Consider the following 144,179-nt stretch of genomic DNA (forward strand, 5'->3'; position numbering starts at 1 on the left):
ATGAGGCCAAGTTTGCAATTTGGTTATTTTGTTTTTCTTTCTTTCTTGATAAGGGGTAGTGTGGGAGGGAAAGAAGGAAGATTTTCATTGATTAAGAAAATTTTAATTAAAATAAATAAAGAGAAGGCAGGGGAGCCTCCGGGCTGCTCACTCCTCTCTCTGCAAGAATTAATGAGACATGGGGCTGAACACGCAGCAATCTATTTCACTTTTCCAAACCCTACTGTGCTCCAAGCATATGGAGCACAGTGATTAAAGCACTGGGTCTGAGTCAGGAAGAGCTGAGTTCAGATCTGGCCGAAGACACTTAGTAGCTGTGTGACCCTAGGGAAGTAACGACCTCCTTGTGCCAACTGTAAAATGTTGACAATAGCACCGACCTCCCAGGGTTGTCATGAGTCTCAAATATGCCATCTGTGAAGCCCTTAGGGCAGGGTCTGGAACAGAGCAGCCACATCATAAATGCTTGCTGTCCTTCCCAGGGACGTCTCTAGGTAACAGGGGAAAAGGAGGTGTTCAGGGAAGGGCTTTCTATTAACCTCAGCAGACGAAAGGATTCTGTTTTTCTTTGTTTATTTTATGGAGTGAGAGGGTGAAGAGTGATACCAAGCTTAGCCAGGAAATATCTACTAGACCCACTGATGTCAGATGGGTACAATAGAGACCACAGGCTCTGACCTTAAACCTTCCAACCTCTAGGATTCCATTTGGAGCTCACTGTTCTCCTAGTAAGCAAAAGCAATAACTTTCTTTTAACTGGATGTCACCATTTTAGCACATGGCCAAGGAGGTGCAAGCGACAGCCCTCCAGGCCCACTACCTCTTTCTGTCTAGCCATGAGCTAAAAATGTTTTCACATTTTAAAGTAAAGTCTTAGTGTAGTCAGAATTGTAGAACAGCAGGTGGCAGGTGCCACATGGCCCAGGGCCTCCACATAAAAGACCGAGGTGTACGGCAGCAGCCAAGAGCCAGCAGGTAATAAGTGACCTCTCTCCGGGTATGTCAACAGCTGCTCTCAGAGGATCTTATTGTTCTTTCAATTTCTAGGCCACCTTAGCCTGGTGATTTTTAAAACTGATGACTATAAAGTAATTCATTTTGGTGAGTCAGATGTAGCTGGTAGCATATTTTGGTCAAACCAAATAAAGGCCTCTCACACTAGGTCTTCAGGGCCAGCCACGATCTCACGCTGGAAAAACAAAGGCCCCATGTTAATACAGGGCTCCTTTTGGCTTTGCCGGATCTGTGATCTGACTGGGCTGCACAATCCCCACAAACTAGGACCCTCTTCACCCTTTCTCATCCACACCCTTCCACAGACTCTCCATCAAGATCTACGGAACAACCTGAAGGGGAGGTCGTGGCTCTTGCTGCTACTAATGCCCAATGACTGCTCTCCTTCCTGTTTGGTGATGAGCCCACCTCCTTTCCTGCTAACACTCTTTCGTGAGGAAGTCTTTTACAAAGCTGCTTCTGTGACCCCTCCCCCCCCCCCTGCAAACACCCCAAGAGACACAAACCATCAAGGTTTTTTTTTTTTAATTTCAATTCAAATGCAAGATGAAAAGAACCTCCTTGTCAATGTTCCAGATTGCTTTTTTTATTAATACACTCTACATTAGACTTGAAATCTGCAGTTTCTGAACAGTCTTCCGCAGTTTTAAGTCATGTCTACAGAGGTACCTTTAAATGAATGAATGATGCATTCTCTAGTTACTGAAAATATAATACAACAATGAAATGGATTATTTAAATATAATTTATACACATACTGATTATGAAAATAGATCTCTTTCAATACAATATTCTACTTCTCTGTCTTAAAAATGATAAAGCAAAGAAAATAATTCATTTTTGAAGTTGCTTTCCCTTAGCTAGAGGTCCGGTTCCCCTCTCCTGATACACACACTCATTGGAAAGGAAAGCTTTGCATATGTAGAAAAGACCAGACAACATAAGTATTGAGCCCGAGTCCTTCCTCCAAAAAGAGGCACACCTGCTGAGTAGCTTACTGCCCAGGGCTGAGGAGTCTTTCCCTCTGAGCCTTGAGAACAGCCCCTCTGCCTGTCTCGGGGGAGCTAGAATCAGGGCATGGAGTCACTTGCAAACAGGATGGGCCAGATCTTTGCCAAGGAGAGCCACAGGTGCAGACTGGCTGGCCTCACATCGGGGATCAGCAGCTGCCAGTTTGGGGGGAGGTGATCAGAGCGTCAGTTTCAATCCTTGAGTCCCCGTTATAAAATCTGAACTGCAAGTTCACTGTGTTGACCCCCAAGAATGGAACTCTCAGCTATTCGTTCCTATTTCCCAACACTCATTGCAATGTATTTGGATGTGATTCACCACATTCCTGAGTGGTGACTGCCTAGACCGATCAGCACCTGCAGTTAACGACTATTATTGATGCACCTTGATTTTTTTATTTTTAGTTTTTTTGGTTATACAAGCAAATTCCTGTGCTTGACTGTATGAGATAACCGGGCCTGTGCAAATCAATTATCTGTCTGCTTTGGGGATGAGGGGAACCTGCTTGGAGCAAAAATCCTTTTCAACCAGGAATACACAGTTAAGGTGAAGCTATAGCTATTCTCCCCTCTGAGAGTGAAGAAGTCCTTCCTTCTGAACTCTGAGCTAGTTTACGAGAAGCTCAGTTCTGGCACATTTGATAAGACATCTACTCCATCCCATCACCTGAATTCAAAGATATGTAGTGAAATTCCACTACCCCACCCCACCCCTCCTCAGTTAGAACTGAGAATTTCTTTAGTTTAGCTGCTGTGTTGCTCGAAAAAAATAAACATTATGAAAATGTACCTGAAAAGAGAGGCTTGGGGAGCTCTGCTCCACCACATTCATCAATTCTGATAATTTATACAGGCAATTAAAGTAACAGTAGCAACCCTAAAGCTAGCTGTAACCTCAATAACTTTTCCCCTAATTGCACAAAGTTTGAACAGTTTAAATATCCATATTGCATCTAGAGATTCAATAAATAATTGCATATGTTGTGCTTTTCATAAATTAAAACCCTCGATGAATTTCAAACCAAGATGGTGTTTCCATAACATGCCTATTTAAAAGCAAATGTACTATCATCTACTATTCCTGACTATTAAGGCCAGGCAAAGTCTCCCAGCCCATTCGAAAGGCAGCAATATAATCTAATTTTCATTCAGCTATTAAGTAAATGCTTCCTCTTTACAACTTGAGGAAAAAAAAGTCAGATTTTTTTTCCCTTAGGCACTACTGAGAATATACATTATTGTCTAACTGCTTTGTAATTCTTTTACAGTGTTATTTCTTCTAAACTACTGAGTAGGTGGAGAAAAATGTGTCACAAGGAAAACATTTCGCATCTTCTCTTGTTTGGGATAAGTCACCTAGCCTGTGGCCCCTCCAAGAGGCCTCTTATCTGACACTCTGGGACATGTGCAATGGAGTCAGCATCTCTTCAAAGATGGCGCCCTTGACATTGGAGCCTCTCAAGTTGGCTTCCTGGAGGTCACAGCCCGAAAGATCACAATTCTACAAAGTAACAACAAAACTCAATAAAAATCTGAAGAAAATAGATGAAACTTTAGTTGTTATCATTACTGTTACCACAAAAAAGTGAGCAGCTTCCATATCACACCTTCCAGCTCACAAAGTCCCATGATGTAGTCCAAGCTAGTGTCATTATCCTCATTTCACAAATAAGCACACTGAGGCAGGTGCTCCCGGGGATTAATGACCTACCCGAGGTACCAAAGGGTGTGCTCAAACCAGGGCTTGTGCACCGCTTTGCTTCTCACTCCACTTATCCTTTCCATGTCCTGAGAAGCAAATGCCAACTATAATGGAAGATGCCCACCCTGCCAGAGCCAAATTAACTCTGGAGACTTGAGTTCCGCCTGAGGAATCTACACTTCAGACTGTGGCTCCTGTGAACCACTGTGGCTAAGGCTTTGGTTATTTATCAAAGGGACCCACAATGGTGGGAGAGGAAGGGGCTGGTGGTGGTCATGGCTGTTGTGCTTTAAAACAAAATGGTAAAAAACTCTAATTTAATTGTAAACCTCTAAACAATTTCTTTTGTCATGATTAGTCTTAATCCATTAGGTGAAAATCAATGCTTTTACATATATAAAGTAAAACAAGATTGCAAAGGAAACTCATTCTATTGAAATGAAGATGACATTTTTCCCCCATCCAAATTTAGAGACCCTGACACTGTAAAGGAAGACATGCCAGTGGCTGCCACCCTATGACCAACCCGATCAGTCTTCAAGATCAAACGACTGGGGACTCTAGCTCTGTGGTCACTGACATCTCAGGGCATCCTACACTCCTGGCAAATAACGAAATAAAAACTGCAGGCCTATGTTGCAATTAAAACCTATCACTGAGCCCGGGCCTCTTTCTTAAACTTCAAATCATCTACTGTCTAGCACAATTAACAAACTAAAATTTTCCATCTGGTAAATTTTTGGATGACAGTGACTCTCATAAAGGTCAAACCAAGCTTGGCAGTCAGTCCCTCTCTGTGTTCAGGTCAGGCCTGGTAACAATGGGCTGGTATCTATACTCACTGAATCCTGGTGCTCACACTCCTGTCAGCTTAACATGCAAATGGAGAAGCCATAGCCTAGATGCTTTTGGATAGCTGATTAAAGGTAAGAATGTCAGTTTGACATTGGGGTCAAGTCTGGATATGAAAATGAATCGCCAAAGATCTATTCTGCATCTAATATTAAACACATCTGTCACTGAAATGTTTTAAGTGAGCTCAAAGAATTTGGTCCTTTTGTAGAAATAATCTTAAGAAAATTCAAAGAATTTGGAATCCTATAGTTACTGTTCAGGTCACATACATGAAGGCCTAAAAGAAAACCAGAAAAAGCATGAAACACCTTCAAATGGGTAATACACACACACACATATAAATATATGTAAATATGTACACATATATATGTGTATCTCTATAGTTATATCTTCATGTATATCCCAGAACTAATATCTGCTTTGTAAGACAGGTTTTAAAAATCCAGAATTGTTCTTCCTCCTCTGCAGAGGTGCAGGACCATAGGAGTACAATGATAAAAGTAGCATCAGGATTATTCAACAAATGGGTTAATTTTATTGAATTTCTTCCCCTTTTCTTCCTTTGCTATGTGGGATGTCTCTCTGGGAAGGGAAAAGGGAAAGGATATAAAATGTAGGTGATATAAAACAAACAGTATTATTTTTTACTAAAAGACCAAACAATTGAAATGAAAATTCTCCTAATTGTGCCAGCAAATTACTTGAGGCTACATAGCCCCCAAGTCTCTTGTTCAGCCATTGGACAGTAACACATTTAATGGCCAACTCACCTCTAAGTCTGTCCCTGCTAGAGTTGCTCCTCGAAGGTTACAGTTCTTCAGTTTTGCATTTTTTAATGTAGCAACTCGAAGGTTGATCCCTGTCATCTGACTTCCTTCCATATCCACACCTTTCAAATTAGCACCTAGAGAGATCGATGATATTTTGAGAATGGTTTCTCTTTACACTGGACTCCCACCTCCCCAAACCACACAGGGATTAGCCAATTTGCGAATGGGAGTGGGCAAAAAGATAGAAAGCTCTTTTATACATTATAGTGGAATTTTGGTAAATGCAAATAATTATCTAAGCATGAAAGGCCAAACTTAACAGTCTTAAATAATCAAGGAAAATCAATGGTTTTATATGCATAAGATAAAATATATGAAATCACAAAGGATCCTACTTTATTAACATTCCAGACTAAAATGATAGATAAGCTCCAGTTTTTTGAACTACTGGAGCAAACTTGAAAACAGCTAATCTGGATAATAAGCTAATAAAAAAATCTTTCTGAAGATTTGTGAGCTTGGAACATAAAATAAGCAGTATACCTGTCAATTAGGCCTGAACAATACTTCTGAAATGTAATTATGATACATTTCCTCTTTATTTGTGACTTTCAGGGGTGATTACTTTTATGTGGAGACATACAGAAACAAAAAGTGACTTGTCCAGCAACAACAGAGATTCTTTTCTTATGGAAAAGTATGAAATTTTGTTTTTAAAACGGGAAGCTACCCAAAACTAAAACCTTGTTGAATAGAATTCCTCCCTGCTGATGAGCTTAGAGGGAAGGAGGAAGGAAACACTTAATATGTCATTAAGCACCTACTATGTGCCAAGCACTGTGCTAAGCACTTCACAATTCTTATCTCATTTGATCCTCATAGCAACCCTGGGACGAAGGTGCTATTTATTGTCACCCCCATTTTGCAGATGAGGGAACTGAGGCAAACAGAAGTGAAGTGACTCATCTAGGTTCAACACAGGTAGGAAGTGTCTGAGACTGAATCTGAACTCAGATCTTCCTGACTCCAGGTCCAGAGCTCTATCCATTAAGCCACCTCACTGCTAGAAAATGCCAGGTGTGACTATGATCGACCATTTTCATTCTCTTGATTTAACTGTAAGCAGCGGCTTCCCCAGGAAAGGTCCAGTGTCCTCCATTGTGGTAAGAGTATTTGGAAACAAAATCTCACCTTCCAAGTTGGCTTTAAGGCCTGAAGGATCTTCAAAGTTACATAATTTCAGAGATGCCCCTTCTGCATTAGAACAAAGCATTTTCACCCCCTGGAGGTTTGCACACTGTCAAACAAAGGGGAAATGTCCATATTATAGGAAGACTGGAGTTTAAATTAGAAGAGAACATCACGGCTCAGGTAGAAGAAAAGTGATTCGTGCCAAGAATCAACACAACACATTTCCCTGATGTATCTACAGTTTGTAAAGTGTTCTCTTACAAGCCCCTTTGTGCTTGGGTGGAACAAGCATCATGAGAACGGGCCCCTTCCAGGGTTGGAGCCTCAAGGCCAGAGACATTCAGGGAACTGCCCAAAGGCCCACCCAGGAGCTGCTGAACAAGCACTGGAACCCCACGGATGAGAAGCAAGTGTTTCATGCACTCGGCCCACCATGCCTTGGATTCAGGGAGCACAGAGGATATCAGGTGTGTTCTTCAAGCAGTAACCATTTATGCTCAAACTGGTCAGCATAAAAAACACAGGGTCTTAGATAAAAGCGTTCTATAGCAGTTACTGTTGTAGAAAGATGAGCTAGGACCTCGTCAGCAGTGGAGAGCGGGAGACGACTCTGCTGCACCCAGGTTCACTGATGAACTTGTCTACAATCAGGGGTGATAAGAGCATCTCGAAGCCCCGAGGTCCTCTAGTTCTGATGAGTGACCTTTGGCCTCAGTTTGCTGCACACTTAGGCCTCTTGGTCATCTCTGAACATCTCTGCCCCCTTCCTTCCTTTAGGGGTAAGCTCAAGAGGGCAGGGGATGTCTCCCTTGCTCTTTTTTTTTTTTTTTTGTGGGGCAATTGGGGTTAAGTGACTTGCCCGGGGTCACACAGCTAGTAAGTGTTAAGTGTCTGAGGCCAGATTTGAACTCAGGTCCTCCTGACTCCAGGGCCGGTGCTCTATCCACTGTGCCACCTAGCTGCCCCCTTGCCCTTATTTATATACACATATACAGACATATATATCTCTCACCCCCAAAATGCTGGCACTGTACTATCTCTAAAGTTTCTTCCAATTCAACCCTTCTATTGAACATAAAATGACAACCTGATAAATAAAAGGCAGATGATGTGGCAACTTTGTCCAATTGCCACCATTTTTCCCCTTACTAGTTATGAGTTACTACATTTGGTAGGTGTATAGTTAGCACAGGTACCAATGAGTGGTCACCATTTTTCTAAGTCTTTCCTTCATAGAACAATCCAACATGAAAGATGTGATCGCCTCTGGCAGGGCAGGTACGACTGCATTTCTGTCTTCACATTTCTGGTGCCTGATACATAGGGGGCACTTAATAAATGTTTGCTGTTGCCTTGCTCCTTGGTATTCTGATCTAACAAGTCAGTGAGGACTTATTAAAGCACTCATTATGTGCCAAGCCCTGTTTTAAGCACTGAGGATACAATAAAAAGCACAAAACAGATCTTACTCTTGAGGAGCTCAAAGTCTACTGGGAGAGGCAACACATAAAGGACTATGGACCCAAAAGCTATGTCCGGAGAGCCTGGAGATAGAGGCCTGGGAAAGGCCTGCGGGTGGGGTGGGTGGGGGGGTGGGTGCGGAGAGACACACTCTAGCTAACTAAGCCTTGAAGGAAGCCAGGGGAGTGAGGAGGGAGATGAGGAGAGAAAGCTCCACACCTGGAAGACAGACAGGGAAAACGTCTCCAACCCCACTTTCAATGAGTGAAACGGTTCTTACGTCAAGCACGGATCCGGAGAGATCCGCCCGCTCAAGGTTTGCGCAGCAGAGATTAGCGTGTGCGAGGTTGCAGCGACTTAAATTAGCCATTTTAAAATTTATGTATCGCAGGTCCAATCGGGAAAGATCAGCCCCACTGAAGTTCAGACCCTGAAAGAAGCAAGAAATAAGCTCTCCCTAGTGATGCCGAGTGTCCCATTGCACTTGCATCAAGCTCTGCACTTGGAAGCCACCAATACCTCACACAGACACCAGGCCACCCTGCCTCCGAGGAACAAAACATTGCACTATGACAAAAAGTAGCAGCTCTCATAACATATTAGAATAGAAATGGTCTCTTCCATGTTCTTAAAGAAGAGTAAAAGCTTTTGAGTTAAAACAGGAAGAGGGTTTGAATATTTTGTCAATTCAGCGTATGGCAAAAAAGGTTGGTAACAAAAAAGAACCTCATGGGTCTGCCCCAATGTTAGGACAAAAAAAGAATCGTCATGCAATAGGCGACCCAAGCAACCTCAATCAACAGCTGGGGGACTGCTCTTCATTGGGGTATTTTGCACTGATGAGAAAATTGCATTCTTTAGCAATTCAAGCATTTTTATAAAAAGAAAAAAAAGGGAACCACTGTTTAGGATTAAAACGCTGATGTGTCTAAGATTGTTAACCTCCATGCCAAAGGAAATTAAACAAGAACAAAGGAAAAACAATATGCAAGGCTTAATACAAATGTTTTCTAAAAACATTCTCTTGAGTGACTAATCGCTTTGCTAACTGGAGCAAATGGCAGATGGAAAAAGATGTCTTGAATACCTGGCAACGCAATTCTGACTTGGTTGGTGTGGCTAGCAGAAACCGCACAAACTCCTTTCGAGAGATTGGAGAATGGTCTTCTGGTGGTTGAGAATTCTTTAGAAAGAACATATGAATATGTCAGTATTTTTTGAGCTAGGTATGATCCTGTCAGGGTGTTCTAAATACTAACATCAGTGAATATTAAAAAGTACCTTTATTGCCACTTCAAGATGTTCAATCAGTGAGTCAATACCAAAGAATCTGGCTTCTTCTAATACGCCTACCAAAACAACAACAAAAAAATTGGTCCATAAAAACAAAAAGTAGTGTTCTTCATTCATTCATTCATTCATTCATTCATTCATTCATTCATTCATTCAGTGAGGCAATGAGGGTTAAGTGACTTGCCCAGGGTCACACAGCTAGTAAGTGTCAAGTGTATGAGGCCAGATTTGAACTCAGGTACTCTGGAATTCAGGGCCAGTGCTTTATCCACTGCACCACCTCGCTGCCCCTCTCCATTTATTTTGGTGAGGCAATTGGGGGTAAGTGACTTGCCTAGGGTCACACAGCTAGTGTTAAGTGTCTGAGACCGAATTTGAACTCAGGTCCACTTGACTCCAGGGCCGGTGCTCTATCCACTAAGCCACCTCGCTGCCCCTCTCCATTCATTCATTCATTCATTCATTCATTCATTCATTCATTCATTCATTCATTTATTTACTTATATATATATTTTTTTAGTGAGGCAGTTGGGGTTAAGTGACTTGCCCAGGGTCACACAGCTAGTAAGTGTTAAGTGTCTGAGGCCAGATTTGAACTCAGGTCCTCCTGACTCTAGGGCCGGTGCTCTATCCACTGTGCCACCTAGCTGCCCCATCTCCATTTATTTTTGATCCTTCATCATTTAATGCAGGATTTGTTAAAGGAGATAACATCCAGCAAGGAAATTCAACATGGAGAAATTAGTGATGTTCCATGTTATCCTCAAAATGAAATACTCACCAAGACAGAAGGAACCTTTGCTAAATGACTACTAGACTGGATTTAAATACGTGTGTAGTTCAAACATATTTTTGATCATTTTTGTAACTATTAAGGCAGGGGAAAGAAATCCTCCTTAACAAATATGGGTAGAATTACATCCATTGCTTGACAGGGATTCTGAGAAAATCATTCAATTCACATAAAATCATAAAACTCCATTCACTTTTAAAATGGAATGGAGATGAATAAGGTTTGTAAAGTTTCTCCTCCTCTTACACATTTTTGAGATGACAGTATGACTGATTCAAATCACGACAGCTCTCCAAGGGCAAACGCATGACGCTTTATCATCTGCTTTTCTGAGATTGATACAAATTATGTGACTCTCTTAGAAATTATTTAGTAGGTCTATTTCCTTATTTAACAACCCCTTGTCATAGCATCTGAATGAACTGGAGAACTGTGACCCTTCCTATGCAGTCATCGAGTCAGTGAGTACTGTATGGGAATCGGCTTTCTCCACTGTCTCCTCTCACAGCCGCCATCTCACAAGAAGGGCTGGGTCATCTTCCTGCCAAGTCAGATGCCTCTTCGTGCCTTTGCAATCCCACTGCATCCTGTCTTCTCCAGCAGATTTCCCCTCTGACATCTCCACTCTGGCTAATCTTCAATCTCTCCCCACCCACTGGCTGCTTCCTTGCTGCCTAGAAATACGCCCATCTCTCTCCCACATTAAAAAAACTCACTTGATCCTTCCCTCCCCACTACATATTATGCTAAATTTCTCCTCTCTTTTAAAGCAAAGCCATCCACAGTCCCTGCATCCACTTTCTTTCCTCTCATTTTTTTTTTGATAAGTGACCATATTTACTTGGTTATAATGATTACATTTCTAAATTGATATGGAATAATAAAAGGAGTTGTGATGGAAATAGTTGAAGAACCCAGGCCACAACAGGCCTTTAATATTTTTTCCCCTCAGTAAATCCCCCTGCCTCCCAACATTTCTTCTTTAGAAACAGTAAACTTTGCTTTTCCTAGTTTATATACTTTTTTAAATTATAAAAGTATTTTATTATTTTCCAGTTACATGTAAAGACAGTTTTCAACATTTATTTTTATAAGATATTGAGTTCCAAATTTTTGTCCCTCCTTCCCTTCCCTCCCCCCTCTCCAAGCCAGAAAGCAATCTGATATGGGTTATATGTGTACAATCACATTAAACGTATTTCTGCATTAGTCATGTTGTAAAAGAATCAAAACAAAAGGGAAAAACTTCAAAAAAGAAAAAAAAACAACAACAAAAAAGTAGAAATAGTATGGTTCAATCTGCATTCAGAATCTACAACTCTTTTTTTCTGGATGAGGAGAGCATTTTCCACCATGAATCCTTTGGAATTGTCTTGGATCACTGCACTGCTGAGAAGAGCCAAGTCTATCACAGTTGATCATCACACAATGTTGCTGTTACTGTGTACAATGTTCTCCTGGTTCTGTCCATCTCAGTCAGCATCAGTTCATGCAAGTCCTTCCAGGTTTCTCTGAACTCCTCCTGCTCATCATTTCTTACAGCACAATAGTATTCCATCACATTCAAAGGCCACAACTTGTTCAGCCATTCCCCAGTGGATGGGCATCCCCTCGATTTCCAATGCTTTGCCACCACAAAGACAGCAGCTATAAATATTTTTATACATGTGGGTTCTTTTCCCTTTTTTGTGATCTCTTTGTGCTAAGTGCTGAGAAGATAAAGAAAGGCTCACAAGCTAATCGGGGAGCCAATGTGCAAACAACCATGTCTAAACAAGTTCTATGCAGGATAATGAGGAATAGCATGGAAGACCATGTGAAGGAGGCACAGAGTACGTCGGAAGGGCCGCTTTCTATCTGCTCCTAGAGAGCTGTGATCCAAGACAATTCCAAAGAATTCATGGTGGAAAATGCTCTCCTCATCCAGAAGAGAGGAGGATGTGGCATCTTCCTCAGCCCAAGTGGAAGCTGGAGTGTGTGGCCGGCAGACCGAGCAGCAGTCACTGCAGAGGTTTGGGCCTGATAGAATGAGGGTGAGCACCAGGGCAAATGAGACACATTCCAAAGGTGAAATCAAAAGGCTGAGGTAACCAATTGGAGGTGACACTTAGGCTTGGAGGCTGGTGGGTGACTAGGAAGAGTAGAGAGTTTAGGGAGAGGGAGAATGAGTTCCGTTTGAAATGTCCAACAAGCAGCTGGTAACATTTTCTTCTTCTCAAACGAATAACAGATTTCTTGTTTCTGAATTGGGTCTCTCCATGTTGTGCAGGCTGGAGGGAGAATGCGCATTCCCGAGTCCTTGCTTGGGCAGCCTGGCTGCCTCCTCTCTCCCTAGGGCTCCCCACACTGCGGTTGGATTAAGTAAGGATGCCCAAGAAGTTCTAGCTCGTGTCCCACCCACCACCAGCCTCAGCCTCCACAGGAGCAGGGACGATAGGCATGGGCACTGGCCCAAAGAAATAGCTGAGATTTCCATGGTCCTTTCAAAGTCTAGAAAGCACCGTCCATATACGATCTCATCTGAATCATCCTGGGACGGTAAAAGAGGCTGCGAAAGGTTAAGCAGGAGGCAGCGTGACAGCGAGGAAGGAGCCCTGACTTTGGTGCCTGAGGATTTGGGTCTGAATCCCGGTCCTGCTATTTACTGCCTCTGAGACCAGAGGCCAACCTTGGTTTCCCAAATGGATGACTTCCAGTTCCTTCTACTCTAAATCAATTCTCCTCCAACGTGGCCTTGTCTGTACAGAGGCTCACTGTCAGAGGCAGGCTCCCGGCCTCCTGGCCTCCCAGCCTCCCGGCCTCCACCAATGTGGTCAAATGTGGTAGCAGCCGCTCTTCCAGGGGTGGGGGCGGAAGACGATGTTTTCTTTTCCCTACAACTGCGGATTTGGGTTTGCAGGACTAAAGAGTAAGATATGCCATCTGCTGAAATATCTCTGTGCTTTTCGCTGAAGTTTTGTTAGTAAAAAGCAACAATTTCCCAAACTTTGCTGGCACGTGACTAAAGAGGAGCCCATGCTTCTCCAAATGGAGCTGGTCCTGGCCGGGTTCCCACACCTTTCTCTAGTGAGTTGTCTATTTACCAAAGAAGGCCATGTTTTGACTCTCACTGAATGCTATCTGCATGGGGTTTTTTGTTTCAAATCACTCATCTGGGTACTTGGCCAGAGGGCAGAAAACCAGGTGCCAGGGGTGAGGTCAACAAGACAAATTTAGGCTTGATTGCAAGAGAGAAGTCCCCAACAATCTGAGTTACTCCGAAGTGAGTTCATCCCTCACTGGAAGCTTTCGAGCGAAGGCAGGACAACCTCTTTGGAGTGTCTCCTTTGAGTGACGGGAGCATCCTGTGCAGGCAGGGGAGCGAGTCTGCACCCCCTTCTAGGTCCTCGGGAAGGTGGGAAGTGGGGCAAAGACAGAGTCTTCCTTAGGGGAACCAAACTGGACAAAGAGAACCTGCTACGGGGACTCCTTTGCTGGAGCCTCCTGGACAAGGAGCTGGACCAGCCCTGCCTCCTTCTAACCAGGCTCGGCCCAGGACATTTCCCACTACTTTGCCGCCTTTCTTGAGGAGGGATTGTGCTTTCCCTTCATGTTTGCATGCCCAGGACTTAGCCCATTCCCAGAACACAGCACCACCCATCTTTCTCCTTCTCACAGGGATCAGGGATCAGCCTTCCAAAGGGAAGTGCCCTTTGGCCTTTTCAGCTTTTCAAGGGAGTGGTCAAGGAAGGAATGAGGAGTTCTAGTTGAAGATTAGGTGACTATTCTTAGGAAACATTAGGCTCAACTAGTACCATATTATGACACTTTCCTGATTCACTGTTCCTACAGCTGCCATTTGGGGTAAGGAGATGCCTGAGGGCCGGGGAGACGATGGCTATTTGGATAGTTCTCTCTCTGAGCTAGAAATGCTTGGCTTTAAAATAATGTGAAATCAATTAAAACTGTTGCCGGCAGACACCTCTAAAATGCAGAGAAGCCAACGAATATTTTCTCTTCTACATAAGTAGTTTGGGGAGAGAATGTACCAGCAGTTGGGAGATCAGGAAATGCTTCTATAGAAAGTGGTGAAAAGTGCTTAAAAACGGAATTTTTAAGACACACAGAAAAATAATTCTCATAAGGTCAGAGGGTTGGGATCTGTCTAATGAGACCAGCATGTGTTTATATAAGACATTCAGTCAGTTTAAATTTTACAAATACATATACTGTAGAACTCCACTAGCACTGACCTCCGCCTTCTCTGTCCACCTTCCCTGGCAGTGCTGTCTTCACCCATTAGATTGTAAACGCTTTGAAAGCAGGCACTGCCTGTGTGCGTGTGTGTGTGTGTGTGCTCTCCTGTGCATGTACATGTGCATGCGTGTGTCCTCAGCGCTTAGCAGAGTGCCTTGCACAAAGTAATCACTTAATAATGTCTGTAGTCTGGAAAAGATAAGGAGCAGGGGAGGGGAATGAAGTGTTGTTTTTAAAAAAAGTGCCCTTTATTCCAAAGTCATGGAAGAGGGAGGAGACAAGCTCATTCTTCTTTCGCAGGAGAAATGGGCCGGGGGTGATGGGACTGGAGAAGGGGGCTGTAAACTGTCAGACTGCAGCTTAACATAAAAGGAAACTTTCCTTGGAGCAAATTCATGTAACGGGTTGGTCTTTGGGAGGTTTTCAAAACAGAGGTTGGATCACTTCTTATCGAGGCTGGTGGAAAGGGGATCGCCTATCCAGTCTGGGTTGGATAAGAAGGCACCAGAGGTTCCTTTCATGAAAATTCTAGGATTGCTTGCTACCTGGAGGCCCCACTCCGTCTACCAGCTGACAGGATCTTTTTGCCAAGCATTCCCCCTTCTTCATGGGGGTTGCGCCAGTTTCCTCAGCCTGTGCCATCAGGAACTTGGGATTTAGCACAAGGTCCCGTTACCGCTAGAAGGGACAAGGGTGATGATCTCGTTCAACCTTTACATTTTACAGATGATGAAAGTAAGGCTCCCAAACAGTAAATGCCTCATGCACGAGGCCAAGCCCAAAGCTTTCACAGAGCCAAGAGGAACAGAGACAGAGGACAAGGAATTCAAGTGCTCCTGCTCTCAATCCAAGATTCTTCCCACTGCTGCAAACCATTCCTAGGTCCTTCTGACCCCTGGCTCCCCCTCTCTATGGACAACCGTGTCAAGTTTAAGCTCTTGTGCCTGATCTCCCAAGGTCTCTACACCCTCGTGGGACCCTACTTTGTGTTAAGACGCCACCCAGCGCCCACTCTAGGCACCAACCAAACCATGGGAGAAGGCAGAGCGGCAGCAGCTTGTGTTGTTGGCCAGTCGGGTCCAGCTCTTTGTGACCCCATTTGGGGTTGTCTTGGCCAAGATACTAGAATTGTTTGCCATTTCCTTCTCCACCTCATCTTACAGATGAGGTAATGGAGGCAAATATGGTTAAGTGACTTGCCCAAGGTCATACAGCTAGTTTCTGAGGCCAGATTTGAACTATCTGACTACAGGGCTGGTGCTCTATCTCTTGCAGTACCACCTACCTGCCCCAGTAATAGCAGAAGCAGCAGCTAGCACTTAGAACTTTAAAGTTTGCAAAGTGCTTAATAAACATTATCTCATTGGATTCTCACAACAACCTTCTGAGGTAGGTGCCATTATTATCACCCCCATTTTACATAAGAAGAAATGGAGGCAGACAGAAGTGAAGCGACTTGCCAGGGTCACACAGCTAGTAGGTTTCTGAGGCTGGGTTTGATCTCCTGTCTTGACTCTGGGCCCAGGGCTCTATCCACTGTTCACACAGCCACTACAGCACTGTTTGCTGAACATTTCATTTCTTAGTTCTGGGGCTCTGCTCTTGCTATTAACTCTACCTGAATGTCCTCCCTCTCCCTCTGTGCCTGTTGATTTCTTACCCATCTTTTAGAGCCCAATGAATGAAGAGCCACGTTCTCTGTGGAGCCTGCCTGATCTCCTCAGGGGGTGACGGTCCTTTCAGCTCAGACCTCGTAAGGTACACTCTTTATAACTCTCAAAGGCACTTAGGGAATATCGGGTGTTTCAATGTGTTTGAGGAATTACACGGGGAAAAAAGTACAAGGGATGTTGAGAGAGAAATGTGTGCCCAGAAAAAATGAGGAGCCAGGACACACTGATGGACAAGAGCCCCCATACTCCAGCAGTATTCAGCTGAAGGAAGGCTCCCGGTGTTGGGGATGTACCCTCTGGGACAGAGGGTTGATGGGCAAACACAGACAAAAGTGCCCCAGCATGGGCAGGTGGGGCTGAGCTGCAATCTGTGTTAGTGGAGGGAATACTCATCCACATGGATGAAATTATGGTGCCTCAGAGCTGTGGAGGGCTATTTTCTAGGGCAGAATGGAATCAGATATCCTAGTTTCAAATGCTTTGCTTTGGAGGCAGAATGGACGGTGTCTAATGGAAGGAAGGACTGTGAAAAAACAACAGACGACTGTGATGCTTCAGGGCTCCATACCTGTCATTAGTGTGAGCATGGCCTGTCTTGATAGAGGGGGCCCAGCTCACCCCCAGCAGCCACCTTCATGGAGCTCTGCTGGGCCAGCTGGGCCTCCACAAACCATCCTGGGGCCCATCTCCAGGCCCTTCCAGCTTCCTGGGCTGGGCCAGGGTGTGCACTCTGTGGGCACAGCCCAGGCAAGCACTATCCTCTTCTCAAATAAAAGGAAATTTTACCACTGTGATGGGAAAAAAAAAAAAAAAGCACAAAGCACAAAGAGGATTTTAAAGGAAATTAAACCCTTGAAAGACTTACCCAATAAATTAATGCCGTCATTTACAATGAGCTGGCCATGACGTAGGTAGTTCAAAATGGGTTCAAAATACTCAGGACTGCGGTCAATTAGGAAAGCTCCCCGGTGATCTTGTTTATTCCCCCAGGCACCTGTGGCCCCATTAAGACAAAAAAAATCACCATTTTTGAAAATAACATGTATTGTACCATGACTTTTTAATCATGAAAAGGCAAAGAATAGCAGTGTTCTAAGTAAGCCATCACACCAAGAGATACCACAAAGTCTGGGAAAGCTGTGTCCTACTCACCTTTGTCCTTAAACATGTGGGCCAGCATACTGTCAGGTTCTTTATTCACTAAAGTGCTCCTAAAAGAATTCAGGGGGGAAAGTATGATTTCTCCTTTGTCTTTATAAAGGAACTTATTTAGTCAAGTCTGTTCTCTCACAAGAGACAACACCACTGAAGGAGCTGCCATTTCTGCAGGTGCTACCTGGCATTTCCTGGGCCCGCTCCTCCCAGAAGGCTACCACAACCCAAGGCGGGACAGCCCATCCACTTCAGAGAAGCAGCTGCACTCCCTCCCTCAAGTGACCAGGCCACTGCCACTTCTCTACCTGTACTAAGGGGAAGCATAACTACTGATGCAGTGATGACAGAAAAACCTCCTTTGTCACCCTTCTTATGTCTTCTTGGAGAAAGGCCAGAGAAGACCCCCACCTTCCTCCCCCCCACCCCCTGGCCCAAACAACAGGAAATCTTTGCTCGGTTTTGCTTTGGGAGACCTTGGACAAGTTGTTCCCCTCCACTTTGGCCCCAGAGCAGGACAGAGCAAAGGATTCCAAATAACGGCCCTTTGTAGTCCACCCATTCCCAGAGTTCATAAAGTGGTCTCAGGCTGCCGCTTATTCAGAGCACTGGAAGGATTGGGGGGGCAGTCAGTAATGGGGATTCAAGGAACCCGAGGAAGTCCTCCACTGCCTTTTCAAAGGACTTAGGAAGGTGCATGCCTACCGTGTGGTTGTAAAGTACCGTCCCCCCACATTGAGAGTTAGCCAGTCGGTGTGAGCTCCGGTTGGCCCTTCAGGTAGTTTCCTGTCTGTCTGAGGATCTGCAGAGAGGAGAAAGAAGACAGCATGACCCTGGACTTGTCTGGTGATTCCCCATGGAATTCAGTAGTTCCTTAAGGATGGGCCCTAATTACCCTCAGCTCTGGACCACAGACAGAATGCCATAATCGTCCCTACTTTGGAGATAAAAGAAGCAAGGGTTTGACTTTCCAAAGACACAAAGAAAGGGGAGCAGAGTTGGGGCACAAGGAGTTCCTAATTTGTAAGCTGTCTGGGTATCCGAAAGCTGTAGTTATTATCGCTGGAATGAGGAATGAACCTTCCCATAGAAACAATGTTAGAAGCATAATGAAGTCTGTGAGCTGCCCTGCAAAAGATTTTATAATCTGCAATGGTTTTCAAAACTATGCTAAGAATAGGAGAAACCAAGGGGAATTCGTTCCTTCTTTCCCCAAGGCAGAGCCAATTCAAGGCAAAATTTTGAAAAAGACCAAACTTATTTTTGCTTTCCTCCCTGCCAGCCCCCTCACACTTACTCCTAGCTCCTCCCTGACTCTGGAGGCCCCCAGCTCACATCAGAGGTACCCTATCCATGGCCGGCCCTGCCCCCAAATGCTCCCTGCTTTAAAGTGACCCATTCAATTACTGTCTTAGCCGTAACTGCTCACAATGAAACAAGCCTGAGTTTTACTGAAATAATGTCTTATTCCGGCCTTAAAATGTTTGCTCAACAGAAAAATTCTGTTTCTTTTGAACTTAAGAAACATTTTTTTTCCAACAGATGTTTTTTGCCATTGACTCTTCTGTTAAAGAGAAAACTCATACATAGAAATATTGAAAGTGTGGCTTTAAAAAAAATTTAATATTTTAGTTTCCCCCAATTACACATGAAAACAATTTTAACATCTTTCTTTTGAAATTTTGTGTTCCAAATCCTCTCCCTTCCTCCCTCCTCTCCCCGCTCACTGAGAAGGCAAGCAATTTGATATAGGTTATACATGTGCAGTCATGCAAAACATAAAATGTGTAGTTAAAGAGACATCTGTACTATCACTGCCAAAGAAAATCCGAAGAGAAAGTTTAACTTCCTAAAAACAGAATAACGTCATTTCTAATATCTAGGCCTGTTCCCCGAATTTTTAAACACATAAAAGAGTCATTCCCAACAAAAACGGACCATCTCTTTGGTATGAAATAGGGTGCCAAGTCAGAATGCTGACCCCAGTACAGAAGGCCTACCACAATCCTTTACAATGTCCAATGTAGCCCAATATCTGTATTTCATCTTTCATTTTATTTTATCAACATTTTATCAAAAGAGAGTTTAGCTTTTAGGTCACTTACCAATAAATGGTTCCCCTTCACATACAAAGAGAACATCGTCATCTCTGGGGGGGAAAAAGATCCTGTCAGTACGATTTAGTTCAGCCTAGTTCTAAAGTTCTGGTAATTAATTGGTTCTGTTGTTAGGGCAGGGGTCTCTTTGCCTTTTTTGGGTCCTGGCCCCTCTGACAATTTGATGAAGCCTATGGACCCCATTCTCAGAAGAATGTTTTAAATGCATTAAATAGATAGCATTACAAGGAAAACCAATTCTACTGAAGTGGAGTTTAAAAATATGTTTTATAAAAAAGTTCATGGGTCCAAGGAAGGAACCCATGTGTTAGATAGTTCTCAGTCTCACTTATACGAGTGGTCAAATTGTCCCAAATTGTAATACTTTGTTGGAATTTTGCCATCTGTTGAGCTACAAATAGAACCTTCCATTTGAATGTAAATTTCATTAACTTCAAAAGGTATCAATGCATTCTAAGGACATGGTTAAAATTATAGTCACCGCTTAACTTTTTCCATATCTCATTTTTAATCCATGGATAATTTTTCCATGTGTGTGTATATGCATGTCTGCTTGCACATATATGTATGTGTGTATGTGAGTCACATATATATGTATTCATGAACTACCCAAGCCACAAGTTAATGAAAGATCCCTAAGAAAAAAAAAGCACTAAGACAAAACTACTGCCCCTCTGCCTGTTGCTAGTCTCCTAAGTCCACTTGCCTCAAAGGTGGGTGCCATGGGCATCACCACAGCTTGAGAGGCCCTTTGTGGATGCCCCCTTCCATTGGTGCCTATCATTGAGAGGACACTATGCTACTTGTGAAGTCTAGAGTTAGCAGTTTTCCTATGCAGAAGGGCTCAGTTGGGACTTTCTGTTCTGCAAGAGCCTCTACTTCCATTAAGGGGTCCTGTTTTTGGAATGATACTAAATTCCCTGTGTTGAGCCCCAGGACACCCCAGAATCTCCTAAAAATGAGAGCCAAAGTCACCCAAGAGTTTGGCCAGCACTTGAGCCAAGGTCTCAGGGCCTTAGAACTTAAAGGGATCCAGGCACTTAGAGCCGTCTAGTCTCCAACTCCTTCTCTGCCATGACCCTAAATCTCATGCTCTTCCCACTCCCCCAGATCACATGCAGAGAGCAGAGTGATGACATTTTTTGTTTGTTTGTTTGTTTGTTTTTGGGTGGGGCAATGGGGATTAAGTGACTTGCCCAGAGTCACACAGCTAGTAAGTGTCAAGTGTCTGAGGCTGGATTTGAACTCAGGTCCTCCTGAATCCAGGGCCAGTGCTTTATCCACTGCGCCATCTAGCTGCCCCCAGAGTGATGACATTTTCACCCCAATGCTGACTTTGTACCAATGAACTGTAAAGCAATCACTGAGTATTCATTAAGTGCCTCCTATGGCATAGTATGAGGTGACGTAGATACAAATACAAAAAAAAAAAAATCAAAAAAACAATCCCTACTTGCAAAGAGCTTATGTTCTAACAGGAGAGACAAGTTATTTGCCAAATAATATGTTTATGGCAGTAAAGAAAACAACTAACCTTCCAGAAAAATCCAAATGATTTAATTCATCTGTAACAATGTTCACTGGACTACCAAAAAGGCATTCTCATTTTCGTTTCTTTAGGAGAACACCCCCTGGCCACCCCCCCCCCCAAAAAAAAAGTAGCCTTAACAGTCACAAAGGTCCTTCTATGGCAGGGTCCACATGCATGGTTTAGAGCAGGCCTTCTTAAACTTTTTCCACTCGCTACCCCTTTGAGCCTGAGACATTTTTACACAACCCCAGGTACACAGGTCTATAAAATAGGTATGCATAACCTTTTACTGTTGCCAAATTTTTCATGACCCTCACATGCAGTTACTCAACACCATATGGGGTCATGACCCACAGTTTGAGAAGTTTTGGTTTAGAGTATTCTTTAAGGGGTTGTCGGTACAGAAGGAATCAGCTAATTAGAAAGGACAAATTGTGAATTGGTAGCATAATAAAATTTAATTTTATTGACAACAATTACCTGATCAAAGCAATGTCATCGATCAATCCACCTTTTCCGTTATACACACTTGTTGCTTTGATTCCAAGTTTATTGCTGGCCACAGAAAGCAAGTCTGATAAAGTTCCATACACAGCAACCACCTGTAAAGAACACATTTTGTTAGCTAGCCAGTGTCATCCCTCATGAACAAAATCCATCTGCACCAGAATGGGGATCAGCTAACCAAACCTGTGCAAGAGCTAGAACAAAAGATACAGGAGGAGAGCCTGGTGTCAGGAAACACCTAAACGAATGACTTTTTATTGTTCACTTGTTTCCCTTCATAACCCCATTTGGGGTTTCCATGGCAAAGATACTGGAGTGATTTGACATTTCCTTCTCCAGCTCATTTCATTTTACAGATGAAGAAACTGAGGCAAATGGCGTAAAGTGACTTGCCCAGGGTCACACAGCTAGGATGTGTCTGATTTGAATTCCAGAAGATGACTCCAGGATGGGCACTCTATTCACTGTGTCACCAAGGTGGCAGAAATGAATGATTAGACCTTTATTAAGCACTTACTATATGCCAACCACAATTTGGGCTAATTGCTGGGGACAGAGATAGAAATGTTCCAGCAGCTCCTATTCTAATTAGGGCACTAGACACAAGTTTAGCTGCAAGACAGATGGAAAAGCTTGATTGTCCCTAAAGTCTAGCAGCAGGGTAGCTGGCAAGACCCAAAGATCCTGAAGGGTGTGGCACAAGGGCATGTGGGCCCCCATGTTACCAAAGAAGACTGTGATCAATAACTCCATGTTCATCTAATCAGAACCCGTGAAGGACTATGTTGGGGAGGAGAGGATGAGAGAGGGGAGGAGTGAGGAAGGTGCTTAGACCTATGACTCTTAGAAAGGGGGGAATGGGCCAGAGGGTCACAGTGGGGGTGGGTGCTTGGGGCTCTATTCTCTGAATGTGGGGCTGGTTTGCCTTCCAGCTGGGAAAGGAAGTGGAGAAAAAGCAATGAGTAGGAATGGTGGAGAAAACAGGAGATGTATGTACAAACCTATATTGTCAATCAAACAACTATCTCCAGATGACTGAAAGCATGTATAAATACCAAATAGAGGGTGGAGAATCTCCCCATGACCTGATTTTATCCTGAAAGCTCAGATATTCAAATAAACACCTATGAAGTGCCTATTACATGCAAGGTACTATGCCAGATACAAGGGACACAAAAACCAAATCTTCTCTGTCCTAAAAGAGCTTACCATTTGTCCTTCTGGGAAAAAAGTAGAGTGTGGAGTCTGCTAGTCTATGTACACAACTAACTGTAACATATAAAATATATAAAAACATATATAATATATAAAATATAAGATGATGGAGTCATGAGGGTTAGTGGCAGTGTACGCAGATTTAAAGAAGAGCTGCGTTAGAACAAGCATCCTCTTCAAAAACGGGCAGTCAGAAGACAGCCAGAGGACAAGATATCAGCTGGTCAGAAAAGGGTGATAAAGGGAAACAGGAAGGGCCAGATGAGAAACTTCCAAATTCTATGGATGGCTGTGCCATAGTTGGAGTAGTAAGACAAAGTAAGACTAGACCAATGTCTGTTCAGAGGTGGTCAAGCCAAATCCTGGGAGAAGTAGGGGCGGGAAAATCAGTCAACAGGAGGGCAGAAACTCTCAAGCATGAAGAGGAAAGTCAATACAGGGGGTGGGGGGAGCTGATTCCCCTCGGGACAAAGTCAGCAGGTTGGTCTGTTCCAGAACCTCCTGACCATCAGTCTGTCTTTCCTTCCTTTCTCTCTCTTCCTCTCTTTTTATGTGCATCTTTTGGCCTCTCTCCAGTTGTTTTTTTCTTTCTTAATTTTTTCCTCCCCTTTGTTCCTTTTCTTCAATAAAAAAGGTGTTTTTCCCTTTTTGTGCTATAAGTTCACTACCCAAAAGAGAGAATAAAAACCACCCAAATGAAATTAAGTTGCTTTTTTCCTTCATGTAGTCCTCATTTGAGTCAGTGGTTCTCAAAACAAAAAGAGTTCTACATCCCTCCTCTAAAGAGAATGAAATAAAGAGGAGTATGCAGAAATAACCACGTTAATTCTAGGTTAAAACCAGATGTCTTAGCAACTTGCTTTATACAACTGTTCTGTATAGACTGAGACCCACAATAACAATCTGCTGAAGTCCACACAATCTCTTTCAAACCCAATTTGCTGGCTTGAGGTTTAAGAGTTGGGCTGTTTCCATCTTCCTCCCATGTTCAAGTCAGATTAGTGTGTGCAGCAGAAAAATCTATCATAAACCAAAAAACCCACCCAGCCTAGTAAAAGCTGATTCACGGGGCAACCAGAGCCCAAGAGGAATCTTCCTCTAGGGAAAGAAATAGTTCAAAAACAGAGCCCAAAGTGAGAGCTGGCTTAGAATCTCATTTAAATGAGTCACACACACATAATGCTATATTTATTATTCCACAAACTATTTTCCAATCTGACTTCTACTCTAACTAAGCAGTTGGGACTGAATGGGTCAACATTCTTTGGCTTTAGACTGTCATAAATTATTAGCTCTAAAGTACACAGGCAAATAGCTAAGGGCAAGGCTGATGTGCATGACTGAACAAGTATGTTTCTGAGTGTTATATTTAATTTAGCTTTATGTTCTCTATCAGCCCTTGAGATCTAGAAAGTATCTTTGGAGTCACTGGAAGTGGGAGGCTCAACTTGGCCAAATGTTAGTTTTAAAGTTTGATGAGCCAGTTTTAGTGCTTGGGAAGTAAGCAGCTTTTTAGCAGGGTCAGATATCTTCGATTAGTCTAAAATTCATCAGTTTCCCTAGGGCTTCTAATTTTGACAAATACATTAATTAAATGAAGTCTAGCAGCTAAGAATCTCTCATAAAACAAAATATACAGTAGACCACCAACTCAAGAAAATGGGTCTAAAACAGACACAAATCATAGAAGAAACCAGCACATTTATAAATTTCCCCAAAGCTAGGCCAATAGAGCCCTAACCCATGCTGTTTTCCCTAGTTTTTCATTCCCAGTTTGATTTTATGGTTCAATTTAATTAATATCATGAGCCACATTTCTGACGGGCAATCAGTTTTAACAGGCATGCTCAAATTCTCCCCATGACATTGAACATAAACTAAATCGAACATTAGAATTTTTTTTTGTTTTGTTTTGTTTTTTAAAAGTGTTAGCTCAAAAAAAAAAAAAAGAGCTAGCTCCTTCAGGTCAGGGACAATTTTTCTTTTGGTTTCTTAACTTTCTCTGGCACTTTGGCACAGTGCTCAGGATCAGGATAGCACATAGTAGGCACTTAAGACATGCTTGCTGACTTCATGCTCTAGGATGTAGGGGTGATCCATGCGAAAAGTGCTTGGACACAGAAAGAACACGTTTCAAAGAGAAGGCTGTTCTTTTGATTCTAAAAGTATTTATCTAAAAACACTAGTAGCATTTCAATTTCAAACTTCCATGAGAGGAAGTAGTTTTTGCAAGCAAGTCTTCCACAGCTGGGTAAATGAGCTTCCTGAAATGTAGCGTGCAAAACAAAGATTCCCTGGGAATAAGGGCTAGCTTTTCCAGTTGGGGCAGCTAGGTGGCACTGCAATGGATAAAGTGCAGGACCAGAAGTCAGGAAGACTCATCTTCCTAAATTCAAATCTGGCCTTGGACACTGGCGGTGTGTGCCTTGTCAAGTCACTTCATCTTGTTTGCCTCAGTTTCCTAATCTGTGAAATGAGCTAGAGAAAGGATTGACAAACCACTTCGGTATCTGACAACAAAGCCGCAAACAGGTGGACATGACTGAAAAACAACTGAACAAAACAAAACAATTTCAGGTACACAACAGTTCACAATAAACCATCCCCATTTTATAGGTAACGAAGCTGAGGCAGAAAGAGGTAAGTAATTTGCTTCTGAGGCCACATTTAAGTTCACTGTGCCACCTAGCTGCTTTGGGAGCTTACCACAAGGTGACATGATTACACCTAGCTACGCTGGTTCCACGATGCCAGTCTATATTGCAAGACTCCTATGAGAATCCTTTCCAATCTGGTAGGACAGAGCAAGCCAGAGATCCCATTGACCCCTGACCGAGCCTTCAAGAGCCCAGGGTGATTTCCATACCACACTGAGACACCAAAGAAGGCAATGAATGACACTTTTATTCACCACACTTAGCTAAAGGGCTAGAACATTAATGGGACATCTGTGTGGAATAGAGGACATCAGAGGTTCATACTGAGCGACTGCAAAAACCAGGATGGCAATAACATGAATTGTTTAATGCTCACTTAATAGCAGCATTTATATAGTTCTTTAAGGTTTGCAAACCACTTAAGAAACATGACCTCTTTTCACCATCACAACATCTCTGAGAGGTAGGTACCATTCATTATTAGTCCCATTTTACAGATAAGGATCATCTTAAAGAATCATAGAGAGGTTCAGTGACTTGCCCAGGATCACACAGCTAGTAGGAGGCCAGATCTGAACACCGGTCTTCCTGACTCCAAGTTCAGAACTCTCTCCATTGTGCTATCTGTGACATCTAGTGAATGAACTTGTACAACAGATAATCTTAGGGTATTTATAATGTCCTTTTCCTGGGCAAGTCTGCAAGGATTAATTACAACAAGTATTTAAGAAACATTCAATAGATGCCTGGTAATGGAGAAAACAATATAGTAGCATATGATATGTGTTCATTTTTTAACTTTTAAACTTCAATAAAAGTTTTAAGAAAGAAATTTTTTTTGAAAAGAAAAATGTCAAGTTTGAGAGTAAGGGAGATGAGGGCAGACTATGTTCTGTCCTCTCATTTTGTTGGTCCTAGCCCTGCCTTACATTCTCTATGTACATGGAGCAGCCTTCCCCAGAAGGGCAGCTGCTGGTGAGCAGGGATCGGGTCATTTTAAAAGCTGGGTCTAGCTCGAGCATAATAAATTAAATTATGAATGCAGAGTAAGCACTTCATCTTCGGAAAGGAATCTGTAGATTGCATTTCAAAGCTAATGTATTACAGTTCGAGAGGCTTCATTATATAGCTGACCAGAGTACATTCTTCTTTGGCTGAGCCAGTAGCCGCATCACTTGGGACAACTGTCTGTGCCTTTTAAATGCATTTACAGATTGTGTGCAACACACTCCAATCCTCAATTACTGAGGGTGAAAAGTTGAAAAATGCATATGGATATTAACGAAGACTTTCTTCTTCTCTTGTCAATTAGTCTTTGTTAGCTCCCAGATTCATGGCCTCAGAGGCCATGTTCCATAAATAGTTGTTGAAATAATGCTAACAAACTTCACCAATACCAGGCTACACTTAATAGCTACATTAAATCAATTTGCCTTGACTCCTGTGTAATAAGTAAAATAAAGAAGTTTCAAGATCATGTTTACTTATAAAAAGTTGAATACCTCAAAAAGATATTAATGCTTTGCCCAGCATTCAATTGGAAATGGTTCAATAATGCAAACCTTCAGGTTCCTCCTATTTTACCAAAGCCAGAGTTCATAAACTTTGTGCGTATTAACACCAGCAATGAAATACGATGAGAACAGGAAACACTCTTTACACGCCTGAAGGTATTTAAGAACCACCAAAGCAGTAGAAAATAAATGGGGGTGGGGCCTTCACTATGACATTACAGCAATCTTCCAGACCAGAAACAGGACTCGTGCTCATGATGCACACCCTTTGGGTCTGCAGAAGGATCCCAGCACTGGGGAGTAGCCTGTGCATGCAGCGCTTTGGGGCCATTGTTACCAAGCTAGTAGAAAATAGGGGCAGAGCCCCCCTCACCCCCTCCAACTAAGATCTGTCAAACCTGGGAAGGAGCTTACTCAAGTTTCTAAACTACCAAGTGTCAGGTGAACCAACAGCTGATTTTTAAGAATGAAGCCAAAGGTGACCTCTGAAGAGGTGAAGATGGGGTGGGAGGGGATGGGGGTGAAGGTAAAGGAAAGGATGAAAATCCAGCTATTATGGCTGGGGTAGAGCAGCCCACTTTTGTTCTGGTACTCTCTCAGTGAATAATTTACATCATCTTAGGAACACTTGCTATATTTCATCCCTTTCCTAGAGACATGCGGCAGCATGGAATGGTGACAGAAAGCTCTCAAATCAGGGGAGATGGAGGTTTGGAGCCCCACCTGACATTCTGAGAAGGCAGATAGTTTCCTAAGTCAAAAGGGGATAAAATGTACCCTTATCAAACTTCACAAGGCAATGGTGAAGATCACAAGCTATTATTATGTAAAGTGATTGTAAAGTAATATTTAAGTATCTAGAGCAACACAGAGAGAGTGGCAGCCTCTGAGCCAGGGAGTGGAGTTCAAATCCAGTTCGGATACACACAGGCTGAATGGCCATGGGCAACTAACTGAACCTTTGGGTGCCCCAAGTAACATTCCAAAGCTATGGGTTATGCAAGGTGGCCTATCTGTGCCAGTGGAGGAGTGTCAAAAATTAATAAAATCCCGGGTCAGTCAATAAACATGTGTAAAGTGCCTACTATGGGCCGCACATGGTGCTAAAAGTCGGGGATACAAAGAAAGGCAAAAGTCATTCCTTGCCGTAGAGAAGCTCACAATCTTCTAGGTGACAGAGGCACTAGCATTGTGGGGAGTCTTACTGAAGGTGGAGTTTTAGCTGGAAGCCAGGAGGTGGAGATGAGCACAGAGGGCATCCCAGGCATGAGAGATCAATGGAAATGCCCTGAGCTGAGAGCTGGGGTGTCTTGTTCATGGAACTGCCAAGAGGCCAATGTCACTGAATGGAAGGAGCCCTGGGGAGGAGCGATGTGTAAGAAGACTGGCAATGTCCGAGTGGATCAGGTTAGAAGAGGGCTGTGAAGCCCAAACAGAAGGTTCTGTATTCTACCTCGGAGGTGACACGGGTAGGGGCATGAGATGATCAGAGCTGAGCTTTCTTTAGGAAGATCACAGGGAAGTCGAGAAGGGATTCCAGTCGGGGAGAGACCTGAAGTGAGACCCAGCAGCAAGCTCCCGAAATAAATGAAGTGTGAGGCCAGTAGTACAGAAAGGGGGGGGGGGGGATGTACGAGATGTCATGAAGGTGAAATTGACAGGACTTGACAACAGACTGGACACAGGAAATGAAAGTAAGGCGCCGAGGACAATACCTAGGTTCTGAGCCAGAGTGACTGAGGTGCTGGTGGCACCCTTGAGTTAGGGTGAGGGCAAAGGTTTGGATGGTGGGGAAAGATGAGTTCTGTTTTGGACATCGTGGGCCAAAGACACACTCACACAAATGTCAGCTGTATCTATGAAATAAGGCTGGGCAGTGTTTGGTCTCACTAAAAAAGAAACTATAATTCTAATTTGCTCCCCTTTTTACATTTAATTTTTATTTTTTCTCAGTTACATGTAAACAAAAATTTGTGACATTTGATTTTTGAAATTTTGAATTCAGTATCTCTCCCTTCTCCCTTTTAGAAAAGGCAAGCAATCTGATATAGATTATACATGTGCAGTCATGCAAAACATTTCTATATTCCTAATTATTTTTTAAAAAGACAAAATTTTTCAGTGTTTTTCTTCCATCAGATACTTTACGTGAAAGGGTTAACTAAAGTTTATAGCACAATTTATTTCTGAGGCTCCATTGCAGTATCAATTGTCTCCACCTTTTGCTAGAGTAATCCCTCTGGAATAAACAAGCCACATCTGGAAATATTTTGCTATAAAACTTGAGAAATATGGTTTACTATCCTAAAATTCTCTGAAGATAAAAAGTGAAAAGTAAATAAGTTTTTATTCTTAATCCAAAATCTCAAAAGCTTCATGATCCTTCTTCAAGAAAAGTAACACCCTTGAACAAATTATATGTAGAGAACTCCTCAGTCAATTTTGGCATTTAAAAAAAACAAAAAATAAAAAAAAAACAAACCAAACCTCTTTGAGTCCATGGAAATGAACATAGTTAAGTGTCCATGATCAGGCCTTGGATGTTGGCTAGTCAGTTGGCATTTCACCAGCAGTAACATACCAGAGATGTTAGATAAGCAAAAGGTTGATCTGAGGTCTGTTTCTAGGGACAACAATGTTTTGTGGCTCTGGGATGTGCTAAGCCATTTTTTCCAGTGGCAATATACTGGTTTCATATTTTGAATGATAGAAAAAGGCCTCTGCAAAAAGCAACAAGAAAGAGGATGAAAACTTTAGACCAAATTAAGGCAGCATAAAACTGTTTTCTTAAATTAGGTATTTCATTCCCATACTCTGGGAGCTGATGAATGATAACATTTAAAAAAAAAACCAACCTCATTATTAGTTTGGTTTTATATTTGTATCTGGAAATACCAATGTAAAAGTAAACTCAAATGCTGAAAAAGATTGACTTAATGCAGACAAAAAGAAAAAAATCGGCTTCAGAGAGAATGGTTCACTTTTTGACTATGTGTAGGTTGGATATGTATGAAAACCAAAGCACTTTCATTAATACTCACAACCCTGTCTTTTAATTATACTAGTAAGTAATGTCAATTCTAGGAGGAAGCAAAACACAGCTTTCTGGTCAATGAAACGAGTTGTGGTTCAAACTGTGAACTTGTTGACCCCTACAAAGGCCAGTTCTGAATTAGTTTGTTGGCCAGCTGTAAACATCCCCAGTTTTAGAGATGTTTCCTGGTCACACAGAGACAAGCCAACTACTACTAATCGAATTTCTCCTTTCTAACAAACACTCCTCCCAAAGACCAACACTTGTGAGGAGGAGGGCAAAGAGATAGGAATAGGACAACTGCTGGATAGTGCAGGTTTGGAAAAAAATGTTCATGGCACCCCTCAAATAGAGTACAAACAGCCAATGGGGGAGGTGGGGTGGCAGTGACAGAAGCCACGCCCTCCAAAGGTGTGGAAGTCAGATCCCCCAGGACAAAGCTTCATGGTGAGAGATACACATATACAGTGTCTGACTCAAATGTTCTCTTTTTATAATGTGCTAAGTCTTGTCATTTACTTCAAGACGATCTCCAAACCCAGCTTAGGCAGGAGGCCTTACCTTTTTGGATTCCCTTTATCTACTCTGCATAAATCTTAAAGAACCCTAGGCATTTAGACATTGTCTCCAGAATTAGAAAGTGATCTAGACTCTAGCCTTTCTTGGTATTCCCAGGGATCAGCACAGTACACTCACTGAACCCATAAAGAGTTTAATAAATGCCAGTGGCCCAACTCAATTTTTTATTTAATTGAACTTATGCATATCCCAAAAGCTTTTCAAAACACCAATGACAACAAACTATAAAAGAATCACATTTACTTTGGTTCATTAGGGGAGGGAGTTAAAAATCTTTTTTGGGGGGGGGGGCAATGAGAGTTAAGTGACTTGCCCAGGGTCACACAGCTAGTAAGTGTCAAGTGTCTGAGGCCGAATTTGAACTCAGGTCCTCCTGACTCCAGGGCCAGTGCTTTATCCACTGCAGCGCCACCTAGCTGCCCCCAAGAAAAATCTGAAGAAAACCCTCCAACAGGGAGGGCAGATAGCAGGAATATGGCTGGTTGCAGTACCTTCTGGCCCTCAAATCAGACCCACAGAGAGCTCCATCTCATCAACAAAGACATTCGCCTCATCGACTGACCAAGATTTCAAACCAAACCAAGCTATGATCACTGCACTATGGAAAGTCAAGAGGTTAAGGGACTGACAGATAAATGCTGAAAATCCTAACCTTGGAGGAGGGCTTCTAAACTTTTTCCACTCATGATCCCTCCTTGACCAAGAAATGTTTCCATGGCCCAGGGTATGTAGGTGTACAAAATATGCATCCATCACCTTTAACAGTTGCCAAATCTTTTGTGATGCCCACACTCAGTTATACTAAACCCAATGTAGGACTTGGTTCAAGAAGGGAGGCTCTAGATGATCAATAAGGACTCTTCTGAGGCATCTCCATTCTCTGGCTCTACAGCTCTCATTTTTTTCTGTGCCCAACAGCCAGATTGCCCTCTCCTGATAATCCCCTGGACTTCTATCACCTTCTCCAATTCCATCTCTCAATAATAAGCTGGAAAGAACACAGCTTGGGGCTCAGAATCCTGGTTCTGCAACCAGAATTACTTGTGTGACCCTGAACAAGTCACTTTACCTTTCTGAGACTCAGTTCTCCCAGTTGTGAAAGCAAAGTTTGAACTAGATGATACATAAGGTCCCTGGAAGGCAGCTGGTGACGCAGTGCATGGAGCTCTGGACCTAGAGTGAGGAATACCTAAATTCAAATTCGGCCTCAGAAACTTACTAGCTGTATGATCCTGGGCAAGTTACTTAACTGCTCTCTACCTCAGTTTCCCCATCTGTACAATGGGGATAATAACAGCACATACCTCCCACCATGTTTGTGAGGATCCAGTGCCCAGCACACAGTAGGTGCTACAGACATGCTTATTCCCTCCCTCCCCCTATTTTCCAGCTAGGAAGCTTTATTCCCAATTGGAACTCTTAGGCAGGGGATGACAGACTCATTTCCATCAGGCTTATAAAGTTTACAGAGTTGCTATAAAAACAATTCTGAGGTAGGTGGATTTCCTTGGTCCAGACCTATGATTTTGCAGCAGTTGGAAATCCAAGGGGAAAAACTCCCTCCCCCAGAGCAGATTAGCAACTGAAGACAGAGAGCTCCCAGAGGGCACGGGGAGATTTAGGGACTTGTCCAAAAGTCTTCCTAACACAGAGGGCACCAGGCTCTATTTACCATTCTCAGTACAAGTAATATCAGTTTTACAGATCAGGAACACGAAAGATGAAACGATTAAGATTAGGTTCATGAATCTAGGGTCTTTAGAAGGTCATTTATGTCCAAAGTCAAAATTTTTCCGATGACGGTGAAGTGATGTGTCAAAGATCAGCTCAATGGTGAAGTGGATAGATTTTTGGGCCTGGAGTCAGGAGGACCTAAGTTCAAATCCAGACTCAGACAGATACTAGCTCTGTGACCCCGGGCAAGTCACTTAACCCTGCTTGCCTCAGTTTCCTCCTCTGTCAAATGAGCTGGAGAAGGAAATGGCCAACCACTGCATCCCTAAATGGAGTCAGGAAGAGTCAAACATGACTAATTGACTACAGAATAACTACAGAAGTAGTGACAGAGGCAGGCTCTAAATACAGGGATCTTTCCAGTGATCTACAACTAAGCAGCATCTGAGTCCGGATAGGAGATCCAGTTTAACTCCATTCAAGTACAGTCAAGCCACTAATTAAGACTGAACTTGGGAATCAAGAGGAGTCAGGTAGTTGCTCCATACAGTAGAAAGAGTGGACTAGCTGGACTGGGAGTTGGAGGATGGGGGTCCAAGGATTCTGATTTTGTCTCACCCCCTTAGCACTCTGGCCAAGTTACAGTCCTTCTCCTTGCACTCCACCCCCATCTCAATGATAACAAGAGGTAGAAAGCTCTTAGGGGGAAGGTGAACCCAGCTCCAGGCCTCCCTTCCCCTCCCCCAAGACTTTTCCTTTAGCTGGTAAATGCTTAAAAGTGGATTCATTGTTTCCACAGAGGAAGAGAAGCTCCTAAGTGCAGAGATGTTTCTATTTTTTGTCCATGTATCACCAGTAGGGCACAAAGTAGCAACCATCCCATAAGCCCTTTGGCCCTCCAAGGCCCCAGACAAATCTGTAAATTACAGGAGGGGGAAGACAACATGTGGATGTGTATGTAAATATCCACTATAAAGGAATGTCCAAGACAGCTGCAAGGTGATGGGGGGGGGGGGGAGAAGAGGAGTCAGGAAGAGCCACCACAGACGCAGTGACCCTGGAGCTGAGTCTAGGAGGTGAGAAGGAGGAAGAAATCACTTCACCTGTCTGGATCTCATTGTCCTTACCTACCAAACCGGGGACTGGGGGAGGGGGGTTAGATTAGAAGGGGCTCGACTTCATCCTTGGACAAGATGAGTCCCTTGGACCCTAAAAGGGACAGAGTAGAAAGCATGTAACAGTTGAAAAGGACTAATATGTAACGTCCCTGGAAAAGTAGGTTTGAGCCATGTTAGGAGGGGTTTTTAATGTCAAAAGAGTTTATATTTGTTGGGCAAGCTGCTTCCTCTCCCCGAGCCTCAGTTTCCCCATCTGTAAAATGAAGGGATTAGGCTAGGTGGTCTCTGAAAGCGCTAGCCCCAGGACCCTCTGCAAGCCTCAGTTTCCTCATCTGTAAAATGGAGAGACTGCATTGGGTGCCTTTCAGCGCTATGAGCCAAGGGAAGCCTCAGTTTCCAGATCTGTAAAACGAAGGGGCTCCGGGATGAGGAGGGGGCTAGCTGTATCAGTGGAGGGAGTAGCCACGTGGGGTGTTCGCGGCCACCAGGAAAGGCTCGGGGGGGGGGGGGACAAATGCAGACGGGGGACTTGGAGGGGGACTCCGGGATGGGGGTCCTGAGGCCCCGCCCCACACCTGCCCAACACCTGGACTCCAAGGGCGGCTTCCTGCTCCCGCCCTCTAGGGGCCCCTCCCCCTCCCCAGCCCCTCCCCCCCCGTCCCCGCCCCTCCCCCCTCACCTTGCCGTTCTTGGGGCTGCCGTTCAGGAACAGGGTGACCCGCCTCATCGCGCTGTCCGCGCCGGGTCCCGAGGGAGCCGCCACCCCCCCGCCTTCCCCCTCCCCCCCGCCACCCACCCGGGACCCAGAGGCAGCCCTCAGCCTGACCCGCCTCCCTGGGGGGGGGGGTCCTTCCGCCCCAGACCCCAACACACACACACCCCCCGGGAGCCGTCCCCTCCCACTCTCCACACCCCACTACTCCGCCCGTTCCTGGCCTTTCCCCCTCACCCCGCCCTCAGAGAGACTGGCGGCCACTCAGACCAATCACCGAGCAGGGCCGGAGGCCACTCACCCAATGGCAAGGAGGAGAGGGTGGGCCCGAATTTAACGTGGCAGAGGGAGGAGGCTGAAGTGGGACGAAGAAAAGGTCCAATCGAAAGATGAGGCAGGCTCGGGGCGGGAACCCGGTGGGTGACGGCTTCGGCGTCCGTCCAATCCCGCAGCAGTGCGAGGGAAGCCAGGGCTCCCGAGGAGGAGGAACAGCAACCCACTCCACGGAGAGCTCCGCTGTCCCGCCCCTTTCTTCCCTCGACCCACCAATCGCGGAAGCGGCACCCGTCTGGAATTGCCTATTGGCTACGATAGAGTCCCGGCATCCGCTAGTGATTGGTCCGAAAGCTACTTTTCGAAATCGCGGGAGCCAATCGACAGGAGAGGCTGCAGCCGGCGGGAATAGTCGTCTCTGGCTGGAGGATTCGCCGAAGGATCACTCCGCCTAGAAGGTGAAGAAGTCCTCGCGGTGGCGGAGTTAGCCCCGCGGCTTGCGCAGGCGCGCGGGAGGCTGGCGGATGGATACGCGGATGCCAGGCGGTTGACCGCGAGAGGTGACGCGTGACGGAGGCGCTCGTGAGGGGGCGGGGCACGCTGCCGGCCGTTTGAACCTGGCGGCGGGACATGGCAGCGGCTGCGAACGGGAGGTGAGGGGTCCCGGCGGAGCGGCGGGAGGCGGGGAAGGGAGACGGGACGAGGCGGTCTCCCGGCTCGTCGTCTTGGTCTTCTCGAAGCCTCGCATGCAGGAGGCGCTTAATTAATGCCGTCGCGCTCTCTGAACCTCAGCTTCCCATCTGCAGCGGTGAAGGTGTTCGGCTAGGGTGTCGGCCGAGGTTCCGCCCCGGCGGGGAGCCTTTACCGACCCGCCCCCGCCCCTTAATCTGGTCGCGTCCTCCCTGGTCTCGTCCTTGTGAACATCTCTGCGCCCTCGCGGGCTCCGAGTTCGAATCTCCGTCTCTGCGGACCTGCCGGTGTGTGTGCCTGTCTGTCACTAGGCATCTCCAGCTCTGGGTTTATATCTGGGCGTCTCTTTAACCCGCATCTTTATCTCTGCGTCCTTCTGTCTGCGCCTCTTTTCTCTCCGGTCCTCTCCCCGTCTGCCCCTCTGTGATCTCGGGCTTGGGGTCACCATCTCCCCCCCCCCCAATGGCAGGATACGGGCTATGTCACCCATTAAACCTGCCCTGCTCAGACGTGCTAACCTGTGCCTGTACCTTACAATGATAGACTTCGGGTATTATTGTTGTGGCGGTGGTGGTGATGATGGCTGTGTTTGAAGCATCTCTGCCTTAAGTCTCTCTTCTGCGATCTATCCTCCACAATTGCAGAAGTGACAGTACAAGATTTACTCAGCTGCCCCAAATTCCCCTGTGCCACCCTACAGATGAGCACTGAGCGCACACTATCATGTAGTGTGGGCACAGCACGGCCTTAGCCTTGTCATGCACACCTAGCCAGGTTGTTCTTCTTACCTACAGAGCATGCCATGGCTCATCTTCAGCTTCCCTCCTCTTCCTCTTGGAATCCCGAATTTCCTTCACAGCTCAGTCGCTAGTGCCTCCCTCTGATCTTCTAGTTCTTTTGTAGGTCGTTTGTATAGACTTACGTGGAGCCCATGGATGCCCTTAGGGCCTCACCAGAGCCCATGGCTTTGGTGAATCGCATTGACCCCACTGTGCTGGGGGGAGACTGAAAGAGAAGCCTTTGTGATCTTGCCGGTTGTGTCCGAAATCTCACTCGTTGGTCCCTGCTCTCAAGGAGCTTTCAATCTGCTGAGGACATAGGATTGTGTGTGCAAAATAAATCCGGGGGGATCAGAAGATGCTTCATATGGAAGCTGCTGCTTTTGAACTCCCTACCCCATGAAGTGAGGGGTTCTTGGAGGTGGCACATGACAGGCATGGGAGTTCTCACAGCTAAGGCATGGACTGCTGTGCGTGAGGATAGAGAAAGCCAGGGTGTGGAATGGGGAGGAATGGACTAGGAAGCTGCTGGACCCAGGTCAAGAAGGCTTTCTTTGAAAAGCCCTGCTGGAGTTGATGTTTTGCCATTGGCATTTATGAATTTGGAGAGAGCTTGGGTTCAAATCTCTCCCCTTCTACTTATGACCTTGCAAAACACTTCCATTCCTTCAAGTGTCATCTTCTCATCATTAAAGCGAGGGACCAGAGGACATTTCCAAGGCAGTGCCCTAAAAAGAGAAGGTTACCTGTACTTGCTTTCCTTCTGGGGTTGAGTGTCTCGTCTGTAAGATCCTGGTGTTGTACGTAGTGGAAAGCATGTAGAAAGTCAGAGGGACCTGAGGTCAAATCCTGGCCTAGAACTCTGTAACTGTGCTCATGGACAAGTTACTCAACCTCTCTGAGCATCAGTTTTTTCATCTGGATAATGGGATGTTGCTCACACTTGCCATGCTTAGCTCACTAGGGGGTGATGGAGGCTGAAATGAGAGCTGTGAAGTTCTTCCTCAACCTTAAAGCTCTCAGATGATGTCCAAGATTGCTCTCAGCTATAAATCCCAGGGCCTTACCTCTGGTTGTATTTTGCATCTTTCCAGAGCTTTACTGTATAGCATAGTCAAGTCACTAAAATGCCCTCGGCCCCAGTGTTGCCCTGGGATCCTTGGGGACTAAAGGCCTGGGCCTAGGTTGCTATAGAGAATTTATGGGAGAACAGAGATAAGGAACCCAGTGAGGAAACAGGAGTATGATTTGTAGTATGGCAGAGTATTCATGGGGATTGAAATCATCGCTCAATTCATGATGATATATTGAGATCTCATTTCTCTAGCACAGCTTCATAGGATGAGATCTTCATTGTAACTGAGGTTCTTGTCTCTTCCAAAAGCACTTCAGATGCATCTTTTTGTTGTGAGAAGGTGTAACATAGCTAAAAGAGAGCAAGCTGCATTTGGAGCCAGAGGTCCTGGCTGTAAATCCTAGCTCTGAGACCTACTTTTGCCTTTCAGAGGTGGAATTCTCAAAGGATTTAGTGTTAACTATCATTATTGGAGCAGCTAGGTGGCACAGGGGATAGAGTGCCAGGCCTAAATCCAGCCTCAGACACTTAGTAGGGGTGTGACCCTAGGCAAGTCACTTCACCCTGTCTGCCTCAGTACCCTCATCTGGAAAATGAGCTAGAGAAGAAAATGACAAATCACTCCAGCATCTTTGCCAAGAAAACCCAGATGGGGTCATGAAGAGTCAGACACAGCTGAAAGGTGACTGAAATAATTTTACTGGTTGAGGTAGCTGAGACATAGATATAAGTGACTTGATCAAAGTCACCAAAGCCTTCAGTAGCAGAACTAAAATCTGAACTTCCCTCCAAATTCAATGTTTATTTTTCTTTTTTATTCTAATTAATTAAATTTTATTTCTTTAATTTAAAAAATTTGCTGCCCCCCTCCCCCCCCCCCCCATTGATAAGGAAGAGAAACAAAACTCCTGGTACAAACATGTATAGTCGAGCAAAACAAATCCCCTCATTAGCCATGTCAAAAAAAAATCCATCCCAGTCTACCTTCTTGGTCATATCACCTCTCTTTCAGGAAGTGGGCAGCATGTTTCATGGTGGATCCTATGCAATTGTAATTGATCTTGGCATTCATCAGATTTCCTAAGTGTTTACAGTAATGTTGTCGTTGTCATGTAGATATTCTCCTGCCCTTGTTCAGTTCTGCGTCAGTTTCCCATGTCTTTCCAGCTTGCCTCCCTTCATCATTTCTTATAGCACAATAGCATTCTACCACATACGTCTTCTGTAACTTGTTTAGCTATTCCTCAGTCGAGGTTCTCTACGGCCTCAAAAAGAGCTGTTCTCAATAATGCAATATTCTTTATATTATACATCCCTCGTCAATATTGTGAATCCCTTCCTGACCTTTGGCATTGGTTTGATCTCTTATCTTTTTCATCCTAGCCTTTCTGTTTGACATGCAAAGCTTTCTTCAGGACTAAGGGCATGTATCTGTTGTTGTAACTCGCTAACTTTCCTAAATTAACCAGAGCGCCTTTTTGGACTTTTTCCAATACTCATCATATTCCTTATTTTTTAGATGGATGTCATTTCAGAAGCCACAGATGGCCTTGAAGTCAAGGAGCCTATTATTAGCAGTATTGGTATGTGGGGATCAGTTTCCTTATTTTGGAATTTAAGGTTCGAGAATATTTAAAATTTTTGTACTATAACTTATACTGCACAATGCATTGCTTTGGGTTTCAGAAAATAGGTCCTCAGTCGACAAGAAGCATTTAATCCACCAAAAACAAGAAGCAGCAATGGACCCAACCTTCAGGACACCAGATAAGCTCAAGACCCCAATGGATTTTTCTAACATAACAGTGGAGCAGCTTGGAATTACCCCAGAGAGTTTTGTGAAGAATTCACCAGGTAAGAGCAGATGACTTTTCTAGTCTCCTTTTTTTTTTTTTGCAGAGCAATGGGGGTTAAGCGACTTGCCCAGGGTCACACAGCTAGTAAGTGTCAAGTGTTTGAGGCTGGATTTGAACTCAGGTCCTCTTGAATTCAGGGCCGGTGCTTTATCCACCATGCCACCTAACTGCCCCTAGTCTACTTTTTAAGAATAGTGCTTGAAACTAGGCAGCCTTTTAAAGAAAATCTATTTTACCTGTAGAGGTGTCTGCTTAGAATAACTGATTTTGCTGTTCAGTCTACCTTTCGCAAGAGGACTTCTTCATTCTTGTCAGAGCAGAGTTTAACATTTTGGAAGTATTACAACTTATTGTAATACAAATTAATTTTTCACTGAATCAGATTTCTTCAGTCCCTTTCCTATATAGGAGGGGAAAAAATCTTTTCATTTTACGTTAATTTTCTTGCTTCAGCATTTCAGACAATCTGGTTCATCATTTTGAATCCTCTCTTCTAAAGTAGGTCCTAGTACCTTGACTAGTAAATCTAGGACACTGTACCATCTTCAACACTAGAAATTAGATGGGCATCCAGAAAGGGAGGCTGTGATTGGGCTAGAACGGCTTCACTACCTTATGAAGCAGGACTACTAAAGTGTAGACTGAGGCAAAGCTGGATTTTTACTTTGGGTAATTTCTCTCATAGATGTGAACAAGGTGATAATACAGGTTTGTTCAGTCATTTCAATTTTATTTGACTCTTCAAAGACACTGGAATGGTTTGCCATTTCTTTCTCCAGCTCACTTGACAGATGTGGAAATGGAGACAAATGTGGTTATGTGACTTGTCCAGGGTCACACAGCTAGTAAGTGTCTGAAGCCAGATTTGAACTCATGTCTTTTCTGACTCCAGGCCCAGTTGATGCTCTATCCACTAAGTCACTTAGTTGCTGATAATACAAGTAAATAGATTCAGAACTAGTTGACTGGCCACACTCAAAAGAGAAGTTTTAATGGTTCACTGTCAGCTTGGTGGGAAGTCTCCATGGATCAACTCAACAGTTTGTGGTTGGTCCGGCACTTTTTAATATTTCTATCAATGACTTGGAAAAATAAGCACATGCTTACTGGGTCTGCAGATGACACAAAACTGGGAAAGAAAGTTAGCCTTCAGAAAGCTCTCAACACTGTAGAGCATTAAGTTAAATCAAGTACAGTTAGACTACAGTTGTTCTGGAAAACATCTGGGCTTTTTAGTGGTCTTGGAGCTTAGTATGAAGGTGTTGTTGTGCTAGTCTGAAAGGTGTTGTGAGGTTGCCCTGAGAAGCACAGCCTCTAGGCAAAGGGAGCTGATAATGCCACCATGTCTTGCTTTCTTCAGCCCTTATCCAGAGTCATGTTCATTTCTGTGCACTTTGGGGAACAGAGTCAGTGGGAATGGGGAAGGGCCTTGTGCTCGTGACGTCAGAGGACTGGTTGAAGGAACTGGACATGTGTTCAGCATGGAAGAGAAAAGACTGGGGGGGGTGGTGTTAGCAGTCATTATATATTTGATGGGAAATCAGGTAAAGAAAGAAGATGGATAGCACCAGGAGCAGGGAGTGGAGATTATAGAAAAGCCAGTTTATTTGATGTCAGGTAACCCTGCCTAACATTAAGAACCATCCCATGGTGAAGAGGCTGCCCGAGTGGGAAATGGGAAGCCACTCTGGGGAATGTTTGGTGGTCATTCCTTCTGTGGTTGAGTTGGACTAGATGTGAGGCCCCTTTCAGTTCTCAAGTTATTTTGTGATTTCATGACCATTTCCATTGCTGTGGCCACAAGAACTTATAGCTTATTGGCCAACTTGCTGATGATTGGTCTCCAGTGGACTCGTCCTCAGATGATAGTCTCATAAGGCCAGAATCCAGCCCCAATTTCACTGAAGCAGAAGAGTAGGATTTTAGTGAATGTTGAATATTCTTATATAAGTCCAAATTCCAGGGTTGTTCAATTTAGGTAGGAGAGCAGTCAGAAGATGTTACAAGGCAAAACATTTTGTCTCCAGGTGATGATATTTTGAGGACAAAAAGTCCAAGAGCAGACAAGACCAGATATAGAATTTGCACGTCTGCATGTACCCAAGTATGTGCCTATATCTATATCTTTGGGTACAAGTGATCCAAGCATATTAGCTGCTTAATTTGATTCTGTTTTTGTAAGGTAAAGTTCTCAAAAGAGGCCAAATAGAAATACTTAGGACAGAGATGCCCAATCTCTCTCTCTTTTTAATTTTTTTTATGGCACATAAATGGAACCTAGTTATTTATCACTTCTCCCTTGGCCTCTTTCCAAGCTTCTTGTACACTCATGGGGAACCCCTGACATCTGAGGAGCTCACCAGCTCTTTGGAAACCCCTTGCTTTTTTCCTCCTGCGCAGGACATATTGTGAAGCTCTGTTGGGTTGGATGGTCCCCAGTTTTAATGCCCAGACCTGTCTTGTCACATCTTATTTTGCGTCTTACCTACAGCGACAATCAGAAGGTCTTTTTGAGTGTTTTTGTTATGATTGGAAAGGGAAGGTTATTTCCTAAAATATTCTAAAGTAGAGAAATCTCATGATCATTTCTTACCCCATTTTATCTAGTTACAATAGGATTATGCTACACTCGAATAACAAAATAGAAAGATTGACCTCAAGGCTTCTCAGGATAATTAATCCAATCTTGTGATCCATGTACATGGAGTATACACATAGAGTTGGAAGGGATTTTAGAAGCTGCACAGTCCCCAACCCACCTCTGAAAAAAATCCTTTACAAGGCCTACAAGAAGATGACATAAAGCTTTTTCTTGAAGCCTTCCAGTGAAGAGAAAGCAGCCCCCTCTGCTTTGGGACGGCTCTGCACCACCGGAAGCTTTGCCTGGCATTCAGCCTCCCTTGGTCTCTGCCTTTTCTACTCCTGGTTCTGACCACTGGAGCCAGGCAGAACAAAGCAAATCCTCCTGAAGCCAGATGTGATTCGGCATGCCAGATTTTGGCAGTCTTGGGCAGGCTCACCCTTCCCGATGCCTTCACTGATTTTCTGGTGTCCAGGACCCCAGCCATGCATGGTCTGCTTGGGTCAGGGAACCCCTGTACCTCCTGCCATCACGGATCCCTTGGGCTCTGTACCCAAAATTACATTCTCTTTCTTTCTTGTTGGCTCCCTGGGCTTACAGTCCACTCTCAAGATGTAATCATCCATGAATAGAAAATGAGTACAGCCAGTGTCTTTGGCATGATAGAATGGTTGTCAGTTCAGAATTTCTCCTAAGTTAGTTCAGTTCGTGTCATTTAGGTATTTGAAGATTCTCATGTTGGAGGATAAGGAAAAGTAATGATGGTTGTGGCCAGTTCTGCTCACCACCAATCCATGGTTTAGGAGGAAGCATGATGGTGGTCTCTGAAATGGAAGGGAAGGGAGACAGCCAGACTGCTGTCAGAAGGCATGGTTCTGGATTCTGGCTCAGCTGCTCACTCTTGGAGCGAAGCTCAGCAAGTTGCTTCATGCTTTGGGGCCTGTTTATGCAGCAAAATATAGAGGGTTGGCCTGGTTCCTAGCTTCTTAAACTGCGGGTCACATAATTGTAAATTTGGTAAAAGGTTATGTATACCTATATACTAGGTAGCACTTAGATAGGTTTGACTAGACAAATTCACAGAGATTTTCCAAGTAGAAGGTGCTATAATTGTATGAATTGAGTAAAGTGGTATTTTTTAAAAATGTGTAACTACAGGGTGTCCCAAAAGTCTTATTAGCTTGAAGCTTTTGGTGATTATAGTAATCTGTGGTTTGATAAACCCAAAGACTCCAGCTTCTCACTACTTGACAAAAACTGCTGGGAAAACTGGAAGATAGTATGACAGAAATTAGACATAGACCAACATTTTACTCTGTATACCAAATTAGGTCAAAAAGGTACGTGATTTAGACATAAAGGGTGAAAGCATAGGTAAATTAGGAGAGTAAGGAATAGTTTACCTCTCAGATCTATGGAGAGGAGAAGGATTTATGACCAACCAAGAGATAGAGAATATTATGAAATGCAAATTGGATGATTTTGATTACATTAAATTTAAAAGGTTTATACAAACAGAAATTATATAGCCAAAATTAGAAGGGAAGGAGAAAGCTGGGAAACAATTTTTACAGCCAGTGTTTCTGATAAAGGCCTCATTTCTAAAATATATTGGGAACTAAATCCATTCTTATAAATGGAAGTCATTCCCCAAATGAGAAATAGTCAAAGGATATGAACAGGCAGTTTTCAGATGAAGAAATCAAAGCTATCCCATTGCCATATGAAAAAATGCTCTAAATCACTATTCACTAGAGAAATGCAAATTAAAACAACTCTGAGGTACCACCCCACACCTATTAGATTAGCTAATATGACAAAAAAAGGAAAATAATAAATGTTGGAGAAACTGTGGAAAAATTGGAACATTAATGCATTGTTGGTGGAGTTGTGAACTGATCCAGCCATTCTGGAGAGCAATTTGGAACTATTCCCAAAGGGCTATAAAACTGCATACCCTTTGACTCAGCAATACCACTACCACTACCACTATATCCCAAAGATTTCATAGAAAAGGTAAAAGGACCCACATGTACAAAAATATTTATAGCAGCTCTCTTTGTGGTGGCAAAGAATTGGAAATCAAGGGAATGCCCATTAATTGGGGAATGGCTAAACAAGTTGTGGTATATGAATGTAAAGGAATACTATTGTGCTATAAGAAATGATGAACAGGCATACTTAAGTGGACTGATGCTGAGTGAAGTGAACAGAGTCAGGAGAACATTGTACAGAGTAACAGCAACATTGTGTGATGATCAACTGTGATAGACTTGGATCCTCTCAGCAGTGCAATGATCCAAGACAATTCCAGAAGACTCATGATGGAAGATGCTCTCCACATGCAGAAAAAAGAAGTGTGGATTCTGAATGCAGATTGAACCGTACTGTTTCTACTTTTTGATTGTTTTTTGAGGTTTTTCCCTTTTGTCTGATTCCTTTTTCTCAATGTGACTAATGCAGAAATATGTTTGATGTGTGAGATTTAAAATTGGATATTAGATCATAAATCTCCCCTCTTTAACCTTTCCTTTAATTTATCTCTCAGACTAGTAAATGGAAGAAGCTTCTGGTTTTCTAGTTAGAGCTTTTATTGTATGGTAGTCACAAGGTGATGTTGATCAGAAGGACAGGAAAGTAGAAACACGATACAAATCGTCTTAAGTCTAAGCTTAGTCTATATTCCGTATAAAACTCACCAAAAGCCGAAGGCCACCTTTGGGGAGAGAGAGACCTTGTCAAGCGCGTGCTGCTGCTAACCGCCAGCCAGGCCCACTTGAACTCTCATCAAGCATCAGCCTGTGCAGCGCAGTCAGGAGACCAGCAGAGCAGGAAAAAACTCCCACTTCCATTCTCTCCTTGCCTTTTAAGCTCGCACCCCGGAAGTGGAGTGCTAGCAGGCAGTCTGACGCGAAGCAGGCGGACTGGAGTACGTAGCTCATGCCATTGGTCTCCCCGAAAGGGTGGTCCTTAAAAAAGAAAAACTGGCGTCTTTCAGTTATCCTAACCGACTGTTAAAAAACTTTCATATTTTTTTACCACAGATGTGATTGTACATATATAACCTATATCATATTACTTTCTGTCTTGGGGAAGGAAAAAAATTTGGAACTCAAAATCCTATAAAAATAAATGTTAAAACTATCTCTACATGCAACTAGAAAATAATAAAATACTTTTATGATTTTTTTTAAAAGTTTATTCTTTCACAAAAAATTTACATGTGCCAAATAATTTGCATTCTGACCAGTCTGTACATTTTCAAGTGAATAAGACCTGACTTACCAGTAAATAGACTTCTGAGAGAGAAAGTAGCTTCATTTTATTTTTTACTTTAAAAACTTTTCTAGCAAACTAAATAAAATAAGCATATTTCTATCTCTCTCTCGCTCTTACTCTCTCTGTCTCTTCACATGCTAGAAGAGGAAAAGGATTCCTGAAACTGAACCTCTCCTGTGTATTACGGCTTTTAAACATATGATAAATTCAATAGTATCACTTTCAAAGTTGTCCTGATTATCTGTGATTCTTTCTGACCTTCTGTCCTCTTCTTTACATTTAAAAAGAAATGCTGCACTGAGCCATTTTTACTTTTCTTTTGACTATTTTATCCCCAGTGCCCCTCTCTCTCCCATCCTTCTCCAGGTGAGGGGTAAAATGTGAATTAATGTAAATAGTCAAAGAATAATTTCCAGTGTTTGCTGTATTTTAAAAAGTGTCTTCATCTCGTATCTTCTGTGCAGGCTCTATCAGCAGGTGGTAGAGTCAAGTACCAGGTGGGCCAAAAGCCCTGAAGGGGGTTCAATATTTAATGACTCCTTTATTTTTTGTTTTTAATTGACAATAGAAAATGAATTGACATTATGTGTGAAAAATCAAGTCTCATAAATGGTGAAGAAGAAAAGATAATTTTCAAAAAGTTATTAAAACATCATGACTTTTGGCTCACCCTGTGTAACAAACAGGTGCACATGCCTTAAAGGCTCATTGTTCTTTTAGTGGGACTGGGAAAGAGTCGTTCTCAGTCAGATTGGAACGTCTGCATCCTACAAGCCTGGTTTCCTCCGATGTTTCACTCAGGTAGCACTTTCTACACTAGATTTTTTTCTGGCACCTACGACGGCTAGTGCCTTCCTCCCCTCCCTCTCCTTAAGCAACAGCTTGTCCATGGTGCACATGCCGAAATGTGGGCGAATTATTTCTCCAAGGAATATAAGGGCCTGGAGGGCAAGCACTCATTTTACTGTCTTTTCTGTATCCCCAGCACTGAGTCTGGTACAAAGCAGATACTTACTAACTTACTGAGTTGGGCAAGCCCAGTATTCTTCATGTGTAGAAAATAGGGGCCCGAAATGTCCACTAAACAGCTTTATGTGCACTGTTGTGTGCAGAATATTATTTACTACTAGAACTCTGAACATAAGCTTCGTTAAAACATGTTAACTAGTGCTTTTGGGGGAAGGTTTCTTAACTTGTAATAAAATTGTCATTCCAGGAAAAGCCTTGCTAAAAAAATCAAGACGCCGTTCCACAATTGGAGTCAGAGGTTCACCTGAAACAAATCTTCTCATCAGATACATTGCTCAGCAAAGGAATTTTAGAAATGCAAATGAAACTCCTTTGGCAGAGGCTTCTCCTTCAATACAGGTATGTGGGTTTGTTTTTTTTAATAAGTTCTTGGAATGATCTTTTAGCAAAAAAATGTATAAATTGTCTTAGTTTTGTTTTGTCGTCTTTGACAAACCTGGTTATAAGCAAAGACCATTTTTTTTCCCTGTCCTGCAAATTTCCTAATGTATATGTATGTACTTGGTTGGCATACAATAAGTCTTACTGTTAATGTTTGTGTAAACGTGGCATCCTTCATGCCACAATTCTCCACTGATATCCAGAAAGGCATGCAATGATTGCCACATATAGGCATGAGGGTGGAGTGTGTCTTTCATGGATTTCCCATGGAAGAAGTAGAGACCCATTTATGCTTCCTATTTCAGTCTAGACTGTAAGCTCATCGACGGCAAGGACTGTTTGTTGGCTTTAGCTCTTCCTGTCCCCAGAATCTAAGACAGTCCCTGGCATAGCTTGACACTTAATAAATGCTTGTTGATTTTTAGAACTGTTTGCTTCTCCTGAATGCTTCTAAGTGCCAGTGGTGTATCAGCACACCCATGGTAAGCAGCACCATCACTTCCCTTCTGCCTACAGAGAATCCCCTCTTCCATTGGGAATCTGTGTAGGACATATTCAATGATCCTACCTATATGTGGCGATCATGCATGTGCCTTTCTGTATGTCAGCAGAGAATTGTTGAATGAAAGATGCCATATTTTTGTGTGTGTGTGTGTGTGTGTGTACACACATTATGTATGCATATAAGTTAAGTACAATGTAGATTGAAAGTAAAGAAAAGATAATGAAGGGAGGTGTACTTAGAGAACACTAGCTGCTGGGGGCATCAGGAAAGGCCTGATCTTTGAAGGGAGCTCCGCGTCCTGCCAGGGAAAGATGAGCAGTGGAGAGTCCAGGCGTTCAAGACATGGAGATGGGAGAGAGAATGGTTAAGACCAAAAAGCAAATTAGTGGGTGTAGACTGGAGTGTATCTGAAAGGGAATAACTTGTAGGTAGGTCGGTTGGGGGTCCTTGAACTTGTTTGCTGGTCTCTGTATTTTATACCTGTAAGAACATTGTGAGAGAGGACAGCCGGAGGGGTTCATTGCAGAAAAGGGGTGGAGAACTTCATGAGCGGGGGTTGGTGTGGTCAGAACTGGGTTGATGATGGGTCTTTGGTGCCATGAGGTGGATGGTTGGGGGCTCAGGGTGAAGACCAGGTAAGAAGCTGTTGAAGTAGTTTACAAGAGAGGTGATGGGGACATGAAATGGGGTAGAGAGAATGGAGGGGAAATGGAAGCAATGTAAAGGTATCTGATTGGAGAAAGGAGTAGAGTAAGAGAGAAAAAAATCTACTCCTAAAGAGTTGCTCTCATCTGGGGGGCAGCCCATTGAGTGTGTGATGCTGTCCTTCCCAGTGTCTTAGATGCACACTGCAGGTGGCCCAGAAGCCAACCAGAAACATTGTTAAATGGAAGAGAATGCTCTAGTTGGCCCTTGGGAAACTTCCCATTCCTTCCTGTGATCCTGCACCATCTGCTAACATCTGAACTTTATTTCACATTTGAATTGAGGGTTCTTATTGATAGCATGTTTCCAATTGTACAGGCTAAAATTCTAACTGTACTGTCTAAAATATCTAATGAGTGGTCACTAATAAATTATAAGCTTTAACAAGAGTTAGACTTTTAAGCATTTATTAAGGAGAATAAGAATTTGGTAAAGAGAGAGAGAAAGGCCTACTTTAATCTGTCTATTAAAGGGAAAGCGCATTTCTAGCTCCCTTCTCCACTGGAGTCCTCAGGAAAGAGCGTGAGTCAGAGCGCCAGGCTCCCCCTTCTTCCTCCCACAAGCAAACGTCACTTTGAAAAGACACATGGTCGTGCCCTCAGAGACCTTCACCTCGTGGCGGAGCTTTTCTATAGTAAGTCTCCAGCAGGTGGAGTCATTCCAGTAGTTACAAAATTATATATGTTTTGTTTTGTTTTGTTTGCTGGGCAATGAGGATTAAGTGACTTGCCCAGGGTCACACAGCTAGTAAGTCAAGCTAGTAAGTAGTGTCAAGTGTCTGAGACCGTATTTGAACTCAGGTCCTCCTGAATCCAGGGCTGGTGCTTTATGCACTGTTCTACCTAGCTGCCCCCAACATCAGTATTTTTTTCTGTGAAACTTGAAACACTACTTTGGGAATACTAAATTACCCAATTAATAAACGTTTATTAAGGGCCAATGTGCCAAGCACTGTGCTAGGCTCTTGCCAGTGAACCAGAGAACAGTGGAAAGATATATAGGCATAAGTAGGCCTCAGTATATTGATATTGGTGATTTGTGTGGGGACCAATTTTTAATTGGGGAGTGCTAGCTAAGCAGCTCGCCCCCAATATTAGGGCAAGGAAGGAGACTGGCAGCCTCCCTCAAAACAGAACAAGATTTATTTTAACAAGAATGAACTTAAAAAAAAAACAACACAAACAAGATCAGTAGGATCAAGAGAAGGGAAATAAAATGGGGAAAGGGAAATTATAATACCTGAAAAATACCACCGCCCAGGAATCAGCTGAAAATAAGCAGCAGAACGCCTGTTGCTTTCCAGCTTCCACCTAGAATGCCCAATTCTCCTTCCCCAAATCTAGAAACACCCCACACAGTCCCAGCCAATGGAATGCCCGCTCTGACAGTCACATGACTGCCCTCACTAGGCTTCCAGTCATTATAATTTTGTCAGGCCCATGTAGGCGTCGGCAAGTGGTGATGACTTGAGGTGCCAGAGCCCTGGCAAGGGCTACAACCAGTGGGTGGAGCACCGTGCGGTTTGTGGAGCCCCAGGACAGTGCACACCAAGGCATAAAAACCTCAAATAACAATTAATTCTTTACATTTGTCAGCAAGAAGAGGTTGAAAAGACTACCCTTTCCCCAAAACTCAAAATCAGGATAACCCAAAGGACCATGAAAAGTCACGTGATGGGCCTGTTAAAATGGCAGCCTATTATTGTAAGTGACAAATCACATAGTCGCAATGATCAGAAAAATCTATGATCAAACTACTGACGTGGACTTGCCTTGGAGGACTGGTATTCATGCTCTGTTGAGAAGGTGAGGATCTTGGTACCTTGATTAATTCGTGGTGAACAATGTAAAAGAATCTGGACGATGGGGAGCCCTGACACACAGGCAACGCTAGGTTATAATCTGCATTTTTAAGGCATTTCTGAACCAGGAAACATCTAAAAGGCGAGTAAGGAACAGCTCATGGCTATTGAGCTTTCCTGTCCGTCCTTTAGAAGGGATGGATAAAAATGCCACGTGAAGAAGAGATGGTGACTGAGGTCGAGTCTGTGCCAAAAGAATCCCCACATCAAAGGGATTGCTGACCTCGGGGGGCATCAGGGGGCAGAATTCTAGGACAGAATCTTGGAGCTAGAAAAGACCTTGACAACCCACTGTATGTATGAAGAGGCTGCTTAACCCCAAGCACCTTCGATACGGGAGAGGTAGGAGACATTATTTGGAGAGAAAATGTCAAGAGCTAAGGCTTCTCAATAGGTCCTTCAGAAGGGAAATCACTATGATGTTGTAGCTCCAATTCGAGTCTCTGGTTTCATTGTTTAGTTTGAAATGCTGTAAATTCCCACAAGATCAGACTTACTCATATTCAAATAAAGATAGAAAAGCACATTTCTAGATCAAAAATGAGAGTTTTAAAGTAGTTGTTCTCCCTCCTGCATCAGTAAAGATCATTTAAGCCTTGACTGAATGTGAGCTTGCCTTTTGCGGGGCATTTAATCCGTGTGTCATAAAGGTCTAGTTTACATCATAAATGCATATGACCTTATTTGAATTTTAAATGTCCTGCTGATTTCGTAGCAGCAACCTTGCTTTATGAGCACATTGGACTAAAAGTAAAATTCAGTGTATGAACAGATCACTAACAAACATGGCATCAAGATTTTAACTGTCTGCTCTTCTTCCACTCTAGAACTTAATGGGAGGTAATTTGAAAGCTTAGCAGAACTTTTTATTTGTGATATTTGCTGTAGTTGGAAAAATACTTGCTGTTTGTTAAGTGTAACTTTTGATAAAAATGGAAAATTATGATAATTAGAATTTTTTTCAAAAGAATAGTAATTAAGAAAATAATGTTGAGGGGGAATGTTAGGGAAGTATTTTAATGCATTATAGAAGTTCACTTACCCAAATGAGAAGAGAAAATGTGAAATTGTATATAATTTAGTTATCTTTTTCTCCATTACATAAAGAATTACTCTTATTTGTTTTTGACTTACCACTGCAGGCAGAAACCTTGGTAAAAGAATCAAGTATACAATGTAAAAGCTTCTGATCTTTAAATAATTCTACACATCCTTTCTTCTCTCCCATAAATCCTTTAGCTAAAATGGAAAGTCACATCAAAATGGAGTAGTTGACCACCTTTCTCCTACCTTTCTATTACACTGGGGGATAGTAAATGTGATTCAGAGGTCCCAGTGGTGTCTGGCACTTCCCTTGGCTGGGTCTTATGAGGGGGCTTGACTAAATGGTTTCTTCCAATTCCTCCTCCTTCAGATGAAGTTCTATGATTCCTAACAAATCCATACCCATACAGTGTGGAGCATGGAATACTTCTGAAATCAGTAAGATTATCAGAAGCAGCTGTGGGAGAAAGGAACAAGAACAGAAAATGGCCTGGCTGACCCCAAACTTGGATGGATCTTTAATAGTCTTCAAGGAAGAGAGACATTTTGCGTCTATTGTTTTCATTTGTGAGCTTTGAAAACGTTTGTTAATTTAGCTCAAGGCACTTGACCAAATTACTCTGCTTGTTACTGGCATTGCCTTATCTCATGTTTTCTTGAACTTAGAGTTAGTATGACTTAGTGGATAGAGAGCTAGCCTCCAAGCCAGGGAGACTTGGGTTCAAGTGTCACTTCTGATGCTGACTGCCTTTGTGACCCTGGGCAAGTCACTTAACCTCTAAGTTGTAGAACAGGGGAGTTGCACATAGCAATGAAATCCCAGATCCAGTCCTAGCCCCATCCCCTAACATCATCACAGCCCCGGTTACTATTGAAGCTTTGAACCTCTAACCTTGTGCCCTTGAACTTTAGAGATGAAAACATGGGGATACAGGACTGGGAAAAATCACAGGAAAGGGGTGGTGTTCATCTCCTCTCCCCTTGTCCTTTTTTTTTAGTGAGGCAATTGGGGTTAAGTGACTTGCCCAGGGTCACACAGCTAGTAAGTGTTAAGTGTCTAAGGCCGGATTTGAACTCAGGTACTCCTGACTCCAGGGCCGGTGCTCTATCTACTGTGCCACCTAGCTGCCCTTCCCTTGTCCTTCTAAAGGAGGAGATTTACAGGCTGATGTTCAGTTTTTCTTAGCCTCATTCCATGTTGTTAACTGGTTCCACATGGAATCAGTGGTAGCATCCTTGTCAGGTCATTTGTAATAGTTTTATCAATGCCTGCCACTGATGGTACTAGAGGCTGCTTTTAAGAGATTTCAGACCAAATGCGTTCTAAAAATAGCTCTTCTACTCATTGCAAAGAACATTTTTGTTCTTCATTTAAGTACTTTAACAAAACTTATAGTTTGCTCTGAGGGAGGGAAGTAGATGCCTTAGTCATTTTGCTAGAATCCTGAAACTTTTTAGAAATGGAATAACTATAGAACAGGATCACTGAAAATGACACCAAGCCGGAGGGAGGGAGCAATCTCCAGTACACATCTGTACATGAACTAGGTAGGGGTTTGGGTGTTTGTTTTACCAACCACTTCATGCCTTCCCAGTTTGACCTAAGTCATCCTGACTTGTTGGCACACGGATGCTTACAAGGAGAAATAATTAGATGATACTGATAGGACCATTACCAAGCACATACTTTGCCAAGATAATCACCTGGTTGATGCCCTAAGCCAGGGCCAGACTAGCTTAGTGGGAAAAGAACTGGTCCTCAGTTCAGATCCTCCTTCTGACTCTTCATCTCCCTGGGGCTCCATTTCCTCATATGTAAAATGAGAGGATTGGAATAGATGGCAACGAAGGCCCCTTCTAGCCCTCAGTCTGTGACAGTATTACTGCAAGCATTGATCTCCATGGGAACGGAGCTGCCAGGAGCTGTCCGGCCGGCGAAGCCAGCAAGGCTGACTGACTACCCAGAGAAGAATGCCCCAGCTGGCAGTGCAGGTTCCCAAACTGAGCCCATCGACCTGGCCATGTAATGGTTGGGGCGACCTGGGTGCCAGTCCAGTCCATGCTGCTCATGTGCCATCTCTAGCTGCAAACAGGGCCCTGAGGCAAAGCGGACATTTTTCTCACCTTCCTCTCCTCTTTCCCCTCTACATCTGCCCTCTCTGGACTGGCATCCTCATTCATTCTGCCAACTTTACACAGCTGCCTTTCTCCTTGAAGTCCCTTGTTTCACAGTGTACCACAGCCTAGCATTGAAATTCCTTGATAGCTGGTAATCTGATTGAAGGAAGGTTTGAGGCCTTAAATTAATTTAAAATCCTTAACAGGATATTTACATCATAAATAAGGAGCTTTTTATTTTTTTAAACAAAACTATATCATTCCTGGTGTTCTGGGAGAGTGCAAAGAGCCCTCTGGTCAGGGTGGTTTGTTCCAGTTCTTGGGCCCTTTCCTTTTGGTCTGCTTCCTGTTTCCCATCCTTTTTTGGACAACTGGGGTGAGAAACAGTTATCCTTAAAACATACAGATAATAAGAACTCAGCTTCTGGCACGTTGCATAGAGCCTCTGTAAATGATTTCTTGTTATAGGGCTGAACTTGAGTGATCAGCTCATCAATGTGTTGTTACCTTGACATACTTTAAGTCTCAAAAAAGTAGGAGAATACACAAAATAAGGTGTGGAGAGATTTTAAAAATTTTATTAAAATTTTTCTATTAATTTGAAACAAATACAAACTAAGGGAAAAGAAGAATAGTTCTGCATACACAGCAGATCATAAAGAAGGATTCAGTATAAGACAATAAATTTCCATTTATGTAAGACCATATTATACATACTTCTATTCATCAGTTCCTTCTCTGGAGGTAATAACCATTTTCCTTCAAAAGTCCAAGTCTTTCCATGTTTTTCTAAAGTCAACCAGTTCATTATTTCTTATATCACAGTAGTATTCCATCACAATCATTTACTGCAGCTTGTTTAGCCATTCCCCAATTGAAGTGTATCTTTTACTTCAGCCAATCTTTTTATAAATTTGACCAAGTTCTTTATATATTTGGGAAATTAGACCTTTATCTGAGAGATTGTCTATGAAAAATTTCCCCCAATTTTCTGCTTTCCTTCTTTTTTTTTTTTTTTAACTTATTTTTTGTTTTGTTTTGTTTTTTTACATTATGAGATATTTTATTTTTTCCGTTACATGTAAAGATAGTTCTCAACTTTTGTTTATACATGCTTTACAATTTCAGATTTTTCTCCCTCCCTCCCCTCCCTCCCCCCTCCCCTAGACAGCAGGTAATCTGATATAGGTTATATCTATATATATCTATACATATACATATAGATATATATACACACACATATATATACACATAATAACATTAATCCTATTTCTGCATTAATCCTGTTACAAGAGAAAGAATCAGAGCAGTGATGCAAAACCTCAAAATAGAAAAAAAAAACAACAGCACCCAAAACAAAAGAAATAATATGGTTCAATCAGCATCTATACTCCACAGTTCTTTCTTTCTTTTTTTTTCTTGGATTTGGAGATCCTCTTCTATCATGAGTTCCCTGGAACTCTTCTGTACCATTGCATTGGTGAGAAGAATATAGTCCATCACAGTAGGTCAACACTCAATGTTGATGATACTGTGTACAATGTTCTTCTGGTTCTGCTCATCTCACTCATCATCAGCTCACGTAAGACCCTCCAGGTTTCTCTGAACTCTTCCTGCTCATCATTTCTTACAGCACAATAGTATTCCATTGTATTCATATACCACAACTTGTCCAGCCATTCCCCAATTGATGGGCACCCCCTCAACTTCCAATTCCTTGCTACCACGTAAAGAGCAGCTATAAATATTTTTGTACATGTGGGTCCCTTTCCCCCTTCCATGATTTCTTTGGGCAAAAGACCTAAAAGTGGGATTGCTGGGTCAAAGGGTATGCACAGCTTTATCGCCCTTTGGGCATAATTCCAAATTGCTCTCCAGAATGGTTGGATCAGCTCACAGCTCCACCAACAATGCATTAGTGTTCCAATTTTCCCACAGCCTCTCCAACATTTATTATCTTCCTTTTTTGTCATTTTAGCCAATCTGATAGGTGTCAGGTGGTACCTCAGAGTTGTTTTAATTTGCATCTCTCTAATCATTAGAGATTTAGAGCATTTTTTCATATGGGAATAGATAGCTTTGGTTTCTTCATCAGAAAACTGCCTGTTCATATCCTTTGACCATTTCTCAATTGGGGAATGACTTGGATTCTTATAAATTTGATTTAATTCCCTATATATTTTAGAGATGAGGCCTTTATCAGAAGCACTGGCCTCAAAAATTGTTTCCCAGCTTTCTGCCTCCCTTCTAATTTTGGATGCATTGCTTCTGTTTGTACAAAAATTTTTTAATTTAATATAATCAAAATCATCCACTTTGCATTTTATAATATACTCTATCTCATGTTTGGTCAAAAACTGTTCTCCTTTCCAAAGATCTGATAGGTACACTATTCCTTTCTCTCCTAATTTACCTATGGTATCACCTCTTATGTCTAAATCATGTATCCATTTTGACCTTATTTTAGTATAAGGTGTAAGATGTTGGTCTAAGCCTAATTTCTGCCATACTATCTTCCAGTTTTCCCAGCAGTTTTTGTCAAATACTGAGTTCCTATCCCAGAAGCTGGAGTCTTTGGGTTTATCAAACACTACATTACTAGTGTCATTTACTACTGCATTTCCTGAGCCTAGCCTATTCCATTGATCTACCACTCTATTTTTTAGCCAGTACCAGATAGTTTTGATGACTGCCGCTTTATAGTAAAGCTCCAGGTTTGGTACCGCTAACCCACCTTCCTGTGAATTTTTTTTCATTATTTCCCTGGAGATTCTTGATTTTTTGTTTTTCCAGATGAATTTTGTTATTATTTTTTCTAGCTGTATAAAATAATTTTTAGGTAGCCTGATTGGTATGGCACTGAATAAGTAAATTAATTTAGGCAGTATTTTCATTTTTACTATATTAGCTCTGCCTATCCATGAGCAATTGATATCTTTCCAATTATTTAGATCTGATTTGATTTGTGTGAAGAGTGTTTGGTAGTTGTGTTCATAGAGTTCCTGGGTTTGTCTTGGCAAGTAGACTCCCAAGTATTTTATATTACCTACCGTTACTTTAAATGGAATTTCTCTTTCTATCTCTTGCTGCTGGACTTTGTTGGTCATGTATAGAAATGCTGATGATTTATGTGGATTTATTTTATATCCTGCTACTTTGCTAAAGTTGTTAATTGTTTCAAGTAATTTTTGACTTGATTCTCGAGGATTCCTTAAGTATACCATCATATCATCTGCAAAGAGTGATAGTTTTGTTTCCTCCTTGCCTATTCTAATTCCTTTAATTCCTTTCTCTTCTCTGATTGCTAAAGCTAACATTTCTAGGACAATATTAAATAATAGGGGTGATAATGGACATCCCTGTTTCACCCCTGATCTTATTGGGAAGGCCTCTAATTTATCTCCATTCCATATAATACTTGCTGATGGCTTTAGGTAGATACTGTTTATTATTCTAAGGAAAGCTCCCCCTATTCCTAAACTCTCTAGTGTTTTTATTAGGAATGGGTGCTGTACTTTGTCAAAAGCTTTCTCTGCATCTATTGAGATACTCATATGATTTTGGTTGGTTTTCTTATTGATGTGGTTGATTATGTTAATAGTTTTCCTAATGTTGAACCAGCCCTGCATTCCTGGTATAAATCCCACCTGGTCATAGTGTATTATCCTGGTGATCACTTGCTGTAATCTCCTTGCTAATATCTTATTTAAGATTTTAGCATCACTATTCATTAGGGAGATTGGTCTATAATTTTCTTTCTCTGTTTTTGCTTTGCCTGGTTTTGGTATCACCACCATATTTGTGTCATAAAACGAATTTGGTAGAACTCCTTCTTCACCTATTTTTCCAAATAATTTGTATAATATTGGAATTAATTGTTCTTTAAATGTTTGGTAAAATTCACCCGTAAACCCATCTGGCCCTGGGGATTTTTTCTTAGGGAGTTCATTAATAGCTTGTTCAATTTCTTTTTCTAATATGGGTTTATTTAAGGATTTTATTTCCTCTTCAGTTAACCTGGGCAGTTTGTATTTTTGTAAATATTCATCCATTTCATTTAGATTGTCAAATTTATTGGCATACAGTTGGGCAAAATATTTCCTAATTATTGCTTTAATTTCCACTTCATTGGTGGTAACATCACCCTTTTCATTTTTGATACTGGTAATTTGGTTTTCTTCTTTCTTTTTTTTAATCAAATTAACCAGTATTTTATCTATTTTATTGGTTTTTTCATAAAACCAGCTCTTAGTTTTATTGATTAGTTCTATAGTTTTTTTGCTTTCAATCTTATTGATTTCTCCTTTAATTTTCAGGATCTCTAATTTAGTGTCTAATTGGGGATTTCTAATTTGTTCTTTTTCTAGCTTTTTAAGTTGCATGCCCAATTCATTAATCTCCTCTTTCTCTTTTTTATTCATGTAAGCATTTAGAGCTATAAATTTTCCCCTAAGCACTGCTTTGGCTGCATCCCATAGATTTTGGTATGTTGTCTCATTATTGTCATTCTCTTGGATAAAGTTATTGATTGTTTCTATGATTTCTTGTTTGGCCCATTCATTCTTTAGAATGAAATTATTTAGTTTCCAATTGATTTTCATTCTACTTTTCCCTGGCTCTTTCTTACATGTAATTTTTATTGCATCATGATCTGAGAAGGATGCATTTACTATTTCTGCCTTTCTACATTTGACTATGATGTTTTTGTGCCCTAATACATGGTCAATTTTTGAAAATGTGCCATGTACTGCTGAGAAAAAGGTATATTCCTTTCTATCCCCATTCAATTTTCTCCAGACATCTATCATGTCTAACTTTTCTAGTAATCTATTCACCTCTTTCACTTCTTTCTTATTTATTTTTTGGCTAGATTTATCTAATTCTGAGAGGGGGAGATTCAGATCCCCCACTAGTATAGTATTACTATCTAATTCCTCTTGTAACTCATTTAACTTCTCCTCTAAGAACTTGGATGCTATACCACTTGGCGCATACATATTCAATATTGATATTACTTCATTATCTATAGTACCTTTAAGTAAGATGTAATTTCCTTCCTTATCTCTTTTAATGAGATCTATTTTTGCCTGCACTTTGTCTGAGATAAGGATTGCTACCCCTGCCTTTTTTACTTTAGCTGAGGCATAATATATTCTGCTCCAGCCTTTTACCTTTACTCTGTGTGTATCTCTCTGCTTCAAATGTGTTTCTTGTAAACAGCATATTGTAGGGTTCTGGTTTTTAATCCACTCTGCAATTCGCTTCCGTTTTATAGCAGAGTTCATCCCATTCACATTCACAGTTATTATTACTGACTGTCTATTCCCCTCCATTCTATTTACCCCCTTTGTACTTTTCCCCCCTTCTTTCACCCTATTCCTCCTCACCGACGTTTTACTTCTTACCCCTGCCTCCCCCAATCTGCCCTCCCTTTTTATCACCCCCCTCTCTTTTCTTTACCCTTTTCTCCCTTGCTTTTGTCCTCCCTTCTCAGTCCCCCCCTTTCCCTTCCCCTTTTGTTTCCCTAAAGAGTGAGTTAAGTTTCTTTATCCCAATGAACGTATATGTTATTCCCTCTTTGAGTCAAATCTAATGAGAATAGGGTTGAAACCATGTTCCCCCCTCCTTTCTTTCCCTCTATTATAATAGGTTTTTTTCCACCTCTTCATATGATATAATTCATCCCATTCCACCTCCCCTTTCCTCTCCTCCCCATAGACTCCCTTTTTATCTCCTTAATTCTTTTGTATCATCACATCAAAGACAATTTATATTTATACCCTCTATATAAAGTCCTTCTCTCTGCCCAAATACATTTACAGTTCTTAAGAGTTATGAGTATTATCTTCCTGTGTAGGGATATAAACAGTTTAACCTAATAGGGTAACTTTTTTTTCCCCCTCTGTTTACCTTTTTAAACTTCTCTTGAGTCTTGTATGTTGAGATCAAATTTTCTATTCAGTTCTGGTCTTTTCACCAGGAAAGATTGAAAGTCCCCAATGTCATTAAATGTCCATCTTTTCCCCTGAAAGAAAATGCACATTTTTGCTGGGTAATAGATTCTCGGCTGCAATCCAAGCTCCTTTGCCTTCCGGAATATCATATTCCAAGCCTTGCGGTCCTTTAATGTTGAAGCTGCCAGGTCCTGAGCAATCCTGACTGTGGCTCCATGATATTTAAATTGCTTCTTTCTGGCTGCTTGGAGTATTTTCTCCTTCACCTGATAATTCTGGAATTTGGCTACAATATTCCTTGGAGTTTTCCTTTTGGGGTCTCTTTCAGGAGGTGATCGATGGATTCTTTCAATGATGATTTTATCCTCTGATTCTATGATATCAGGGCAGTTCTCCTTAATAATTTCCTGGAATATGGTATCTAGATTCTTTTTCTGGTCATGGCTTTCAGGCAGTCCAATGATTCTCAAATTGTCTCTCCTCGATCTGTTTTCCAGATCAGTTGTCTTTCCAATGAGGTATTTCACATTTTCTTCTATTTTTTCATTTTTTTTATTCTGCTTGACCGATTCTTGGTGTCTCATGGATTCCTTTTCTTCCAACTGTCCCACTTTAATTTTTAAGGCATTGTTTTCTTCAGTGAGATTATGCACCTTTTTTTCCATTTGGCTAAGTGAATTTTTTAAGGTATTGTTTTCTTCAGTGAGATTATGTACCTTTTTTTCCGTTTGGCTAAGTGAATTTTTTAAGGTATTGTTTTCTTCAGTGAGATTATGCAGCTTTTTTTCCATTTGGCCAAATGAATTTTTTAAGGCTTTGTTTTCTTCAGCTTCCTTTTCTAAGCTGCTGATTCTTTTTTCATAGTTTTTTTGTGTTGCTTTCATTTCTCTCCCCATTTTTTCTTCTACCTCTTGCAATTGATTTTTAAAATCCTTTTTGAGCTCTTCCAGGAAGGCTTTTTGTTCTTGCGACCAATTCACCTTCCCTTGTGAGGCTTCAGATGTAGACAATTTGAGGCTATTGTCCTCATCTGAGTTTGTGTTGGCTTCTTCCCTATTGATACAGAACCTCTCAATGGAGAGGGCTCTTTTTTGCTTCTTACTCATTATTGCAGCTTATTTATTTATTCTTTAAGTTGAGGTCTGCTCTGGGGGCACCAGGGTCCCTGTTTTGGGCTTCTTGTGCAGGTGTATAGGTGCTGTGTGACCGGGCTTTTACTCTGAGGCCTTTATGGTGTGTGGAGATCCCCTGTCCTGCACTTCCTGTCTGATTGTGCTCGGCCAGCCAGGCGTCAGACCCCGGCGTCTGATCCCGCCGTTCGTGGCCCTCTCGGCCGGTGCAGGTAAGTTTTTCCACTGTCCTTCTTGGCCACCAGATTTTTGAACCAGGTTCCGGGAGCCTCAGTTGTTCGGCTGTGACCCGCAGCTCCTACTGACTTGCCCCGACCCCCTCGGCGCTGGGTTGCTGCCCTGCGCTGGGCCTCCCTTTTGCCCGAGTCAGACCGACCTTTTCCTGAAGTCTTCTAAATTATCTCTGGTTGGAGGACTGTGTCTCTCTGTCTCTTTGCAGGTTCTGTAGTTTCAGAATCCGTCCAGAGGCTTGATTTAATGTTCGTTTTGAGGGAACAGAAGGAGAGCTCAGGCAGCTTGCTGCTTCCTCTCCGCCATCTTGGCTCCGCCCTCCTTCTGCTTTCCTTCTAATCTAGGCTACATTGGTTTTATTTGTACAAGAACTTTTAAAATTTAATATGATTGAAATTATCTATACCTCATAATGTTCTCTGTCTCTTGTTTCTTCATCTATTCTCCTATCCATGAGTCTGATGGGTAATATGTTCCGTGTTGTTCTAATCTTCTTGTGATATCTTCCTTTAAATCTAGGTTATATATCCATTTTGACTTTATCTTACTACATGAGTTCAGATATTGGTCTGTGCCCAATCTCTGCCAGATTGCTTTCCAGTTTTCCCAACAATAGTTACCAAATAATGTTATCCCCAAAACATAAATCTTTACATTTGTCAAACACAAGGTTACTATAAGTCTTAACTACTGTGTAGTGTATGTCTACTTTGTTCCACTGATCGACCTTTTCTGCTCCTTAGCCTGTGCTAGATAGTTTTGATATTTACTGCCTTATAATATAGTTATAGTTTAAGGTCTGATATGGATGAATCGCCTTCCTTTTCATTTTCTTTCATTAATTTCTTGAAATTCTTGACCTTTGTTGTTCCAAATGACTTTTTTGTTATTGTTTTTTCTAACTCAGTAAAATATTTTTTTTAATAATTTAATTGGGATGGCATTGAATAAATAGGTAAATTGTTTTATTTGTATTGGCTTTGCCTTATCCATGAATAATTATTATTTCTCCAGTGATTTAACTCTGACTTTTTTTTTCATAAAGAGCGTTTCGTAATTATGTTCATGGAGTTCCTAGGTCTGTTTTGGCAGGTTTACTCTCAAGTATTTTATACTGTCTGTAGTTATTTTAAATGCTCTGTAAAAAAATATTGAATAATATTGGTGATACATCGTGTAGTTTCTCTTGTTTATCTCTTTTAATTAAATCTTTTGTAGCTTTAACTTTGAGGTCTTGATTGCTACCCGATTTTTTTTTTTTACATCAGCTGAATCTAGAGATTTTTTTTGTACTGTGTTGATTGAATTATACCCCGACCAAGGTGAAATTTTGGGTTGTTTAAAATACTCTTTTTTTCTTTTAATTCATTAATTTATTATTTTTATTTTTCAACAGTTGTTTAGAAAAGATTTTCAATTTCAAATTTTTCTCCCTCCCCACCCTACCCCCTCTCCTAGACAGCAGATAATCTGATTTAGGTCATATATATATATATGTGTATATATATATGTATATATATATATAAGATAGTTTCATATAATAATTCTCTTGTTTTGCCATGTATATGAAAATTTAAATCTCTGCATTTTTATCTGAGTCTCTTTACCTCACAATATATACACATACACACACACACATATATAACATTAAACATATTTCTGCATTAGTCATGTTATATGAGAAGAATCAGAGCAAAAAGGAAAAACCTCAAAAAAGAAAAACAAAAGAAATAGTATGGTTCACTCAGTATCCATTAACATACTCTGGTTTAATATGGTAGTATGTTACTAAAAACTTCTATGTTCATCTCTGTAAGTTTCCTTTTAGGTCATATGGAGGGAGAGCTTTGAGTCTGGGAAAGAAGGTTGCATTTAGGATATTTTCAAACAAATGCATTTTACAGGAAGGAAAGCACTCATTTACTTGTTCAACAACCTCATATTAAGAGTTTCCTGAATTTAATATGATCATTTATAATCAGATATATCTAAGTGGTTAATGCTTAAATGGTGTAGTTTTAGGCTTGAAATATGGCATATACATTTTGGATTGACCGAGTCTTTTCTTCATATGCTCCAGCAGGCCAGCCCTTTTCGAAATAGAAATGGTGATTCGTTAAGAGAGCGAATTTCTGCCTTCCAATCTGCTTTTCACCCAGTAAAGGAAAACGAAGGAAAGTCTGGACATTCAGGGCCACAGGGAGAATTTCAGGCAGCAAACTGCAGTAAGTAAACAAAGTCAAATTTGCCCAGGATTTTTATTCAAAATAAATTCTAAACTCTGGTACCTGGTATAAAAGTGTGTTTGACGAATACTTTCTGAGTACTTGGAGTTGCCCATCAGCTTCCTGCTCTGAAGCTTTCCTGTTTGTCTATTAAGCTCAAGAAATATTTATTGAAACCCGAACTACTTGCCATTGTATTTATAATCCCATATCATCCCTCACCTCAGCTTTTAAACTCTGCTAATAAACCAGTGGTCATCTTTAATTGTGGAATCACAGAAGCTGTGGAAAAGGACACTTCACTTGACAGTATTGGGCCTGTTGTCATGGTGATAGAACCTTAGTGGGTTGGATTTCAGCAGTTGCTTGGAACCATCTTCAAATACATAGCATTATGACTGATACTCTTTAACAAAAGTCAATAAAAATTGAGGCCTTTTCCTTCAGAGCATACATTCTGAGACAAACATTACCCATTCATATCTGTGACTTTTTTTTTATTTATTAGCTTTTACCTACTTCTCAATTGTGTGGTTCTTCAGTGCTTTTGACCTACTAGGTCATTTATTTCATTATAGAAGATTTGCTGATGACAGAATTCCTTTAGGATAAGAATAATTGAATTATAGTAGAGCCTATCAGGGTAAATTAAATGCGGCAAAACAACAAAAAAAAAACACCCAGCAACTTGTAAAAGCCTGCTGTTTTGGATGGTGCTAGATGTCTATTACCTAATAGAATTTATTGTGAGGTAAAGAGACTCAGATAAAAATGCAGAGATTTAAATTTTCATATACATGGCAAAACAAGAGAATTATTATATGAAACTATCTTATATCCAGCTTGCTTTTTTTTTTTAAATATAAATTTAACCGGTAACTTTCAAAGGGGTCTTTGTCTCTAATACTTTCTGGACCGTCATATTTTATGTGCATTTTTTAAAAAATGCTTCCATGACCCTCTTTTAGGCAACTCTGTCTTTTTCCTCTCTCTCCCTGCCACAAATCCCCTTCTGCCCAATGCCCTTGTAACAAATAAGTAGTCAAGAAAACTGAGGCTGTTTTGACAGGAAATCAGGGGTGGCTTTGTTGAAAATTCATTTGATTGGGGCTGTAAAAGATGTGTTGGAATTGAAAATGTAGAGCAGGAGAAGAAAACAGGTCTGGCTGCTAGCGGGAGTGATGATGCTGAGGCCCGTTACAGGGAACATCCTGTGGAAGAAACCATTCAGGCTGAGTCCTGGTGGTCTGTTTTGAGGTAAGGCTGCACAAGAAAGGATGGTTCCACTTGGAGGTCAGAGGCCGGTGAAGAAAACACTGAGGTTTTCTGAATTGTGGAGTCGCCTCCTCAGATGAATCTGCCAAAGCGTCCCTCAGTAAAAGGCAGAAGCAGTATTAGAATCTTTTTTTTTTTTCGGCGGGGGGGGGGGGGGGGGGGGGGGGGGCTTTGAATTAAGATTCCATTGTATATGGGAAGAGAGGGAATGTAAAATATTGGCCAGTTATGAAGTGTATAGTCTTGAATTACCTGACTTCATTAAATTTGCCTTTTATCCATTTTAGTGGTTTTTCCTTTTTTCTTTACAATATTTCAAAATGATTTAACTTCTAAGAGAGTTTTGTAGTGATTTTGTTAACTTTATAAAATATTCAGAATTATACATAGAATATTTTAAAGATTTCAAGGGTATATTGTTTAAATAATTTTAAAGCTATTTTTTTTTAAACCCCCATTTGGAATTCAGCTAAGAACAAAAGTCCAAAACGTTGTGATCAGCCCAAGCTGTGTGGAGAGTTACCATCCAAGCGTAGGCGAATATCTTACCAGAGAGACTTAAAAGAAAATATAGCTGATGGTGAAAAAAAATTGACTGACATCCAGATATGTCATATTGCTACTTTTCCTGACACAAAGAGAACTTATAGCTGTGAAACTTCTACGACAGATCACTCTAAGGTAATAATTCCCTAAAAAAAGAAAACATCAGGGCTTGGTGGTTGTCGATTTGGGTAATGCATGATTCTCTCCTTAGCTTACAAAGGTAGTTGTATGTGGTGGGTTGGGTATGGCTGCCGAGTGGGTGCCCTTAAATTTTCATGTGGTTCCTTTGTTTTTGTTACATGAAATGGCCTTCCTGAAAGGCCTTGAATGAAATAAGGCTTTTCATGTTTTTAAAGTATTGCATCTAGTGAAAGTAAGCATTGATGCCTTTTGAAGAAGAAGGTCTTGTAAAGGCTAAAATTCTAGCTAGTCTGTCTAAAATATCTAATGAGTGGTCACCAATAAATTATAAGCTTTAACAAGAGTTAGACTTTTAAGCATTTATTAAGGAGAATAAGAATTTGGTAAAGAGAAAGAGAAAGGCCTAGATTCATCTATCTATCAAAGGGAGAGTGCATTCCTAGCTCCACTCTCCGCCAGAGTCCACACGAAAGAGGAGTCAGAGTGCCAAGCTCCTCCTCCTTCCTCCCACACGCAAACGTCACTTCCTGACGCCAAAGAAAAGACTCATGGTCTTGCCTTCAGAGACCTTCACCTCATGGTGGAGCTTTTTTACAGAAAGTCTCCAGCAGGTGGCATCATTCCAATCGTTACAGTATGTATGAGTTTAGGAAGTCATTTCTCACAGTGAAGTTATGTTCTGCTCCATAAAACCGCTCCTTATGTGGATCTGACTGTTGAGCCAAAAGCTAGCTCTGAGGGGTTCCCAAAGACCCAGCTTTGTAGAAGTCGGGTGACCAGGTGGGCATTGATCTTCTCCATTTGAGCCAGAAAGCTGAGAAGATGCCCTTTGTCTGTGTAGAGTAAAACAGCCCAGGCCTTTCTGGGCCTGTGCCCAGCTACCAGCACTCTAAGATCCTACTCAAAACATGGTATTTTGACCAGGTTGGGTAAGAAATCGGCACCTGCTTCCTGGGTCTTTTCCAGTAAGTTGACCGTAATCAACACTTTTCCCCCCTAGGAATCTTCTTTTGATCTGTCCATTGTTGCACAGTCTGGATGCTTAGTCTTAGAGGATACTCCACTAAACAGTCTCTCAGGAGCTACAAGGGGTAATTATTTCTTTTTTTGTTGTGGTAGCCTCGTGTTCTATTTACAATGCATTTATATAGCACTTTCAGAGTGGCAAAATGCTTTTCATGTTATCTCACTGGATTCTCATGACACCTCTGGGAGGTAAGCGCCGTTATCATCCCCAATTCCCACGAAACTAAGCCATACTCAGTGAAGTGACTTGCCCAGGGTCTCACGGCTAGTCAGCCTCTGAGGCTAGATTTAAACACAGATCTTCTGCACTTTGCCATCATTTTAGAATTCCTATTCTGGGAGGATATTTCCTACTTTGTTCTCTAATTCTGCTTTCAACCAATGCTAAGAAGATATTTCCAAGTCCTATTGAATCTGTCACATGTGTAAGACCCCATCAGTATGTTAATGAGCATAATCTATCTGGTAGAGAGAAGATAACATGGTTTGAATAGTAAGGATTTGACTAAAGGTTCCATAACAAGACATAAATCTCTTAAACCCCATGGATAATCTATTGGGCCCTCACTGTTTTGCTCCCTGTCTTATGGTCCAACTACCTGTTCAGACTTTGTCCTCTGCTTGGCTTCAAAAGCGGCATAGCCCAACTCGTTTCCCCCAGCCCTGCATCCCAACCTCTGTTTTCACAGAGATTGAGGCCTGCTGAGTTACCTCATTTCCCATCTTAAACTCCCAGCATCATCACCCATTCCCTCTTTCCTTTATCTTATTCCTTTAAACTCCTGGCAAATCCTGTAGGAGAACTGGCATATCTCATCCTCCTGTTACTTTGTCCAACCTTCATACTCTGTGTTGTCTTCTTTGTCTGTGTACAAACATGTTCAGGTGTCCTCAGACCTAAAAACCTCTGACCCCGACTTGAATAAGTGCCAAACTTCTTAGTCTGTTTGTGTACCTTGTATGCCTTCATTTCTCTGTTTTTTCCGGGACCTTTTGCTGTCTGCATTCTTTTTCTGCTCTTTTTAACTCTGTTGATTATCCTAGATACAATCGACTTAACTGCCTTTGCCTGCAAGACAGCCTATTCTTGTGGTTCTCAAACCAGAATAAATCTTGAGTGTTTGTAAAGCGAGTCTGCAATGACAAACTGCCGCTACCATGCAAAGTAACAGTGAGTAGCAGTTACGTTTTTTAGATTTGTTAAGGAATTAACTTCCTAACCGTTCAGTTTGTCCAGAAGCTCATTATCTTCCTGGATTGGTAGCTAATTACCAATCGCTGTATGTGTACAGGTAGAGACTACTCTCTGGCTGCTTGTTAGGGATGTTGCAGAGAAGCCGCTCATTGGGGTTTGCCAATTAGGGGAGTCAGATCCTGAAAGCCCATTGATGGGAGATTCCCTGACCCTTGTTCTCCAACCTCTCTGTGTGCTCTGGGGGCACTTGACTGCAGAACACTCAGGTTCCCTGAGCATCCACCTTAGCCAACATCTTTCCTCTTAGTCATCGTTTCTTTAATTGTCATTTTTATGCAGATGACACCCAAATAGGTACTTTTATCTCTGCCTCATATCCAGTTACCCTAGAAGACATCGGTGTCGTCACTTTGAATTAGATGTTTCCCAAACCAAGTTCATTATCTTTACCCCCAAACAATTTCCCTAACAGTGACATCTTTATTTAGCTGATTGGGTGCTCGCTCTTGATTTTTCCCTTTTCTTTCCCTTTCATAGTTTCCTTCATATATCTTCCTGTCTTATTCCCATAGCCAATATCTCAGTCTAGGACTTTATTACACTTCATGTCAACTATTGACGTTTCCTAACCAGTTATGCAATCTCTACCCTTCTCCCCATATATTATTAGAGACATTCTTCATTGCTGCAGTAGATGAGTTTTGCTTGTGCACAGATCCGAGCATATTATTTTGCTCAAAATCAAAATTCTGCTGTTCTGAATTATGTAGCCTACTGAATAAAATTCAGACGACCTGACTAAATTCAAGGTCCTACACCAGTTAGAGGCCACCTCTTTCCTGCCTTATTGCACAGGACTCAGCTCCACATATTCTGCACGACAACCGTATTAGATCACTTGCTCTCTCCTATTCAGGTTCTTTGGGACCTTTTCTCGACGTATTTCTTAGGCCCAGAATACCAGGTATTCTCCACTTACTCATCTCCTACCTTTTCCTCATCCTCATTCAAGCACTGCCCCCCCTCTAGTTGGTGGTGCTTCTCCTCTGCCCATTGTGAGATTGATTCCTTTAGAGCTGAGGATGCTTTGCCTTTCTTTACATTCCTGTCATTGTTTGGTAGAGGGGTAGCTAGTGCTTGATTTTCCTCCACGTTGGCTCTTGTCATTCAGTCACATCCAATTCTAGGGGTTTTTCTTGGAAAAGATACTGGAGTGGTTTGTCATTTCCTTCTCCACTGGATTAAGGCAAACAAAGGCTGAGTGACTTGCCCAGGGTCACACACAACTAGTAAGTGTCTGAGGCCAAATTTGAACTCAGGTCTTCCTGACTCCAGGCCCAGCTCTCTATCTTCTTAGCCACCTCGCTGCCTCCTTGCTTTTTTAAGTCCTATATTTTGTTGTTGTAGTTATGGATTGATTTCTTGTATTCTCCTAAGTAGATTGTGAGCTCCAAGAGGGCAGGAATCCAGTTTGATTTAGTTAATTGTTGGATCACTCCCAGCGCTGAGGAGACAGAGAGCACTGATGTCTAACGGTTTAAGCTGAAGGGAGTCAGTTTCTACAGTAGAGGGCACTTGTGTGGACCACGTCCCATAGTACTCCAAGTGCAAGAATGTCCCCATAACTCCTAGAGGAGTCGAGCATTTGGGGTTTTTTGGTTTTGGTGGAGGGGGAAGCACTCCCACATGGCATCTATTATCCTAAGTGGTTGAATAGACTGAAAACCTTTAATAGGCTCAAGAAGGATTTACAGAAACATGTGGAGAAATACATTCGTTACTGGCCATTAATGAAAAGCTCTGAAGCTCTTTATCATTTCTATCAGCCTTTGAGGCTGGGTTCAGGCTTTCCTGTCATGCTTTCCCACCAGACAGCCATTGGTAACAATTAAAGGAGTGCTGGATGGAGTCATTGATCTTTTTAATGCTTTGTTCACAACTTTCCGAGTCTATCAGGGATATAGTTTTCTTTGATCTTGAGGTGCCATTGCTTTATCCCACACTGTTAGGGGAAAGGAATGTGACTTGACAGACTTGTGAAGAGAACATTATTGCTTTGTGTCTGGACTGCAAACAGTGCAGCCTCATCTGCTCTCCTCTGCATCAACCCTCACGGCACTGAAGGGAGAAGGGAGGTGTGCCAGGGTGGGCCTCATGTTGGAGGTGGGGAGTCGCCTCAGGTGATGCCATAATGGGCTTAGAGAAGTCATCAAGCTCAACACCCTTATTCTTCAGGTGAAAAAAGAGAGAGAATGGAAATGGCCCAGACAGCAGAGTTACATATCCATCATCCCCCAGGTTAATGCCACTGTTGGTGAGACCCAGGCCCCAAGACCAGATCAGTGCTTTCCACTGATTCCCCTTGCAGGGGCATGAATTCATAGGAGTTTGTTATGTAAAAGTTCACCTAGAAGCTGGAAAAGATAGAAACCATCATTTTCCTCTTCATTGCTGTTGCTTATCTTTAATCTCTGCAGGGATTCAAAGTTTCAAAATTTTGTCCTTTTTTTTTTTTTTTTTGAGCCTTTGTCTCCTCCCTCTCTGGCACAAGGCCAGAAGTGCAGCAGGAGCAACACCCCCCAGGCCCATTCCCATCGTTGGTCAGCAGCTTTGACCCACAGTTTCTGACCTTGGCTGGTCTATGTCCCCTTAGGCCGCTTGGTGGTCCTCCATTCCCTGGGGCTCGACCCATTGGTGCCCACCTCACCAGCTTTAAGCCACTGCAGATCCAAATGCCTGAGTTGTTCAAGCATCCCAGCAGCCTCAGCTTCCCCCTCAGCAGACTGTCAGTGTGTGCCACCGCTGGGTTTAGTTTTTTATTTGTTAATTCTTCACACCAGGGTCCATAGCAATCATCAAAAGCATCAATTTTCTATGTTTAACGTGAACAAACTAGCCCTACTCTATATGGTTTCCTAGTCCCTCTAGGTCAAAGTGTCTGGATCCAGAGCCCTGCTAGGGTCTGTGACAGGCAGGTCAGCACCAGGGCCGCTGGGGGCTGACTAGGCCTATTCCAGGCCCAGCAGTTACACTGAAGTGTTAAGTGGTGAGCAGCCGCATCATTTTGCTGTCTTACAGTATACCTTAGAAGAGAAAAGGCTTAAAACTAAAAGCCTGCTCTTTTCCCCAATGTGCTTCCAAGACAAGAAGGTGTAAAGTGAAATATTTCACTTCAAGGTTAGGGAAAAACATCCTCTCAAAAGCTTGCTTTCTTTGTAAGCAAATCTTGTTTTTTTGTTTGTTTTTTATTTAGATGGGCCTGCCCTGCACCTAAAGTGTTAATCTTTTGTGTGTTCCTTTTGAAGGAAAGGAAGTCACTGGATGTGCAGAGGAAGAAATAGCAAGTAATGCTGCATCAAGCCATTGTGGAAGGAGAGGCAACTTTGAGAAAGAACTGAGCACAGAAACATTCAGTGAAACCATGCCACCAATTGCACCTGTGTACAAGGGGGACCTTTCATCTTGTGAGTCCTCCTTCCTTCGCTCTGTGCTGAAGAAAACCCCTGTGAAGCTGCTTCTGGAAAGCTTACAGGTACCGTCCTTGCAAGCAGAGATTTGGGTGGCTAAAAGAGAATCCGTCAAATGGTGATTGAAAGACAAAACTCCAGAACCTTTAGCAGTGTGGAAGATGGTTAAGTTTTCAATTGATTTGTAGTCTTTGAAGGAAATGTCTACTTCCCATGTCATTATAGACTCAGTGAGGGGGCTTTTTTCTTGGTTATTTGGGGGTTGGTTCTATGAATGTCATCAGTACAGGAAGCCCCTGGTGAGGAAGCCTCTCTTCTAACATAGATCAGGAATCTCTGCCATTTCTAGTCTTCTGAAGTGGCCTGGGCCACTGGACATCTTTCCTCAGTTCACTCAGAAGCAGGACTTGAGCTGACTGAGCTTGATGCTAAGTCCTGTATCCTTGCCCAAGGATGACTGTTATAACCACGAAAATGGTTTTATTCAATTGTTAGTGAGAAGTCATTACATTTAGAGTAGCAGAGGATCTGAGATATTACCTAGTCCCACCTCCTCATTTAGTGTCAAGAGGTTGCTACTGTCTGGCACCATATAAACAATGAGTGGCAAAACTGATGAGCTGATCACTCCGTTCTATGGACTTTTGTTGTACTTTTAAAATATACCCTCCTTCCCACAAACCTTCCAGTACTTCACCAGCCCTCCAGCAGAATCATTAGCCTTGTGTTAAGCACTTCTGTGTACTAGGTTACCCTGTGGGAGCAGGGGAATAGTTGACATTTAGACAGTTGATGGTTACCCAGGATCACACAGACACTTGTCTTGGGAAGGACTCTAATACATCTTGCTGGGTCCACATTCTTTTCACTAAGCCATGCTGCTCTCTTGTGGAAGAAAGGATAAAATTTTTACCAAGCTAAACAGTTTTTAAGTATGTGTCTATTTATTTGTAAGCATTTATTAATTAAAAAGAAGTGCATTTGAGTATTTAATGTATGTTTCACAATGTAGCTGTTTGATGGGGGAGGGATTTCTATGTAGGTATTAGTATATTAGAGCTGGTGCTGAATAAAACACTTGTTGAGCAGAATGTGCATTTGGAGGGGTGCCTGGTTAGCACCAGCTGGTTTGGGTTCAGGGAGTTGTTGGGGAGATGCATTAAGGGAAGTTGGGTCCTTGAATGGGCGCTCACTCACTTCTGTGGAGCTTCCTTAGGAAATTTAGAGTTCAAAGTAGAAGAGAAGCTGTTGGTTGGAGAGTTGTGCGTCGAAGAGAGCTCCGTAGCTTTCCCTTTGGCTCTTTTCCTTCCTCCCCGGTGAGATCCATGCGGTGCTGGCTCCTGGGCTTCCCAGGGTCCTCATCTTCTGGGTCTGTACAATCCTGTTCCTCTGTCAAGTGTCCGGCTTCCTCCCTATTTGGGAGGCAGAGACTGAGAGTCAGGGTGGGGAGCACGAATAGCCTGTCTTCTTTCTCCAGTAATGGGATACAGACAAAAGGTACAACCAGCAGGAAGAGATTTCTATAAGGAAATGAGTGTGATGGAAAGGACAGTGGAGTGGCATTTGGAGAGTTCCAATCATGTTGCCTGTCTTCTGGGTCCTGTAAAAAAGAAGGGGCTTTTCCAATACCCCTGACAGCTAGAAGTTAGGTGATCATAGAATCCTAGGTCTCCCTTGTCTGCTTAATTACAAACTTAGGACCTTAATGCAGTTTCAAAGCTTGCTCACCTGCAAGGCTTAGCAGTAGCATACTTCTTAATGAGTCTCTTAGCTGAATGTCAGGGATCTTTTTCCTAGATACAAGAGGAGAGGAAGCCTGCCAGGCTGGTCCTGGGGATGACATTTGGGGCCAGGAGCACTTTAGGAAATGTCCTTTTAGGCCAAGACTGTCCACCACATCCTGATACCTTTCCTTCAGGCCCTTCCCAGGGCCTGTCATGAATCTGGAGATCTTTCAAAGCCTGATAGTCCTTATGAGAGGAGAAAAGGAATAACATGATGATAATGGAAGGTTCAGGATAATGGGAATGAAGGAAGATGGGGATTAGAGAAGTGTCCCTGGGGAGGAGATACTCAATCTGTTCTGATAGACTGATAATGCCCCCTTTTAAGATGAGTGGAGAAGGGTAGACAGTAGTTCTCATTTTTCTTCTGCTCTGTCATATATAAAGCACTTTCCTCAAAATAAGGCTTTGAATAAGGTGGTGTAAGTTTTGACAGTAAGCGATTGACCCCATGTCCCATCTAGTAAGAGGCACAGTCTGACTTCCACTGTGTGTTCCCTGGTCTCTACTGACACTGAAGTTTAGCACTTTTTAAACATTGATGATATTCTTGGTGTAGACAGTTTTGAAACTGCTGTCCTAAGTGACATCAGGGATCTAAAATGTCATTGGGTTTTGTTTTCTTAGGAACATTGTGACACCACTGGTTTTGAGGGAAAGCAACCATTCTCCTTCTCAGATCTTTCAAAGGGTTGTGAAGAGCTGAAAAACGGTAAGGAAATCTGTGTTCTTTTCTGAATCCAAGAGTTGTTCCTTTTGCTACCAATAATTGTTTGGTTGGTGCAATTTTCATCCATCTACCTGGACCTTTGTCCTTCCGCTGAGTGGTATTTCTGTCATCGGGATCGCTTACAAACCAACAAGCATTTAAAGGCCAGCTCTGTCCCAGGGATAGGATACAGAGGACAAAGAGTTCACAGTGTAATGGGAGAGACAACGTACATGCCAACAAATATGTGTAGACAGGATGAATTGTGGGTAACCGACTGAGGGAGGATCTAGAAAAGCTGGTGCAGAAGGTGCATGAAGCCAGGAGGCGAAGCCCAAGATGACTCCAAGCATGGAGGATGGGCAGTGGTGATGCCTGGAGTCGGGCGAGTGTTTGTCTGATGGCAAGAACAGCAGCAAGAGGCTGATGGTGCTGGTTTGCTGAGTACGGAGATGGGGGAGGGAAATACAATCAGACTGGAAAGGTAAGATGTGACCATGCTAAGGAGGACATCAAATGCCCCAGCAGAGAACCTTGTGTTTGATCCTTGAAGTAATAAGGAGGTACTGGAATTTAATGATCGGGGGTGGGAGGGGTGTGTCCTGGTCTGACCTGTGCTTTGGGAAAATTGTTTGACACCTCAGCTGAGGATGGACTGGGGTGGGGGGAGTCTGGAGGCAGGGAACCACCCAGCTGGCTATCTGAGTAGTCCAAAGGGAGGGCCACGGGCTGATGAGAGTCTACACCAAGGTGGGGGCAGGGGCAGGAGAGAGGGGAACATGTTACAAAGGTAGAAGTGATTAGATAATGGGGAATGAGATTGGAGTTGAAGATCACTCACAGATCGGGAGCCTGAGTGATGGTACCCCCAGGGGTAATAAGGAAGTTAGGAAGAAGGGAAGGGTTTGGGAGGAAAGAGAAATGAGTTCAGTTTGGGATATAATGAACTTAACGATGTCCAGGAGGCATTTGGGGATCAAGAGAGTAACAGGTCCATATGGGCTGGACATGTGAGAATCTTCTGCATGGAAATGATTATCCATGGAAGCTGATGAGACCACTGAGTAAAATAGTATAGAGGGAGAAGAGAGGCCCCAGACAGAGCCTCTAGGCAGGGAACAGCCAGGAATTGTGGGTGTGAGCTGGTGAAGATCCAGCAAAGGAGACTTGAGGAGGCAACGGATCAGACAGGTAGGAAGAGAACTGGGAGAGAGAAGTGTCCTGAAAACCTAGAGAGAAGAGTACAGGCTCGAGGAAAGGCCGTTAGGGTTTGCAATTAGGATCTCATTAATAACTTGAACAAAAACATTTTCAGTTGAATGATGAATTTGTGAGCCAGACTACAGAGAGTTAAATGAGTGAGAGAGAAAGGAATTGGAGGCATCACGTTGTAGACAGCCTTCTCAAAGGGTTTGGGCACCAAAGTGGGGTGCCTATGAGACAATAACCAGCAGGGGTTGTCAGATCAAATGGCATGGGCAGTAGGGAAGCAGCCAAAAGACAGGAGGAGATTGGGGAGGGGGCATCTTCTGGAGACAGCAGCATGGAGGGGGATCACATGTGCACGTGAAAGTGTTTGCCGAGGCGGGGAGAAGGGTCTTCTCAGGAGACGGGGCTGAGGGAGCAGATGTGGCAGATGGTGATGGGAGGAAGAGGGGAGAAGGGGGAGCTCAGAGTGCCCTGCCTCTAGTGAGATAGGAGGCAAGGTTCCCGGCTGGGAGTCTGGGGGAGGGAGGACCATGGGAGGTTGGAGGATGATGAAAAGGTTTGGAAGAGCAGCTCTGAAGGGTGGCGCAGCGAATGGGCTTAGATGCCTTAGGAAGGGCCCAGTAAGCAGATGCACGTGAGGAGTGGAGGCAGCAGGTGGCAGGAGCGGTCCAAGGCTAGGGTTGTGCAGAGCAAAGCCTTGGGTAGGGCTGAAGGACAGGAGCAGTGACACTGGGGTGGTTCACCAAGGGTCAGGATGTGCAAAGGGAAGAATGAAGGAGTCAAGGATCAGAGGTCACCTGATGAAGACTAAGAACGAGGTTTGGTGATAATAGGTCTTGGTCTGATCAATTCATGAATGTGGATCTAAAACACCTGGGGAGGGCAGGATCAAGGAGCGTGATCCTTGGTGTGTACTGGAGATGGGCTGGGATAGAAAGTCACAGCAATGAGTAAATTGCAGGATTGAGAAGGGGCTTGAGGGAGTGCCCCATGTGAATGCTGGGGGCCCTCACGTGAAGGCAGGACTTGGGAAGTGGAGAAGGCTATGAGCCCTGTCTCTGAACTTGTTGGGAATCCGTGTCAACAGGAAGGAGCCAGGGCTCCGGCTGAGTAAAGCTGATCTGTTCCCCGTCCAGCACCCTTTTCACAGAGCATAGGAAAGGGGGGCAGGGGTACTTTAGAATGGGGACATTGCCCCACCAATAAGGGTTTGAATGATGGAGTCCACTTCAGAATCCCTGGAGGGTTTTGTTGATCACTGAGGAATGAGTTCAGGTGAAGTTGTTACTGTCCACAGGGCTGGGAGTTGTCTCGGGAAATCAGGCCACCTGTTTGGAGCCAGAAATGGAGCGGTGGGAGCTCCAAGAGGTTGCTGGGAAGCTCCCTTTTTTACCAGGCAGGTGCAGGCTTTCCTTGCATAATTGAAGACTAAGTCTGATTCTGGAGACTTCCGAGTTTTTCCATTCACTCTGTGGCAAAATTTTAAATAGAGTTTTACATCTCGTGTTTTTGTAAATTTCAAAACATTGAAAAAATTCCAAATTATCATTATTGCTGTTCACTTTCTATTGCTTCTTTATATTTCAGCATTACTTGGCTTTTAAATCAAAGAATTCAAAGCATAAAGTTGTTTTCTTTTTTTTTCTTTTTTGTCTTCTTCAGAAAAAAGCAATTTAAAAGTCCAAAAAACATGGCCCAGAAAGAGAGTTACTTTTGGAGAAGAGCTAAGCCCAGAAGTATTTGACGAATCATTGCCAGCAAATACCCCACTGCGTAAAGGGGGCACACCTGCTCGACAACAAGATGGAAGAAGCATTCATCCTCCCTTTTTCCCAAGACTGCCCATTTCGGAGGCAATATCTCAACCAAGCTTTGAAGAGCCAGAACAGGACCTTGTGAGTGAGAAAAGGCCCTGAGCCAGGCTTGCCCCCGAACTCCCTTTGGCAAATAGGCTGATTTGGGTACTCGAGTCACATATTTGTGCTTAAATTGCCATGCTTACCATCTCCTTTGGAGGATTCTGTGGACTTTGTTTAATGTCAATAGAATAGCTTCAGATTGCTTGTTAGCTATAAAAACCTGGAGCCAAACATTGACTTCAAACAGGGCAGTTTACCCTGTTCTTGTGTCATACTTGGCCAGTTTGTGAAGCCTAGGAAGCCCTCAGCAGAAGAATATCTTTAAATGCACGCAACAAAATACAGAGGAAGCCGATTAGATTGAAAGAGCATTATCAGGGGGCAGCTAGATGGCGCAGTGGATAAAGCACTGGCCTTGGATTCAGGAGGACCTGAGTTCAAATCCAGCGTCAGACACTTGACATTTAACTAGCTGTGTGACCCTGGGCAAGTCACTTAACCCTCATTGCCCTGAAAAAAAAAAAAAAAAAAAAAGAAAGAGCATTATCAGTTCAAATGAAGTTCACAGCTGCCAAGTTAAGAACTCCTGGTTTAAAATATTCATCTCTGAGTTATCGAATGTATTTTACTTTTGGGGGTTCTAATGTTATGAATGACTAACTGAAACTCAAATGTGGCCTAACGTATTTGAGTGTTTCCGCTGAAATCTTGTGGGAAAATTATTTGGAATATTAAATGTATAGGTTCCATTGCAAGCTTGTACCCCTAAAATCAGATAGCTTTGGAACTTGTATACATGCACAGCACACACAGAGAAATCAGCATGACCTCTTCTCATCAGGCAGGGATTTTTTGGTGAAGGTTCAGCCTCTACTGGGATGAGTAAGATTTAGGGTTATTGAATCTAGAGCTATTTTTCATACTGTCCATCTGTTCAAGAAGGACTTTTCTAATGTTATTGGGGGGGGAGGGGTGTAAGGAAAGTGGTTTTTCAAAAATAAAATATAGTAGACAAGGCGTATTGTCATCTGTAATTATAAAGTTTTTTATTTTGATGTATTGCATGTGTCATTAAGCTCAATTTACTGACAAAGGGACCAGAAAATACATTTTTCTGTCATAATAGCTTACTTTATATAGTGCTTTACTGTTTACTAAGGAAAAAGATGTACAGACATAATGTTTTATTATTATGTATTATTCAGTATTGTGCACTCCCCATTTTATAGATTAGGAAAGTGAGACTTCAAGAATTGCTAGCATAGCTTCCCCAAGGTAACCCAGTGTGGAAGTGGCTGAGCTCTGGCCCCCTTCTCTCATCTCGGCCTCTCCTGCTTCTTTGTTCCTTTCTTCGATAACATTTGTGACATAATGTATTTGGGGAAGGTAGGTTAAGTGAGTTTGGATCACTCCTTACCAAAGCCTTTATTTGTAAGCAGTTTTTCTCTTGATCATCTGCTGAACATCCTTCTATTCCTTCCAACTGCACTTTATTCAGGTAAACATGGAACCACTTGAAGTGTCTTTTGCAGTTCTAGGACCTGCTAGTGATTCTTCATCCACTGAAACTCTTGAAGGTAAGATCTATATTTTTTAGTGTTGTTTTAGTGTTCCCTCAAGCATAAAACACAACTCCCCTACTGCCCAGTTGACTTTGAAGATGTTAGCTTTGGGTGTTTTAGGAGCTATAGTAAGAATTCTCTTAAGGACACCATTCTCAGTTCCACTTGTCAAGACAAGTAATAATCTTGTTAGTTAATTCTTTGCTGTAGCAGTTACTTTTTTTTTTTTTTTTGGTGAGGCAATTGGGGTTAAGTGACTTGCCCAGGGTCACACAGCTAGTAAGTGTTAAGTGTCTGAGGCCAGATTTGAACTCGGGTCCTCCTGAGTCCAAAGCCAGTGCTCTATCCACTGCGCCACCTAGCTGCCCCTAGCAGTTACTTTTTAAAGTCAGTATAGTCCAAAGGAGGGAGATTACCATCCTGTCAAGGTCCCTCAGATGCTCACAGTTCTCATTAAATCCTCCCAGCAGCTACCTCCAGACCATTGAACAGGTAAGCCAGAGAATGGTGGTGTTTCTCCTCAGTCTTTCAGCACAGCTACCCTCTGGTTCAGGTAGGAGCCCTGATTCTCCTTTATGGGATGAACCTCAGTGAATTCTAGTTAGGAGAGAGAGTTGTGTAAAAAGACCAGTATGGATATGCAGGAAACCCACTAATCAGGGCAGATTTTAACAAGACATGCACAGAAAATGGAAGCAAGAGCTGGTCAGTGGGGCCATGGAGGACAGTCTATAGCTCCTGGCCTCTGTGAATGTGTCAAGAGCCTGAGGAGAGCTGAGGGTCATGATTTTTCACTGTATTGGGGAAATAAGGGGATGGGTAGGCCTACCGTCCTGGGTGATTGACATAGCAACAGGATCAAAGCGAGAAGTATTCCTGTGGCTTCCGTTTTCCCTGGCAAGGAAAAGAAGTTTTTGCATGGGAAAAGACAAAACCAAAAGGGCTAAATATAGGAAATTACACAAGTCATATGTAAAGAGCCTTTAGCTGTCCTTTATTGAGTTCAGGGTCCTGAATCCAGTGACAGTCAGTGCTGAGCCACTGTCATGGCTCTTTGAAAGACTGGAGAATAGGAGAATCAGTGGAGTCTATGCATAGACCAACCAGTAAGCACTAGGTATTATTGGGGGCATAGCTTCAAAAAATGAAGTGATCCTTTCTCTCCAGGAACTTTAATTCAGTTAGCATATGCAGCAAAAATATCAGGGGAGAGGACTTGCATGGGATCCGGAAGGACTTTCTTTAGGAGGTGTGGTCCTTGATCTGCATTTTGGGAAGGAGGAGTGCATTCCAGGCCCAGAGACATGTAGTGCAGAGGCTGCCGGGAGACAAGTGATGGCATGCCCTGTGTGCAGAACAAAGAGAATGCCAGTAGGACTGGACTGCAAAGTGTTGGGAGCCATAGAGTAGACCATGCAGTGCAGCTAGACAGATGGGCCAAGGCCAGTGATGGGGAGGGCCTTGGAAGCCAAACCATAAAGGTTATATTGTAATGGAAGTGAGGAGGTCATGGCTAAGCTTCAACTCCAGGAACATTTCTAGCATGTTTTAGAGATGGTGAAAAGGGAAGTGGTCCCGAGGAGTTATTAAGAACTGATAATACCAGATTCTCCTTAAAAGGGCTGTTAGAAAGTAGTTTGACAGGCTTACTACACTGGTAGACCAGGAGGACGGGGCGTAGACCAAATTTATCTGTATGGGAGCAAAGCATTGTACAATCTCCCTTGCTTTTCTCATGGAAAAGGGAGAGGTGTGGGCTTCTAGAGACTTCAGCGAGATGCATTCAGAAGGCCTTGAATGGCACCGACAAAGAGGAGGAAGAGGAGGAGGAGTTTATGCTAGTGGGTCACTGCTCATTCGAAAAGAGAATGAAGTTGTTCTCCAAAAGAGTTGCACAGACTAATGCATGACCAGGGGGACACAGTGTCAGTGTTCCCACATCTGGTTCCTGCCTGCAAAGACTAGAGAGATGCATTCTCTCGGGCACAGACTTGATTGTTATAATTACACAACACTGCTTCCCTTTTCTTTGGTCTTTCCATTGACATTGTGGCTTAATGTCAGATAAAAAAATCAACCATTGGACCTATCCACAAGTGGATGAGTTGGCCCCCTTTGGAAGTTCCAGGTGGTGGAGGACCCAAAGAAAGGTTCAGTGCCCACTTGTTGGGTGTTCTGTGTTGGAGATTTTTGTTTCGGAATAGGCTGACCTTGATTGGCACCTAGCTTTCCCTTCTGAGCCCTGAGATTCTTTGATACCAGTTTGGGCATAGTTACAGCACCATGTCAAGTATTATAAGGTCCTGGAAAAGAAGGATTAGCTCATCTGCTCTACTTTACTGATGAGAATTGACTTCAGGAAGATTGTGACTTAAGATGGCATGACCAAGGAGAGAATCCTAAATATCAGACATCTTTGGAGCGTCTAGAAGTGGCCCCAATCTTCTCTAGCCTGGCAACTTTTAAATAAGAATTTCATTTCCCATAAAGAATAAGGTGCTTTGTCTTAATACTATTTAAGACATTTTAATATCAAAATCTGATGAACTGAATTCAAATTTCCCCAAAACCTGTGCGAATCAGTCGTCAGCACAGTGAACTTTAAAAGTATACTATCCAAATGCAGTTTCAATCAATAGATATTTATTAAATGCTCACTATATAGAGGGCATTGTGTTACATGCAAAAGACAGAAAAACAAATGAAAAATGTCCACCCACAGAGAGCTGACATATTCTATTCGTTCATTATTAGCATGTCATTACATTGACTACTGCTTGAAGTCAGAATACAATAGTTTTCCCTGAGCAAACACATTTACAAGTGTTAACAGTTAGACTTTTGGGGTGATGCATTTAATAGGCTGACTATTTCAATCTGTTAATACTTGGAGGTGACCTTGGAATCTTTACCGCTCTATCATCAGAGTACAGTCTTTGGCAAAAGCCTGCCCAGCTGGAAGGGCTGTGAGTACACGTCTAGCTAGTCTTAGTTTGCCAAGACTCATGAGTGGAAGACTGGGATGTCCATTCAGTGGTGATCTCTTTTATTGTGATTATTGCTTTGATATTACTGTCCACGAGTACCCAAAGCAGAGAGGCATTGTACTGTGAATTTGAAGAAGATGCTCCTACAGTGATAAAAGTGTTGGGTGTTGGGAGATGGTCAGGTTTCGTTGTACTGAGTTTCTAACCATATCTTGCGTAGCTCTAAAAGGTGTCAAGATAGCAACACCTTCATTGCAGCAGAAATGATCATGCATTAGATGTTTCAGTGTGTGTGAGAGAACACTCTTGTGTTATTAAGCAGCTTAATTACAATTCTGATTTGTTTGCCTTCTATTTTACTCATTTTAGACACTGATGCTGTTAATTCAAATAAATGTGAAAAAATTTCCCTCCCCAAAGTTGATAGAATAACACGATCTGCTAGCAAAAGAAAGGTGAGATGTTTTTGGTTCTTTGTTCTGTTTGTATTTTTTTAGTGTAACACTTTTATTGAAGTGTGGACTTTTGAGTGAAAACAAATTCTTTATGAAATGATTTTTTTTTCTTTCTCCCCCTTTAGAAAACCGTTTTTGATTGGGTTCCAATGAACTCTCTTAAAAGGAAAATCCTTTTAAATTGGATAATTTTCTCCAACACATAAAAAATAACAAGCAAGTGATCTAGTTTAATGAATACTTTGTTTCACTTTAAAATTTGTTGCCTTTTGTTGTAGCCATATCATTCTGAAATTTTAGTGCAGCCTTAGGGCAATGAGATCTAGACAAGGGTTCAAATACCTGCTTCATCAAGAAAATCTATTAAACAATGATATTTCTGTTTTAATAACTCAAATTAATGGCAATTGAATTTTCCATAAAGTTGAATTAATGGGACTTTAATTGTAATTTCAGAATATTTGAATATGCCCTTCTCCTGATTTTTATTCTCTTGAGTATTCAGGGTAGTAAATACGGGATTCATGAACCGTATCTAATCCAGTAGATTCTGATGCTTTTTTTAAATGACAAATCAATTATCAGTTTATTCCTTCTTTTCTTTAAACGTGATTGGTTTAACAGATGTTACACTCCTGGCCTTTTGCGTCAGTGCAAGGTGAGTTTGGAAACTTTCAGTTGATAAATTGCCATAGATTCCAACTGTTTTCTCCTTCAAGCCTTAAATTGGGTTATCATCTCATGAAGTTTGTGTTTGGCTAAGGGGGGAGGGTGAGTAGCACATGGAAGGGTAAGGGACAGTGTAGCCAAAAAAAAAATGTTTGACAAGTGTGTATGTGTTGTTTTTTTCAAGAATTAACACGTTTTAAAATTTGACATTGTCTTTCTGACTTCAAATTTCGTATTTGTTACAGCAATTGGTCGATGTTACTGAAGAGGCTGATATTAGCAACCTAGTTAACATAGATGTTAAGAATGATAGAGAAAGGAAACCCAATAGAAAGAAGGCACAAGGAACAAAGAACATGAACAGAACAGCATCCAAAAAGATACAAGTAAGTATGTGCGGCCCTGGTCCTTGTCCTTTCTCCATCAAGACAGAGCCCACCTCCCTGGGGAGGAACTCTTTGCAAGAGGTCAGAGCCCAGCGAGGTCAGCCTCCTTGTTCTGTGGTCATTCAGCAGTGACCACCCTTGACAAGTAGTGGGAGGGAGCCAGAGTAGCTGGCCTTGTTTACCCCATGCTCTGCATTCCTGTCTCCTCCAGCCCTTCTCCATAATGGGCTTCCCAGGCTCTTTGCTTTCCTGCTGCTTGATCTTCCGTAACTTAGGCTGGGCACTATCACTGTATTAACTCCCCACAGTGCTCCAGGTGTGATGCTTATCATCATAAACCTAAAAATATATTCTTTGTTTTTAGCATCCCTATCTTACTTTTGACTCAGGCTAAATTTGTGGCTCCTTTCATCTCCTCAGTGCTTTAGCACAGTGTTCGGCACATGGCAAGCTCTTAATAAATGGGTACTGAGGGGCAGCTAGGTGGCGCAGTGGATAGAGCACCAGCCCTGGATTCAGGAGGACCTAAGTTCAAATCTGGCCTCAGACACTGAACACCTACTAGCTGTGTGACCCTGGGCAAGTCACTTAACCCCAATTGCCTCACCAAAAAAAAAAAGAAAATAAATGGGTACTGACTTGGGTCAATGAAAATAGCAGTTAGGCCAGGCTTCTTCCATCTTATAATTGCTTTTTTTTTTTAATTTAGCTGAATCCAGGACTTTGTATTTTCTGTTTTAGTTTCCAGCTTGGATCTGGCCCTTTGCTTTTCTGATCCAGATAGTTTCGAATGTTTCTTTGTCATTTCTTAGACATTAGTTATGGATCCTAGCTTTCTGTCATAAACACATTACATCTCAGCTTAGACCTATAGAAAAGCACCTTCTAAGGTGGAGATTTCAGCTCTATCACAGTAATTCAGAATGTGTTGTATTGCAAAAGAGGAGTAACCTTGGAATCAGAAGCTTTAGGACACTGGGCAAGTTTGTTGAGCTTTGCTCAGTCTCAGTTTACCCATCTGTAAAATGGTTCAATACTCCAACTACACTTTTGAGTATTGTTGTGATGATTAAATGATATACTTTATAATGTAGAGTACTATGTGAATATATTACTGTTATTAAAAATAATACATAATAAATATCCAGCCCACTTTTCACCATGTTATCCCTAAGGATATAAGGGAAAACTGTCAGGTACTCTGCCGAAATAAATGCTCAATGAAGTTGTGGTTATTATTTTGGCATAGCTCTCTTTCTTGGAGTTAGAATTGTGGTAGCTAGCTCCCAGCTCCTTCCCCAGTGCAGTGCCCAGCCATGCCTTCTCCATCCTGGCCTGCTGCTCTGCTTTCTTCCTGCTCACATTTTACAGGAGGATTGGGGGGGTGGAGGGAGAGGGACCCTCACAGCTTAGGAGGAGCCATTGGAGCAGCCAGGCTCTGTCACTTCTCCTCACTAGATGGCCAGCTGACCTTGTTTGCTTACACGTCTCTGATGATAGCCTGATCACTGCTCCTTCTTCAAAATTATTATTTGATCATTGTTCTTTGGGTGCCCTTCACCTTTAGGTTTTTGGAAACTACGCTGTTCCAAGACTTGTAGCCAATGAACGTTACCGTAATGCAGGCCCCTTCCTTTCTTCTTTTCTTTTTTTTTGGGGGGGGGGGCAGGGCATTGGGGGTTAATTGATTTGCCCAGGTCACACAGCTAGTAAATGTCCAGTGTCTGATGCCGGATTTGAACTCAGATCCTCCTGAATCCAGGGCTGGTGCTTTATCCGCGGTGCCACCTAGCTTTCTTTCCCCCCCCCCCCCCCCCCCCCCGCTTCTTTTCAATTCTGTTTCCAGCTTTTTATCATCTTGAAGCATCTCCAAGATGGCTGAATGGTTGCCAGCTAATTTCTATGGGTTGGCCATCACACTGCGTGTCCATATCTGAATACCAGCCGTTCTTTTATCTGTTTGAGTTTTTGTGTGTAGAAAGTGAAGTCAGATTCTTTTGAACATCGTTAGTTCTAATCTGGAAGACTCTTCAAGGTTCTGGACCTTGGTGTCATCACAGCGGTGATAGCACTTGCAAACCAGGAACAGGGCCCTTCATTCTCTGGAGGGATGCTTCAGTCAGGCTCTTATTACGTTCAGATGGACAAAGACTACCTAATAATGATGGACTGTCGAGGTCATGTAAAAATTAGAAAGGATAATATCACTACGTCTGCCTTTACAATGTTTTCTACATTTTCTTAGGTATTAAAAAATTGCAGAAGGAGAAAAGGAAAGGGAAAGAGTTTACAGAAATCTTTCTATGGACTAAGAGAGGTAGCTTCTAAGAAGCCTCTTCTGAGTCCTATTCCTGAGATTCCGGAGAGCCCTTCTACCACAATGCCCATCTCACAAAGAATGCCGCTTCTGTGGTGCTCAGGTAGGCGGTCCTTTTCCTTCTGTTTCTTACTTGGTCATTTTAAAATGTAAAATATGTCATTGTAGCTACTCTTATCAATGTGGATGAAGAAGAGTTAAAGTTGCAACGCACTTCCACTCCATCCTACATCATGCTTGCCCATATTCTCTCCTGAATAATCCAGACATAAAAATTGCTCAACAGATATCCACTGACCACTTAAACATGTGCTGGGGGTACTCATGTAAAGGTGCCCTGAAGGACCTTACATCTCTTCAAGAGGATGTGCTGTGGTCTAAGGAGCAAGCAGTGACTGGGGAAGGGGCTCCAGGCTCCCCAACTTTTCCTGTCCTTCTGCCCAATGGGCTTTCAGTTAACTTGCCTCTATCCCATTGGATAGTAAAGGAAATCACTTGTACAGTTGGCCGTGCATGTTGGGTTAAGAAATAAATTAACATTGGTTCATCTTTCATGGGAAGGTGGGGGGAGGGGTGGCAGTGGCTGTTAATTGTTCTTTCCAGTTTAGTATAAAAATAAGTTTTCATATCCTCATTTTTAAAAAAATGGTTTTGTTCAATTGGAATCATTTTCTCAATTGCTGCTGACTTTTGGGGTGTACTGACCCTTTCCCACCCTGCCCCTGCTGCCTCATCTTTCTCTCTCCGATCCATAACATTTTTCATCAACACTCCTACTTTTAGACTATTTTAGTAGACTCATCTAACCCTTTACCATAAAATCCCCAGACCCTCTTGAGAAGCTTCTCATATCAGATTGGAAATCACAGGGCTTGTGAATGGGACCATGGGGTTATAGACTCACACTATTTCCAGCAGTAATGATCATATTGAATTTGATTCTCATTCTCTGATCAAGGAGGGGAGGAGAGACAAGGTGCCCATATTGCATGTGGTATCCGATTGGGACTGAATAGGGTGTGCAGTTTGGTGTGGAACTGCTGGATATAGAGGACCATAATGAGGAAGGAGTTATGTTCCAATTCACTTGAATCTTCACTGATTCTTTCCATTTTACCTAAGATTATTACATGGAGGGTAACGGGCTGCTCTAAAGCAGATTGAAATCTAGTCATTGCCACACACACATACACACATACACACATATACATAAAAATAAAACATATTTAAATGTCTAAAGACTAAGTTAATAAAGTATTTTATTTTTTTTCCATTACATGTAAAGATAGTTCTCAACTTTTGTTTATACAAGCTTTACAATTTCAGATTTTTCTCCCTCCCTCCCCTCTCTCCCCCCTCCCCTAGACAGCAGGTAATCTGATATAGGTTATATATATATACACATAATAACATTAAACATATTTCTGCATTAGTCATGTTATAAGAGAAAAAATCAGAGCAATGATGAAAAACCTCAAAATAGAAAAAAAAACAAAAGAAATAGTATGGTTCAATCAGCATCTATACTCCGCAGTTCTTTTTTTTTTTTTCCTTGGATTTGGAGATCCTCTTCTATCATGAGTTCCCTGGAACTCTTCTGTACCATTGCATTGGTGAGAAGAATATAGTCCATCACAGTAGATCAACACTCAATGTTGATGATACTGTGTACAATGTTCTCCTGGTTCTGCTCATCTCACTCATCATCAGCTCACACAAGACCCTCCAGGTTTCTCTGAACTCCTCCTGCTCATCATTTCTTACAGCACAATAGTATTCCATTGTATTCATATACCGCAACTTGTCCAGCCATTCCCCAATTGATGGGCACCCCCTCAACTTCCAATTCCTTGCCACCACATACGGAGCAGCTATAAATATTTTTGTACATGTGGGTCCCTCTCCCCTTTCCATGATCTCTTTGGGAAAAAGACCCAAAAGTGGGATTGCTGGGTCAAAGGGTATGCACAGCTTTATTGCCCTTTGGGCATAATTCCAAATTGCTCTCCAGAATGGTTGGATCAGTTCACAGCTCCACCAACAATGCATTAGTGTTCCAATTTTCCCACAGCTTCTCCAACATTTATTATTTTCCTTTTTTGTCATTTTAGCCAATCTGATAGGGAACACAGGTACTCTTGAATCCAGGGCCTGTGTTTTATCCTCTGCGCCATTTAGCTGCCCCCTGGCTATATATATTTTAACAGGCATTTGGCTCTTTTATGTTTGGTCCATTTTTTGGTAGAATTTAGGATTTCATCATTGTTGTAGAGCACACTGAGGGGCTTTAAATGACTTCTCCATCATCAATCAAAGAGTACTAAGCACAACCAAGGCTTGTATGTAGCCTCCAAGACCAGCCATTAGAGCGCACTGCCTCCAGTGACTTACAGAATTATTAGTTTGGACTTTGAGACTCTGCCTCTGTAAAGACCATGTTACAGGGAAAGTATTCAATTTAAAAGCTAAGCTTTTTTTTCACTTGGCTCATTGATTTAGAGAGGTCTGGTCTGCAACCATATTTCCAAATTAAAATGGGCTTCCTCGGGGTGTAGAAAGTCCTTCTCCTTTTATCAGACAAAAGCTAGATGCCCATCTGTTTTCTAGTGGAGAGAGTTCCTTAAACATTAAGCTTCACAGTGCCCTATGTAAGGTTCAAAAATAACTTCCAGTTTTTTTACTGATTAAATTCCACCATAATTCTTTGTGCCTATTTGTTATCAAAGCTTTATATCATTATTTTTAGTAGTTGGTTCAGTTCCTCTCTCGCTTTCTTCTCTGAGTTTTGTGTCTAAACATGATGCATTGGAAATAAATTATTAGAAAGAATTTCTTTTTTTACCTTTACACAGTTGTTTATTCTTTTCAAATCATTGTCACATAAATTATCTCATTGAATCTTTATAAAAATTCCATTTGTCAGGTACCATTTTTCTCCATTTTCCTGCAGCAGGATTCAAGGCAAAAGGTAGTTGGGTAACTTGTACAGGATCGCCTAGTTAGTAAGTTGTAAAAATAAAGTGTAAACAAATCAGGCAGCACTCACAGTGCAGGAGAAAGCTTCCTCTTCAAAAATATCTCAAACTATTATTACTTGCCTTTAAAGGTTCATGAACCATTGGCCTCCATCGCCTGATTCCAGGCACTTAGAAAGAATGCGATGAAAAGATAGGATCATCTTAGGCCCAGTACATATAGTTTGTTACTCGAAATACCAGAAATATTTTGTCACTGTACAGATCAATCCATAATTGAATCCAATGATATGTAATATGATAAAATTATTTAGTAAATAAATCATTTAAAAATTTTACCCCTTCTCCAGTATGTAAGTAGCAATTAATGAAAACTTAACAAATATTCACAGATCTGTGAAATTGTATAAATAACCCAGCTTACAGGTTGGTTGGCATAGACTAGGTTTGCCACATGTTAATACCAAATTGTGTTTTACATTACTTTGTGTTGGGTTCTTTTATTAGCCAAGTAGAAAGGGCTGATCTTTTCAATTTTGTTTTTTGTTTGTTTAGGGTAACAATTTAAAATTACAGAGTTATAACAGGCTGGACAATGTGGTAGCAATTCATTGTAATTAAGTGTTACGTTGTGACTTAACTGTAATAAGGAGAGTTCAGTGGAAAAAGGAACCCTATCAAAGAATGTAGAAAATTTGATTTCAGTCCTCTCTTTATTACTGATTGTGGGTTAGCCATTTTTCTCTGCTTCACCTCCTTGGTCATGTCTCCATACGTGACAGACATGGGTTTTGCACAGGTTGGTGGAATCTGTGGGAAGCATATTACCAGAAAAATGTTAACATAAAATTGAGACGTTTCCATGAGCTGGAAGATACTGACTGAGTGGGTACCTGACCTCTTAGGTTATTGTTATGGGGGAGAAGTAGGAGCTAGCTAAGGAGAGCATCGTATGTAATGGGTACAACATTTGGTAGGCTGTCTCACAACAGAAAATAGGGTGTATCATCATTTTACAGGGTTCTACAGGTGCATACAATCAACAGTTTAACATTTTCTGGTTTTTTTATTGTTACATTTTTGTCAGATTGTCTTGACTTGCCAAAAGAAGATTATGACGCTTCCAAAGATGGAGATGAAGATGCCAGGAACTCAGAACCAAATAAACCAGTTGGAAAACCTGGAAATAAATATTTGTCCGAGAACCCAGAAACCTCTGATCCATCTCTAGTTTACGAAGAAAATGATGCCTCTGAACACTCCGGTTCTGATATAGAAAGTGACTCATCCCTTGGTCCTGTGTCTTTTGACCAGGGTTCAAATGTAAGTACGATAGCAGTTTATGGAGGTGGCCCTATTCAACATGCCGACAAGCTGGAGCATCAAGACCATGCGAAGAAAAGGACTAAGAACCAAAATGTCTGTCTTCTTTCTCCAGCGTTAACTCTTCCAACAGAAGAAGAAATCACTCCAATTGTCCCCAAATCCAGTTTTTTTCTGTTGCAGCCCCTGCAGTCTCCTGCTCTTATTCCAAATGTGGAAAGTGTTTGTGACTCAGAAGGCTTTGACAACACACAGCAAGTAGAAGAGCTCAGGGCGTCATGTGAAGAGCCAAAGGACGCTTCAATAGCTTCTGAAGAAAGACTGAAGATCAGTCACGTCGCAGACGCTCCCAAGGCAGAACTGAACCCTCTAGAAGACGCCGATATGAATGAAGACCTGGAACAAACCCTGAGTCACAACCAGGAGCTGCAACCAAGAAAACCAAAAGCAAACAGTGGCATCTTAACTTACAGAAATCTTATAAAGAGACGGAGAAGAAGCTCTATTTATTGTCCGGCTGATCAGAAGATCCATTTCGAAGAACCTGAGAATCAGCTACGTCCCTGCCAGCCAATGGAAGAATTACCTTTTGACAATTCTGAGCTCTTGAACAATTTAACCGAATCTATCAAACAAGCCTTTAGGAGATTGAGCACTAGTGAGACAAGAGTAAGACGCAGCACAAGATTTCGAAGAAATTCAGAAAATCAGGGTCTCATTTGGGTTTCACTTCCAGGCCCCTCTACTTCCTTTCCTTCTCACAAAGCCAAAAGGAGGACAGTGTGTTCAGCTGGTACCAGAGAATTTGAAAACCAGGCCTACACACAAGGGCCTTGTCTTTTGTCCTCTATCTCAGGCAGAGAAAACTCTGAGAATGAGTCCATGCCTGGTATTTCCCACGGAGCTAGGAGGAAGAGCTTTTGTGCATCTGCTCTTTCAGAGACCAGAAGTGCCTCCCGACCCAAATACTACAGGAGAACAACCCTCTCTCATAGGAATGAGGAAAACCACCCAAATGACTTTGAAAAAATGGAAGTACTGGAGAATCCAAACAATATCTGATATTTCCAGCATTCGTTCTGTAAGGGGGAAGGTAACTATATGTTTAAGAGATTGTTTCTTCGCACTTGGCATCCTTTAGAATGCTTCATTGTTCGGTAACATTTCTTTTGAAAGGTTAACAAACTAAACCAGTTAAAAAGAGATGTTAAGTGTGTCTTCATATTTAACCTTTTTAAGGAAAGTAATCCATTGTTTTTCCTTCATAATGATGTTTTAGTGAGACTGAAACTAAGAACCTCAGTTTTATTGAGTAATATCCAAAATTACCTAGAAATTCAGTGGTGTTTTTAGAAACGCTCCTTTGGATATCTAAATCTGACTAATTAGATAATGGGGGTCGGGGAGTAAATAGTTATAATTGATATCCATTATATAGTCAGAAAGGGCTTTGAGTAAATTGGAATCAAATTAACCTGAAGCTGTAAAAATTAGTGAGAAGGGCCAGTGTTCATTTTAAAAATACTGTAAGAAGGCTGGGACCGTTTTTCTAAATATAAAAATGGATACTTATAAAATTTTGTCCAGGAAGTAAAAAAAATATTTTTCTTAGGCAGTTGATAAAAGCTAAACTTCACTTTGCTTGCAGATTTCAGAAGCTTGATAATGTTATGTCTATCTCCAGTAAAAATTGTACATAAAGTTATTAAAATTTAATCTGAATTATATCACATTTAAAATAATTTTTCCAGTGACTTGCTTTCAAAAAACAAATGTACCATTGAGGGTCTTTTTAAAATGAGTTTGTCTAGAAGGCATTGTTTGCTTTCAACTCAGCTATCCATATTTCTTCAGATAAATAGGTTGTTGGCTAAGATGTAGTATTTTGTAATTCTTGGCACCAACTTCACCCAGATAGTTACAACTAACTCAGAAGCAAATGGAAGATGTTCTTCTCAACACAAAGTGATGCTATCACGTTTAATTTGCAGTAAAAACTTTAAAATGATGTTAATTGGTTGGGCCCAAGAAAAATGGCCTGCTGCTGTGTGCATGGCAAGAGGTCCAAATTTGCTCTTAAGAAGCAGCATCCTTTCCTTTATCCCATGGCATTTCCACTCCAGGGCTTCCGCTAGCACCAGAGTGAGCTTAGCTTCTCTTCGTTGAGCTGAAGTCTCATCAGATGCTAGGTGAACGGGCACGAAAAAACCCTGGTATGTCTTGAACTTATAAAAATCCATATAAATCATTGTGTCATTAAACAGTTTTCTTTGAAGTCCTATTCAACCTTTCTACCATGATAGCAGAAACTTGTTAACAAATAGAACTCTTTATAAATAACACAACAAAGAAAAAAACTCCTGCTGTGATGGAGCATTTTTTTCCCTTCTGTAAAGAGACTACGTTACCTTCTTGGCACCAGTAGGTCTGGGACTCCTGCTGCTAAGACTAATGTATTTTACATTAACACTCAAAGTGATCCCAACTCCTGCTAAAGGGTGGATTGTCCAAAGCTTGTTTTTTTGCAATATAAAACATTTATGGGCTTTTTTTTTCCTGTTTATGGTTGATATGGTTAGCAAATCATCTGTACCTCAAAAACAGTACTCAATTTCCTGTTAAATATATATTTTTTAATTAGTCAGGAGCTCTCAATATCTTATCAGTCTTTTGTTTCTTAATTGTTTAACATGAAGGTAAAACTGCTCTGACATAATCTATAATGCTTCAGTTTTCTCCAGTCTAATGCTTCATCAGATGACTTTTTATGTTTGTGAATTAAAGTTGTATTTTCTCTGTTTCAATTCCCAGCCTTTACTAACAGGGAAGGGAAAATATTTGCTATGTGTCTGTTTTCTTTATCTCCTACTGATCTTTCACTGTAAACTTGTTTGTCTTTTTATGATTAAAGATGAAAATAAAATGTTGTATACACTTTTAGATTACTGTTGGTTTCCAAATGTTTCATTATAAATATTTTACTTGGTTTCTGCAGATAGCAATAGGCAGTTTTCCCCAAAACAGAAGATCTGAAGAACTAAAGCAACTTAGAAGCAATTTCATCCAACAAACTCTGTGTTGTAAAATGTTTAAATGTTAAGATTTCCGTATTCGATCATGCGTGCTTGCTTTTACTGTTTTTTCATGGGTGGTCAAACAAAGATCATGATGTACTTATGTTGTGTGCATTTTTTCTGACTGCCTTGCCAAACATCTTCACTCTTAGTACATTTTCTCGAAATCTCTCTGTATCGAATCTGTGAATTGCTTTTTGTATTGATGTAAATTCTTTTGGGTACCAGAAGATGGCAGCCTGACGTGAGGCTTTGTGTGCATTTGATTATAAATCCAGGGTAACACCTGATTATTTTTGTGTGTTTATTTTTTAATTATCCCCCACTTATTTGCTATGATACAAGACTTCTGGAAGTTAAGCCAAGCACCCCCAATTCTTGCAACGAGTGATCTCCGACAACTTCCCAACTGCCAATCTTCTTATGCTCTCCTGCAACCTCCCCCTCCAAAAAAAATAACCTCCTGCTTTTTGCTGCTGTTTTTCCCATCTTCCCAGCCTTGCCCCGGCTCCCTACCTTTGCTCCCCTTCTGCAGAGGGAGCCTTGACTGGTAGGCTCAGTTTCCACGCTTAGCTCGACACAGACGCAGAATTGGGGGGGGGGGTTGTTGTTTGTATTAGATTTTAAAGATCCCACTTGATTACAGCTGATATAGTTAAATTGGGTGGGGGGCCCATGCAGGGAAAGGTTACGTGAGCAGATTGTCTAACTGGAACACTCAGCTAGAAATATTTGTTTTCTTCTTCTCCACCTATACTAAGTCACAGAGAAACAAGCTGATGGAACATGTCAGGTCCAAAAACCAAAATGAACTTCCCACAGCCTGTTTGCGGAGATCAGGGCACATTCCACACAAGCTCCTTCCATTTCTGGGCCTGCCATGGAGCTAATTAATCTTGCCTCTTGCCATCCATCTCTAGCTGGTTGGGGCTTACACTAGGTTAGACTTCTCTCTTTAAAACTTGACCTTTTCTCTACCTGGCAGTTTGCTTCACGTTCCTTCTTCCCTTTGGTTTCAAGTAAATTCTCTCCCCCTGCCCTCAGTAGGGGATAGGAAGGCGATCTTAGCTCGCTCCCAGACAGAAGTCTGCCAGAAGTCTGGTTGGGATAATTGACATGGGTAGACAGTGATACCACTTGCCATCCCCAAGAAATCAAGGGTCAGAGATAGAGGAAGACTCACTACTCTGAGGTGCAATTGCTGCCAGCCTGTAATCATTTCTTTTCATTCATTACTTTGGTAAATACTTGCTGAATTAAAAAGAGGGAAAGATGATGTTTCATCCATCACACTGGATATAAGGAAGTCAAAAATGCTTAACATTTTTTTAAAATAGTAAAGGTTGAAATAAAAATTCACCAGAAAAAAAGTTGATTAACCAGAAGGTAATTATTAACTTTCTAAGAATTTTGGTTGAATTTTGAAAATAAAACAAATGGCTTTTCACTCTTCTTGGGCTTAACTCACTATTTTGTTGTTTTTAATTTTTTATTTCTATAAACTGAAACTCCAGCTTCCCAAAACACTGGTCCACCTAGATTATGCCTAGTTTTATATTGTCTATACTCATACCTCATTAACATTCATCTTAAAAACTAGCCAATCTTTTGTCAAGCCATAATCACAACTTTGAAAAACTTTAATGGGAGGATGGGGATTTTACCAGGGATTCAGGATTTGCTGTTTATCATTCATAGTTCTTAAGAGCATTTCTGTTCCTACCAGCCTTAATGGGGATAAAATTAGTTCCTTTGCAGTTACAAAATTCAAAAGTGTTTGGGGGCTTATAAAGGAGAGGAACTGGGATATGATCAGGTGACATTTCCCCTCTTCAAATAGTTCACACAGCAGAGGAAGCATTTCTTTATTTGGGGTCGGATCACTTTAATTTTGTAAAACAAATGATCGGTTTCACACTTTACATTCTAATGATAACTTTGCTCGGTATAAAACATTTCATTCAGGCTACACCTTTGTGAGGCACATCCCCCATTTTACAGATGAGAAAAGAGCTTCAGCTTAGATGGTTCAACTGTATTGTGCAGATCAAACAAGTTACAGTTGTCATCTAAGCATGGGTTTCTTTATACAAGACAAGAGGAAGTTTACTCAGAACTTTTCAGACGTGTGTGGTAGAGGTAGCATGGTGTGTACTGAGCACGAAGGCAGAGCTCTACCTATGTGACCTCATTTAAGTTGCTGGACTTCTCTGGGCCTCAGTTTCCCCATCTGTTAGGTCTGGACTAGGTGGGGCCCTTTTTTGGGAGTCTATTTTATGCATGTGTTTTCAGGCAAAGAGGTTCTGTGAAGCCTTCAGTAACATACACATTCATAATTTTAATCCCGTTTATGAGTAATACAATCCCATAGTAAGACATTTCCATTCAATTAACAGGCAGTTTATCAGTGATCGCTTTAATACTCTTTTTTTTTTTATCTGTGATCTCAAAAAGATTTTCTTGAAGCTTATGTTACCCCTGCTCCGAAAATGCCAGGTGGACAGACCCATTACCTTTAGGATCAAATGAAAACTGCTAATTCAAGTACTGCCATTGAGGCCGGTATCTCTCAAAAACTTTGGTCTTGGAACCCTTTTACAATGGTAAAATTATTGAGAACCTCAAAGAGCTTTTAATTGTGGGTGTGAGTCTATTGTCTAGTGTCCTTGGCAATTGTTTTACTATTGTAATGAAAAGCTTTTGATCTCACAGACCCCCTGGAAAAGGGTGCCTGATTTATGTGACCTGCTGATGTGGGCTGTTGTCAGGCAATTGGAATGTATTAAGCACTTACTGCATGCCAGGTACCGTGCCAAGATCTAGGGGTACAGAGAAAAGCTTTCTTTGCTTTCAAGTAATTCCCAGTCTATTGGGGGAGACCACCTGTAAACAGCTGTATGTACGTAAGAGATTCAGTCCTTTCTGCTCATGACCCCATCTGGGGTTTTCTTGGCAAAGATAGCCAAGTGGTTTGCCATGTCCTTCTCCACTTCATTTTACAGATGAAGAAACTGAGGCAAACAGCTTAAGTGACTTGCCCAGGGTCACACAACTAGTGTCTGAGGCCAGATTGTCCTCTTGAATCCAGGCCCAGTGCTCTATCCACTGAGCCAGCTAGCTGTCCTAGAGGTGGACAGGATAAATTGGGAATTGTCTAAGGAAGATTGAGAAAGGCTTGTTTTTTATGTTTTGTTTTTTTGAGAGGCAATGAGGGTTAAGTGACTTGCCCAAGATCACACAGCTTTCTTGACACTTAAGTGTCAAGTGTCTAAGGCCAGATTTGAACTCGGGTCTTCTGAATCCAGGGCCAGTGCTTTATCCACTGCACCACCTAGCTTCCCTGAGAAAGGCTTCTTACAGAAGGTAGGAGTTTTAGCCAAGACCAAGGGAAGCTGGGAAATGAAGATCATTCTAAGCATGTGGGACAGCCAGAGATGGGTGTGCTGTGTATGAGGAGCAGCCAGCAATAAGGCCAATGTCAGTGGATCAATGACGAAGGTGTAAGAAGACTAACGAGGCAGGAAGGGTCCAGAGGGCGAAAGGCTTTGAGAGCCAAGCAGGATACTGTCCACCTCTGATTGTCTTTCCCGAGGATCTGCTTTGCAGGGGAGAGGCCTTCCTCTTGGTGTTTGGCGTTGTCAGGGTCTTGACACCTTTCCCCATCTTTCCAGTTAAGCATGTCCTCAGTAATGCCTTTAGTGTCACTTTGTGTGCAAGTCACCATTAAGAGCATGCTAATTATATGTATCTCATTCCCATTGCCATTTAAGACTGTCGTAGGCACTATTCAGTTTCCTCAATATCTAGCCAGGTTTCTTATAGTTCCAGGTTCATCTTATCCCACTTCAACACCTGTCCAAGACACACATGTTCATAGAAGGGATTAATAGGCCTCCCATCTAGTTGTATGTGGTAGTTGGGGCAGTAATTGTTATCCACTTTGTATTCCCGGGGTAAATGGTTCAACAATTGAGCATTTCTGAGAGGTTTTTAATGATGAGGTTTTGTTGTACTCTGAGGTTAACGCAATTAGTGAATGCCATCATCATGAGTTTTTGTTCAGCTGTGTTTCACTCTTCATTGGACAGTATGGTCTGTGGAGTTTTCTTGGCAAGGATACTGGAGCGGTTTGCCATTTCCCTCTAGTGCATTAAGGCAAGCAGAAGGGACAGGTAGGTGGTGCAGTGAATAGAGCACTGGAGTCAGGAGTCAGACCTGGAGTCAGGAGGACTTGAGTTCAAATATGACCTCGGACATTTGACCCTTACTAGCTGTATGACTCTGGGCAAGTGACTTAACCCCAATTGCCTCAAACGTCCAGGGCCATCTCCAGACATCCTGATGTATATCTTGCCACTGGATGGACCCAGATGGCTCTGGAGGAGAGAGTGAGGTCAGTGATCTTGCACAACCCTTCCTCACTTAAATCCAATTCACTGCAAGTCATAATATCACCTCTCGATATGATGGTCCTCTTCAGGAATGAAGGACAAACAACAAGGCAAATGGAGGTTAAGTGGCTTGCCTGGTGTCACACAGCTGGTAAGTGTCTGAGGGCAAATTTGAATTCAGAACCTGACTCTAGGCCCAGTGCTTTCTCTGTCCACTGAGCTACCCAGCTGCCCCATCATTATGAGTAATATAGCCTTTTGCTTGTGTTCTTCCTAGAACATCATGATGCTAGCAAATGCCTCTTGTAATAGTACTACCTCTTGCCCACACTTTTTTAAAATTTCTTTTTTATTTAAAAAAATTTTTAATAAAATTAAAATTTTTTTCCAATAACATGTAAAGATGTTTTTGAGTTCCAAATTTTTCTCCCACCTTTCCTTCCCAGTCCCCTCTTGAGAGGGAAAGCCAGGAGGCAATCGGATATAGGTTATACCTTATAATGATGTTAAACATTTCCACATTAATCATGTTGTAAGGAAAGAATCAGAACAAAAGGAAAAAATGCAAGAAAGAATAAACAACAAACATGAAAATAGCATGCTTCAATCTGCATTCAGACTCCATAGTTCTTTTTCTGAATGTGGAGAGCATTTTCCACCATAAGTCTTTTGGCATTGTTTTGGCTCATTGTATTGCTGAGAAGAGTTAAGTCCATCTCAGTTGATCATCACAGAATGTTGTTGATACTGTGAACAATGTTCTCTTGCTTCTGCTCATTTCATTCAGCATTAATTTGTGTAAGTCTTTCCAGGTTTTTCTGAAATCCATCTGCTCATCATTTCTTATAGTACAATAGCATTCCATTACATTCATACACCACAACTTCAGCCATTCCCCCATTGATGGATATCCCTTCAATTTCCAATATTTTTGTACATGTGAATCCTTTTCCCTTTTTTATGATCCTTTTGTTGCCCACAGTATTTCAATGGCTTCCTAATTGGTCTCCCTGCCTCTGGTCTCTACCTTCCAATTTACCCTTCACATAGCTGCCAAAAGTTATTTTCTTGAAGCTTCTGTTACCCCTGCTCAGAAGATGCCAACGTGGACCACTGTTACCTTTAGGATCAAATGAAAACTGATATTTAAAACCCTTCACAAACTGGTTCCCACCTACTTTTCCAGACCTGTTACACTTCACTCCCTTCTAAGTAATGCAGGTTCCAGCTAGATGGGCCAGTTCGTTCTTTTTGCACAGTATTCCACCTCCTTTGCACAGGCTGCCCCCATAATAAAAATACACTCTCACTTCACCTCCATTTCCTAGAAGCCATGACCATTCCTTCCTCTAAGATCTTGTGCATCTGGTTCTAAATTTACAGTCCCATGGAAAATAAAAACAAAAACCAAACACCCCCTTACCTTCAAAGGAGTTTATATTCTGGGGAGTTAGAACATGTGCATAAGTAAATAGGGGGAATTGGTACTAGATCTATGATTTCATATATGTAGGCAGCCTCAGTGAAAACTGACATCACTTCAACTTAAATTCTTGGCTGCCTAGTACTCTGGGTTCAGTGATAGCTGGGGTATGTCAGGGATGGGACTTGAACCTGGGCCTTCCTGTCTCAGGGTGGCTATCCACTAAGCCATACTGCCTAAAATTTGAGATATACAATAGACAAAAATGTTCAGAAGAGGGCACAAAACAAGGCAGTTTTGTTACTAGCTTGTTACTAGCTTGTCATTATATTTATTATATTATAATTATTATATTTTTTAAAGGTCCACTGGATCTCACTGATAGCAAGGTAACAGAGGCAGGTTAAGGGGGAGACGTGTCTTTCCAGAAGTTTGGCAATGAAGAGGGGCCAAAAGATGAGTGCTCAGGACAGTACAATCCAATGAGCATCTTTTACGGATGAGGCGATGCACCACACTTTTTTTTTGGCAGGGCTATGGGGGTTAAATGACTTGTCCAGGGTCACACAGCTAGTAAGTGTCAAGTGTCTGAGGCCGGATTTGAACTCAGGTCCTCCTGAATCCAGGGCTGGTGCTTTATGCACTACACCACCTAGCTGCCCCCGTTGCACACATTTTTTAAGGAAGTGAGGAAAGGGCCCAGAGAGAAGGAAAATGAGGTAAAGAAAGATTGATGAGGTGAATTCCTGAAGGAGAAATGGGAGGAGATGTGGTTGGCAAAGCAAGGAACAACCCCAGGAGATATGGTGTGTATAGGGGTGTGGGGGGTGAAGTGAGTATGGGCTGAGGAAGGCTTCCTGTGAACCGCCTCAGGAAAGGGTATCGTCTAAGGGAGTGAGGAGGCATAGGGGGCGCGAGAGAGTCAAGGAAGACTGAGAGCTTTATCACGCACGAGAGAGCTTCCAGTAGGGACAAGGAGAATTTGTCATGAGCCCCCTTGGCATATAGTAGGTAGGACTCCCTCCAGCAGCACGTTGTAGGTCAGGCATAGACAGGAGTAGAGCAGGGATAGGTTGAGGCTGATCCAGTGCCTCCCTCGCGCTAGTCCTTTTATAAATGCCTGACTTAATGGATGGGTGTGAATGGTGGTTGGCAGGACAAAGGTGAAGGAATACAGAGAAAGATGAAAACAGCCTCTGCCCCGAGGAAGCTCCCTCGGGAATGTACTTGTTTACCAACAAGCTCTCTATGGGGTAAATCAGAGATAATTGTGGGAAGGCATTAGTTAGCATTGAAGGGGATCAGGAGAAAAGGCTTCTTAGGAGGTGGAGAGAAGAGACCTTTCATTTTGTTTTGTTTTTTAATAATAAACATTTTTATTTATAGTTTCGGGTTCTAATGTTTATCCCTCTTTCCCTCCTTCCCCTCCCCCTTTCCTGAGGTGGCAAACAATCATATATGGGTTATACATGTATGATTATGTAAACATCACCACATTTGTCATTTTGTACAAGAAAACTTGATTAAAAGAAAAAAAATGGAAGAGAAAAATAGCCTGCTTCAATCTGTTCCATCAATATCAGTTCTTTCTTTGGAGGTGGAGAGTATGTTCCATCGATAGTCCTTTGGGACCATCTTGGACCATTGTATTGTTGAGAACAGTTAAGTCATTCCGGTTGAGAAGAGACCATTCTATGCTATGCATACTGTATATAATAATTTATGTACATGTCCCCAGCTGATTGAGGGCAAGCATAGTTTCATTTGTGTGTGTATGTCTAGATAGATATATCGAGACACACACACACATACATACATACAAAATGAAACATACATATGTATGATAGGAGAGGGAGAGAGTCTGATATAGAGTAGGTGCTTAATAAATGCTTGTTGATTTGCTCAGTGGCATTCAAGATGTTTATAGGAAGCACGCACCTCTTTTTCTAGATACCCACCTGGAGCAATGCAGTGAGGCAGCTCCATCAAATTAGTCCTAGATTTAGAGCTAGTCCCTACTTCCTCTCCTACCTAAGGAGTCATAGGCCCATCCCCTTTATTTGACAAATCACAAGGAGGCCCCGAGAGTGCAAATGACTGGCCCAAGGTCACACAAGTTTATCAGATCAAAGTTGTTATACTATAATAAGACAGATAGGTAGAAATCGACCACCAGAGAGGCCAACGCCCTCATTTTCCAGATGTAGAAACAGACCCAGGGCCGCTGCTGAATGACTTTCCCATGCTAATACAGTTTATGAAGGTAGGGTTTGAACCTGCTGGGTCCTTTTGATTCCAGTCAGTGTTCTTTCTATCACGGACCATTTTTGCAAGGAGCAGAGTGGCATTTGAACCTGAAGTGTTCTGACTCCAAACCCATACACTCCATGAGAGTCATGTGGAGGTGTTTTTTGTTTGGTTGAGTTTTTTTTTAAAGACAGAAGGAGGATCAGCTTCACCATGCAAAGCAGAGTTTGGGGGTGTTGGCGGGTTTTTTGTTTTGATTTTTTGTTTTTTTATAATTTAATCTCTGTGGCTCCAACGAGATCGACGTTTTCTTTCCGTAATTAGATCTTGTAAATCTCATACAACGGCAACAAGCCGCTCCAAGCGAGCTGGAAAAGAAAACCTCCAGCCTGCATAGGGGCCGCAAAGTCGGAACAGATTCCCAAGTTCCAACCTGAAAAACCTGGTGTTAGTTTTGGACCCTTTCCAGTGAACCTTTGACTCCCATCTTCCTGCCCCCTGTGCGGATTTGGAACCGGTCAGCCATTTTTGTTTTTGGAAGGGAGAGGAGACAGATATAATGAATGACTTTTATTGTGTAATATTTCAGACCCTTTTGACTGCATTCGGATGGGATGGAAATTGTTCTGCCCCATGTCACAGCCAAAACAAACAAAACACATTCCCCAAGCCTGGATTCGTGCTCCTCAGAAACTGCCAGTAGTGAGTCCTGCTCTCAAACAAGAATTTAGTTGGACAATTTTTAGCTCTTGTTCAGCTGAATGTTAGAATAGGTCAGAGCCAAAGCAAATACTGAAAAGAAAAAAAAAATTAAATACACATATTTACAGCTTGCAGGTGGCATTGATTTTTCTCTTTTAAAAAAAGTTTAGCTGTTGGTTATAAAGGAGAAGCAATTGTGGGGCTCCATTTCAGGGGGTTTTATACACACTGTTATGCACTTTGTTATTTGTTAAATTAACTTGTCTCAGAGAATGGCAACCCTGAATGAAAATAAATTCTGCATAGGCCCCCAAAGGGTGATAAATGCTGAAATTCCAGGATTTAAATGAATAAAGGCTACTAAGAACCAGAGGGTCCCAAGAACATTAAGCCCGGCAAATTGTCAATAAGACACCCTGCCCTTGGTAATAAGCCTCCTAACATTCAGGAGAACTCCTAAAGTCAAGTTTCAGAGATGCCTTTATGAAGCAGGCTTCAGCATTGTCTCCTGGATTCCCTTCTCTCTGCATCTAATCCTGCTTTTGGATTGGTGAAGAGAAAGCCTTCTTGCATATCCAAGATAATTCATCTTGTAGTGGCCCGTTGTGTTTTATGGGCCTGACAAAATGTATTTATTATTAATCGTAATAATAACTCCTAATTTATGGTTACCTGTGCCCAGAGGTCTCTAGGTACCTTCACCAAGAAAACATAAATTCCCAAGCTAGGCACCCTGCCCAAATACCTCACAGAATAGGAGCAAAGGCTTAAATCCACCGTGGAAGTAATCCCTTTGAAAAAATAAAATAAGGACTTTGATCGAAAATTTACCTGAACGGTATCAGGCGTCTGGATGAGTGGAAATGATCGGGAGGCGACTAATTGGACCGATAGGTTCATGTTTCATATTGTAAATAACGCTACAGAGAAAAACCTTGCCTGAAACTCGCAATCCAGGGTGAGGAATGTTCCAGATTTTCTTGCAGATTTCCCCATGCAACAATCATTGTTAAGTCAGAGGAGGCTGCTATAAAGCACCCTGAGTGGCATGCACGGGGCATATAAATCATTTTAAAGAGCTTTTTTTTAAAGAGTTTTTGTAGGATCGCTGAATTGTGGGAAATGAGGTGGACTTGACCTCAGCGAGTGGGTATTGCTGAGGTCCACAGCTCTCAGGCTGTCAAGGCTCCAGTGTGGGACCAGCATCCTCAATGAGGGATGGAAAGAAAACAGTGTAAAATTCTTAGAAGGATGGTTTTCTAAATGTGAAGTTTTCCTTGAGTTCTACCATACTTAAAGGTTCATAGAGAGCTGTTTCCTGGACCCTGATGGTAGTGAGAAAGGTGGGACTAATGAAGGTAGATGAAGACACCTTCAACTTTTTCCATAGGGTTCATGTTGAATGCCAGAAGAGCCGAGCAATTGCTTTTGCACCCATCATCAGTTTCTTTGGGGGATTTGCAAAGGGAAGTTTATGGTAAAATTTTCTTACCGACTATACTGAGTTTACAGTAAAGGATTTTTATGGCCTATACTGAGGTTTCTTTACTAATCAAACTCCAGAGTCCTACTTGTTTTCCCTACTGCTGTCTTTTTCTGTTTTCCATTCAAAGGGAACCCCCCCCCAATCAAACAAACAAAACCTTCACCCCATTCACCTCTTTAAATTGTCCATATTTTCCCCAGGCTCATTTGCACTCACATCTCCACTATGTGACTTTTATTATCATATCAGAGACTGATGAAAAATGCACACACGTATTTACCCTTTAAAATTTGTGTACATCTTTTGTTTTTAAACTACCTTTATTTCACAAAATATCCCTCCTTCCTACTCCCAACCATAGATTCATCCCCAATAATAAAGAATAAAATGAGGGCAAGTTCAGCAAACTAAGCAGACACTAACCAAGTCTAACCTTCTGCTACCCCATTCCACATTAACTCCAGCCTATACCTCTCTTTGGGTTAGGACCCAGCTTGCTCATGATAAAAAGACCTTGCTCGGTTTCCTTTTTTTTAAATCATTACTGTTGTTCTTTCCATTTGCAAGCCCCATTATTCTACATTGTCATTCTGTCATTTGTCCTTCATTCCTCCCAGAGATGAAGTAAGAGGCATTACTGTTCCCTGTTTTATAGATGAAAGTTGAAACGCAGAGAAGCCCAGCCGTTTGTTCAATGTCCCAGCAGTCAGCTGTGATGTGCTAGAACTCAGTGCTCCATCTCTGATGTCCACCCTGTGCCTCTGCACCCACTGATGTCCATGCCTGGATTCCATTCCCCCTTCTCCTTCACCTCCCAGAATCCCTCCCTTTCTTCAAGGGTCAGCTCTTGGTCCACCTCCAATGGGAAGCCTTTCCCATTAGGGCTCTCTCCTTCTTCCTCACATTGCCGTGTGCATACTTAGCTATTATCTTACAGCAAACCCCCATGGGTAGAATAGAGGCTAGAATATACATTTTTCACTTTGTCCTTGTATTCACAATTTCTTGAGAAGTGTTTGTACTTAGTAGATGCTTAATAAATGCCTGTTGGTTTGGGTTGGATGGACTTGGTCACTGGCAGAACCGGGATGAGAACTAGACCGAATGGTCTTGTAAGTATTTCAAATCAGGGAACTTCAGCACTCTTGTGCAAGGCAAGGATGACACAAGACCAAATCTCTGCTTTCAGCTAACAGCTAGATAGGCTCCTAAGCAAGTCGAACCATGGGGCCACTTATTGTCATGCTATCACTTGGAGAAGAGGCTGAAATGAACACTTAAATAAAAATATCGGAATTACCCGGTCTTGTTCTTATTCCTACAATCATCAGAATTTGATTTTCCCACCCCCCACCCCCACCCCCTTACTGCCTGCCAAATAGGATGTGTTATTTAACAGCTCTGATTTCTTTCTCTGATTTCATAACAGCCAGAGTCAGGACAGCTCATCTTCCTGTGTTCGAACCCAGCCTCAGATACTTACTAGCTGTGTGATCCTGGGCAAGTCGCTTCACCCTGTTTGCCTCAGTTTCTTCATCTGTAAAATGAGCTGGAGAAGGAAATGGCCCACCATTGCCGTATCTCTGCTCAGAAAATGCCCAATGGGGCCACGAAGAGTAAGCCACAACTGAAAAGCATTTCTATAGCACTTTAAGGTTTACAAAACACTTTATTTATATCATCTCATTTAATTGTCACAACACTGTAAGTTAGGTGTTATTATTATCCCCATTTTATGGATGAGACTGAGGCCAAGAGAGTGAGTGGGTTACCCAGAGTCACACAGCTGGTAAATGTCTGAAGCAAGATTTGAACTTAGAACCTCTCCACTGCAGGCCTAACACTCTATCCACTGTGATGCTTTGCTGTCTGCAAAATGAGAGGGGTTGAGCCAGACAACCACTAAAGTTCTTAAAAGCCCTAAAAATGAATATATGATTCTTTAATTTTTCCCTTTGAATTGAAGAGATTAAGGGTCGACAACTCCTCCCTCGAAGTATTAACTTCTTTTTGGCGTAAACAACAGAAAACGAAGATGTTCGATTCTAGGACCCTTCAAAGATACCAGTAATTGGTCAGGTCAGTCCTAGAATACTCATAATTCTGAAACCCTCCTGGAAACACAGGCCACTGACCGACCAGAGCCTTCACTAGAACCTTGAAGTTCAGGCTTGTGGGCTCTGGAAGAGGATCTGACAATGGGGCCTTCATGAGGGGAGAAGGCATAATAGATCACCCTCTGTCATTTTCCTTCCTACCTCCGTGCTCCCATGGACTAGAGGAAGATCAATAGTCAGAAGACACATGGGTGGGATGATCTCTGGACCTCAGCAGGCAGGCAACCAACCCCTCCCTCTAAGAAGTTAACCCTTGAGGGACAGCTAGGTGGCACAGTGGATAGAGCACCGGCCCTGGAGTCAGGAGGACCTGAGTTCAAATCCGACCTCAGACCCTTGACACTTACCAGCTGTGTGAACCTGGGCAAGTTACCCCAATTGCCTAGAAGAAGAAGAAGAAGAAGAAGAAGAAGAAGAAGAAGAAGAAGAAGAAGAAGAAGAAGAAGAAGAAGAAGTAGTTAGCCCTCCGGACGAGACCTCAGCTGCCCTACCCTAGTTGTAACCCTGCCATTCGGTCTTAATAATAACTCATTTTTGAAGCATTGAATGTGTTTTGTGGTGGTGGTGGTGGTTGTTTTTGGTGAGGCAAGGAGGATTAAGTGACAGGGTCATGCAGCTAATGTCAAGTGTCTGAGACCACATTTTATCTCAGGTCTTCCTGACACCAGGGCCAGTGCTTTATCCACTGCATCATCTAGCTGCCCTCCTGAAGCACTGAATTTAAGCCTCATAGCACCTTTCTCACACTGGCCCTTTGTGATAGGTTGTACCAAAATCATCATCCCCCTCTAACAGCTTAAAAAAAGCCTGAGGCAAAGGAAGAAGTCCCTTGTCCATGGTTCTGTCTGGTGGGCACTCTGACTTAGAGTCAGAAGACTTAGGTTCAAGACCCTGCTGGGTTACTCTATGTGTGACCTTGGGCAAATCCCTTCCCCCCTCTGATCACCCTGTCCAAATGAAATCATTAGACTTGATGATTTCCAAGACTCCCTCCAGCTCAGACAACTCATATTTCTCAACATGTTTATATATGATTCCAAATGTCTTTCTCCACTGGTGGGAAACAGACTCACTGAGCAGACCCCAAACTCTCCAGAGATGTGTGGTCCCCACTCCAGTCATTCCCCTGCCTCACTCAGGCTGGCTTAGACTCTTTGCCTGCAAAGTCTTCTTACCACCAGGCCAATAACTGGCTAACGATATTAAGATGTTTTCCTCAACCTTGTCCCCAAAAAGATCCTCTCTTTTGAGAAGTATGCTCTCCCCAGGGCATTACATCATGAATTGGTTCAGTTCTTGGAGGAAGAAGTTGGACCCAATCACATATCATCTGGATCTAAGCATACTTAGCTTCTTAAGTATTCCCCTCAGAGAACTAAGAAACTGCTTATGTATTAGTCTTCTGTCCACATTTAACCTCTCACCTTATTGCAGCTGAGCAGGGCGCTTTTTCTCCCCTTCCTGTCAAAGTTTGCTTTGGGGATTTTTTTTTTTTAAAGAAAAAGATTATGATCCCTTTTTGTTTTTGCCATTACTTGGGCTTCCTTAATTCTGTCATCTGGGTGGTGCCACAAGATCCTGCCCTGGGCTGAGATGCAGCAGGCACCAAGGTGTGTCTCCTACTGGGGGTGGAAAGCAGGGTAGGAATGGAGGAGAAAGGTGAGGGCTGTCAAGTCCCGGCTGAGGATCAGGGTGGTCGCGTGGGATGATGGCCATGGATGCTGGAAGAAGAATTAGGTTTTTTCTTCCTTGGGAACAGGGTCTCTGAGAAGGATGTTAATGATTGATGAAACAACGCCCATCCAATAACTAGCGCATCAAGAAATGTGGGAGTTGTGGGGTTTTTTTTCCCCTCAGCTCAGAAGTGGGAGTTGGGGAGGGAAGGGAAAGTTGGAATGACCTTTGCATGTCATCTTGTGGCTTTACTTACTTTTCATGAAACAGTAATTTAGAGAGGCTGATGGGCTAGAAAGATGGTCCTATGAGGGGACTGACTGAATGAAGGGGCACATTATGATCAGGAAATGAAAATCCATTGCTACCTTGAGCCCAGTTAACAGATGGTATTAATAATATCCAGTTGATGACCTGGCTCATTTGGGCAAAATCACTGAGCGTTGGGCTGATGGGGCCTTCAGAATGATCCAGGTCCTTGCTGTGGTGCAGACAAATACTCAAACTTTGCCTATTAATCCCTTTGAATCATTGTCAACTCGATGCAGTGCAATTCCCCGTCCCATCTTCTGCTTCTGCTTTTGCACAGGGCATCCCCCATGACTGGGAGTCTCTCCTGCCTCCCATCTACCTTTTGGAACTCCCAGGTCCCGCGGAGGCTCAGCGGCAGAGCTACCTCCTACAAGAGGCCTTTCTCATCAGCCGCTTGTTAGTCTCCATGGCCAAACACTCCTCCATACTTGGCATTTTTCATTTTGTATTATGTGTCTCTTCCTCCCAGAACAACCTAAGTTCCTTGAGGGCAGGCACTGTTTTATAGTTTGTCTTTATTTCATGGAGAGGCTAACCTTACAGCTGGTCCTTGGAGGATAACAGTTGGGCCCTGGAGTCAGGAAGACCTGAATTTGAATTCTGCCTCAGATACTGGCAATGTAATCTTGGGCAAGGAAGTCACTTAACTCCTAAGCCTCAGTTTCCTCACCTAAAAATGGAGATAATAATAGCACTGGGTTTTCATGAGGATCAAAGAAGAAACCAAATGTAAAGTGCTTTGCTAGCCATAAAGTACTTTGTACATGTTGTTAATAATAAGCTGCAATTTATTGGTTTTTATGGTTTTGTTTTGTTTTGTTTTTGTTTTTGGTGAGGCAATTGGGGTTAAGTGACTTGCCCAGGGTCACACAGCTAGTAAGTGTCAAGTGTCTGAGGTCGGATTTGAACTCAGGTACTCCTGACTCCAGGCTGGTGCTCTATCCACTGCGCCTTCTAGCTGTCCCATAAGCTGCAATTTATCTACATAACTTCAGGCAGAGAAATGGAGCCCAGTGTTTGACATATAGTAGGTGCCTTATCATGGCCACTTCTAGTCTCATAAACCTTTAACATGTAACTTTTTTTTTTTTGTGGAGCAATGAGGGTTAAGTGACTTGCCAAGGGTCACACAGCTAGGAAGTGTCATGTGTCTGAGGCTAGATTTGAACTCGGGTCCTCCTGAATCCAGGGCTGGTAGTTTTATCCACTGAGCCTCCTAGCTGCCCCAACATGTAACTTTTATTTTATTTTTTTTTTTTTTTAGTGAGGCAATCGGGGTTAAGTGACTTGCCCAGGGTCACACAGCTAGTAAGTGTTCAGTGTCTGAGGCCGGATCTGAATTCAGGTACTCCTGACTCCAGGGCTGGTGCTCTATCCACTGTGCCACCTAGCTGCCCCAACATGTAACTTTTTAAAAACAATTAACTGGCCTATATTTTCTCTCCTACTTCTTGCCTTGAAAAAAAAGTAAAAACTCTCACAACAAGTGTGGACAATCAAGTAAAACAAATTCCCACAATGGCTCATTCTGTACCTTGAGTCCATTACCTCTTTGTCAGGAGGTGGACAGCACGAGTGACCATTGGTCCTCTGGAATCAATGGCTGATCAGTCATTACAGTGACCAGGTTCCTCATAAATCTCTAAATGGAGTGACAGCATAGGCTGCCTAGTCAGGGTGTGTCCCTTCCCCAAAGCAAACCCATCATCCCCTGGTTCAGGCCAGGAGGCCAGGACTCTAATTCTTAGTCAACAAACTAATGTCAGAGAGTTAGGAGATCCAATTACCTCATTATCCCAAAGGCTGACTTTTCAGAACTAATATCGACAGGACATTTTACTCAAGGTAGAGGCATGGTCAATACTCCTCCAAGGTCTCTTTCTCTCTCTCTCTCTTTTGCAATACAATGAGGGTTCAGTGACTTGCCCAAGGTCACACAACTAGTAAGTGTCAAGTGTCTGAGGCTGGATTTGAACTCAGGTCCTCCTGAATCCAGGGCCGGTGCTTCATCTACTGTGCCACCTAACTGGCCCCTGCCAAGGTCTCTTCTTGATGCAGAGATCTGGATGTTGGGAGTCTTGAAAGTCAGTGAAACATAGGCTCCGGAAGGTTCTCCCAAGCTATGGAAGTGTCCAGCACAGGGGCCCAGGGACAAACCATTTACTGTCCCAGACACAGTCTAGATATGTCCCGAGAAACTCAATGGCAGATTTGGCTTCAGGATGAATTTTTCACCCTCCACAAAGCAGATCCTAAAGACTCTACTGAGCTATGGGAGATCCCATCTGTGTGAGTGGAGGAATTGTCCTTAAACAAAGAAAGTACAGCTCTGGGAAGGGCTGAGCAAATAAATGTCAGATCTGACCACGTTTCTCTGCTCTGAAAGCTTTAGTGTCTCCCTCTTTCCTAAAGTCAAATCAACAAGCATTTATTAAGCACCTGCTCTGTGCTAAGCACTAACTGAGATCTTGGTTGTCCGGTCGTTTCAGTTGTGTCCGACTCTCCATGACTCCATTTGGGGGTTTTCTTGGCAGAGATGGTGGAGAAGTTTGCCATTTCCTTCTCTGTCTAAGGTCTGGGGACATGAAGAAAGGCAGATAGTCCTTACCCTTGCGTAAGCTTACACTCTAAGGGAGGGAGAGCAAGTAAAGACTAAAACAAAAGGAAATACTGCCCCAATGCGGTTCTGACCTCATGATCCAGCCTGGTTTCATATTCCTTTCCTCCATTTATTTTGGGTCCCAGCTGTTCTCTAATTTTGTCCCACCTTTCCCGTCTCCATGAGTCCACCCAGGATGTCCAGAAGGACCAGACAGTCCCCACTCAGAGCCACAGCCACAATCTCTCTCTCTCTCTCTCTCTCACACACACACATACACACACACACACACACACACACACACACACACACACACACACACACACACCCTTTCCCTCCCCCAAAATGCTCTATTTCCATTCAAAGCATCACCATCCTTATTGCCCCTGGGTTTCCAACCTTGGAGTTATCCCAGATTGTTCAGTGGATGGAGCAAGTAGGCCTGGAGTCAGGAAGACCTGAGTTCAAATCCAGTCTCAGACTGTGTGACCCTGGGGAAGTCACTTAAGCTCAGTTTCCTCATCTGTGAAGTGGGGATAACCAGAGCACCTCCCTACCAGGGTTGTTATGGAGATCAAATGAGATAATAATTGTGAAGCACTCAGCCCAGTGCCGGGCATGCAGCAAGCGCTATATAAACGTTAGCTATTATTATTGCTGCTCACATCCAGTCTTGGCAGCCTTACCTTTTTCACCCCATGTCTCTTTTATCTTTCTTTCCCTCTTTACTCACATATCTGACAACCCTAAATCTACTACTCTGTCAGAGCAGGCTGGCACCTTCTGGTCTCAGAGAGCTGTCTGGGTCACTGGTGTGGATGCCCTCTTGAAGGCAGTGTGGGTCCAAGGCAGGACTTGAACTCAGGTCTTCTGGACTCAAAGTCCAGCTCTCTGTCCATTACCTCATGCCGCCTCATTTAATGTATTATAGTTTTTTTGTGTGTGTTTGTATCTTGTCCTGTGTTGATGCCATCTCCTCCTCCATTAAACTGCAAATGCCCAGAGAGCTGGCCAGGCACGTGTTTATATGGTCACCCCACGATGGGGACCCAACCCAGTACTGTGCTTGCCATAGCTGGGACTCTGTCAAGGAGTTAAGTCATTTGTGTGAGTCTCCAGACACTTGTATGAGGATTTCACTGAAATCTCATTTTACAGATGAAGAAACTCACTTTTGCCACTCTTAGTATGCACATGCCCACATGTACAATCCAGTACAACCGATTAAATAAGCCTGGGAAGTCAGCCTGGAACCTAATTGTGAAAAGCTTTAAATGAGGACTTTGCATTTTACCCCAGAGGTGCTAGGGAGGCATCGAAGTTTCTTCAAGAGGACAGTGAGATATTCAGACATGCTTTAAGAAGATTCCCCAGCCTGTGGTTCACATCCTGGGCTCCATTCTCATCCTGCCCTTCCTGGAGAGGAATGGGGGGGGCCTCCAGCTGAAAGGGACCCACATCAGGGTGACTTTCCTGCTCTCCCACATACTCTGGCTCTCTGGTACACATTGACTTCCTCTTTGGGATTATAGGGAGATCATGTATGAAATCAGGACAAGCACTGATTTCAGCACCCAGGATCTTAGAGTAACTTTGAAATTCAAAAGTCATCGATTTGGTTCAGCAAGCCTCTATAAATCATGTGCCTCCTACTGATCATGGCCATTGCCAGGTGCTGGGGACACAGAGACAAGGATGTGACTATTCCTGCCCTCAAGGAGATTACACTCTACTGGAGTTAAACAACAAACAAAAACACAGATAAACAAAAATAAAACACACCAAGTAAACACAAAATTATCTCAGGGAACTGGGAAGATCATTAAAAAGCTTTTCTTCTCTTTGGGATTATGATATATAAAGAGATTGGAAAATACAAAGGAATTTGAGGAGAGAGACAGAGACAGATACAGAACCAGACAGAGACAGTGATAGACACAGACACAGACACAGACACAGACACAGACACAGACACAGACACAGACACAGACACAGACAGACACAGACACAGGCACAGAGAGAGCATTAAACTAACCAAGATGTGGGATTGGAGCCGGGAATGATTCATGGAAGAAAAACACTAGTAAGTGATGCTAATTTCTCATGTCATTAAGAGTATAAGCTCTGGAGTCAAGGGGCTTGGCTTCCAATTCCTCCTCTGACATTTATCACCCAAGTGACTTCTGGAAAGTCATTTCACTTTCCTGAGCCTCCGTTCATTCATCTGTAAATGAGGGAATTGTACTAGCTGACCTATAATGCTGCTTCTAGTCCTAAATCTATATTATTATTATTATTATTGGTGAGGCAATTGGGGTTAAGTGACTTGTCCAGGGTCACACAGCTAGTAAGTATTAAGTGTCTGAGACTGGATTTGAACTTAGGTCCTCCTGAATCCAGGGCTGGTGCTCTATCCACTGCACCACCTAGCTGCCCCATCGATCCTATTATTTTGCCTCAGACACTTACCATATGATCTTGGACAAGTCATTTCATTTCAATGTAACAGTTTCCTCATCTGGAGAATGACGGGGTTTAAATAGCATGAGATCCCTTCCAAGTCTTAATCCGTGATGATACCCATTTCTTCCTGTCTGTAGCTCATTTGTAGATAGTTGTTTTCTCTCAATAGATTGTGAGCTCTTACAAAGCAGGAATTGCTTTTGGTTCTTTCTATGCCCTGGCTCCTAAGAGGTGCCTAAGAAATAAATACTTGTTGATTGGCTTATTGATGCATCATTCTGTACTCTTAGCTTTGCCTTCCCTTTGGAGCACAGTTATCCATCCTTCAATGCCGAAGAATTCCAACCCAATCATGCCTTCTGAGCTTATGGAATTCCTATCGATAGGGTAGGGAAAGGGCCTGGATCTGGGATTTCATTGGTAAAGGGAACTCTCATATGATGAAAGTCCTCATGTCATGTCAGATTGGCACCTGCCCTGAAATTTAGTCTTAGAGTGTTGCAGGGGGGATTGCAGGGCTTTCTCAGGATCTCAGTACTGTTCTAGCAGCTCTTTCATATGGTCTTTCTATTCTTTTTCATAATAATCCTCCATAATCCTCCACATGGGTCTGTCCAAGGTACTGGAGACAAAAGGGGTCTCGACCTTTTTTTGCATGTGTCATGGACTCCCTGAGAATGTTGTCTGGTGTCTAGAACCTTTCTCAGAAGAATGTTTATAAATGCATAAGATAAAATACAGGATTACAAAGGAAACCAATTATATTGAAATACATATATCAAAATATAATGATGGTATACTTAAAGAATTCTAGAGAATCAACTCAAAAATTACTTGAAACAATTAACAACTTCAGCAAAGTAGCAGGATATAAAATAAATCCTCATAAATTATCAGCATTTCTATACATGACCAACAAAGTCCAGCGGCAGGAGATAGAAAGAGAAATTCCATTTAAAGTAACGGTAGATAGTATAAAATACTTGGGAGTCTACTTGCCGAGACAAACCCAGGAACTCTATGTACACAACTACCAAACACTCTTCACACAAATCAAATCAGATCTAAATAATTGGAAAGATATCAATTGCTCATGGATAGGCAGAGCTAATATAGTAAAAATGACAATACTGCCTAAATTAATTTACTTATTCAGTGCCATACCAATCAGACTACCTAAAAATTATTTTATACAGCTAGAAAAAATAATAACAAAATTTATCTGGGAAAACAAAAAATCAAGAATATTCAGGGAAATAATGAAAAAAAATTCACGGGAAGATGGGTTAGCGGTACCAAACCTGGAGCTTTACTATAAAGCGGCAGTCATCAAAACTATCTGGTACTGGCTAAAAAATAGAGTGGTAGATCAATGGAATAGGCTAGGCTCAGGAAATGCAGTAGTAAATGACACTAGTAATGTAGTGTTTGATAAACCCAAAGACTCTAGCTTCTGGGATAGGAACTCAGTATTTGACAAAAACTGCTGGGAAAACTGGAAGATAGTATGGCAGAAATTAGGCATAGACCAACATCTGACACCTTATACTAAAATAAGGTCAAAATGGATACACGATTTAGTCATAAGAGGTGATACCATAGGTAAATTAGGAGAGAAAGGAATAGTCTACCTATCAGACCTTTGGAAAGGAAAACAGTTTATGACCAAACAAGAGATAGAGTATATCATAAAATGCAAAATGGATGATTTTGATCACATTAAATTAAAAAAATTTTTGTACAAACAGAAGCAATGCATCCAAAATTAGAAGGGAGGCAGAAAGCTGGGAAACAATTTTTGTGGCCAGTACTTCTAATAAAGGCCTCATCTCTAAAATATATAGGGAACTAAATCAAATTTATAAGAATCTAAGTCATTCCCCAATTGAGAAATGGTCAAAGGATATGAACAGGCAGTTTTCTGATGAAGAAACCAAAGTTATCTATTCCCATATGAAAAAATGCTCTAAATCTCTAATGATTAGGGAGATGCAAATTAAAACAACTCTGAGGTACCACCTGACACCTATCAGATTGGCTAAAATGACAAAAAAGGAAAATAATAAATGTTGGAGAAGCTGTGGGAAAATTGGAACATTAATTCATTGTTGGTGGAGCTGTGCACTGATCCAACCATTCTGGAGAGCAATTTGGAATTATGCCCAAAGGGCTATAAAGCTGTGCATACCCTTTGACCCAGCAATACCACTTTTGGATCTTTTCCCCAAAGAAATCATGGAAGGGGGAAAGGGACCCACATGTACAAAAATATTTATAGCTGCTCTTTATGTGGTGGCAAGGAATTGGAAGTTGAGGGGATGTCCATCAATTGGAGAATGGCTGGACAAGTTGTGGTATATGAATACAATGGAATACTATTGTGCTATAAGAAATGATGAGCAGGAGGAGTTCAGAGAAACTTGGAGGGTCTTGTGTGAGCTGAGGATGAGTGAGATGAGCAGAACCAGAAGAACATTGTACACAGTATCATCAACATTGAGTGTTGATCTACTGTGATGGACTATATTCTTCTCACCAATGCAATGGTATACAGAAGAGTTCCAGCGAACTCATGATGGAAGAGGATCTCCAAATACAAGAAAAAAAAAAAGAACTGCGGAGTATAGATGCTGAATGAACCATACTATTTCTTTTGTTTTTGGTGCTGTTGTTTTTTTCTATTTTGAGCTTTTTCATCAGTGCTCTGATTTTTTCTCTTATAACATGACTAATGCAGAAATAGGATTAATGCTATTATGTATATATATATACACATATATATACACATACACACACACACACACACACACACACACACACACACACACATATATATATATATATATATATATATATATATATATATATATATATATATAACCTATATCAGATTACCTGCTGTCTAGGGGAGCGGGAAGGGAGGGGAGGGAGGGAGAAAAATCTGAAATTGCAAAGCTCGTATAAACAAAAGATGAGAACTATCTTTACATGTAACGGAAAACAATATAAAATACTTTATTAATTTAAAAAAATATATAAGACAAAAACAATTTCCCTAGCTAAGACCATAGTTAAGAAGCCCTGCTAGGTAATTTGTTGTTATTTGTCCTTTGTTCTCAAAGAGGACCATGACATCAGGAGGTGATGTCATGACTTGCACTTAATTGAATTTAAGTGAGGGAGGGCTGGGCAAAGTCACCAGCTTCATTCTCTCCTCCAGAGCCTTCTGGGTCCAATGACAGGATATACATCAGGACAACTAGAGATGGCCCTGGATGTTTGAGGCAATAGGGGTTAAGTGACTTGCCCAGAATCACAGCAATAAGTGTCTGAGGTGAGATTTGAACTCAGGTCCCCCTGACTCCAGGGCCAGGGCTCTATCTACTGTGCCACCTAGGCACCCTGCTAGGTCATTTAACATAAGCAAGGAAGCAGGAGGGGACTGTCTGCTATCCAGCAGTCACTCCCTCCCTGGTGGCATCTCTGGTCTCTTCCCTTTCCTAGCACACATCTCCAAAATGAAATCTTTTCTACCCCACCTTGAGCACAAGCTAACCTGGGGCACATGAGGCAGTAACCACTGGTGCCTCTCCTTTGCCCTTTGTATCTATCATTTCATACAAGTTGAATTTTTCAGAGATTGGTACATGATGGGACTCAGTCATAGAGAGTTTATTAGAGATATACAGAATGTGAGTTAGTAAGGTTAAGTGAATATTGCCTATGGCTATATAGCCACTAAGAGTCTGAGGCAGAGTTTGAACTCAGGGCTTCCTGATTCCAATAATAGTAAAATCAGCTAGACCATTGATAAAGCACATTGGTTGTTTTTCTTCAGTCATGCCCAACTCTTTTTTTTTAATAAAGTATTTTATTTTTTCCCATTACATGTAAAGATAGTTCTCAACTTTTGTTTATACAAGCTTTCCAATTTCAGATTTTTCTCCCTCCCTTCCCTCCCTCCCCTCCCTCCCACCTCCCCTAGACAGCAGGTAATCTGATATAGGATATATATATATATATATATATATATATATATATATATATATACACACACACATATATATGTATATGTATATATACATATATACATACATACATACACATAATAACATTAAACATATTTCTGCATTAGTCATGTTATAAGAGCAATGACGAAATACCTCAAAATAGAAAAACAACAGCACCAAAAACAAAAGAAATAGTATGGTTCATTCAGCATCTATACTCCACAGTTCTTTTTTTTCCTGGATTTGGAGATCCTCTTCTATCATGAGTTCCCTGGAACTCTTCTGTACCATTGCATTGGTGAGAAGAATATAGTCCATCACAGTAGATCAACACTCAATGTTGATGATACTGTGTACAATGCTCTTCTGGTTCTGCTCATCTCACTCATCATCAGCCCACGCAAGACCCTCCAGGTTTCTCTGAACTCCTCCTGCTCATCATTTCTTACAGCACAATAGTATTCCATTGTATTCATATACCACAACTTGTCCAGCCGTTCACCAATTGATGGGCATCCCCTCAACTTCCAGTTCCTTGCCACCACGTAAAGAGAAGCTATAAATATTTTTGTACATGTGGGTCCCTCTCCCCTTTCTATGATCTCTTTAGGAAAAAGACCCAAAAGTGGTATTGCACAGCTTTATAGCCCTTTGCATACCCAACTCTTTATGACCCCCATGGACCATATCACTCCAGCCCTTCCAACCTCTACTATCTCCTGAAATCTGTCCAAGTTCATGTTTGTTGCTTCCATGACACTATCTCATCCTCTGATACCTCACCTTTTCCTTTTGCCTTCAATCTTTCCCAACATCAACCTTAATTCTGACTTTTGATTTATTGCATGATGTACTCTGTATACAAATGAAATAAATAAGGTGACAGACAGTATGAAGCCTTGTCATACTCCTTTTCCAAATTAAACCAATCAGTTGTTCCATGTTTGGTTCTAACTGTTGCTTCTTGGTCCACATATGGGTTCCTCAAGAGTCAAGTCCCAACTCTTTGAGGACAACACATTTTCTTGCAACCCACACAGTCAAAGGTGTTAGTGGAGTCAATGTAGCAGAAGTAGATATTTTTCTGGATCTTCACTGCTTTCTCCATAGTCCAGCATACATTGGCAATTTGATCTCTAGTTCCCTTGACTCTTCACAAACCAGCCTGCTCTTCCAGGAACTCTCAGTTCACATAAAGCACTTTAAGGTTTGCAAAGTACTTTCCATATAATATCTTTTCGTTTTTTTGGTGGGGCAATGAGGGTTAAGTGACTTGTCCAGGGTCACACAGCTAGTAAGTGTCAAGTGTCTGAGGCCGGATTTGAACTCAGGTCCTCCTGAATCCAGGGCTAGTGCTCTATCCACTGTGCCACCTAGCTGCCCCTCCATATAATATCTTGATGCTCACAATAATTCTGTGAGGGATTGTCCCCATTTTGCAGCTGAGGAAATAGATCCAAACAGGTGAAATTCAATTCAATTAAATAAACACTTACTATGTAAATACCTGACCAGAGACACATAGCTAAGGAAAGGCCCAAGGCAGGACTCAAACTCAGGTCTTGGTGACTCCAAATCAAGCACTCTGTGCTGCAAAAGCAGCAGCTAGCTACCCCCTCTTCAAGTATAGTTGTGGGGGGAATCCTGCTGTTGCAGACTTTCCTATATCTAGCTATCTTAAAGGCTCTGTAACAATGGAAGGAGCCATTGCATTTCTGTCAAGAAAGGCTTGGGATTTGAATGAGCTGTTGACAGACTGAAACAGAAACTGATGGAAAGAAATTGGCCCTGGTTTTGTGTTGAGGGCTTCAGGGCAGTGAAAGAAATGTCTAAGTGATAATTATCAATCTATCAAATTACAAAATTGTCAGCAGCACAGATTTGGCGTGCTAATGTTTGAGGTTCACGCTGGTCCCCGCTCTTTCTAGGCCAGATGTACTACATCCCCTCCTGAAGAATCTTGGATTCCTTTCCTCTTGCATGCACTTGAATCCTCAAGTTTTTCTGTCATTGACTTGACATGTGTTCCTTTAATTTTAGGAGCCCAGTGACTAGCACTCCAGTTCCATTTAACTTTTATAAAGGAATATATCAAAGGTAGACCAAAAACAAAAGTACAAACTCTTTTCTCAATACCTTGAAACATCTGCCACCATGATTTCTAATAGGAGGGGTTAAGCTTGAAACTTAGCTTAGTTTTTTTTTTTTTTTGACAGGGCAATGGGGGTTAAGTGACTTGCCCAGGGTCACACAGCCAGTAAGTGCCAAGTGTCTGAGGCCGGACTTGAACCCAGGTACTCCTGAATCCAGGGCCGGTGCTTTATCCATTGCGCCACCTAGCTGCCCCCCTAGCTTAGTTTTTACATAGAATTGGTCCCACTGAAGGTGGAAGCACTATATAAAAAAAATTAAATAGTGAAAATAGTATGCTTCAATCTGCATTCAGACTCCATCACTTCTTTCTCTGGATGTGGACAGTACTTTTCATCATGAGTTCTTTGGAACTGTCTTGGATCATTGTGTTACTGAGAAGGGCTAAGTTATTCACAGTTGATCATCACACAATATTGCTGTTATTCTGTACAATGTTTGCCTGGTTCTGCTCACTTCACTTTGCATCACTTTATGTAAGTCTTCCCAGGTTTTTCTGAAATCTCTCTACTGGTCCTTCCTTATAGCACAATAGTGTTCCATCATGATCATATACCACAGCCTTCCCAGTGGATGGGCATCCCTTTGATTTCCAGTTCTTTGCCACCACAAAAAAGCTGCTGTAAACGTTTTTGTACAAATAGATTCTTTCCCCTTTTCTTTGAGTGGCAGTATTGTTGATGAGTCCTTCTGCTAGGCTGGGAATCTGAAGGTCACTCCCAAAGGTTTCTTCTTGCTTTCCAGGGCATCAGTGCTGCGCTGGCTGAAAAATCAGGCCCACGTTGTAGCTTCCAGATTCCGGTGGCTTATTCTCTCATCTTGGAAACCCCCAAGGATGTGAGAGTCCACTCTGTGAAACTGGAATGGAAAAGAAAGAATGAAAGGCCAAGATGATCCCATTTCCCTGGGGGATTTATGGCCTTCCCCTTAAAGCATGATCTTTTTCACCAGACATTGTCACATTGAGGCAGGTAGGTGGCACAATAGAGTTACAAGCCTAGAGTCAGGAAGACCCAAGTTCAAATCCAGTTTCTGACACTTAGAAGCTGTGTGACCTCGGGTAAGTCACCTCACCACCACCTGCCTCAGTTTCCCCCTCTGTAAAAGAGGGACAATCATAGGACCTACTCCCAAGGTTGTTGTGAAGAACCAATGGGATAGTTTTTGCCTGCACATAATAGGCACCATATAAATTCTTATTCCCTCCCTCCCTGACACCAGTGTCTCCTCTGAAGACAATAAAATCAGCAGCAAGAAGGGCAGCCAAAGCTGACTCAGGCCCCTTGGAAGACACAGACGGTTCTGAACATGTGGTTATTGGAAGAAGGCACCCCATGAGAGACCAACTTGTTACTACAGAAGGTCCACAAATGCTCCGGTCTCTCCAAATCACTCCCCCCACATCATCAGGACTCTCCCCAAACCAGCCCCCAGCATCTTCTATGTGGAGACACCATCTGAGCAAGCCGATGTGGTCTGGGCATGTGCCAGATCCCCATCACCATGACAAAATAACAAAATTAAAGGGAGTAATTGGAATACCTCAGGCCTTCATAGCCAGGTGAGGGATACAGGGGGTAGAATTCTGGGTCTAGAGTTAGAAAGACCTGAGTTCGAATCCAGCCTCAGACACTTACTTTTTCTGTGACATTAGAAGAATCACTTTACCTCTGTTTGACTCAATTTCCTCAACATAAAATGGAGATAATAATAATAATACCTACTTCCCATGGTTGTTTTGAGCCTCAAATGAGATAATATAGTGCCTGGTCCATGGTAGGTGTTTAATAAATGCTTGTTCTATCTACACCTTTGTTTTGATCTAAGAGCTGACAAAGTACTTTCACGAGGGAGGCAGTTCAAGTATGATATTATTCCCATTTTCCAGAAGAGACCCTGGGAGGTCAGGTGACTTCACAGGATCTCAGAGTTGAAAGGGGCCTCAGCCATCAAGTAGTTCAACCTGTTACTGAACCAAAATTCTCTTTCTAAGACACAACACCTTAAGGTACTCATCTAGCCTTGGCTTGAAGACCTAGAGGGAGAAGAGGCAGCCTTGCCAGCTTCCACTTGTGTATTCCCTGGGGTCATTTATCCTCTTTCAATAGTCTCTGAAACAAAGGTATAACTAGGGTTGGTCAGCTGGGGATTTCCACCAAGGTGGAAAATTTAGAGGGCATTGATACCATCTTCCTTTAGATACTTTCTTTCCTGCTCACTGTTGGTGGTGGTTACTGGGGCTTGGCTTCATCAGTGTTGGCCCTTCCTCCTTTGCCTAGCTTTGCCTCTTACCATAGCATCGGTCTTCTTGTCTTTAGTTGGTCATAGTTTCTGCATGGTAGAAACCTTAAAGTGTCCCAAAGTGTGTGCTTCCCTCCCCCAGGCTACTAGTTTAGGGCTATGCTCCCATGATAGCTCACTCCATTGTGAGATAGCTCTCAGGGTGAAGTGAAGACATTTGGACTCAGGAAAACCTGAGTTCAAATCCTGATTTACATACTTACTTTGTTTTATTTTGTTGTTTTGTTTTGTTTTTGTGGGGCAATGAGGGTTAAGTGACTTGCCCAGAGTCACACAGCGAGCAAGTGTCAAATGTCTGAGGCTGGATTTGAACTCAGGTCCTCCTGAATCCAGGACCAGTGCTTTATCCACTGTGCCACCTAGCTGCTTCCACATACTTACTAACCATGCGACTTTGGTCTAGTCACTTAATCTCTCTTAGCCTCTGTTTCCTTATCTATAAAATGGTGATAATAATAGCACTTTCCTCTCAGGGTTGTCATGAGGATCAAATGAGATAACATGTTAGGTGCTTTACCAATCTTTGAAAAAAAATATATATTACAATATAAATTATATATAAACATATATATATATATATACACATTCTGAGAATATTATCAGGAGCCCCCTGCTGAGTGAGCATGAGACCACTCTCAACCAATCAGCTTGAAGCAGTGTGTGAGGCACTTGGTTTGGTCAGTTGGTTTTACCTGTCACAACATATATATTTATTTATGTATGTATTAATCATTGGGGGCAGCTAGGTGGTGCAGTGGATAGAGTACTGTACTTGGAATCTTCTTGACTTTCAGGAAGTCTTCCTGATTCATCTTCATGAGTTCAAATCTGGCCCCAGACACTTACTAGTTGTATGACCTTGGGCAAGTCACTTCACTCTGTTTCAGTTTTCTCATCTGTAAAGTGAGCTGGAGAAGGAAATGGCTAACCTTTCTAGCATCTCTGACAAGAAAACCCCAGATAGGATCACAAAGAGTCAGACATGACTGAACACACAATATTAATTATTAGAAAGCTTCAAGTCCAAATCTGCCTTTCCGAAAGTTCTCTTCATTCCCTCTAGTTCTTTCTCCCTGGACCAAGCTGAATAAACATAGTCTCTCTTCTGCATGCTGGCCCTCCACATCCTTGGAGAGAGCTCACATGCCCCCGATGTCATGTCTCATGTGACTTTGCTTTCTCACAGTGCCTATCTTGCCCTGAATCAATCAATCAATCAACCAGTCAGCAAATATTTATTATGCACCTAAGTGAGCCAGGCACTATACATATATACACAATAAACCAATCCTTATATCATGAGTGTCCATCGAATCTAGCTGAATGCTATGAGGATTAAACCACCAGGGATGGAAATTGCCACTGAAACACGTTTGATTTATTATTAAAAGGGAGGACAGTTCTATCCGTAAAACTTTTAAAGAGCCAATAATGCACATACTTTCAGAAACAGGAACTGAAGGGAGTGTGAGTGATATCCCTCAATTAATTTTGGTGTTAATTCTCCCTAGGGGTGAGCAGATTGATCTGGTGGGAGTTTATATGTGAATTAAACTTGAAATGAAATATTGCGTGGCCTCGTTGGGCTTTGCTTAATGATTCACTCTGGTTTTCTGTTCATAGACGGATGGTCAGTCCAATAGCGAGCTTCCCAGAGATCAGACTCGGGACCTGGGGGCCCTTTCTGCCTCCCCTTTCCACTCCTTGAGGCAGTGTGGATCAGAGGATAGAGCACTGGCCAAAGACCCAATATTAAGGATGGCCATGCACCCTCTTTGAAGGTTTAAAGTACTTTGCATGTTACATTAATACCTTAAAATACTTAGGACAGTGCTTGGCACATAGTAGGTGCTTAATAAGTGCTAGTTGACTGACTTTGAGATTCTTAACACTTGCCTGTGATGTCTATTTTACCAATAAGGAAACTGAGGCTTAGAGAAGAGGAGACTCTTGCCAATGGGAACACAGGTAGTAAATTTTAGAGGTAGTATTTGAAATCACATCTTCTTGACTCTGGGTTCAAACCTGACCCCTGACTTCACTATCTACATAGACATGGGCAAGTCACTTTATTTCTCTGGGCCTCAGTCCTAAAGGTAAAATGTAAAATGAGGTGGTCAGGGCAGTGACCTGGATGATTTCTAAGGTTTCCTCTAGCTCTAAGGAGGAGTGGTATCTCTTAGTTGGATATAAGTTCTTCCACTACAATGTAAACTCCCTAGGGCAGAGATTATTTTTTTTCCTTTATATCCAAGTCTGGAACATAAGAGAAGAGAAACATCCTTTATTAATTAATTAATTAACTAATTAATTAATTTAATTTTTTTCTTCATTTATTTCTTCATTTCTTCATTCATTCATTCATTCATTCATTTCTTTCTTCATTTATTTATTTATTTCTTCATTTATTTATTTATTTATTTATTTCTTCAGTTATTTATTTATTTCTTCATTTCTTCATTTATTTATTTATTTATTTATTTAGGCAGGGCAATGAGGGTTAAGTGACTTGCCCTGGGTCACACAGCTAGTAAGTGTCAAGTATCTGAGGCTGGATTTGAACTCAGGTCCTCCTGAATCCAGGGCTGGTGCTTTATCCACTGTGCCACCTAGCTGCCCCCAAGAAACAGCATTTATTAAGTGGCTACTATGTGCCAGGCACCGTGCTAATCACCAGAGATGCAAATACAGGCCAAAGACTCTCCCTGCCCTCAGGGAGCTCACAGTCTAATAGGAGAGACAATGCGCAATCAGCTATATTGCAAAGAAGCTATAGACAGAGGGAAGGCACTAGCATTAAGAAGGACCTGGAGGGAGCTCGGGTTCCAATCCTGACTCTGCCACATACTAGCTGTGTGGTCTAGGAGAAGTCACTAAATCTCTCTAGGCCTCAGGTCTCTCATCTATAAAATGAGGGGTTGGTCTAGATGACCCCTTTCCAGCTTTAGGTCAATGACACAGTGATCCTGGCTCTACTCCTCACTACTTCTGCACCATGTCCCTTCCCCTTTCTCAGTTTTCTCATCTATAAAAAGAGGGGGTCAGAACAGATGGCTTCAGAGTGCCCCCTCCCGCCCCAGATCTATGGTCCTGTGTCTAAAGGTTATGCTGGGGGGCCATATATCAGAGACAGCACCTGGGGGCGGGCAAGGCTGTATCAAGAAGTCACTTTGTAACATGACTTTAAAAATGCACTTGTTTTCAGTGCTCGGCAATTCTGAGGGTGTAGTCCATTTTTGGTGTTTTTCATTCATGTCCGACTCTTCGTGACCCCATCTGGGGTTTTCTGGGCAAAGATACTGAAGTTGTTTGCCATATTCCTCCTCCAGCTCATTTTTCCGGATGAGGAAACTGAGGCAAGCAGAGTGAAGTGACTTGCCCAGGGTCACACGGGGAGTAAGTGTCTGAGGCCAGATTTGAACTCACCAAGCTGAGTCTTCTGGACTTCAGGCCTGGTGCTCTATCCACTGTGCCACCCAGCTGCTCATAGTGTTGTCCACAGATGGTTTGTTTTGTGTTAAGTCCAAATGAGCTCTTGAGAGTTTCATCTCAGCTCTGCACCTGAGGATTCTTGATCAGCCCGGCACTGAAAAAGTTAATGCTTTGCCCTCTGCCCTCCCTTCTCCTCTCTCTCTCCCCAGAAGGCTTTGGGTATAGAGGTGTGAGTGACACGGGAAGCCCCAATAAATTCAGATTGGCAGCGGCTTTGTAGCAGGAGAGGTGACTTGCTCAGCATTTTAAGCCCTTCAGATAATGTCCTTTATATCTTGGATGGATTTATTGGATATTTGTGCAGTTGGCAGGGGGATTTGAGATATAACATGAGTGTTTCCTGAGATGTCAGTCCCGTGATGTTAGTGGCCTGAACAAGGATGTAATTCATATCTGCAGGTGCTTATTCTAGTATCAGCTATTTCAATAACATCATGCCTGTGGAATTTGGAATCCCCTGGGTCCTCTTTGTATTCTGATATGCCCATGTCTTTTCCTATGTGTGTTTTCCTTTCTTAAGGAGCTCTCATTTCCTTCAATAGGATATGTTTTATTTCATCCTTTTTCCTGCATTTACTCATATTAATGTCACCGCATTTACTGGTAATGGTTGGGCCTGGAAATAACCCATGTATCCATGTAAACATCAGCCTGAAGCTTTGGGCCTGGGATGCATTATTAAGGGGAATTGGAGCAGAATGCACTGAGGTAGAAGTCAAAGTTTTGGGGGGAATTCTAGCCAGCTTGGACCCAGCAAGCCTGGCCGCCCAGGTAGCAGAATGGTCCCTTGCTCAAATTAGCAGGGTTTGGGAATGAGGAAGGGAACCCATTAAGAGCTGGATATTTTCTGTCCAGCTGGGAGGGCAAATGGAGAGAAAAGAGGAGGGACCATGGGAAAAGGAAATGAAGCCTAGATTGGGCGTTGGAGGACCTGATTTTTCATCTTAAGTCTGCTGCTAGCTACATATGTGCCCTTGAGCAAATCCCCGACTTTCCTTATTTTATTCATCTGTAAAATGAGGTGGTTGGATTAGACGAAGTACAAGAACTTTAGTGTCAGGGAGACCAGATTGCAAATCCTGCCTCAAACACTAGCTATGCGACCCTGGGTTAATCACTTAGCCTGGCCAGATAAAGCTCTCTTTCACCTCTAAATCTATGATTTTTTATAGTTCTAAATCTCTAACATTATGCTATAGTAGAAAAAGCCCTGAACAGCTCATCAGATGACATGACTTTGAGTCTCAGATCTACCACTGTGGGCCCTGGGGAAATCCCTTTCCTTGTTTGAGTCTGTCTTCTTGTTCTTAAAGTGGGGGCGATAACATCCTCCCTCTCCACCTCTAAGGGTTTTTATAAAGCTCAAGTGAGATAATATTGTGTGAAAGCACTTTGTAACTGTGATACTTGGGTGCCCCATGGCTACAGGAAGGCAGGGTGTCACTGTATAATTATCCAGGGAGGGCATGCACTGCATGAATTGCCCAGCAGGTGGTGCTCTGCTAGAGTTGCCTCATTTAATTTCTGACACAAGGATGGTACAAAGTCAATTCAATTCAATAAACATTTATTAAGTGTCTACTATGTGCCAGGCACTGGAATAAGCACTGGAATACCAGGTTGGTATAGTGTTCCCAAGGCTATACTATCCCCATTGGTCACCAAAGAGTTTTCAGCTTGCAAACCCCTGGGCTACATCTATATTAGCAGGGTTTGGAGTTATCTAGGGCCAGACTCAAGTAGAAACAAGGCACTACACTGTACATAAAAATTCCTGCGGGCCACACAATGACTTAGAAAACCACCTATTAACATCATATGTGCTCGATTGCATTTTTATTTACTTTGTTAAATATTTCCTAATTATACTTTAATCTGTTTCTAACATCACTCAGAATATTGGAAGAAGGCTGGATGTTTGACATCTCTGATCTAGAGGGCAAAGTGGAATATTTTTCAAGATATTAAAAAAAATCTGAATTCTATCCTCTAGAATTTCTCTGTTTCTTAACTGGGCTTTCCTCACCCTGGCCACAATCCTTTGTATTCACCGGACTTAGATTCTACTATGGCCACATAATTTATTGAACATAAAGAAAATGGACGGAAAAGAAAGTTATGCTCCTATGACAAGGCCAACGAGTAAAGTCAACAAACATTTATTACTGTGTGAGGGGCTCTGTGAGGAGTAATCTGCCTCTGGCCACCTCCTCCAAACTCCTTTCGTTTGCCTTCCTGGTTCTTCTGCTGTGTTCACGGGAATACCTGAACCACAAATGCCCACATAGTATACACAGTCAATGGTGTGTCTGGAAACAGGGTTCTGGGTCATAGACTATACCAGGGGAAATCAGGGAAAGAGCAGTGACAGAAGCTGTCTTCCCTTGCTGGTTACCAGCCTATCAATAGCGGCTTGCAGTGATGGGATTTGGATTGACTCAAATAATGGAGGCATTGAGCCCTCTGATTATGATGATAATGATGGTGGTGGTGGTGGATAAGGTCCCAAGAGCTCTGGTACAGTGTCTTCACTTCAGGCTTCTAGGGGAACCTGCGAGGCTGGGGGTGTCTTTATAATGCTATCATTAATGAGCCTCCACTGTGTACCTCCCCAGTGATTATCAGTTGGCAGATAATTAACTATTAGAAAGGGACATTTTACTAAGGTGGCACAGTAAGAACAATTGGTACAAAACACCCTTCCAAAAATCTGTGACACTCTCCTACCAGTATAGACATAGTGCAGGGAAAAGTCAGTTCAAACTTTTAGCAAAAGTGGCAAGGGGAGTAACTCAGAACTCTTGGAAGTCTTGTTGGAATCTTTGAGATGTTTGCTGTCGGTAAAGTATAGCTTTCTGCTGGGCTCCTTGTTGAATCATAAAGCTGCCTCTCCTCAGTGTGTCTAGTTTGACTCCCAATGCAGACACTACTGTCAGCAGCTGCTGTCCCTGGGACAATGCTAGGGCACTGATCAGAAGTCCAAGTCGTTGAACCCTCTGAAGTTTATATAGTTCTTCTCTGGCCAAGAGAGTGTATGAAGGAGATAGAGGTTCTTTTTTTCCCTAAGCGATTCTGCTCCAGGGATTTGGCTACATCTGTTCTCTCTTCTAAGCTGCCAGACACTCAAATGTAAGATATCAACGGCCTTGATATTTTATAGAAAGGGCATCACAGGGCATACGTTAGTTTAATGCCTTTGCTTAATTGATTCAGTAGAGATCTTTTCAACTGATAAAAATATGAGTACAATATTTTGTTCATTACTTTAACTGGATTGAGTGATGGATAGGCCCCCCCCCCATTCTTACATCTGGATCATCTCTGTTCCACTGGTTTCCATCCATCTTGGCAGACCTTCTGAGTCTCTCAACATAGTAGCAGCAACAGGTATAAGAATGGTCCTAGACACCCCTGTCACCTCACAGAAAGCTAGCAATCTCTCTCCGAAAGTCAGCTACTAGCAGCTGTGATGGCAACCAATGGCCTAGTTCTGGTGGCAACTGCCTCACCTCCACCTCCCATCTTCCCTGGCTTTTTCAAGTCCCATTTCCAATAAGGGGCCCTTCCTAGCTCCCACCCATTTACCTCTACATTCAGTGCTTTTCCTCCAGATTATCTATTTCCATCGTATATATCTCACATACAAATACTTGTCTACATGCCCTCTACTACATTAGAATGTGAGTTCCTTGAGGGCAGCGACTGTTTTTTCCTTACTTTATATACCTGGTGCTTGGCTCAATAACTGCTACATAGTAGGGGCTTAATAAATGTTTGTTGACTGCTTGCCTGCCACAACTCCCCTGCAGGGTGATCAGGAAGTCTGACACTCAAGGGAACCACAAGGAAAGAAGAGACAGCCAATTGTGGATGCTCATGTACAGAGTCCAGCTCTTGTGGTCCCGTGCTTATATTACACAGTTTCTTGCATGAGAGTGTGCTTGGAGTGGAATGACTTCCCTTGCTTTAAAAATTCTCTGTGGGAACTTCTGGAGCCCTCAGGGAATGTTGTGCTAGGAAATATTTAACAATCGCATCTCTGGGGGGTTAAAAAAAGTGTACCGATGACACATTTTAAGGTGTAATCTGCATTATTAAAAGTAAGTCTAGACAATAAAAGAAAACCAACATATGAAGACATGATTTGTAGCATTTGTGGATTTTGAAGGTATAAAGGCTCTCACTGAAAATGTAACAATTTGTTTTAGGATAGCCGTCTCCCCTGATTCTGGCTCCCCTTTGCCTGATCATCCTGAAGATGAAATAGCATCGCAGAAACACTCACTATAAAAGCTTACATGTTAAACAAACAGCCAACAATGAATCCATCAACAGGCACGATTCCTTTTACACTTTGCCTTGACTTACTTGTCTTCCTACTTGCCTCTACCCAGTGTTTTGTTTTGTTTTGTTTTGTTTTTCACAGGGCAGTGAGGGTTAAGTGACTTGCCCAGGGTCACACAGCTAGTAAGTGTCAAGTGTCTGAGGTCGGATTTTGAACTTAGGTCCTCCTGAATCCAGGGCCGGTGCTCTATCCACTGCACCACCTAGCTGCCCCTTCTACCCAGTGTTAAGATGAGACTTAAAAGCTACAAGGTATGTAAAGTTTGTATAAATGAACATCACCTCCTATGTTCCAGGCACTGAACAGCACTGTGGCTACCAAGAAAGGCATCATATTCCCTGTCCTCAAAGAACTCATATTCTAATGTGAGAGACTCATTAAAAGTGGTTTAAAACCTTAAAGCTCTACATGCATCATTGCATGTAATATTGTATGTCATATTATTAAAAAACCAATCAGTGCCTGTGGAAATGAAATGGAGAATCAATCAACAAACCTTTATTAAGCCTCCTTCTCTACCAGGGACTGTGCTAAAACTCTAAGGATACAAGCCAAGATAAAGACAGATCTTGCTTTCAAGGAGTTTACATGCTTTTTTTTGGTAATAAACATTTTTATTCATAGTTTTGGATTCCAATTTTTATCCCTCCTTCCCCCTTCCCTTCCCCCCTTCCTGAGGTGACAAGCAATCAGCTTTGGGTTATACATGTATGATTGTGTAAAACATTACCATATTTGTCATTTTGTACAAGAAAACTTGATTCAAAGAAAAAAATGAAAGAAAGTGGAAAAATAGCCTGCTTAGAAAAATAGTCTGTTTCATCAGTATGAGTTCTTTCTTTGGAGGTGGAGAGTATGTTTTGTCAATAGTCCTTTGGGATTGTCTTGGATCATTGTATTGTTGAGAATAGTTAATTCATTCATGATCTTTATCGAACAACACTGCTGTCTCTGTGCACAACCTTCTCTTGGTTCTGCTCACTTCACAATACATCATTTCATACATGTCTTTCCAGGTCTTTCTGAAGTCATCCTGCTTGTCATTTCTTATAATCCAACAATATTTCGTCACCATCATATACCACAGTTTGTTTAGCCGTTCCCCAATTGATGGGCATTCCTTTAATTTTTCAGTTTTTGAGCTTATATTCTTCTAATAGCTACAAGGTAGAAGGTATTCTTAGAGGTGAAAGTTCTAGCAGTTGAGAAGACTGGACAAGGCATCTTGTAACTGGTGGTATTTGAAGGAATACCTTGAAGGAAGCTAGGATTTCTAGGAGGCAGAGGCTAGGTGTGGAGGTGGGGGTGGTTAAAGAATTCCCAAGATGGGGGATAGGTAGTGCAAAAGCTCTGGGACAGGTCAGAACATATTTGGCAGCTGGATGAAACGATAACTCAACCAAAACATGTCTACGAATATTATTTGGGCATTATTCCATCTAAGGCCAAAGGAAAACCTAATGTCATCGAGTCACCAAGGTTGAAGTCTAGGAGTTCCAGAAGTATAGGAAAGTCTTGAGGACAGGGCCCTGGGTTTTATTTCTTCCTTAGCATCTATTGTGGTGTTCTGGACAGAAGAGGCACTAAATGGATGCTCCTCAAACAGCATTCGATGAAGGTGGGGAAATGGTGGTAGATAAAGTATTCATCTTGGAGACTGATTCATATGCAAACTAGGGAGGCAGCCTAGAGTGTCAGACTCAAATAGAAGGGGTGAGGGCACTGATCTGCAAATATGGATAATGTAACATTATCTTATTTTTGTTGTATTCTTATTTATTTTGTTAACTGTTTCCCAAACCCATTTTAATCTGTTTCAGGTTCTGTTTTTTACATCTCTGATAAGGTGTATAGAAGCCTTCCCTGGAAGATCTGGGTTCAGATTCTGCCTCAGACACATACTAGCTGCCCATAGGTAAATCATTTAACTTCTCGGTCTCCCACATAACTCTCTAAGGTTGTAAATTACAGACAAGTAGTTGCTTTGTACTGGTGAAGAAAGTTTCTATACTGAGAGATTCACATGCTGATAATTAGTGAAATCATGGGTTCAGATAAAAATTAGACCTCATACCTCAAAGAAGGAGCACTGGCTTTGACCCTCAAGAGATTAAAGTTATATACTTAGCCCTCATTTAGTGATGTTTGACAGGCCATTCTTCCTGTGTTTTAATTTGTCCATCTGTAAAATGGAACAGTCATCTGCCTCCAATCTCCATTAACTAAATGCACTGAGAGCATTTTGTTTTGTACAGATGCTGTGTCCTTGTCGATCTGTAGCAGGTCTCCCAACCTGCTTATCCAGAATAATAGGAAATATGACTGGAGGAGAGTGGGTATAGAGGGAGAGGCCTCACACCATCTGTCTCCCTTTACAAATGGACTGTGCACTATAAGTTGAATTGTATGTTGGTGGTTTGGAGTCTGGGATGAATTTTCCCCTAGAAGCATGTTATACACGGTGATTTGGCATTCAAGTCAAGTTAACAAGCATTTATTAAGCATCTACTGTGTTTCAGGTACTGTTCTGAGCCCTAGGGATACAAAGAAAGGGAAAAGTAGTCCTTGCTTTCAAGGAGCTTATAGTCTAGTGGGGGAGAAAACAAATAAACAGCCATGTACAGAGAAGATCTACCTACCTACCTACTGATCTATCTATCTATCTATCTATCTATCTATCTATCTATCTATCTATCTATCTATCTATCTATCTATCTATCGTCTGTCTGTCCATCTGTCTATCATCTATCTACCATCTATCTCTTTCCCTCCTCCTCTCTGCTTCCTGGCTTCTCTGTCTCTTTTGAAATCTTAGCTAAAGTCCCACCTTCTGCAAGACACTTTCCCCAGGTCTCCTTAATCTGGTGCCTTTCCACTGGTGATCATTTTCAATTCACACTGTACCTATCTTGTTTGTACATAAGCACTTGCATGTCATCTTTCCCACTAGACCATGAGCTACTTCAGAGCAGTGACTGCTTTTTCATTTCTTTCTATCCCCAGAGGTTTGCACAATGCCTAGTGCATAGTAGGTGCTCATAAATGCTTGTTGACATGATACTGAGAAGTCTATATCCTTTACCAGTCCATAACACACTCAAAAAAGGTTAAGAACCCTTGGTAGTAACAAACTGCAACCTAGCTATTCTTTTTCCCCAACTTATACCTGTGAAATGGTTTTTTTTTTGTACATCCAAGAATAGGATTTCAATTTTATCTCAATTAAATTTCATATTTTTTGGATTGGGCCCATTGTTCTGGTCTGTTAAGGGTTTTCAGAATTCAGGCTCTGCCATCCAGATAGCAAGAGACTTTTATTTAATTTTTTTTTTTTTTAGTGAGGCAATTGGGGTTAAGTGACTTGCCCAGGGTCACACAGCTAGTAAATGTTAAGTGTCTGAGGCCGGATTTGAACTCAGGTACTCCTGACTCCAGGGCCGGTGCTCTATCCACTGCACCATCTAGCTGCCCCAAGAGACTTTTATTAAAGAACTTATCAATCACCTTCAATATCAAGATGTGATGAATCTACCTACCCTCACAATTTGCTACAGCTGTTTCCAGGCATAGTTCAGCTTCTCATTTCCCCTTGATCTCCCCAGATGCTGCTCCTGACTAAATTCACATTATTATTCATTCATTATTCAGCATGGATGTACCATGTGTATAACAGTGTGTTACATAGGTCCTTAAAAAAAAGTCAAGCATATGTGTCCCCGAAGAAAATATGTGCGTCCACATGGGTCATCTAAATGAGAAGAATGGATAAATATCCCTGGAGTCACACCTATTCTTTTCTAAGAGAAACAAGGATTCCTGCCTAGAGGGAAGGAAGAGAAGGATGAGGAGGCTGTATACACTTTCCTCCAATCTCTGAGAGGGATATTAGTTGACAATTATATCTATATGCACTCTTAAGTTTTGCTGGTCTAGAATACCACTTTAGTTCAAAACAAAAAGCGACTGGCTGGTATTTTAACCTTTCATTTACCAGTTCAACTCCTCCCACAAGCTGTTGATTATACAAAATAACATCACAAATAGTGAATGATGAGTAAACCCATTTACCCAAGCAAAACAGCAATCAGAAATTGGACTTCTATGCATTAGAATATGCCAGAAAATACACAAGGGTTCTCTAATTGGGAACAAGATGAGATCTCAGCTCATCCAAGAGTAAGCTTCTGATTTCATCCTAGTAGAATGTCCTGGTCTCTAGCGGGGAGGGCACAAGTTGGAAATCAGGGACATATTGATTCACCTAATTCTTCTTCTTCTTCTTCTTCTTCTTCTTCTTCTTCTTCTTCTTCTTCTTCTTCTTCTTCTTCTTCTTCTTCTCCTTCTCCTTCTTCTTCTTCTTCTCCTTCTTCTTCTCCTCCTCCTCCTCCTCCTCCTCCTCCTCCTCCTCCTCCTCCTCCTCCTCCTCCTCCTCCTCCTCCTCCTCCTCCTCCTCCTCCTCCTCCTTCTTCTTCTTCTTCTTCTGGCAATGAGGGTTAAGTGATTTTCCCAGGGTCACACAGCTAAGTAAATGTCAAATATCTGAGGTCGGATTTGAACTCAGGTCCTCCAGGGATGGTGCTTTTTCCACTGCTTCACCTAGCTGTCCCCTGAAGATTCACCTTCACTCAGGGTTGGGCAAATTATGGCTCCCAAGGAAAGTCAAAAGACATCCTGTTTTTTCGTATAGCCTGAGAGTAAAGTTTTTAAAAATATATTTAAATATATTTTTGAATAAAGTTGTATTTATAAATGTAAAAACCAGTCTTGCCCCAGGATTTATTTTTAAAAAAACAGGCTGGGGGTGATGTGTGGAGCAGGATTTGTCCCTAAAGTTTGCCAACCACTGTCCTACATGCAAGAATATACTGGTAAATGTTTGGCAACCATTTCCCAGGGGTAAATATGTTCATAGGACACACTTTTATAGTTAATTTGAACTATTAACACTTTTAAAAGTCTAGACAACCCACCCACCCTCCCCAAATCACGACCTTCTTTGCAGCGTTTGCCAATTTCTGAGGTGTAAATTCTCACACTGAAAATGTTACAATAGGCTCTTCTGAGCTGTCCAAGCTGGCTCCAGCGTGAACTGCCTACTTGTGTGCAGTTTCTGGAGCTTTTTTCTTTTTCCTTCTTCCTGTTAGACCCCCAAATTATGAAACCATGAAGAATCTCTCAAAAAAAAGAGGTTGCTTCTCCAAAAGCTCTCTCATATCAACTCCTCCCAACCATAAACTTGCAGCTTTGCATCAGTATTCTTTTTACCATTCTGGAGTCATGGTCTAAGCAGCATCATCAAAAATGCCACAGTCCTGGTTGGAAACCTAGATTACCATGTAAATTTTTTCTTCCCTCCCTCCCCCCTCTGCCCAAGAGATGGCTACCATTAGACGCAGATAGGTAGATATATGTAAAATTGTTATATACATATTTCTTTTCTTTTTTTCTTTCTTTTTTTTTGCGGGGCAATGAGGGTTAAGTGACTTGCTCAGGGTCACACAGCCAGTAAGTGTCAAGTGTCTGAGGCCATATTTGAACTCAGGTCCTCCTGAATCTAGGGCTGGTGCTTTATCCACTGCACCACCTAGATGCTCCTGGAAACCTAGATTACAATTTTTTTATTATTATCTTTAGCTTTTTATCACCTCCATTTTCTGATGTAACCTAGCTCTTCCCCGTTCTGAGTACTAGCCCTAATAACAAGGATAAAAACAGAGGGAAGAAAACCCCACCATATTTCCTTAAAACTAATTAGTAATAAATGCTTACTGTCAAAACTGGTGTAATAGCAATTAATAGCAATTAATTTATAAAGTACAGTAATAGAAATAAATTTTCATAACATAATACATATATACAGATACATATATACAAACATCCATACATCCACAACACAAAAGTACATGCATATTTATATATAATATATGTGTTATATATGCAATATATTCATATAATATATGTGAAATTTATGTGTGTATAATTTAAACAAACATTTATTATGCAAAGTATTTTGAGAGCTACAAAGATAAAGCAGACACTGGTCCTACCCTTAAGAATCTAAACAGTTTCAGGAAAGTTAATGTGATTTTAGTTATTTCTATCTATCTACATATGTATAAATGTAATACTACATATTTCACAAAAAGACATTCATAATATATATATGGAAATGATCATAAGACATAAATAAAGATACATTTATGTGCTATAAGAATATATTATACAGAAAAGATTAATATTAGATATAGAGATATGTAACTATATATTATATGATATACTATACAGAAAAGATTAACATTGGGAATATATAATATAAGCAAAGCTAGAGATATTTATGTAATATATGTATATATTATACAGAAAAGATTAATCTTAGGTATAAAGATATATAATTATATATTAAATGTTATATATTATACAGAAAATATAAATATTTAGTAATATTTATTAGGATATAAAGCCTGTGATGAAATCAGGAAAAAAAAAGAAAGGAAGACACAACATTTTGTCTATAATTGTTAACAATTATGCCTTATAAAAGAGTTTCTCTGTCTCTGTCTCTGTATATCTATATGTCTGTCTCTCCCTCTGTCTCTCACACAAACACACACACACACACACACACACAAACACACATCAATGAGTCAGTTGTTAAACAATTAGCAACACACTCTATAAACATTGTTTGAGCTCACCTGAGTACAGTAGAAGGCTCCAAGAATGAAGTCAATACCATGCTGGAGCCCTGAGGACTTGGAGGCTTGTAATGCTGATTATGATGATAACTACGACAACAACAAGTGACATTTAAGGTTTACAAAGTACTTCACATCCATCATCTCATTTGACTCTTACAACACCCCTGGTACCACTGCAGCTTGTTTTCATTATGTGTCCAAGTTTAGTTGTTCCTCCTGATTTCATCTTCTTAAGTTCCGTTGCCACTCCCTTATATTGTGTTTTGTTTTTCTTTTCACTCCCTTACATTGTTAACTAGGTGCCAAGGTGGTTGAACCCAAAATGGTAGTCCCATTATCTTGATTGATAAGAAGAGATCAAAATAAAAATGCTAGAACATCTGTTTGCCAAACTCTCTGCAGAATCCTTTCCCATCAATTGTTGTTGACTGTTTCATTTTATGACTCTGCACATAATCTTTAATTTCCTCTTCTGTAAAATATTTACATATTTTCTCGTGGGTTTATAAACCTCACTGCCACACCCCTGATTATTCAGACCATTACTGATCTATACCCTCCCCCCATTATCTTTATATCCCCTTTCATCTCAAAATCTCCATGGGTTCATTCCCCCCCCCATTCCAGTTTCCCCCATCAGTTCCAACACCATCCTCCCCTCCCTCCATGAATCAACTTTTTAAGCACTGACATGGGGCTTAGGATAAATCAGAAGTTTCTCTTGTGAGAAGCAAAACCAAAGCTAACAGGAAAGACATATCAAGGAATCAAGGGACTATTAAAGTTTAGATTGACTAACTAGATATCAGGACAGACATACCTAAGAAGTAAGGGGAGATAAAATTCTATAGCAGGAAAGTCAATTAGGCATGGCTACTTCCTGACCAGGGCTAGGAGACAGAGATAAAACTCCAAAGGTCAGGACTATCATTTCCAAAAAAAAAAAAATCCTCAATTTTGGGGAATATGACAAGCATTCAAGCTTTCTCCACCCAACCCCCAAAGGGAACTTTCCATTTACAGGTGATCACCACATCTATCCTCTATAAAAGCTTTGGCCGGGGTGGCTAGGTGGCGCAGTGGATAGTGCACTGGCCCTGGATTCAGGAGGACCTGAGTTCAAATCTGGCCTCAGACACTTGACACTTACTAGCTGTGTGACCCTGGGCAAGTCACTTAAGCCCCATTGCCCTCCAAAAAAAAAAAAAAAGCTTTGGCCTTCCTTCTGTTCTGGGAGAAGAAGGTTTCTACGCTCTCCTCCCCTTGAGGCAGTCTTCAACTTCCCTCTCAGTAATCTACCCTAGCACCAAATAAAAGACCACTATAATTCTAATTGGACTGTCTGTGAGAGTATAATTCTTTACTGAGGAATAACTAAGAACCCAACCTTTTCCCCCATGACAGCACCAAATGCCAAATCCTCCAGACCACACACAGTGCTTAGTTCCCATCACCTTTACATAGGACATCTCTTTTCACCCATAGCGTTTATCAGTGTAACTCCCTCCCACCACCTAAGCAAAGCTTCCTTCCTTTCCCCCCCTTTTCAACCCTTCTTTCCTCCTCCTCACCCATTCTCTCAAAGGCTCATTTATTGAGACCACAGGGCTTACCTTCCCTTTTTTACTATCTCCAGTTTTGACCCTGGTATATCTTACATTTTTCTCTATCCCTCTGCTCTCCTTCTCTCTTTTTATGTACCCTTCAATGTTGTAATGTAGCCCCACAGAAAAACCTCAATTTACCTATAGGTAGGGTGCCACCAGCTTCTGTCCATAATGCCCCAGTCCCACCTCTTCATTGTGACCTCCACCAGACTTCTGCCTTCACTCCTGTCTCCTTGCATACATTTAGAAAGAAGTTTCTTATTGGTTTTTCTGTTGTCCCTGGCTACTGTATTAACTACTCTTTTATTTCTGTTCTCTGGGGTGTTTGAAAAGCAAATAATCTCTTCAATTATGGTTTTCTTTCTAAAAATGTTTCTCTATTATTGAATGTCTATATTCTTTTATTTGTGGATAAGATATGATTTGAAGGGTAAGTAACCCTGGGTTACATCCTGAGCTCTTTTGCTTTTTGGGGAACACTTTACTCCATTCCCTCATGCATTTTCTGGTGGGTGAATAATAGTCTTGTGTTATTTGAATTTCCTTTGTATTTAAATGTCTTTTTTTAATCAAATGCAGAATTTATTGTTTCTGAATTGAATTGTTAAATTTAACTGTTGTTTTAACTGTTGAGTTTACAATCTTGGTCTTTTTTTCTGGAGGGGACCTATGAATTTTTTCTATTGGTATTTCATTTCTCTGTGTTCAGAAGTTCTGGGTAGTTATCTTGTATTATTATTATTAATTTATTTTTTACATCATGTTATTCAGGGTTTTCACCTAGTTGTGTTCTTCTAGGAGACCTGCGATCTTTTGGTTGTCTCTTCACATCCTTTCTTTCAGATTAGAGTGCTTGCTTGCATAGTATACATATTTTCTTTTCTTTTTCCCCCCTTTTTTGGCTTTTCTTGTAGATTGTCCTTTACTTCTGAATATTTTCATCCCAATCCATTTTTCTCTTTTGTTTCTTTGGTGAGAGTAGCCATCGCCGATTCCAGTTTGCCTATTCTGTTCATTATTTTTGACATAGAGGCCATAAATTCTGCTTTCATAATTTTTATTTTTCAATTCTCATTTCAGGGATAGCAAGTTATGCATGTTGAGCATATTCTCTTCACATTTCATAGGGTTTTCCATTTCATCAAATGTTGAATCATTTTCATTTGTTCTGCAATATTTATTTATAGATGTTTGAACTTGTTTACTAGAACTAGGGGCCACATTCTGTTGTTAGTCCCCTCCCCCAAAATGCCAGAAGCAGAAGAGAGATCCATGTACAATGTTCATCAATCTGACCAAGGCCTTTAATATTGTCAGTCATGAGCTTATCGAAAGTTGTGTCAAAGTTTGGTTGTCCAGAGAAGTTCATCAGTGTTGTGTGCCAATTTCATGATGGCATGCTTGCTGGGGTTCCTTTGAAAAGTATGTGATCTATACCTTCATTCAGCTCACTGATAGAGAGCTAGACAGAGACAGAGGCAAATAGGGGAGGGGATGGAGAGGGAGAGAGTATATTTAGATATGACTTCTAAGGTATTAGACTGTAAACATCCATCCAAACCGAAAATGACCCATTCACATGAGTACTCATCTGGAGGCAATCTGCGGATTCTTTCAATTGGTGCTTTATTTTCTGTATTCAAAAATTCTGGGCTATTTTCTTGGATTATTTCATTTGATATGGAAGTTCTAGGTTTGGCCTATGCCATTTTCCTTTTGGGTTTTCTTTCAGGAGATGATTGGTAGGGGGCAGCTAGGAGGTGAAGTGGATAAAGCACCAGTCTTGGATTCAGGAGGACACTTACTAGCTGTGTGACCTTGGGCAAGTCACTTAACCCTCATTGCCCTGCCAAAAAAAAGGAGATGATTGGTATATTCTTTCTATCTTCACTCTGCCCCTGGCTATAATAGATCTAGACAGGTTTATTTGTTTGTTTTTTTTTCCTAACCATGGTTTTCAGGGTCTTCAAAGATTCTTAATTTATCTTGACATATTTTCAAGATCATTTGTTTTATAAACACATACACACACATTTCCCCCCTGGTTTTAGATCTTTTGATTGTGTTCTAATATTTCTTTTTATCTTATGGAATTGTTGACTGCTATTTGCTCTATTCTAGTTTTCAGGGGCGAAATTATTGGGTAAGATTTATCACTTTCATTTCTAAGCTATTTCTTCTCCTTCTAGCTCCATAACTTTTATTTCACTTTCAAACTTTTGCTTAATCTCTGCCTGATATTAATTTCACCTTCCCCTCACCTTGCTGAAATCTTCCAGATAGGGAAGGTGCATTTTTTGAATTGTTATTTGCATCTGTTATAAAATTACTCTCTTTTGGGGGGAAATCTTTAAATTGCCAATTAAAAAATTATTCATCTTGGGGCAGCTAGGTGGCCCTGGACTCAGAAGTACCTGAGTTCAAATTCGGCCTCAGACACTTAACATTTACTAGCTGTGTGACCCTGGGCAAGTCACTTAACTCCAATTGCCTCACTTTAAAAAATTATTCATCTCTTCAGCAATTTATTTTTCCTGCATTTTTGTGGTTAGGGTTTTTTTATTTGTCATGTTCTTATAGAAACTGATTATCTTTAAGTTTTCTTATTGTTTCTGTGTGTCCTGTCTTCAACATCAATGACTTTTTCCTGATTGGAGATCTTGTGTTCTTTTGGTGGTGTTGTCTTTTGCTTCTGTTCTTTCAGATTATCCTTCACTTTGATATTTTAGTATTCCAAATCTTGTATTGTCTCTTTCTCTTGTATGGAGAAACCATGAAATATTTAATTTTTTCTAATCTGCTAATTATTTCTGCTGTGGAGGCTATCAGTTCTGAAAACTATTCCCTTATAATGTCTCTTATGGTTTTAATTTCTCTTTTAATTATTTTAAATTATCTATTAATTAATTTAATTGGATATCTTGTTCTATGTCTCTTGGGATTAGAAAACATTCTGTATTTCATTGGTCATTAGTTCAATTTTCTTTGTTTTATAATATTTCTTAAGGGAGCTTTGTAATATTTCTGTGTATTTATTATACATCCTTCTTTCTAATTTTAGTATTATCTCTGTTGATTTATCTATTGATGGATTTATGTGTTCTAATTTTAAAAAATTGAGTCTTCTCCTCCTCTTCTTCTTTTCCACCTCCTTCTCTACCCCTTCCTTTTCCATATTTTCTCCTTCCTTTCCTTCTCCTCCTCCTTATGATATTTTAGCATTTTTACCTAATATTCCCTTGTTACTCATTTTCTGACTCTTCCCCCTTTGGTATTGGATGTGTCCTGGCCTGAACTTCAAAGCTTCCTCAGCTTCCTCACGTGTGTGTGTGTGTGTGTGTGTGTGTGTGTGTATGTGTGTAATTTTCACTGAGATTCATTATCTGCTTTAAGTAGTTTCTTGAGAGACAGGGTGACTCCAGCTGGATTTTATTCCTTTTCCTTCAGGCCTGATAGAGAACCTCTAGCTGGCTCCCAACTTTGTTTCTTCCTTGACTCTCATTATTTACTTCTTTGACTAGACAGGGTTAACTTCTACTCTTTGCAAAGTTGGGAAAGGGCTGGATGGATGTTCTTTTCAGAATCTCTGAAGTCTTGGGGTTCCCTAAGCTAGGGCTGACTTAGATAGAAGGCAGTCTAATTCCATATCTCTCCCTAGCCCTAATGTGGCTGGGTGAAACCACCGTCTTCTGATTGTTGCAAAGAGGGTAAAGGATGGACAGAAGGGTAGGGTGTGCTGACAGTCTCTACAGCAGAAGGGGCGTCTCTACATAAGCCCCAAGCACGAGTTCATGACTTGATTTGTGTTATCTCTTTTGGAATTCGGAGGCTGATGAGGCAGGAGTGCTAAGTAAGCGTAAGAATTTTTTTTCTAATGTGCATTCATAAAGCTTTTACTTTTTTGGTATTCTTGTTTTCTTATCCCATGTATTCAACTACATTTGTTCTACATACAGTATATTTTTCTTCTTTTGAGAGTATTTTTAAAGGATATATAGAGGAACAGGGGAAAATTTTAGTCTATCATTTTGTTGGTCACATGATCCCCTAGTCTCTATCAGCACTTTTTAGGTTAGGTGGGCCAACCAGTTCTAAATTCACTTAACTGAACTACACTTAACATGTAGTCCATATCTCTCCACTGTATCCACAGGATATCATTAAAACTTTTTGCTAAATGCCTTGCTGAATTCTAAATTCTAAATTCCATTCCTTGACTTACCAGTATAGTACTTCTTACACATCAAGGATTCATTATTTTATTTTTTTAATCTTTTACAAAAATACACTTATTGAGAAGATATAGCAGGAACATAAGAACATTCTCCCTCCCTCCTTCCCCGCTACAGTCCAGAACACCTTCTCCCCTATATTACCTTGATACCCATAGAGGGTGGGATAAAACTGACAGCATTTCTGCAAAGTATTCATCCTTTACCAAGTTCACTTCGTAAGGTGTCATAGTTGATAGATGAATCCCTCCCTTTTGACTGCCTTAGATTCAGTGCTATGATGAGTCAAACTTGAGATTTCTCTTGGCCACCCACAAATCCTGGCACTAACTCCCATCTCCTAACCTCTCCAAATTATCTGCCATAGAACACATGATTGTAGATCTAGAGCTTAGGAAGACCTCAGGTGTCCTCTAATCCAATCCCCCCCCCATTTTATAGCAGAGTAAACTGAGGCCCAGGAAAGTTAAATGAGATACCCAATGTCACACAGGTAGTAGTGAGTGGCAGAGCTGAGATTCAACCCCGGGTCCTTGACCTCCACATTCTTTCCACTACACATATGCTCTACCTCTTCTCTATACCTCCAGCACTCTTCCTACTATAATAGCAGCTTATATTTCTGTAGCATTAGAAAGTGTGCAAAGTGTTTTACAAATATCATCTCATTTGATCCTTACAACAACTTTCATGGATAAGGCAACTGAGGCTGAGTAAGTTTAAGTGACTGGCTCAACGAGTAGGGGTCTGAGGCAAGATTTGGACTCAAGTCTTCTTCCTGTCTCCTAATCTAGCCCTTTATCTACTGTGCCCCTTAGCTACCACATTTCTGCCAGATGCCTTAAGTGGCCATGCTGGAATAGACATTTTTAGCTCTTGATGTTACAGATTATGCCTCAGCTCCCCAAACCACAGAAGGGCATTGATGAGCCAGAGGGGTCTAACCCCATTCTTTCCAGCCCATCTAGAAACTGCATTATTGTTGCAGCAGGGACAAAGCTACGAGCTCTGGGTTCTCTGCCCAGTTTTGTAGAAGCTGCTTGGTACCAGGTGTGGGATTGGAAAGAAAGGTGGTGAGCAGAATCTTTTTAAGAGAAAGAAAAAGGAAACCTATTAAGATTTCAACCGAAACTCACTTTGGTTTCTTCATTCTTCAGAAAACCTCGAATGTGATGGGAGAAAGGAGTGGGAGTAATTAGCCCGGACAGGTGGTGTAAATCCGGGGAGAAAGTAATTCATCAGATTTAAAGTAACTCATTTGAAACTGCAAGTGTGGTTTATCTGGCCTGCATTGGGGAGCAAATATTAATGAAGGAGAGCAGGCAGTTTATGGCTTTTTCAGTTATTTCATTTCCCACTAGATGTCTCCGATGGAAACTAATTATGGACGTTCTTGATTTAATTTGAAAAAAATTGGATGAAGGTTTTCCGTGGTCCCTTGTCAGTGTTACTGTCCCGGGCAGGGGAAACTTAACCCATGATCCTTCCTTAGTAAGTACTTCAGTGGACAGTGCCCACACTGGCCACTGGAGAGGGCATGTTGCTAACAAAAAGATTATTATTTTTATTTTTAATAAAAATTTCTTCGGGGATGGTTCAAGTCCAAGAGGAGCTTTCTGGGATGCTAACATTCCTTATTGGCCCACTAAGCAGCTCTGGTGAAACCTAGAAGAAGCAGAGCCTGACCCGACCAAACGAGCTGTGTGACCTTGGGCAAATCACTAGTCCTCTCTGGGGCTCAGTTTGCTCATCTGTAAAATGAGAGGCTTGGAATAGATGATTGCTCAGGGCCCTTCCAGCTTTGATGTCTCTCATCTGTGATCTGAGGTCTAAACAGAGCCCCGTTTTCACTCCTCCAACATGGGGAATGAGAATCATATGGTAAGGAGCAAGCCGATATCTGGGACTTGTTCCAAAAAGAAATCTCCAGGTTCTGTGCTGGGTCATCCCAGCTTGATCTCAAGCTTCAGCGTCGAACACATTACATCTGCGCTGATCCCTGATGTTCAGGACAGCGAGAGGGCGGCACAAACAGATCCAATTCATTTATCGAGTGCCCGCTTCGCACAGGGAAGGTAGCGCTGATGGGGAAAATTGATCTCCCCGCGGCCAGCTTCCGTCTCCCTCAACCTCCCCCCCTCCCTAATCCCTCCTCTATGGTATCACTACCCTGATAAAGAACACACAACGACTCCCTATTATCCCTTAGGAAAAACTCAAACCCTTCTGTTTGTCCTTTAAAGCCTTTTCTCAGTCAGTCTCTAGACTATCTTTCCAGGTTGATTCCACGTTATTTCCCTTCACACACTTTATGTTCTAGCTAAAACGGCCCCTTTGCTGTTGTCCTTATGTTCCGGCTCTGGTCTTTGTGCAGGCTGCTTCTCCTGCTTGTTATGCTCTTTCTCCTCACCTTTGTTTCTCAGAATGTCTAACTCTGTTCATTACTTAGCTCTGGGCTCCCCAATGGTTCATTCCCTACTGTCTAAAATTATTTAGTATTTACTTCTCTCCGTACTTGTTATTCCCCACCCCTCCCCAAGAATGTAAGCTCTTTGGGGGGAGACAGTCAGCATAGTACCTGGCACATAGTAAGAACTTCATAAACAAGGGCCAGGCCCTGGAGTTGTGATTTCATTCACAAAGCAAACTCCCCTCTACCGAGACAAGCCAGCACTTCTTTGTTGTCTCAGAGAGATTAAGTAATTTGCCTATGGTCACTCAGCCAGTGTGTGTGGGAAACTGGGCTTCTCTGGCCCATGGTGGGTGGGGGAACAATCTGCCTTTCTGGCACACTCACCTCATCGGATGTCTAGGAAGCAGGCAGGTGCCATGTGCCAGGGATGATGAAGAAGGGATCCCTGTAGCCATCACAGGAACATAGAAGGGAACCATCTTGGTCAACCCCCTCATTCTACAGAGGAGCAAACTGAAGCCTAGAAAGGAGGAATATTTATCTGAGGTGACACAGCTAGTAAGTGGTGGAGGAGGGATTCGAACCCAAGCCCTCGGACTCTAACCAAGTGGTCTTTCTACTGCTGCATTTGATGACCTCTAAGATTCCTTCCAAAACTGAGAGTCTAGGATTCAGTGATTCTCATGAAAGGCAGAGAAAGGTTCTCATTGCCTCTTGCCTAGACTATTGCAATGACCTCGTCACTGGTCTCCCTGACTCAAGAATCTCTGCCCTCCAGTCCATTCTCCCCAAAGCTGTGGGAATGATTCTGCTAAAGAGCTGAGCTGACTGTGTCACTTCCCTCCTCAATAAACTTCACTGGATTTCTGTTGCCTCCACAATCAAACACAACATTCTCCATCCTCACACAGAAGCTGACACCGACCTATCTTTTGAACTTCCTGATACTTTGGATTTTGTGTTTCCAGCACCCAGGTGCTTTCACTGTTGCTCCTGTCGCTCTCTTCTTAACCCTTTACAATCTAGCTTCCAACCTTACCATTCCACTGAGACTTCTCTCTCCAGAGTTACTCATGGCTTCTTAGTTGCCAAATCCAAAGGTCTTTTCTTTTTCTTTTTTGGGGGCAATGAGGGTTAAGTGACTTGCCCAGGGCCACACAGTTAGTAAGTGTCAAGTGTCTGAGGTCAGATTTGAACTCAGGTCCTCCTGAATCCAGGGCTGGTGGTCTATCCACTGTGCCACCTAGCTGCCCCTTGATTCTGGGCTTTTTTACTGCCTGTCTTCCATGCCTTGACTATTTTCCTTCCTCATCTCTGCCTACTGGCTTCCCTGCCTTCAAGTCCCATCCAAAATCCATTTTTTTTTGCAGGAAGTCTTTCCCAAACCCTCTTAATTCTTGCATCCCTAGCCCTTAGCACAGTGACTGACACACAGTTATTATCCAGTCATTTCATTCATGTCCAACTCTTCGTTACCTCATTTGGGATTTTCTTGGTAAAGATACTGGAGTGATTTGCCATTTCCTTCTCCAGCTCATTTTATAGGTGAGAAAATTGAGGCAAACAGGGTTAAGTGACTTATCCAGGGTCACACAGTTAGGAAGTGTCTGATGCCCGATCTGAACTCAGTTCCTCCTCATTCCAAGCCCAGCACTTTATGAAACCACCCATTGACCTACTCTTTGGTGAGTTAGCCTTAGGCCAAAGACCTGCTAGACACCCCCAGCTTCACTACAGAGATGTATGCAAGCAAGACTTGAGGGCTCTGGGAATAGACACTGGCAGCTGGGAGGAGATGGCCAAGGACCATGCCCGATGGAGTTGAGTACTCAGGAGCAGCTTGCGCGCAGCTGAGATGGGCCTCCAAGCTCTGGAGGAAGAAAAACGAATGAGACACAGGATCTGATGGGCAACAGAAAGCACAGTTTTCCGATGTCCTCCTAGCGGCAGGAGCTTCGGATCCCATATTGGACTGCACAGCCACACTGTGGCCTGTGGCTCTTCAAGGTGCTGATCCATGGTTGTCCGAGACTGGTGGAAGCCTACTACTGACTGACTGACCTAACACAGTGCCAATCACAGGGCTATAGACTAGACCTATGATTTCATATGGGTATAGAGAATTACAGGGTGAGGAAACTCCACCCATGAATACAAGTCTACACCTTCTTTGGAACCGAGAGTCCTAGAGAGTTGCATAGAGGACTGAAAGGTAAGTGACTTGTTCAGGGTCACACAGAAAGCATCTCAGAGGCAAGACTTGAATTCAAATTTTCTTGGCTCAGAGTCTCTTTCTAGCCCCTAGGTTGCACTGCCTTTGCATAGTGTACCTGGCACATAATAGGCATTTCATAAATGTTAATTGTTTGATTCAGCTGATTGACAGCTCACCAGGGCAGTGCCAGAGGATGAAGGAAGCCTGGAGGGGTTGTGTTCCCCTTGCCCATCCCTATACTGCTGCAACAAAGGAGAATCCCCTTTAGTAGCTTGAGAATGCGAAGATCTGGGGCTGCCCCAACAGTCACTGAAGTAAAAAAATACATGAGCACAGCCTCAGACTTCTGCCTTGCATCTCCCCCTCCACCTCATATATAACTGGGTGTATGTGCAGGGAAGGTTATCCAGCTGGAGCTTGGTGTCTCCAAATGGGGCTGTGCCCTCAAATCATACCTTCCTTAACCTCACTAGAGTCCCCATGACCCCCCAGCCTGGGGCAACTGACTTACAAAGGCATGCAAAAGATACGGACCAGAAAACAGGAATGGAAGAACACAAATCCATCTTCACTCCTTAGAAGCAAACATAACTTGCCAGGTGTGAATGGAAGGGTGCTGAAAGCCTCCCAAGTATCTTTTGGATCATCGGAGCCATCCAAGCCTGCTGCCTTGTGGGCACTGGAAGAGGCTTTCTCAAAGATGCTCTCAAGGGAACCCTTCCCCAGGTGGGAGCTTGGGTGGAAGGCTTTTCAAGTTTATTTCTGGTTCTAGGTTTCTAGGCTGTAGGACTTTTTGGGGAATACATCTATTATATGAG

At 42.0% G+C, this 144,179-nt stretch overlaps 2 protein-coding genes across 5 annotated transcripts; one reads left to right on the forward strand and one right to left on the reverse strand.

Moving 5' to 3' along the window:
* Positions 1-1,562: 1,562 nt before the first annotated feature.
* On the reverse strand, positions 1,563-33,879 carry KCTD9 (potassium channel tetramerization domain containing 9). 2 transcript variants are annotated; one of them, XM_043979976.1, is made up of 13 exons: positions 33,776-33,859; positions 31,374-31,477; positions 21,279-21,400; positions 19,256-19,299; positions 17,856-17,952; positions 17,151-17,209; positions 16,864-16,992; positions 9,285-9,352; positions 9,091-9,186; positions 8,284-8,433; positions 6,543-6,648; positions 5,352-5,485; positions 1,563-3,525 (listed from the first exon to the last, which is right to left on the reverse strand). In XM_043979976.1, the coding sequence occupies exons 2-13, from the start codon at positions 31,428-31,430 to the stop codon at positions 3,409-3,411; spliced, it is 1,179 nt and encodes a 392-aa protein (XP_043835911.1). In that variant the 5' UTR covers positions 31,431-31,477; positions 33,776-33,859; the 3' UTR covers positions 1,563-3,408. The 2 variants fall into 2 exon arrangements, with proteins under 2 accessions (XP_043835911.1, XP_043835912.1); XM_043979977.1 differs by lacking the exon at positions 31,374-31,477 and having other exon boundaries at positions 33,776-33,879.
* A 734-nt stretch (positions 33,880-34,613) lies between these two features.
* CDCA2 (cell division cycle associated 2) lies at positions 34,614-90,738 on the forward strand. 3 transcript variants are annotated; one of them, XM_043985766.1, is made up of 16 exons: positions 34,614-34,734; positions 38,145-38,208; positions 38,312-38,479; positions 45,558-45,709; positions 61,380-61,524; positions 63,269-63,480; positions 64,487-64,577; positions 69,013-69,239; positions 71,586-71,670; positions 74,539-74,771; positions 76,234-76,312; positions 79,654-79,739; positions 80,654-80,794; positions 83,040-83,214; positions 87,174-88,502; positions 90,405-90,738. In XM_043985766.1, the coding sequence occupies exons 2-15, from the start codon at positions 38,145-38,147 to the stop codon at positions 88,469-88,471; spliced, it is 3,156 nt and encodes a 1,051-aa protein (XP_043841701.1). In that variant the 5' UTR covers positions 34,614-34,734; the 3' UTR covers positions 88,472-88,502; positions 90,405-90,738. The 3 variants fall into 3 exon arrangements, with proteins under 3 accessions (XP_043841701.1, XP_043841699.1, XP_043841702.1); XM_043985764.1 differs by having other exon boundaries at positions 87,174-90,738; XM_043985767.1 differs by having other exon boundaries at positions 61,383-61,524; positions 87,174-90,738.
* The last annotated feature ends 53,441 nt before the right edge of the window (positions 90,739-144,179 follow it).

This window comes from Dromiciops gliroides, chromosome 2 (genome assembly GCF_019393635.1).
Source record: "Dromiciops gliroides isolate mDroGli1 chromosome 2, mDroGli1.pri, whole genome shotgun sequence".
Classification (NCBI taxonomy): domain Eukaryota; kingdom Metazoa; phylum Chordata; class Mammalia; order Microbiotheria; family Microbiotheriidae; genus Dromiciops; species Dromiciops gliroides.

What these genes read in the sequence shown, in the direction of transcription:
- CDCA2 (XM_043985764.1), top strand. Translation starts at nt 38,145, where the DNA reads ATGGATGTCATTTCAGAAGCCACAGATGGCCTTGAAGTCAAGGAGCCT. An exon ending in GCCTATTATTAGCAGTATTG is followed by an intron (nt 38,209 to 38,311) that starts GTATGTGGGGAT and finishes TTTGGGTTTCAG; the next exon opens with AAAATAGGTCCTCAGTCGAC. An exon ending in AAGAGCCAGAACAGGACCTT is followed by an intron (nt 74,772 to 76,233) that starts GTGAGTGAGAAA and finishes CACTTTATTCAG; the next exon opens with GTAAACATGGAACCACTTGA.
- KCTD9 (XM_043979976.1), bottom strand. Translation starts at nt 31,430, where the DNA reads ATGTATCATCTAGTTCAAACTTTGCTTTCACAACTGGGAGAACTGAGT. An exon ending in AGTCAGAATTGCGTTGCCAG is followed by an intron (nt 8,434 to 9,090) that starts GTATTCAAGACA and finishes TGCTTCTTTCAG; the next exon opens with GGTCTGAACTTCAGTGGGGC. An exon ending in CCTTAAAGCCAACTTGGAAG is followed by an intron (nt 5,486 to 6,542) that starts GTGAGATTTTGT and finishes CGATCTCTCTAG; the next exon opens with GTGCTAATTTGAAAGGTGTG.